Source organism: Ranitomeya variabilis, chromosome 2 (genome assembly GCF_051348905.1).
Source record: "Ranitomeya variabilis isolate aRanVar5 chromosome 2, aRanVar5.hap1, whole genome shotgun sequence".
In the NCBI taxonomy this organism is placed as follows: Eukaryota; Metazoa; Chordata; class Amphibia; order Anura; family Dendrobatidae; genus Ranitomeya; species Ranitomeya variabilis.
In genome coordinates this window covers 285,480,474-285,603,724 of record NC_135233.1, presented here as the reverse complement: position 1 = coordinate 285,603,724, position 123,251 = coordinate 285,480,474, and the positions used below count along the sequence as shown (strand labels likewise).

General features: G+C 44.3%; 1 protein-coding gene across 8 annotated transcripts; it reads right to left on the bottom strand.

Moving 5' to 3' along the window:
* Window positions 1-34,297: 34,297 nt before the first annotated feature.
* Window positions 34,298-90,943, bottom strand: C2H8orf48 (chromosome 2 C8orf48 homolog). 8 transcript variants are annotated; one of them, XR_013221272.1, is made up of 8 exons: window positions 90,847-90,943; window positions 82,659-83,062; window positions 62,864-62,950; window positions 46,172-46,392; window positions 45,895-46,047; window positions 42,427-42,581; window positions 41,816-41,887; window positions 34,298-34,856 (listed from the first exon to the last, which is right to left on the bottom strand). XR_013221272.1 is itself a non-coding variant. In XM_077285074.1 (6 exons), exons 2-6 carry the CDS (start codon window positions 83,053-83,055, stop codon window positions 42,477-42,479), a joined length of 963 nt encoding a protein of 320 aa, XP_077141189.1. In that variant the 5' UTR covers window positions 83,056-83,062; window positions 90,694-90,929; the 3' UTR covers window positions 39,920-42,476. The 8 variants fall into 8 exon arrangements, 3 of the variants coding, with proteins under 3 accessions (XP_077141189.1, XP_077141191.1, XP_077141188.1); XR_013221274.1 differs by having other exon boundaries at window positions 90,694-90,929; XR_013221271.1 differs by having other exon boundaries at window positions 41,816-42,581.
* Between the last annotated feature and the right edge of the window lie 32,308 nt (window positions 90,944-123,251).

Genomic DNA, 123,251 nt, shown 5'->3' with positions numbered 1-123,251 from the left:
GATGTAGACACTTGTTACTGTATTGAGTTGATTTTGATGTCTTTGTGATGGTTTTTTTGGGTCTGGTTTTCAGCAGCTCCCTGTCTGTGTATTGTTCTGCTTTTTATGTCTTTTTTAATCTGTTTAATAAAATGTTACCCTTTTAAAGGACCTCTTCTTTAGTCGGCCCCTATTTGGATCGAAATAATAGTCTATATTCAATAGGTTGAAGTGCCTTTGTGTTTATATGGTGGACCTTTGGTTATAAATCACTGAGTCCAAGTATCCCAACCACTGACAGTAGGATGTAGATCAGCATGGCGTTTCTTATAATGTCATGTGTCAGACATGGAGGATTATTAGCAGGTGTTGCATCTCGGGAGAAGTATGTTATAATGAGCCATTGATACTACTGATGTGTATTTTGTAACACTTTATTGTAGAATGAGTAATGGAGGTATCCGACAGACATCTTTAAATTATACTCACTGAGGCTTTGTGTTAGTCCAATGTTCCTTTGTTGCCTCAACCCATGCCGGTCCAACGTAGTCCACCGAATCCGATGGAGGCCAAATTGCAAACCTGTAAATGGTAAAAACACTGCAAAAACATGACAATAAGAATAATGAAATACATTTTAAATTTACATTCACATTGTCCTAACACGGACAATCAGAAAAAGGTTAGGAACGCAGCAGTCATCAATGGAAGTGCTGGAAGTGCACTCTACTCCTCATTACAGAACCACATATACCAAACAAGAAATATAGGAGATCATTAACAAATGCATTCTCCAGAATATCCTTACACACACATCCATACCCACGCAGCTGTCCGTCAGTGTGAGTGCGTACATGTGTATCTGGAGTATGAATGATTATAGTCAGTAAAGTAATATATGGGTTTTGATTGATGGGGCTCTCAGTCAGCCATAACTAATTGCGGGCTCGCTACCCCACCATCCATATCACTCCTTACTGAATTAGGGCCCCCCCACTCACGCTGACAACTATAACCGTGTTATACATTAGTACAGTATAAGTACTCACACATAGTGTACAAATGTACACAATAAACACACATACCCAGGAAATATACACACTTTACACACAAAAAACTTTACTTTACAGCTGAGTTGTTGAGTGCAGGAAAAAAAGCTTGAATTAGTGTAGCTGCCCTCCACACCACCTCCCTCCCGCAGATGTTCTGTCCTTGCAGCAAGGAAAGAGGTGTTAAGGTAGCATAGGGAGTTTTATTAAGGTAGTACTGCAGAACTCAATGTAGGTGCCAGATGCTCCAGACTTCAGCCAAAGTGTCTTTGCTCCAAATATACAGAAACAAGGAGGACGGCCCACCGGAGGATTGTCCGGTTTTTGGCTGGGCCAGTCCGACACTGTACATCCAGATCACGATTAGTTTACTTCAATTAGGTGTACAAGTATGTCTCAGGGGTGACACGAGTACAACTCGGCAAAAGGACCCAGCCTAATACACAGCAAAGCTTCTGCTGCATACGATGGCAGCTAGTTCCGATCCCAGCACTTCCACCCCTAAGATGCCACTATCAATAATGCCATGTAAGGAGCTGGACAGCAGAAAATCTCTCCTTATGTCAGTCATATTGTAAGGCGCCGATTGGTTGCTATGGAGCAAAAAGCCTAACAATGGTATCACATCCCGCTGGGGGTGGGGGTCTAACAGCCTACCTAATAGTCAAACGTTACTAGGCAGTGCACTAAATAGGTAGTGCACTGCATTACCTATGTGATCATGGGATCGCATTTTTAAGGACCCTGTTGGACTCATACGTATTAAAAAAAGAGTAAAAAAGAAAGATCTAACAGAAAAAAATCCCAGCTTTAAGAAAGAAAAAAAGTTTATTCATGCAAAAGTGATACATTTTGAAATCTATATTATTCTGTTTCCAGCACAGTGAACTCCATTAAAAAGAATATGAAAAGCTATGCCACAACTATTGTATTTGCTCATTTTGACTATTTAAAAAATGTTAAAAAACAAGTGATCCAAAACAAGTCCTCAAACAGTTCTATAAACAGAAAAATGGAAAAAGATAGGGACCTCAGTGTATGATGACCTTTTATTAGTACCGTATTTTCTTTTGCAAACGTAGTAAAACATAAAAAAGGGTATAAATTCGGTATCAGTATAATCGTATCAACCGACAGGATAAAGTTAAAATGTCAATTATACTGCATGGTGAACCCTGTAAAAAATAAAATTAAAAATCAATTACAGATTTATTGTTATTTGTTCATGTCTAGAAGCAAAACAAAAAAATTAAAAAGTGATCAACAAGTCATATGTATCCAAAAATGGTACAATTAGAAACCATAGCTTGTCCCAACAGATGTAAAAGAGGGGTACTCATCATATCAGATATTCAAGAAAAGCGCCTCAACGTGTTTCACCTATCAGGATCATCAGGAGGCCCAGATATACAGATGCTGCATCTGTTTGCGAGGCGCTTTTCTTGAACATCTGATATGATGAGTACCCCTCTTTTACATATGTTATCTTTTTGAAGCAAAATGAGACAGTAGTCTTATACCTGTACTGTGTATCTGCTCTAATTGAACTTAGCCTGCCTCAAATTAGCTACTATGGCCACTGTTTGGGCCTAATATGTACCCTTGAATGTATCAGTTTATCTCTGGGGACTCCGTAGGGTTAGCCGCCGTTGAGCGGGGGAGCCATGTCCACTGAACAGTAGGGTGCCAACCCCCGCAGTTAGGTAGGCTGGTTATATCAGCAGGGAACAGCTGTAGTGAAGTACTATGTGTGTATCACGCACTTTTGCACTCTGTGTTATCATGTCATTCACTCCCTTTCACACTGTTCAATGACTGCCATCCATCAGTCTTCCATTGGCAATTACTGTCCATTTCATTTTCCTGTTATGGTTGAAGGGTGGTTTTTCTGATTCACACTGTTTACAGGTGATATACAGGAATTTCAGGGACAGCCGCCGAGGAGCGGGGGTGCCTATCACGTGTTAATTGTGGGGTGCCAACCTCCGCTGTTAGGCAGTTCCAACTAGGATCAACAGTGTGATGGATATATTTAGTCTAGCACGGTTGTCTGTATGTTGACTGTACGTTTCAATGTTTTTAAAGTTATTAAATAAATATTAAGTTTAATCTTTAAGACGATTATTATGATATAAGGTTTTTGGGTTTTTTCTTGATTTTTTTGACCTTATCTTTGCCTATTTTTCTTGTTTTTTTTTTTTATAGAAAATCGCACTTGCCAGAAAATGAGAGCAGCCAGGTCTTCTAGTGCACCTATGCCACATGAACGCTGCCAACTATGAGTAGCATTCATACTTCCCTTGGATGAAACTGTGATGTCCAGGGGAGATCTGAGAACTGGATCCCATTAATGGAATGGGCAGGGAACAGTGGTGGAGGTGAATACAGTTGTCGCCAAAAGTATTGACACCCCTGCAATTCTGTCAGATAATACTCAGTTTCTTCCTGAAAATGATTGCAAACACAAATTCTTTGGTATTATTATCTTCATTTAATTTGTCTTAAATGAAAAAACACAAAAAGAATTGTCCTAAAGCCAAATTGGATATAATTCCACACCAAACATAAAAAAGGGGGTGGACAAAAGTATTGGTACTGTTCAAAAAATCATGTGATGCTTCTCTAATTTGTGTAATTAACAGCACCTGTAACTTACCTGTGGCACCTAACAGGTGTTGGCAATAACTAAATCACACTTCCAGCCAGTTGACATGGATTAAAGTTGACTCAACCTCTGTCCTGTGTCCTTGTGTGTACCACATTGAGCATGGAGAAAAGAAAGAAGACCAAAGAACTGTCTGAGGACTTGAAAAACCAAATTGTGAGGAAGCACGCGCAAACTCAAGGCTACAAGTCCATCACCAAAGACCTGAATGTTCCTGTGTCTACCGTGCGCAGTGTCATCAAGAAGTTTAAAGCCCATGGCACTGTGGCTAACCTCCCTAGATGTGGACGGAAAAGAAAAATTGACAAGAGATTTCAACGCAAGATTGTGCGGATGTTGGATAAAGAACCACGACTAACATCCAAACAAGTTCAAGCTGCCCCGCAGTCCGAGGGTACAACAGTGTCAACCAGTACTATCCGTCGGCATCTGAATGAAAAGGGACTGTATGGTAGGAGACCCAGGAAGACCCCACTTCTTACCCCGAAACATAAAAAAGCCTGGCTGGAGTTTGCCAAAACATACCTGAAAAAGCCTAAAACGTTTTCGAAGAATGTTCTCTGGTCAGATGAGACAAAAGTAGAGCTTTTTGTGCAAAGGCATCAACATAGAGTTTACAGGAGAAAAAAAGAGGCATTCAAAGAAAAGAACACGGTCCCTACAGTCAAACATGGAGGAAGTTCCCTGATGTTTTGGGGTTGCTTTGCTGCCTCTGGCACTGGACTGCTTGACCATGTGCATGGCATTATGAAGTCTGAAGACTACCAACAAATTTTGCAGCATAATGTAGGGCCCAGGGTGAGAAAGCTGGGTCTCCCTCAGAGTTCATGGGTCTTCCACCAGGACAATGACCCAAAACACACTTCAAATAGCACTAGAAAATGGTTTGAGAGAAAGCACTGGAGACTTCTAAGGTGGCCAGCAATGAGTCCAGACCTGAATCCCATAGAACACCTGTGGAGAGATCTAAAAATGGCAGTTTGGAGAAGGCACCCTTCAAATATCAGGGACCTGGAGCAGTTTGCCAAAGAAGAATGGTCTAAAATTCCAGCAGAGCATTGTAAGAAACTCATTGATGGTTACCGGAAGCGGTTGGTTGCAGTTATTTTGGCTAAAGGTTGTGCAACCAAGTATTAGGCTGAGGGAGCCAATACTTTTGTCTGGCCCATTCTTGGAGTTTTGTGTGAAATGATCAATGTTTTGTTTTTGCTTCATTCTCTTTTGTGTTTTTTCATTTAAGACAAATTAAATGAAGATAATAATACAAAGAATTAGTGATTGCAATCATTTTCAGGAAGAAACTGAGTATTATCTGACAGAATTGCAGCGGTGTCAATACTTTTGGCCACAACTGTACCTGTTTTTTTTTTTTTTCATTTTAAATGGAAGAATACACTATTTAAGAAGAGATTGTCAAAGTAATGGACAATTCCTACAAAGGGGTTTGTGCAGTCTTATACATTTGATGACGTATATACAGGAAAGGTCATCAATAGCAAATTGGTGGGGGTCTGACATCCGCCCCCTTACCAAACAGCAGTTATGTGCTTTGCTGGGTGCAAACACTTTGAATGGAGCTGTTGAAAGTAGGCAAAGTGTTGAGGCCGCTGCCGGCCACTGCAGTATAGCTTCTATGCAAAGAATAAAAGCTGTGCTGCAACTCCCGGCAGGGCCACTATACTTTGAAAGAGGGTGTGCCCAGGAGTGGATGTTACAGGAGCAAATTACAGCTGGTTGGCTGGTGTGCCGCACCCTCACCAATGCGCTGTTGATTACCTACAGTTAAGTCCATATATATTTGGACAGAGACAACATTGTCGTTTCATACTACAGATGGACAGAGCATCAAAAAGGAGGAAACACAGCGTCTGGTGATGTCCATTAGTTCAAGACTTCAGGCAGTCATTGCCAACAAAAGGTTTTCAACCAAGAACTAAAAATGCACATTTTATTTAAAATTATTGAATCTGTCCAATTACTTTTGGCCCCTTTAACCCCTTCATGACCCAGCCTATTTTGGCCTTAATGACCTGGCCGTTTTTTGCAATTCTGACCAGTGTCACTTTATGAGGTAATAACTCAGGAACGCTTCAACGAATCCTAGCGATTCTGAGATTGTTTTTTCGTGACATATTGGGCTTCATGTTAGTGGTAAATTTAGGTCGATAATTTCTGAGTTTATTTGTGAAAAAAGCGGAAATTTGGCGAAAATTTTGAAAATTTCGCAATTTTCACATTTTGAATTTTTATTCTGTTAAACCAGAGAGTTATGTGACACAAAATAGTTAATAAATAACATTTCCCACATGTCTACTTTACATCAGCACAATTTTGGAAACAAATTTTTTTTTTGCTAGGAAGTTATAAGGGTTAAAATTTGACCAGTGATTTCTCATTTTTACAACAGAATTTACAAAACCATTTTTTTAGGGACCACCTCACATTTGAAGTCAGTTAGAGGGTTCTATATGGCTGAAAATACCCCAAAGTGACACCATTCTAAAAACTGCACCCCTCAAGGTGCTCAAAACCACATTCAAGAAGTTATTAACCCTTCAGGTGTTTCACAGCAGCAGAAGCAACATGGAAGTAAAAAATGAACATTTAACTTTTTAGTCACAAAAATGATCTTTTAGCAACAATTTTTTTATTTTCTCAAGGGTAAAAGGAGAAACTGGACCACGAACGTTGTTGTCCAATTTGTCCTGAGTACGCTGATACCTCATATGTGGGGGTAAACCACTGTTTGGGCGCACGGCAGGGCTCGGAAGGGAAGGAGCGCCATTTGACTTTTTGAATGAAAAATTGGCTCCAATCTTTAGCGGACCCCATGTCGCGTTTGGAGAGCCCCTGTGTGCCTAAACATTGGAGCTCCCCCACAAGTGACCCCATTTTGGAAACTAGACCCCCCCAAGGAACTTATGTAGAAGCATATTGAGCACTTTAAACCCTCAGGTGCTTCACAAATTGATCCGTAAAAATGAAAAAGTACTTTTTTTTCACACAAAATTTCTTTTAGCCTCAATTTTTTCATTTTCACATGGGCAACAGGATAAAATGGATCCTAAAATTAGTTGGGCAATTTCTCCTGAGTACGCCGATACCTCATATGTGGGGGTAAACCACTGTTTGGGTGCACGGCAAGGCTCGGAAGGGAAGGCGCGCCATTTGACTTTTTGAATGGAAAATTAGCTCCAATCGTTAGCGGACACCATGTCGCGTTTGGAGAGCCCCTGTGTGCCTAAACATTGGAGCTCCCCTACAAGTGACCCCATTTTGGAAACTAGACCCCCCAAGGAACTTATCTAGATGCATAGTGAGCACTTAAAACCCCCAGGTGCCTCACAGAAGTTTATAACGCAGAGCCGTGAAAATAAAAAATAATTTTTCTTTCCTCAAAAATGATTTTTAGCCTGGAATTTTTTATTTTCCCAAGGGTAATAGGAGAAATTGGACCCCAAATGTTGTTTTCCAGTTTTTCTTGAGTACGATGATCCCCCATATGTGGGGGTAAACCACTGTTTGGGCGCACGGCAGGGCTCGGAAGGGAAGGCACGCCATTTGGCTTTTTGAATGGAAAATTAGCTCCAATCATTAGCGGACACCATGTCGCGTTTGGAGAGCCCCTGTGTGCCTAAACATTGGAGCTCCCCCACAAGTGACCCCATTTTGGAAACTAGCCCTCCCAAGGAACTAATCTAGGTGTGTGGTGAGCACTTTGAACCCCCAAGTGCTTCACAGAAGTTTATAATGCAGAGCCATGAAAATAAAAAATAATTTTTCTTTTCTCAAAAAAGATTTTTTAGCCCACAATTTTTTATTTTCCCAAGGGTAACAGGAGAAATTTGACCCCAAACATCGTTGTCCAGTTTCCCCTGAGTACGCTGATACCCCATATGTGGGGGTAAACCACTGTTTTGGCACACGTCGGGGTTCGGAAGGGAAGTAGTGACGTTTTGAAATGCAGACTTTGATGGAATGCTCTGCGGGCGTCACGTTGCGTTTGAAGAGCCCCTGATGTGACTAAACAGTAGGAACTCCCCCACAAGTGACCCCATTTTGGAAACTAGACCCCCAAGGGAACTTATCTAGATGTGTGGTGAGCACTTTGAACCCCCAAGTGCTTCACAGAAGTTTATAACGCAGAGCCGTGAAAATAATAAATGTGTTTTCTTTCCTTAAAAATATTTTTTTAGCCCAGAATTTTTTAATTTTTCCAAGGGTAACAGGAGAAATTTGACCCCAAGAGTTGTTGTCCAGTTTCTCCTGAGTACGCTGATACCCCATATGTGGGGGTAAACCACTGTTTGGGCACATGCCGGGGCTCGGAAGGGAAGTAGTGACGTTTTGGAATGCAGACTTTGATGGAATGGTCTGCGGGCATCATGTTACGTTTGCAGAGCCCCTGATGTGCCTAAACAGTAGAAATCCCCCACAAGTGACCCAATTTTGCAAACTAGACCCCCCAAGGAACTTATCTAGATGTGTGGTGACCACGTTCAACCCCCAAGTGCTTCACAACAGTTTACAACGCAGAGCCGTGAAAATAAAAAATCATTTTTCTTTCCTTAAAAAAGATGTTTTAGCAAGCAATTTTTTATTTTCACAAGGGTAACAGGAGAAATTGGACCCCAATATTTGTTGCCCAGTTTGTTGTGAGTACGCTGATACCCGATATGTGGGGGTAAACCACTGTTTGGGCGCACGTCAGGGCTCGGAAGGGAAGTAGTGACATTTGAAATGCAGACTTTGATGAAATGGTTTGCGGGCGTCACGTTGCATTTGCAGAGCCCCTGATGAGCCTAATCAGTAGAAACACCCCACAAGTGACCCCATTTTGGAAACTAGCCCCCCCAAGGAACTTATCTAGATGTGTGGTGAGCACTTTCAACCCCCAAGTGCTTCACAGAAGTTTATAACACAGAGCCGTGAAAATAAAAAATAATTGTTCTTTCCTCAAAAATTATGTTTTAGCAAGTAGCAGTTTTAGCAGTTTTTTTTATTTTCGCAAGGGTAACAGGAGAAATTGGACCCCAATAGTTGTTGCCCAGTTTGTCCTGAGTACGCTGGTACCCCATATGTGGGGGTAAACCACTGTTTGTGCGCACGTCGGGGCTTGGAAGGGAGGGAGCACCATCTGACTTTTTGAACGCAAGACTGGCTGGAATTAATGGTGGCGCCATGTTGCGTTTGGAGACCCCTGATGTGCCTAAACAGTGGAAACCCCTCAATTCTAACTTCAACACTAACCCCAACACACCTCTAACCCTAATCCCAACTGTAACCATAACCCTAATCACAACCCTAACCCCAACACACCCCTAACCACAACCCTAACCCCAACACAGCCGTAACCCTAATCCTAACCCTAATCCCAACACTAACCCTAATCCCAACCCTAACCACAACTGTAACCCCAACACACCCCTAACCCTATCCGTAACCCTAACCACAAGCCTAATCTTAACCCTATTTCCAACCCTAGCCCTAATTCCAACCCTAACTTTAATTCCAACCCTAACCCTAAGGCTATGTGCCCACATTGCGGATTCGTGTGAGATTTTTCCGCACAATTTTTGAAAAATCCTCAGGTAAAAGGCACTGCGTTTTACCTGCGGATTTACAGCGGATTTCCAGTGTTTTTTGTGCGGATTTCACCTGCGGATTCCTATTGAGGAACAGGTGTAAAACGCTGCGGAATCTGCACAAAATTGACATGCTGCGGAAAATACAACGCAGCGTTTCCGCACGGTATTTTCCGCACCATGGGCACAGCGGATTTGGTTTTCCATAGGTGTGCCTGGTACTGTAAACCTGATGCAAAACTGCTACGAATTCGCAGCGGCCAATCCGCTGCGGATCCGCGGCCAATCCGCTGCGGATCCGCGGCCAATCCGCTGCGGATCCGCAGCCAAATCCGCACTGTGTGCACATGCCCTAACCCTACTTCTAACCCTAACCTTTATGGAAAAAGAAAAAAAAATATTTTCTTTTTTTTATTATTGTCCCTACCTATGGGGGTGATAAAGGGGGGGTCATTTACTATTTTTTTTATTTTGATCACTGTGATAGGTTATATCTCAGTGATCAAAATATACCTGGAATGAATCTGACGGCCGGCAGATTCGGCGGGCGCACTACGCATGCGGCGCCATTTTGGAAGATGGCGGCGCCCATGGAGAAGACGGACGGACACCAGGAGGCCCGGTAAGTATGAGGGGGGGGGATCTGAGCATGGGGGGTGGATCGGAGGATGGGGGGGTGGCATCGGAGCACGGGGGGAGCTGGCAGGAGGACGGGGGAGCAGACAGGATGACGGAGGGGAGCGGAGCACCGGACGGAGGACCGGAGAGGAGATCGGTGGTGGTGGTGGGGGGGTACATAAGTGTTTCCAGCCATGGCCGATGATATTGCAGCATCGCCCATGGCTGGATTGTAATATTTCACCAGTTTTTTAGGTGAAATATTACAAATCGCTCTGATTGGCTGTTGAAAGTGAAACTGCCAATCAGAGCGATCGTAGCCACCCCCCCTGGGATGAAGCACCACTCCCCCTGTCCCTGCAGATGTCCCTGCAGATGAAGTTAACCCTTTCACCCGATCTGCAGGGACGCGATCATTCCATGACGCCACATAGGCGTCATGGGTCGGATTGGCACAGGTTTTCATGACGCCTACGTGGCGTCATGGGTCGGGAAGGGGTTAAAAACAGGGTGGCACATGTTGAGGAGCTGAAACTCCTAAACCCTTCATCCAATTTTAATGTGGAAACCCTCAAATGAAAGCTGAAAGTCTGAACTTCAACTGCATCTGAATTGTTTTGTTTAAAATTCATTGTGGTAATGTCTATAACAAAAATTAGAAAAATGTTGGCTCTGTCCAAATATATATGGACCTAACTGTATGCTCTGGACAAGTCTGCCAATTTATAATGTAACTGACAAAGTCATTGTAACAATTAAAGTTATTGTAATAATGGCTGTCATGGTTCTCAATGGCAAGAGAACGTAGTAAAGCATACAAAAGGACTAGCTCTTGGAAGATGGGAACTCGAGCTGACTGTGAGCTAAACCTACCGCACAACTAACAGTGGCCGGGTAGCGTGCCTACGTTTTATCCCTAGACGCCCAGCGCCAGCCGGAGGACTGACTGACCCTAGCAGAGGAAAATACAGACCTGACTTACCTCTAGAGATATTTTCCCCAAAAGGCAGACAGTAGCCCCCACATATATTGTCGGTGATTTCAGAGGAAATTGACATACGAAGTATGAAAATAGGTTTAGCAAATTGAGGTCCGCTTACTAGATAGTAGGAAGACAGAAAAGGGAACTACACAGTCAGCTGAAAAACCCTTTCAAAACACCATCCTGAAATTACTTTAAGACTCTAATATCAACTCATGACACCAGAGTGGCAATTCCAGATCACAAGAGCTTCCAGCCTCAGAAATATTCAATCACAGAGAACTGGAACAAAAATGCAAAACAAACTTAGGCTGGCGTCACACTCGGCGTAAGACAATACGGTCCGTATTTTACGGCCGTAATACGGCCGAAATACGGTGAAATGTTCCCAAAATAGTGATCCGTAGGCAGGGTGTGTCAGCGTATTTTGCGCATGGCATCCTCCGTATGTAATCCGTATGGCATCCGTACTGCCAGATTTTCGCGCAGGCTTGCAAAACCGACATCTAATGGATTTATCTGCTCAAATGTTCATTAAAACATATATACAGTATATATATATATATATATATATATGTCATTGAGACACATATATATATATTCTGTATTTAGATTTCATTCAGCGCGATATCTGTGAACAGCCGGTAATTCAATTGCCGGCTTTTCATTTCTCCTGCACAAACCCGACAGGATATGAGACATGGTTTACATACAGTAAACCATCTCATATCTCCCTTTTTTTTGCATATTCCACACTACTAATGTTAGTAGTGTGTATGTGCAAAATTTCAGCGCTGTAGCTGCTGAAATAAAGGGTTAAATGGCGGAAAAAATTGGCGTGGGCTCCCGCGCAATTTTCTCCGCCAGAGTGGTAAAGCCAGTGACTGATGGCAGATATTAATAGCCAGGAGAGGGTCCATGGTTAGTGGCCCCCCCGTGGCTAAAAACATCTGCCCCCAGCCACCCCAGAAAAGGCACATCTGGAAGATGCGCCTATTCTGGCACTTGGCCACTCTCTTCCCACTCCCTGTAGCGGTGGGATATGGGGTAATGAAGGGTTAATGCCACCTTGCTATTGGAAGGTGACATTAAGCCAGATTAATAATGGAGAGGCGTCAATTATGTCACCTATACATTATTAATCCAATTGTTGGAAAGGGTTAAAAAAACACACACACACATGATTTAAAAGTAGTTTAATGAAATAAACACAGCGGTTGTTGTAATAATTTATTGTTCTCTCAATCCATCTGGAACACCCTCGCTTGGAAAAATAATAAACGCACAAGATACATACCTTCTGGTGAACCGTCTCGTCCCACGAAGTAATCCATCTGAAGGGGTTAACTAATATTACAGGCACGAGCCCTGCTAAATGCAGCTGTGCTCCGTGCCTGTAATCCCCGGCAAATGAATGAAATGTAGGTCATTGACCTACATTTCCTTCAGTCGCGGTGATGCGCCCCCTGGTGGATGTCCTCATATGACCTGGAGCGTGGGAAAAAGTTCCCAGGGTGCAGTTCATGAGAACATCCAGCAGGGGCGCATCACCGCAACTGAATGTAAGTATAGATCACTGCTTTCCTTTCAGCACCCGGGGGATTACAGGCACGAGCGAGTGGTTTATCGCAGCTCTGCCTGTAATATTAGTTAACCCCTTCAGATGGATTACTTCGTGGGACGTGACAGTTCATCAGAGAGGGTATGTATCTTGTGTGTTTATTGTTTTGCCAAGCGAGGGTCTGAAAATGGAATGAGAGAGCAATAAATTATTACAACAACCGCTGTGTTTATTTCATTAAAATACTTTTAAATCATGTGTGTGTGTTTTTTAACCCTTTCCAACAATTGGATTAATAATGGATAGGTGTCATAATTGACGCCTCTCCATTATTAATCTGGCTTAATGTCACCTTCCAATAGCAAGGTGGCATTAACCCTTCATTACCCCATATCCCACCGCTACAGGGAGTGGGAAGAGAGTGGCCAAGTGCCAGAATAGGCGCATCTTCCAGATGTGCCTTTTCTGGGGTGGCTGGGGGCAGTTGTTTGTAGCCAGGGGGGGCCAATAACCATGGACCCTCTCTAGGCTATTAATATCTGCCCTCAGTCACTGGCTTTACCATTCTGGCGGAGAAAATTGCGCGGGAGCCCACGCCAATTTTTTCCGCCATTTAACCCTTTATTTTAGCAGCTACAGCGCTGAAATTTTGCACATACACACTACTAACATTAGTAGTGTGGAATATGCAAAAAAAAAGGGGATATGAGATTGTTTACTGTATGTAAACCATGTCTCATATCCTGTCGGGTTTGTGCAGGAGAAATGAAAAGCCGGCAATTGAATTACCGACTTTTCACTAACAGCGCTGCGTATTTCTCGCAAGTCACACTGCAGGTCCGTGTGGAATCCGTATTTTTCTCGCCCCCATAGACTTTCATTAGCGATTTTTTTTGCGCAATACGCTGACAAACGCAGCATGCTGCGATTTTGTACGGCCGTAGAAAGCCGTATAATACTGAACCGTAATATACGGCTAATAGGAGCAGCCCCATTGAGAAGCATTGTGCCGTATGTAATGCGAGTTTTACGGACGTAGTTTCTGCGCTCTTACGTCCGTAAAACTCGCCAGTGTGACGCCGGCCTTAGGACTAAAAGTCCAACTTAGCTGATAGTAGTCTAGGAGCAGGAACATGCAACAGAAAGGCTTCTGGTAACATTGTTGGCCGGCATAGAAATGACTGAGGAGCAAGGTTAAATAGAAAACTCCCACATCCTGATGGAAACAGGTGAACAGAGGAGATGAAGCACACAAGTTCAGTACCACCAGTGACCACCGGGGGAGCCCAGAAACCAAATTCACAACAGTACCCCCCCCTCAAGGAGGGGGCACCGAACCCTCACCAGAACCACCAGGGCGATCAGGATGAGCCCTATGAAAGGCACGGACCAAATCGGAGGCATGAACATCAGAGGCTGTCACCCAAGAATTATCCTCCTGACCGTAGCCCTTCCACTTGACCAGATACTGAAGTCTCCGTCTGGAAACACGGGAGTCCAAGATCTTCTCGACAACGTACTCCAACTCACCCTCAACCAACACCGGAGCAGGAGGCTCAACGGAAGGCACAACCGGTACCTCATACCTGCGCAACAATGACCGATGGAAGACATTATGAATAGAAAAAGATGCAGGGAGGTCCAAACGAAAGGACACAGGGTTAAGAATCTCCAATATCTTGTACGGGCCGATGAACCGAGGCTTAAACTTAGGAGAAGAAACCTTCATAGGGACAAAACGAGAAGACAACCACACCAAGTCCCCAACACAAAGACGAGGACCAACACGACGACGGCGGTTGGCAAACTGCTGAGTCTTCTCCTGGGACAACTTCAAATTGTCCACCACATGCCCCCAAATCTGATGCAACCTCTCCACCACAGCATCCACTCCAGGACAATCCGAAGACTCCACCTGACCGGAAGAGAAACGAGGATGAAACCCCGAATTACAGAAGAAAGGAGAAACCAAGGTGGCAGAACTAGCCCGATTATTGAGGGCAAACTCCGCCAAGGGCAAAAAGGCAACCCAATCATCCTGATCCGCAGACACAAAACACCTCAAATAAGTCTCCAAGGTCTGATTAGTTCGCTCGGTCTGGCCATTAGTCTGAGGATGGAAAGCAGACGAAAAAGACAAATCAATGCCCATCCTAGCACAGAATGCTCGCCAAAATCTAGACACGAATTGAGTTCCCCTGTCAGAAACGATATTCTCCGGAATACCATGCAAGCGAACCACATTTTGAAAAAACAGAGGAACCAGCTCGGATGAGGAAGGCAATTTAGGCAAGGGGACCAAATGGACCATCTTAGAGAAACGGTCACACACCACCCAGATGACAGACATCTTCTGAGAAACAGGGAGATCAGAAATAAAATCCATGGAGATGTGAGTCCAAGGCCTCTTCGGAATAGGCAAAGATAACAACAATCCACTAGCCCGAGAACAACAAGGCTTGGCCCGAGCACAAACATCACAAGACTGCACAAAACCTCGCACATCTCGCGACAGGGAAGGCCACCAGAAGGACCTAGCCACCAAATCCCTGGTACCAAAGATTCCAGGATGACCAGCTAACGCAGAAGAATGGACCTCCGAGATGACTCTACTGGTCCAATCATCCGGAACAAACAGTCTACCAGGCGGGCAACGATCAGGTCTATCCGCCTGAAACTCCTGCAAGACCCGTCGCAAGTCTGGGGAAACAGCAGATAATATCACTCCATCCTTAAGGATACCTGTAGGTTCAGAATTACCAGGGGAATCAGGCTCAAAACTCCTAGAAAGGGCATCCGCCTTCACATTTTTAGAACCCGGTAGGTAAGAAACCACAAAATTAAACCGAGAGAAAAATAACGACCAGCGCGCCTGTCTAGGATTCAGGCGCCTGGCAGACTCAAGATAAATCAAATTCTTGTGGTCGGTCAATACCACCACCTGATGTCTAGCCCCCTCAAGCCAATGACGCCACTCCTCAAAAGCCCACTTCATAGCCAAGAGCTCCCGATTACCAATATCATAATTTCGCTCAGCGGGCGAAAACTTACGAGAAAAGAACGCGCAAGGTCTCATCACGGAGCAGTCGGAACTTTTCTGCGACAAAACCGCCCCAGCTCCGATTTCTGAAGCGTCGACCTCAACCTGAAAAGGAAGAGTAACATCAGGCTGACGCAATACAGGGGCGGAAGAAAAGCAGCGCTTAAGCTCCCGAAAGGCCTCCACAGCAGCAGGGGACCAATCAGCAACATCCGCACCCTTCTTAGTCAAATCAGTCAACGGCTTAGCAACATCAGAAAAACCAGTTATAAATCGGCGATAAAAATTAGCAAAGCCCAAAAACTTCTGAAGGCTCTTAAGAGAAGAGGGTTGCGTCCAATCACAAATAGCCTGAACCTTGACAGGGTCCATCTCAATGGAAGAGGGGGAAAAAATGTACCCCAAAAACGAAATCTTTTGAATCCCAAAAACACACTTAGAACCCTTTACACACAAGGAATTAGAGCACAAAACCTGAAAAACCCTCCTGACCTGTTGGACATGAGAGTCCCAGTCATCCGAAAAAATCAAAATATCATCCAGATACACAATCATAAATTTATCCAAATATTCACGGAAAATGTCATGCATAAAAGACTGAAAGACTGAAGGGGCATTTGAAAGACCAAAAGGCATTACTAAATACTCAAAATGGCCCTCAGGCGTATTAAATGCGGTTTTCCACTCATCCCCCTGCTTAATTCGCACTAAATTATACGCCCCACGAAGATCAATCTTAGAGAACCACTTGGCCCCCTTTATTCGAGCAAACAAATCAGTAAGCAGTGGCAAAGGATACTGATATTTAACCGTGATTTTATTCAAAAGCCGATAATCAATACACGGCCTCAAAGAGCCATCTTTTTTAGATACAAAGAAAAAACCGGCTCCTAAGGGAGATGACGAAGGACGAATATGTCCCTTTTCCAAGGACTCCTTAATATATTCCCGCATAGCAGCATGTTCAGGCACAGATAGATTAAATAAACGACCCTTTGGAAACTTACTGCCCGGAATCAGATCTATAGTACAATCGCAATCTCTGTGCGGAGGTAGTGAACCAAGTTTAGGCTCCTCAAAAACGTCACGATAATCAGATAAAAATTCCGGAATCTCAGAGGGAATAGATGACGAAATGGAAACCAAAGGTACGTCCCCATGAGTCCCCTGACATCCCCAGCTTAACACAGACATTGCTTTCCAGTCGAGGACTGGGTTATGAGATTGCAGCCATGGCAATCCAAGCACCAACACATCATGTAGATTATACAACACAAGGAAGCGAATAATCTCCTGGTGATCCGGATTAATACGCATAGTTACTTGTGTCCAGTATTGTGGTTTATTACTAGCCAATGGCGTGGAGTCAATACCCTTCAGAGGTATAGGAACTTCCAGAGGCTCTAAACTAAACCCACAGCGTTTGGCAAAGGACCAATCCATAAGACTCAAAGCGGCGCCAGAGTCGACATAGGCGTCCGCGGTATTAGACAATAAAGAGAAAATCAGGGTCACAGATAGAATAAACCTAGACTGTAAAGTGCCAATTGAAACAGAGTTATCAACCTTCTTAGTACATTTAGAGCATGCTGATATAACATGAGTTGAATCACCACAATAGAAGCACAACCCATTTTTTCGCCTAAAATTCTGTCGCTCGCTTCTGGACAGAATTCTATCACATTGCATAATCTCCGGCGCCTTCTCAGTAGACACCGCCAAATGGTGCACAGGTTTGCGCTCCCGCAAACGCCGATCAATCTGAATGGCCATTGTCATGGACTCATTCAGACCTGTAGGCACAGGGAACCCCACCATAACATCTTTAATGGCATCAGAGAGACCCTCTCTGAAATTCGCCGCCAGGGCGCACTCATTCCACTGAGTAAGCACAGACCACTTACGAAATTTTTGGCAGTATATTTCAGCCTCATCTTGCCCCTGAGACAGGGCCATCAAGGCTTTTTCAGCCTGAATCTCTAAATGAGGTTCCTCATAAAGCAACCCCAATGCCAGGAAAAACGCATCCACATTGAGCAACGCAGGATCCCCTGGTGCCAAAGCAAATGCCCAATCCTGAGGGTCGCCCCGGAGCAAGGAAATTACAATCCTGACCTGCTGTGCAGGATCTCCAGCGGAGCGAGATCTCAGAGACAAAAATAATTTACAATTATGTTTGAAATTCTGGAAGCGAGATCTATCCCCGGAGAAAAATTCAGGTAAAGGAATTCTAGGTTCAGATATAGGAGCATGAATTACAAAATCCTGTAAACTTTGAACCTTCATAGCGAGATTATTCAAACCTGTAGCTAAACTCTGCTGATCCATTTTTATCAGGTGAAATCAGAACCATTCAAGGATTAGAAGGAGAGAGAGACGAAGGCTGCAGTAAGCAGAGATGCAAGTGAATCAACTAATTCAGAAAAAAAAAAAAAAAAATTCTCTGCAGACTTCTTTTCTCTCCTTTCTTCTGCCAATTATTTTAACCCTTGGCCGGCCAAACTGTCATGGTTCTCAATGGCAAGAGAACGTAGTAAAGCATACAAAAGGACTAGCTCTTGGAAGATGGGAACTCGAGCTGACTGTGAGCTAAACCTACCGCACAACTAACAGTGGCCGGGTAGCGTGCCTACGTTTTATCCCTAGACGCCCAGCGCCAGCCGGAGGACTGACTGACCCTAGCAGAGGAAAATACAGACCTGGCTTACCTCTAGAGATATTTTCCCCAAAAGGCAGACAGTAGCCCCCACATATATTGTCGGTGATTTCAGAGGAAATTGACATACGAAGTATGAAAATAGGTTTAGCAAATTGAGGTCCGCTTACTAGATAGTAGGAAGACAGAAAAGGGAACTACACAGTCAGCTGAAAAACCCTTTCAAAACACCATCCTGAAATTACTTTAAGACTCTAATATCAACTCATGACACCAGAGTGGCAATTCCAGATCACAAGAGCTTCCAGCCTCAGAAATATTCAATCACAGAGAACTGGAACAAAAATGCAAAACAAACTTAGGACTAAAAGTCCAACTTAGCTGATAGTAGTCTAGGAGCAGGAACATGCAACAGAAAGGCTTCTGGTAACATTGTTGGCCGGCATAGAAATGACTGAGGAGCAAGGTTAAATAGAAAACTCCCACATCCTGATGGAAACAGGTGAACAGAGGAGATGAAGCACACAAGTTCAGTACCACCAGTGACCACCGGGGGAGCCCAGAAACCAAATTCACAACAAATGGCTTTGGAAAGTGGAGTAAGGGTCAACTTACACTGGGAAATGCCAGCGCTAAACTACGGTCAGCATGTTTGCCAGTCTTTGGTCACTTAGTAGCCTGTTTACACAGGACGACCGCAGCTCAGATATACAATAAATGATCTGCCATAGATGGCTCAGTGCACATAGGCTGCCATTGTACTCGTCAGTGCAGGTCCTGCTTAGGGCTCATGCAGATATCTGTGGATCTCAGTCCGATCACAGACCGTACTGCACAGACTGGCCGCAGGTCTGCCGCCACCTCTCTGCAAATCTCCCGCATGCACACTGTTTTCTTCACCCATGTCATTGCACCTCTAAAACCAGGTGTACAGTGGCTTGCAAAGGTTTTCACCGCCTTGGATTTTTATCTATTTTGTTACATTACCACCTGTGTTTAAATATTTTTGTAATCCGATTTGCATCTGATGAATCAGCACTAAATAGTCTAAGTTGGTCAAGTGCCAAAAATATAGGCATAAATTACATTTATTGTAGCAAATAACTAAAAAGTCGCCATGTGCATATGTACTCACCCCTCTTGCGATGAAGCCCCTAAAAATTTCTTGTGCAAGCAATTACCTTCATAAGTCACAAGCTTAGTGAAAGATAGCCCCCAGAGTGCAATCTAAGTGTCACAGGGTTTGTCAAAATTACTGTTATTGTGAACAATTAAGCAAGTTAAAGATAAAATGATCTCTAAAAGGCCCAAAGTTAAAGATGACACATTTCCTTTGCAGTGTAGGAAAAAAAAAATGTCATTTTTTACGTTTTAAGAATTACAAAAAGAAAAATGGACCAATGCAAAAGTTTGAACACCCTGCATGGTTAGTACCAAATATCACCTCCCTGCGCAAGTATCACAGCTTGTAAACGCTTTTTGTAGCCAGACAACTTCAATTTTTGTTTGAGGGATTTTCATCCATTCTTGGAAAATTCTTCCACTTCTGTGAGATTCCTGAGTCGTCTTGCATGCACTGCTATTTTGAGGCAAGTCCCAGATTTTCAATGATGTTCAGAGCAGAGGACTGTGAGGGCCATTGAGCTTGCTCCTTTTCAGGTAGTCCATTTAGGATTTTGATGTGTGATTAGTATCATTATCCATTTGTAGAAGCCATCCTCTTTTCAAATTCAGCTTTTTACAGATGGTGTTATGTTTGCTTCAAGACTTTGTTGAAATTTCATGAATCCATTCTTCCCTCTACCTGTGAAATGTTCCCCATGACATTGTCTGCAATACAACCCCAAAGCATGATTGATCCACTCCCATGCTTAATGGTTGGTGAGATGTTCTTTTCCTGAAATTCTGCAGACTTTTTTCTACACACATACAGTACCTTTGATCGTTGTGGCCAAAGAGTTTGATTTTAACCTCATTGGTCAAGTGGACTTGGTTCCAAAATGCATCATGCTTGTTTAGATGTTATTTTGTAGCAGAGACCACAAAGATTTTCAGACTCTGGGGGCACTATAGACTTATTCCCAATCATCATTTTAAAACGGCGAAGGTGGAGTAAGGCCCCTTTGTGGCCACCATTTTAATGCATATTGGCGGTCTTCAAGGGGTCAAAAAGGGTAGTCCAATACAAAAAACGAATAAAAAAAAACCTAAAACCATAGCAGTTAGTTACAACGTTGGGTAGGAAAAACTGGTGAAAAATGCAGAACACTCATCATATAATGATTAGAAATAGTGTATTTGTTCATGTACATGCGTAAAGGTTTTTTTTTTCCTGAAACTACAGGTAAACTTTAATATTAGGTACAAATCTTTCCAAAATGTGTTATACAGCCAATGTTACGTTTATTTACAAAGTAGGTGACCCGGTGTTGCCAGGTCTAAGTTGTCTATTTATTAATGTATCCAGTTTGTATTGCAAACGCAAATGTTCTGTACAATGTCAAAGAACATCGGACAGATTTTGTATTTTTAAGCATCTGAATGCTAATAAAGAAGTTTGTACAGATAGAAGATGCCATCATGTAAATCCATGTGACTAGTATCACTGAAAGAACACACCTCGAAGGGAAACATTTGATCCTTGTATCTGTAAGAACCCCTTAGACTATATATCATCATCATAGGATCCGTGGACAGTCTTGATGGAAACCACAATTGAACCAATTCACCCATTACAAGTAGATATAGTCTGTTGAAAAATGGATCCAGCAGAGCATTGTGACAACATAGTCCAAAAAAAATAGTTATGTGACATGACAGATGCTCTTTAACCCCTTCACCCCCAAGGGTGGTTTGCACGTTAATGACCGGGCCAATTTTTACAATTCTGACCACTGTCCCTTTATGAGGTTATAACTCTGGAACGCTTCAACGGATCCCGGTGATTCTGACAATGTTTTCTCGTGACATATTGAACTTCATGATAGTGGTAAAATTTCTTTGATATTACCTGCGTTTATTTGTGAAAAAAACGGAAATTTGGCGAAAATGTTGAAAATTTCGCAATTTTCCAACTTTGAATTTTTATACAATTAAATCACAGAGATATGTCACACAAAATACTTAATAAGTAACATTTCCCACATGTCTACTTTACATCAGCACAATTTTGGAACCAACATTTTTTTTTGTTAGGGAGTTAAAAGGGTTAAAAGTTGACCAGCAATTTCTCATTTTTACAACACCAATTTTTTTTAGGGACCACATCTCATTTGAAGTCATTTTGAGGGGTCTATATGATAGAAAATACCCAAGTGTGACACCATTCTAAAAGCTGCACCCCTCAAGGTGCTCAAAACCACATTCAAGAAGTTTATTAACCCTTCAGGTGTTTCACAGGAATTTTTGGAATGTTTAAATAAAAATGAACATTTAACTTTTTTTACATAAAAAATTTACTTCAGCTCCAATTTGTTTTATTTTACCAAGGGTAACAGGAGAAAATGGACCGCAAAAGTTGTTGTACAATTTGTCCTGAGTACGCTGATACCCCATATTTGGGGGTAAACCACTGTTTGGGCACATGGCAGAGCTCGGAAGCGAAGGAGCGCCATTTGACTTTTCAATGCAAAATTGACTGGAATTCAGATGGGACGCCATGTTGCGTTTGGAGAGCCCCCAATGTGCCTAAACATTGAAACCCCCCACAAGTGACACCATTTTGGAAAGTAGACCCCCTAAGGAACTTATCTAGATGTGTGGTGAGCACTTTGACCTATTAAGTGATTCACAGAAGTTTATAATGCAGAGGCGTAAAAATAAAAAATCATATTTTTTCACAAAAATGATTTTTTCGCCCCCAATTTTTTATTTTCCCAAGGGTAAGAGAAGAAATTGGACCCCAAAAGTTGTTGTCCAATTTGTCATGATGTGCCTAAACATTAAAACCCCCCACAAGTGACACCATTTTGGAAAGTAGACCCTCTAAGGAACTCATCTAGATGTGTTGTGAGAGCTTTGAACCCCCAAGTGTATCACTACAGTTTATAACGCAGAGTCGTGAAAATAAAAATTCTTTTTTCCCCACAAAAATTATTTTTTAGCCCCCAGTTTAGTATTTTGCCAAGGGTAACAGGAGAAATTGGACCCCAAAAGTTGTTGTCCAATTTGTCCTGAGTACGCTGATACCCCATATGTGGGGGGAACCACCGTTTGGGCGCATAGGAGAGCTCGGAAGGGAAGGAGTGCCATTTGGAATGCAGACTTAGATGGAATGGTCTGCAGGCGTCGCGTTGCATTTGCAGAGCCCCTGATGTAACTAAACAGTAGAAACCCCCCATAAGTGACCCCATATTGGAAACTAGACCCCCCCCCAAGGAACTTATCTAGATGTGTAGTGAGAACTTTGAAACCCCAAGTGTTTCACTACAGTTTAGAACGCAGAGCCGTGAAAATAAAAAATCCTTTTTTTTTTGCACAAAAATTATTTTTTAGCCCCCAGTTTTGTATTTTTCCGAGGGAAACAGTGTAAATTGAACCCCAAAAGTTGTTGTCCAATTTGTCCTAAGTATGCTGATACCCAATATGTGGGGGAGGGAACCACCGTTTGGGTGCCTTACAGAGCTCGGAAAGGAAGGAGCGCCATTTGGAATGCAGACTTAGATGGATTGGTCTGCAGGCGTCATGTTGCATTTGCAGAGCCCCTGATGTAACTAAACAGTAGAAACCCCCCATAAGTGACCCCATATTGGAAACTAGACCCCCCCAAGGAACTTATCTAGATGTGTTTTGAGAACTTTGAACCCCCAAGTGTTTCACTACAGTTTATAACGCAGAGCCGTGAAAAAAAAAATTATTTTCTTTCCCACAAAAATTATTTTTTAGCCCCCAGTTTTGTATTTTCCCAAGGGTAACAGGAGAAATTGGACCCCAAAAGTTGTTGTCCAATGTGTCCTGAGTACGCTGATACCCCATATGTTGGGGCAAACCCCTGTTTGGGCGCACGGGAGAGCTCGGAAGGGAAGGAGCACTGTTTTACTTTTTCAACGCAGAATTGGCTGGAATTGAGATCGGACGCAATGTCGCATTTGGAGAGCCCCTGATGTGCCTAAACAGTGGAAACCCCCCAATTATAACTGAAACCCTAATCCAAACACACCCCTAACCCTAATCTCAACTGTAACCCTAACCACACCCCTAAACCTGACACACCCCTAACCCTAATCCCAACCCTATTCCCAACCGTAAATGTAATCCAAACCCTAACCCTAACTTTAGCCCCAACCCTAACTTTAGCCCCAACCCTAACCCTAACCCTAGCCCTAATGGGAAAAAGGAAATAAATACATTTTTTAATTTTTCGTAACTAAGGGGGTGATGAAGGGGGGTTTGATTTACTATTTATATCCCGTTTCCTAGCGGATTTTTGATTGGCAGCCGTCACACACTAAAAGACGCTTTTTATTGCAAAAAATGTTTTTTGCGTTACCACATTTTGAGTGCTATAATTTTTCCATATTTTGGTCCACAGAGTCATGTGAGGTCTTGTTTTTTGCGGGACGAGTTGACGCATTTATTGGTAACATTTTTGGGCACGTGACATTTTTTGATCGCTTTTTATTCCGATTTTTGTGAGGCAGAATGACCAAAAACCAGCTATTCATGAATTGACCAAAAACCAGCAATGAATGAATTACAATACGATACACTTTATCAGCAGATAAACTTACATCATAAGAATCATAAAAAGAATTACTTAATTATAAAATGAATTACTTAATTGTAATTGGTAAAATGGATAAAGCAGTTTTATTCTTCGGGTCAGTACGATTACAGTGATATCTCATTTATATCTTTTTTTATGTTTTGGCGCTTTTATACAATAAAAACTATTTTATAGAAAAAATAATTTTTTTGCATCTCTTTATTCTGAAAACTATAACTTTTTTCATTTTTTTGCTGATGATGCTGTATGGTGGCTCGTTTTTTGCAGGACAAGATGACGTTTTCAGCGGTACCATGGTTATTTATTTCCGTCTGTTTGATCACGTGTTATTCCACTTTTTGTTTGGCGGTATGATAATAAAGCGTTGTTTTTTGCCTCCTTTTTTTTTTACGGTGTTCACTGAAGGGGTTAACTAGTGGGACAGTTTTATAGGTCGGGTCGTTACGGACGTGGCGATACTAAATATGTGTACTTTTATTGTTTTTTTTTTTATTTAGCTAAAGGAAAATATTTATCGGAACAATATATTTTTTTATTATTATTATTTATTTAGGAAATTTTTTTTTTTTTTTTTTACATTTTTACTTTGCCCCGGGAAGGTGGGGGGATTCATCATGGCGATCTGACGTGCACAGGAGGGAGGCTCATCGGTGCCTGCTCTGAGCAGGCACAGTGAAGCCACCTCCCTGCGGGACCCAGATGCAGCCCCGAGGCCATTTTGGATCCGGAGCTTGCAGGGAGGAGACGCTCGGTACAAGGTGAACACATCGCCTTGTACCGATCGTCTCAGGGAAGCACGCAGGGAGCCCCCTCCCTGCGCGATGCTTCCCTGTACCGCCGGAACACTGCCATCATGTTTGATCGCAGTGTGCCGGGGGTTAATGTGCCGGGGGCGGTCCGTGACCGCTCCTGGCACATAGTGCCAGATGTCAGCTGCGATAGTCAGCTGACATCCGGCTGCGATCAGCCGCGTTCCCCCCGTGAGCGCGGCCGATTGCGCTGGACGTACTATTCCGTCCTTGGGAAGTAGGGCCCACCCCACATGGATGGAATAGTATGTCCAATGACAGAAAGGGGTTAAATAACCTTTAATCCCTTTACTATTGTGAAACACGTGTTTAGATCTCAAATATCTTGCTGAGTTTATGCAAGTATTAAATGCCCTGCCCTCTGTTTCGGCATATATAGTTATGACCAGTTCCAGAACTAACCTCTTTCATGGTAAAAATTACCGTATATACTCGAGTATAAGGCGAGGCACCTAATTTTACCACGGATAACTGGGTAAGCTTATTGACTTGAGTATAAACCCGGTATGCATTGTCCCCTCATCCCTGTCCTGCTATGCACGGCCCCCCCGTCCTGTCCTGGTATGTGTGGCTCCCCCTGTTGTATGCATGGCTCCCCCGATCCCATCGCTGTATGCATGGCTCCCCCGGTCCCGTCCCATCTTTGTATGCATGGCTCACCACCTCCCCATCCTACTCACCCTCCTTACGCCATCGCTGCATGTCCGTTGTCCCGGCGCGGCAGCTCTTCCACTGCTGAGCGGTCACGTGGTACCGCTCATTAAGGTAATGAATATGCGCTCCACACCCATGGGAGTGGAGACATGTGCATATTCATTACCCTAATGAGCGGTACCACGTGACCGCTCAGCACAGGAAGAGCTGCATGCGCCAAGACCATCAGCGAGGAGGGCGAGTATGATGTCTTCACAGCCATCAACTCCTGCTGCTGCTCCCCCTCCCTCGCCGGCTTCCTAGACAATGACTCGTGTATAAGCCGAGGGGGTTATTTCCAGCACAAAAAAATGTGCTGAAAATCTCAGCTTATACATGAGTATATAAGGTAATTTAAATATTGGAAATGGTTCATAGCGCTTATCACAGTTGTGACATACAGTATATGGTAGTAGCTGATAGTACTAGCCGGAAAAATGCTGACACACATTGAACATTCTTGTCTTAGATTTTTAAAGTTTTACATGTTATGTTATGAAAAACAAATATATACAGGTGCTTCTCACAAAATTAGAATATCATCAAAAAGTTAATTTATTTTAGTTCTTAACCCCTTTCTGACCTCGGACGGGATAGTACATCCGAGGTCAGAACCCCCGCTTTGATGCGGGCTCCGGCAGTGAGCCCGCATCAAACCCGAGACATGTCAGCTGTTATGTGCCCGCAATAGAAGCGAGTGGAATCACAATCCACCCACTGCTATTAACTAGTTAAATGCCGCTGTCAAACGCTGACAGCGGCATTTAACTAGCGCTTCCGGCCATCAGGCCGGAAATGAGCGCATTGCTGACCCCCGTCACATGAGCGACGGTAAGACAACCAGAGGTCTATTGAAGACCTCTATGGTTGTTGATGCCGGATTGCTGTGAGCGCCACCCTGTGGTCGGCGCTCATAGCAATGCAGTAAATCTACTACATTGGAGCGATCTGAGTATCGCTCCTATGCAGCAGAGTCGATCGAGTGGTGCCAGCTTCTAGCCTCTCATAGAGGCTATTGAAGCATGACAAAAGTAAAAAAAAAAAAATATATATATATATATATATATATATATATATATATATATATATATATATATATATATATATATATATATATATATATATATATATATGTTTAAATCACCCCCCCCCCCTTCGCCCAATTCAAAATAAAACAAAAAAAATCAAACCTACACATATTTGGTATCGCTGAGTTCAGAATTGCCCGATCTATAAAAAAAAAAAAAAAAGGATTAACCTAGTCGCTAAAAGGCGTAGCAAGAAAAAAAAATTGAAATACCAGAATTATGTTTTTTTGGTCGCCGTGACATTGCATTAAAATGCAATAACGGGCGATAGAAAGAACATATCTGCACCAAAATGGTATCATTAAAAATGGCAGCTCGGCACACAAAAAATAAGCCCTCACCCGATCCCAGATCACGAAAAATGGAGACACTACGGGTATCGGAATATTGCACAATTGTTTGTTTTTTTAAGCAACGTTTGGAATTTGTTTTTACCACTTAGATAAAAAAAAAGTTTCTCCACCTTCCACTATCAATTAGTCAGTGTAACACGGACAGTACGTGGATGTCATCTGAGTGGTAGCCAATATTTTCACAAACCCATAGATTTCCATTGCTCAGTTTGATCTACCAATTGGATCAATATCGGACATATTTCCATGAGTTTGCACGGATCCCTCTGTCCACAAAAATACACTGACATGTGAATGGCCCCATAGAGTATCATAGCTAGTAGTGCTATCCCTGAAAAACATGGATGGTACTCATATGTGAAAAACTGTCCTGTGAATGAGACCTTTACAGAAACTTGTACAATAAAAGTCAATACCCATATAAAAATTGAGAGAAATTAGAGCTATGACTAACTAATGCCGAAACGTGTCAGTATTTGGATACCTCTTTTAATGTTGTCTTTGCAGATGCACTAATAATGAAGAATATATCTAAGATAGACAGAGTGTTAACTTTTCTTCAATAAAAGCTGTATCATAAAATAAAATTAGCATTTGGGATTGTAAATATTCACATGTTACACAGAGAAAACCGTCAGGGGCGGACACTGAGGCTATGTTCACACAATGCGGTTTTTGCTGCGGATCCGCAGCGGAATTGCAGCTGCGGATCCTCAGCAGTTTTCCATGCAGGGTACAGTACAATGTTACCCTATGGAAAACAAAAACCGCTGTGCCGACGATCCTTTTTTTCGCAGGCAAATCCGCGCTGATTTGCCTGCAGAAAAAAGAAGTACCATGTCAATTCTTTCTGCGGATTCCGCTGCAGGTTTCCAACAGCACCAATAGGAAACTGCAGTTGGAAACCCGCAGTGGAATCCGCAGTAGAAAAAGGACACAAAACCGCAGAGAGAAGCACCGCCGTTTTTCACTGCGGATTTTCCCGAAAAAGGACCTGAAAAATCCGCAGTGAAAAAAGGATCGTGTGAACGTAGCCTGACAGTAACATGCCACTACATAGGAATTGTGTATGTAGCAAACATTGCATACAATAAACCATGTTCCACATACCTAAGAATTTCATAGTGCAAGCATCAGAAAATCACAGAGAATGTCACACAAGCACAGCGCACACGTCACAGCATACACGTCACACAAGCACAGCATACATGTCACAAGCACGGCATACACATCGCACAAGCACAGCATAAACATCACAAGAACAGCATGCATGTTACACAAAGCACAGCATATACGTCGTACAAGCACAGCATACGCGTCACACAAGCACATCATAAATCTCACAAGCACAGCATACACGTCACACATAGCATACACGTCGCACAAGTACACCTTACATGTCACACAAGTACAACATATACGTCGCACAAGCACAGCATACACGTCGCACAAGTACAGCATATACGTCGCACAAGCACAGCATACGCGTCACACAAGCACATCATAAATCTCACAAGCACAGCATACACGTCGCACAAGTAAAACACATGTCGCACAAGCACAGCATACACGTCACACATAGCATACATGTCGCACAAGTACACCTTACATGTCACACAAGTACAACATATACGTCGCACAAGCACAGCATACACGTCGCACAAGTACAGCATATACGTCGCACAAGCACAGCATACGCGTCACACAAGCACATCATAAATCTCACAAGCACAGCATACACGTCGCACAAGTAAAACACATGTCGCACAAGCACAGCATACACGTCACACATAGCATACACGTCGCACAAGTACACCTTACATGTCACACAAGTACAACATATACGTCGCACAAGCACAGCATACACGTCGCACAAGTATAGCATATACGTCGCACAAGCACAGCATACGCGTCACACAAGCACATCATAAATCTCACAAGCACAGCATACACGTCGCACAAGTAAAACACATGTCGCACAAGCACAGCATACACGTCACACATAGCATACATGTCGCACAAGTACACCTTACATGTCACACAAGTACAACATATACGTCGCACAAGCACAGCATACACGTCACACAAGTACAACATATACGTCGCACAAGTACAGCATTCATATCACACAAGCACATCGCTCCAGTTCCATTCCAGACTACACGTCATTTCTTCTAAAATGTCTTTTAAAAGGCCGTTCTGAGCTAGGAGACTGAATCGTCCCTGGCTCGGCCTCCACAACATGTCCTGACGGCCACCGTCAGACTTTACAGCAGGGCATTGAGAGCACTGTGGACATATTAAGGAACTGGCAGAGGTGAAGGCAGGCAGACCATCAAATACTTTGCCAATCAGGCAGAAAGCTAGCTCTGGGCTGGTGTTTTCTTTTGGTCCATTTGTGACTTTCTAGAAAGGTGCTTATCAACATTTTAAGGAAGAACCGTTCATTAATAAGGTCTATGGTCTCCTTATAAATGTACAACATTATTTTACAAGGTAGGTACCTGGCATAGTGGCATAAGGGTATGCATTAATGCTTTTGTTCCTTTTTGCGTAGGACGACAAGAGCTTCCATATGTATTCAGCCCTCTTTTAATGTAAAGTGCACATAATAAAGAATTCTACATATGTGCTCATATTGTTATTCCAGTATTCATGTCTGAAACATTCTGTTTTAACTTAAAAGAACATATTGTATGATAATACATCTTACCTATGTACAACACAAAGAGGGTTGAATGGATAGAAATGGATTAGAGTAGGTGTTTATGTAGCACAAAACTACATTCCTGGCTTCTCTTTGAAAAGCCATGTTTTACTGTTCCCTGTGTTTCTATGAACAGCACAAACTAAGTCAAATGCAAAGAGGGCTATTAACATGAATGTTTAACAAGTGAGCTAGGAAATAATAAGCCTCTCGCATTGTAGTGTCAGGATATTACACTGTGTTTGAATAAATACTGCTCTTAGTAATTATCTTAATGCTTCTGTTCTTGGCGGTGAGGTTCACTGAAAGGCACGTTGTGAGCCTAACCTTCAATTTATCTTATTATTTCATGGAAAATAAAGAGAATATAATGACTCTGAGTTAACCGTTGCTCCCGTTGGCTTGGTAAAAGGAGAAAAGGGGAAATAATAGTTTCATTTTTATGCTAATAACTATGGGGTTTATTCAAAGCTTGAAAAAGCTGAAGGAGAAAAAAAAACAAATGTGTGACTATGGCTAACTCTAAAATATTTCCATTACCCTAATGAATTTTCATGCAGTATGTATTCTGGGAGAGCACTTTGCTTCTCCATTCAGTCTCTATGGGATTTATGGTCAGTGATTATGGCTTTAACAATGCCACTCCGCCAATGTCAGCGCTGCTATTCCCTGCGGGCCAGGTGACATTGCTGAACTACGTGCCCGCTGCGGCCACATAATCAGCTGCAGCTTCTCAATATTCCATCAGAGTAGACGTCTGTTCTACAAAATAGAAAAGGCTGCGGTGGTCACAGTACACACCAATGTTACATGACAGGCAGGGAATAGCGGCACCTTCATTGCTAGGAGGAGTATAGATTGTGTTCATTTCTATAGGGCATGAAAACGACTCCCGGTTATGTGACGACCACGCAGCCGCACAACCCATAATTCTCCTATATAAGAATGAACAAGGAGAAAACTGTGGCATTCACCCCTCGGCTTAAAAAAAAGTCCTTTATTGCATACCTGATGGAGGATACAGAAAGAGAAAAGCGACGGCCGTTTCACACTGTCAAGCGCTTCATCCGGGGTCTCACATATGAATGGGTCATAGTTAATGACTGCAAGTTATGTGCAATTTATATTAAGCATTAGATAAGCGATATAATAGGCTTTATTTGGTGAACACCCCCTTTGTCAAAATGCTCTACAATTAAGAAAATAACTGACAATAATAAATAAATAACTGAATTAACAAAAATACTATTGTATCGTTATTACTTAGTTATTCTCTAAATATTTATTTATACTGAGTAAGAACTACAAAATGAGAATGTTTCGGGGGAATGCAATAAGGATAATTCTGAAAAGCCTTTACCACTTGGTACCAATAATGTATTGCCATCCAGAAATATTTCCCTGAAGAGACAATACATTTAGAATTGAGAACAAGTTTTTTTTCTTTAGACAACAGGTTCTAACCTGTTCTATATTCCTGCTGGTACATCATATTTATTCAGGACTATAGTGATTGATTACAATATTTATGACTCCTGCTGCGGAGGTAAATAAGTCATGGACATCCACACAACCTGCATATAATAAATATTATATATATATATATATATATATATATATATATATATATATATATATATATATATATATATATATATATATATATATATATATATATATATATATAGTGAAGTGAAAAAATTGGAACAGCATCAAATTTACTACCTTACAAGGCATGCAGAGCTCTTCCGACCAGCAATCCAATGGTCAAAAAGTAATAAACTCAAAAAAAGGAAAAGCAGCACAAAATAATTGAAAAAAAGTGGACTTTAATGCCTGAACGGCGTGGCAACGTTTCGGATGTGTTATCCTTTGTCACATATACACAGTACAGACCAAAAGTTTGGACACACCTCATTTAAAGATTTTTCTGTATTTTCATGACTATGAATTTTGTAAATTCACACTGAAGGCATCAAAACTATGAATTAACACATGTGGAATTATATACTTAACAAAAAAGTGTGAAACAACTGAAATTATGTCTTATATTTTAGGTTCTTCAAAGTAGCCACCTTTTGCTTTGATGACTGCTTTGCACACTCTTGGCATTCTCTTGATGAGCTTCAAGAGGTAGTCTCCAGAAATGGTTTTCACTTCACAGGTGTGCACTGTCAGGTTTAATAAGTGGGATTTTTTGCCTTATAAATGAGGTTGGGACCATCAGTTGTACTGAGCAGAAGTCTGGTGGATACACAGCTGATAGTCCTACTGAATAGACTGTTAGAATTTGTATTATGGCAAGAAAAAAGCAGCTAAGTAAAGAAAAACGAGTGGCCATCATTTAAGAAATGAAGGTCAGTCAGTCCGAAAAATTGTGAAAACTTTGAAAGTGTCCCCAAGTGCAGTTGCAAAATCCATCAAGCGCTACAAAGAAACTGGCTCACATGAGGACCGCCCCAGGAAAGGAAGACCAAGAGTCACCTCTGCTTCTGAGGATAAGTTTATCTGAGTCACCAGCCTCAGAAATCGCAGGTTAACAGCAGCTCAGATTAGAGACCAGGTCAATGCCACACAGAGTTCTAGCAGCAGACACATCTCTACAAACAACTGTTAAGAGGAGACTTTGTGCAGCAGGCCTTCATGGTAAAATAGCTGCTAGGAAACTACTGCTAAGGACAGGCAACAAGCAGAAGAGACTTGTTTGGGCTAAAGAACACAAGGAATGGACATTAGACCAGTGGAAATCTGTGCTTTGGTCTGATGAGTCCAAATTTGAGATTTTTGGTTCCAACCACCGTGTCTTTGTGCGCCGCAGAAAAGGTGAACTGATGGACTCTACATGCCTGGCTCCCACCGTGAAGCATGGAGGAGGAGGTGTGATGTTGTGGGGATGCTTTGATGGTGACACTGTTGGGGATTTATTTAAAATTGAAGGCATACTGAATCAGCATGGCTACCATAGCATCTTGCAGCGGCATGCTATTCCATCCGGTTTGCGTTTAGTTTGACCATCATTTATTTTTCAACAGGACAATGACCCCAAACACACCTCCAGGCTGTGTAAGGGCTATTTGACCAAGAAGGAGAGTGATGGGGTGCTGCGCCAGATGACCTGGCCTTCACAGTCACAGACCTGAACCCAATCGAGATGGTTTGAGGTGAGCTGGACCGCAGAGTGAAGGCAAAAGGGCTAACAAGTGCTAAGCATCTCTGGGAACTCCTTTAAGATTGTTGGAAGACCATTTCCGGTGACTACCTCTTGAAGCTCATCAAGAGAATGCCAAGAGTGTGCAAAGCAGTCATCAAATCAAAAGGTGGCTACTTTGAAGAGCCTAGAATATAAGACCTATTTTCAGTAGTTTTACACTTTTTTGTTAAGTATATAATTCCACGTGTTAATTCATAGTTTTGATGCCTTCAGTGTGAATATACAATTTTCGTAGTCAAGAAAAAACAGAAAAATCTGTAACTGAGAAGGTGTGTCCGAACTTTTGGTCTGTACTGTATATATATACACTCACCGGCCACTTTATTAGGTACACAATGCTAGTAACGGGTTGGACCCCCTTTTGCCTTCAGAACTGCCTCAATTCTTCATGGCATAGATTCAACAAGGTGCTGGAAGCATTCCTCAGAGATTTTGGTCCATATTGACATGATGGCATCACACAGTTGCCGCAGATTTGTCGGCTGCACATCCCAAAGATGCTCCATACAAGGCAGGATGGATCCATGCTTTCATGTTGTTTACGCCAAATTCTGACCCTACCATCCGAATGTCGCAGCAGAAATCGAGACTCATCAGACCAAGCAACGTTTTTCCAATCTTCTACTGTCCAATTTCGATGAGCTTGTACAAATTGTAGCCTCAGTTTCCTGTTCTTAGCTGAAAGGAGTGGTACCCGGTGTGGTCTTCTGCTGCTGTAGCCCATCTGCCTCAAAGTTCGACGCACTGTGCGTTCAGAGATGCTCTTAGGCCTACCTTGGTTGTAACGGGTGGCGATTTGAGTCACTGTTGCCTTTCTATCAGCTCGAACCAGTCTGCCCATTCTCCTCTGACCTCTGGCATCAACAAGGCATTTCCGCCCACAGAACTGCCGCTCACTGGATTTTTTTTCTTTTTCGGACCATTCTCTGTAAACCCTGGAGATGGTTGTGCGTGAAAATCCCAGTAGATCAGCAGTTTCTGAAATACTCAGACCAGCCCTTCTGGCACCAACAACCATGCCACGTTCAAAGGCACTCAAATCACCTTTCTTCCCCATACTAATGCTCGGTTTGAACTGCAGGAGATTGTCTTTACCATGTCTACATGCCTAAATGCACTGAGTTGCCGCCATGTGATTGGCTGATTAGAAATTAAGTGTTAACAAGAAGTTGGACAGGTGTACCTAATAAAGTGGCCGGTGAGTGTATATATATATATATATATATATATATATATATATATATATTATATATATTATATATACATACATATACATACATACACACACACACGCGTGTGTGTATCATCATACATGGATGTTCCAAGTCTAATCAACCACGTACATGGAAATATATCACATCCACTGTTTCTTCTATACATAAACCATACACACTATCTTACGTGGTTCCAAAACACAAATTTTAGTTACTGTAGCCCCAGTGGGAAGAATAAAATATTCCTCCACCTCCACGTTCTGCTAACCTGGTTTATACAAATTATTTACCTCTATCCCGAAATCCTAATAGAGAAGATTTTTTTTTGCTTGCGGAGCCGAGAGAGCAGATTGTTTCCCACACATGTAAGGGGTGAATGGGAACAGGGACGTGTAGAATATATCTATGCTACAAGCATCAGTCTATAATTTGGCACTTAGTATAGCTATAAATCTGGTTACAAACGGTGAATGATCCAGTAAATATACGTAGTGTATTGCATGCATATACTGTATTGTATTTTTTTTTTTTTTAACACCCGAATGGTGTACCCATCTCCAGTGCTGAGCATAAAAGAGTACACCTGCTTTCAAACATAAGATTTTTAATCAATATCTCACTGAATACAAGGACAATTTCCAAAATGTTGACAAGACTGAGTTTCGTAGAGCATTTTTCAACCCATAACATGAAAGTAAGGTTAATAATATAACTTTCATTACAAAATCTTCAGTTTTACTCAAATTAGTTGATGCAAAAATGAATACACCACACACAAAAAAATTACATCTATTATTCTGTATGACCCCCATGATTTTTAAGGGCAGCACCCAGTCTTCTAGGCATAGAATGAACAAGTTGGCGACATATTGCAACATCCATCTTTTTCCATTCTTTAACCCCTTCCCGACATTTGACGTACTATCCCGTCGAGGTGGGGTGGGCCCCCATGACCACGGACGGGATAGTACGTCATACGCGATCGGCCGCGCTCACGGGGGGAGCGCGGCCGATCGCGGCCGGGTGTCAGCTGCATATCGCAGCTGACATCCGGCACTATGTGCCAGGAGCGGTCACGGACCGCCCCCGGCACATTAACCCCCGGCACACCGCGATCAAACATGATCGCGATGTGCCGGCGGTGCAGGGAAGCATCGCGCAGGGAGGGGGCTCCCTGCGGGCTTCCCTGAGACCCCCGGAGCAACGCGATGTGATCGCGTTGCTGAGAGGGTCTTACCTCCCTCCCTGCCTGCTCCAGACCCGGATCCAAGATGGCCGCGGATCCGGGTCCTGCAGGGAGGGAGGTGGCTTCACAGAAGCCTGCTCAGAGCAGGCACTGTGAAGCAGCCTGCACTTCTCGCAGATCGGTGATCTGTCAGAGTGCTATGCAAACTGACAGATCACCGATCTGTATTGTCCCCCCCTGGGGCAAAGTAAAAAAGTTAAAAAAAAAATTTCCAAATGTGTAAAAAAAAATAAAAAAAAATATTCCAAAATAATGAAAAAAAAAAAATATATTATTCCCATAAATACATTTCTTTATCTAAATATAAAAAAAACAACAATAAAAGTACACATATTTAGTATCGCCGCGTCCGTAACGACCCGACCTATAAAACTGGCCCACTAGTTAACCCCTTCAGTAAACACCGTAAGAAAAAAAAAAAAAAAAAAACGAGGCAAAAAACAACGCTTTATTATCATACCGCCGAACAAAAAGTGGAATAACACGCGATCAAAAAGACAGATATAAATAAACATGGTACCGCTGAAAGCGTCATCTTGTCCTGCAAATAACGAGCCGCCATACAGCATCATCAGCAAAAAAATAAAAAAGTTATAGTCCTGAGAATAAAGCGATGCAAAAATAATTATTTTTTCAATAAAATAGTTTTTATCGTATAAAAGCGCCAAAACATAAAAAAATGAGATAAATGAGGTATCACTGTAATCGTACTGACCCGAAGAATAAAACTGCTTTATCAATTTTACCAAACGCGGAACGGTATAAACGCCTCCCCCAAAAGAAATTCATGAATAGCTGGTTTTTGGTCATTCTGCCTCACAAAAATCGGAATAAAAAGCGATCAAAAAATGTGACGTGCCCAAAAATGTTACCAATAAAAACGTCAACTCGTCCCGCAAAAAACAAGACCTCACATGACTGTGGACCAAAATATGGAAAATTTATAGCTCTCAAAATGTGGTAACGCAAAAAATATTTTTTGCAATAAAAAGCGTCTTTCAGTGTGTGACGGCTGCCAATCATAAAAATCCGCTAAAAAACCCGCTATAAAAGTAAATCAAACACCCCTTCATCACCCCCTTAGTTAGGGAAAAATAAAAAAAAAGTATTTATTTCCATTTTCCCATTAGGGCTAGGGTTGGGGCTAGGGTTAAGGCTACAGTTAGGGTTGGGGTTTGGATTACATTTACGGTTGGGAATAGGGTTGGGATTAGGGTTAGGGGTGTGTCAGGGTTAGAGGTGTGGTTAGGGTTACTGTTGGGATTAGGGTTAGGGGTGTGTTTGGATTAGGGTTTCAGTTATAATTGGGGGGTTTCCACTGTTTCGGCACATCAGGGGCTCTCCAAACGCGACATGGCGTCCGATCTCAATTCCAGCCAATTCTGCGTTGAAAAAGTAAAACAGTGCTCCTTCCCTTCCGAGCTCTCCCGTGTGCCCAAACAGGGGTTTACCCCAACATATGGGGTATCAGCGTACTCAGGACAAATTGGACAGCAACCTTTGGGGTCCAATTTCTCCTGTTACCCCTGGGAAAATACAAAACTGGGGGCTAAAAAATAATTTTTGTGGGAAAAACAAAGATTTTTTATTTTCACGGCTCTGCGTTATAAACTGTAGTGAAACACTTGGGGGTTCAAAGTTCTTACAACACATCTAGATAAGTTCCTTGGGGGGTCTAGTTTCCAAAATGGGGTCACTTGTGTGGGGCTTCTACTGTTTAGGTACATTAGGGGCTCTGCAAACGCAATGTGACGCCTGCAGACCATTCCATCTAAGTCTGCATTCCAAATGGCGCTCCTTCCCTTCCGAGCCCTCCCATGCATCCAAACGGTGGTTCCCCCCACATATGGGGTATCAGCGCACTCAGGATAAATTGGACAACAACTTTTGGGGTCCAATTTCTCCTGTTACCCTCGGGAAAATACAAAACCGGGGGCTGAAAAATATTTTATGTGGGAAAAATTTTTAGTTTTATTTTTACGGCTCTGCATTATAAACTTCTGTGAAGCCCTTGGTGGGTCAAAGCGCTCACCACACATCTAGATAAGTTCCTTAGGGGGTCTACTTTCCAACATGGTGTCACTTGTGGGGGGTTTCTACTGTTTAGGTACATCAGTGGCTCTCCAAACGCAACATGGCGTCCCATCTCAATTCCTGTCAATTTTGCATTGAAAAGTCAAACGGTGCTACTTCCTTTCCGAGCTCTCCCATGCGCCCAAACAGTGGTTTACCCCCACATATGGGGTATCAGCGTACTCAGGACAAATTGGACAACAACTTTTGGGGTCCAATTTATCCTGATACCCTTGTAAAAATACAAAACTGGGGGCTAAAAAATCATTTTTGTGAAAAAAAAAAAGAATTTTTATTTTCACGGCTCTGCGTTATAAACTGTAGTGAAACACTTGGGGGTTCAAAGTTCTCACAACACATCTAGATAAGTTCCTTGGGGGGTCTAGTTTCCAATATGGGGTCACTTGTGGGGGGTTTGTACTGTTTGGGTACATCAGGGGCTCTGCAAATGCAACGTGACACCTGCAGACCAATCCATTTAAGTCTGCATTCCAAATGGCGCTCCTTCCCTTCCGAGCTCTGTCATGCGCCCAAACAGTGGTTCCCCCCCACATATGGGGTATCAGCATACTCAGGACAAATTGGACAACAACTTTTGGGGTCCAATTTATCCTGATACCCTTGTAAAAATACAAAACTGGGGGCTAAAAAATCATTTTTGTGGAAAAAAAAAAAAAAAAAAAAAGAATTTTTATTTTCACGGCTCTGCGTTATAAACTGTAGTGAAACACTTGGGGGTTCAAAGTTCTCACAACACATCTAGATAAGTTCCTTGGGGGGTCTAGTTTCCAATATGGGGTCACTTGTGGGGGGTTTGTACTGTTTGGGTACATCAGGGGCTCTGCAAATGCAACGTGACGCCTGCAGACCAATCCATTTAAGTCTGCATTCCAAATGGCGCTCCTTCCCTTCTGAGCTCTGTCATGCGCCCAAACAGTGGTTCCCCCCCACATATGGGGTATCAGCATACTCAGGACAAATTGGACAACAACTTTTGAGGTCCAATTTATCCTGATACCCTTGTGAAAATACAAAACTGGGGGCTAAAAAATCATTTTTGTGAAAAAAAAAAGAATTTTTATTTTTACGGCTCTGCATTATAAACTTCTGTGAAGCACTTGTTGGGTCAAAGTGCTCACCACACATCTAGATAAGATCCTTAGGGGGTCTACTTTCCAAAATAGTGTCACTTGTAGGGGGTTTCAATGTTTAGGCACATCAGGGGCTCTCCAAATGCAACTTGGCGTCCCATCTCAATTCCAGTCAATTTTGCATTGAAAAGTCAAATGGCGCTCCTTTCCTTCCGAGCTCTGCCATGCGCCCAAACAGTGGATTAACCCCACATATGGGGTATCAGCGTACTCAGGACAAATTGTACAACAAATTTTGGGGTCTATTTTCTCCTGTTACCCTTGGTAAAATAAAACAAATTGGATCTGAAATAAATTTTGTGTGAAAAAAAGTTAAATGTTCATTTTTATTTAAACATTCCAAAAATTCCTGTGAAACACCTGAAGGGTTAATAAACTTCTTGAAAGTGGTTTTGAGTACCTTGAGGGGTGCAGTTTTTAGAATGGTGTCACACTTGGGTATTTTCTATCATATAGACCCCTCAAAATGACTTCAAATGAGATGTGGTCCCTAAAAAAAAATGGTGTTGTAAAAATGAGAAATTGCTGGTCAACTTTTAACCCTTATAACTCCGTCACAAAAAAAAATTTTGGTTCCAAAATTGTGCTGATGTAAAGTAGACATGTGGGAAATGTTACTTATTAAGTATTTTGCGTGACATATATCTGTGATTTAAGGGCATAAAAATTAAAAGTTGGAAAATTGCGAAATTTTCAAAATTTTCGCCAAATATTCGTTTTTTTCACAAATAAACGCAAGTTATATCGAAGAAATTTTACCACTATCATGAAGTACAATATGTCACGAGAAAACAATGTCAGAATCGCCAAGATCTGTTGAAGCGTTCCAGAGTTATAACCTCATAAAGGGACAGTGGTCAGAATTGTAAAAATTGGCCCGGTCATTAACGTGCAAACCACCCTTGGTGGTGAAGGGGTTAAAGGGAATCTGTCACCCCCAAAATCGTATATGAGCTGCGGCCACCAGCATCAGGGGCTTATCTACAGCATTCTGTAATGCTGTAGATAAGCCCCCGATGTAACCTGAAAGATGAGAAATAAAGGTTATATTATACTCACCCAGGGGCGGTGCCGCTGCGGTCCGGTCCGATGGGCGTCGCGGTCCAGGTCCAGCGCCTCCTAGCTTCATATGATGATGTCCTCTTCTTGTCTTTTTGACGCGGCTCCGGCACAGACGTACTTTGCCCTGTTGAGGGCAGAGCAAAGTACTGCAGTGCGCAGGCGCTGGGAAAGGTCAGAGAGGCGCAGCGAATACACACTGTAGTACTTTGCTCTGCCCTCATCAGGGCAGACAAAGTACGCCTGCGCCGCAGCCACAGTAAGAAGACAAGAAGAGGACGTCAACGTATGAAGATAGGAGGCGCTGAACCAGACCGCGACGCCCATCGGACCCGGACCGCAGTGGGACCGCCCCTGGGTGAGTATAATATAACCTTCATTTCTCATCTTTTAGGTTACATCGGGGGCATATCTACAGCATTACAGAATGCTGTAGATAAGCCCCTGATGCCGGTGGCCGCAGCTCATACACGATTTTGGGGGTGACAGATTCCCTTTAAGAACGACCTTTTTTAGAGCTTGGATGCTGGATTGAGAGTGATGCTCAACTTGTCTCTTCAGAATTCCCCATAGGTGTTCGGTTGGGTACAGATCAGGAGACACTTGGCCACTGAATCACTTTCACCCTGTTCTTCTTCAGAAATGCATCTGATGCGTGCTTTGGATCATTGTCATGTTGGAAAAGTGAACCAAGAGTGATGGTAGCATCTTCTCTTTCATTATAGAGCAGCACACCTGTGATTTCAAGATACTATAAATGAAATATAGCTCCCCATCACCAGCAACACTCATGTAGCCCCACATAATGACACTGCCACCAAGTTTTACTATAGGCACCATATGTTTTTATTTGTGCTGATCATGTTTGCGATGCCAGTTTTGAAGACATCAGTTTCAAAAATATTTATCTTGGTCTTTTCACTCCAATGTATGTATTCCCAGAACGCTTCATATTTTTCAGCATGGGCTCTGCAAAATTGTAGGTGTTTTTTGTGCATGGGCTTTAGGAGCAATGCTATGGAGTTGGAGTCGGTTTCCAATATGGTGGAATAAAATATACTGACAAAGAAAATATATATAATAAATTGGGTACAGTAGTACAATGCAGGATGTGCTGAATATTTTTTCATAAGAATTTTGGAAAGTTATGAAATTTCCTATAAATGTCTGTTCCATTCCTGATCTAAGGATCTCGGCTTTTAGTTGAGATAAATCAGTGCTGCAATTTATGTACATGATCAGTAATGAAGCTCCTCCTCTACAGATCAGAGGCAAAAGCACTGGGAAGGAATGCCTGCACTCATCTCAGAACTGCTAGAGTAAATAGGAAAACAGGATTAGGGCAAGTAAATAGCTTGATTACTGTATTATAATGGTGATGAAAAGCATGATGTTACCATTTTACTACTGTAACATTATCACTTTAACAGGAGCCATGTATGAGCGAGTTGAGTGGGATGTTTGGCTTAACGACTCCACAGCCCTGTTTAGGAGAGGCTCCTTTTGTAGACAACACCCATGCCTGCTATTCGTCTGCAGTGTACGTCGTATTGTGTCACAGGAAACACTCATCTTGCTTTTGTTTCCTACTTATTTAGCTAGCTGCAGTGAACTTGCATGTCAATTTACTTTAACCCTTCTCAACAGAAGACGCTCCTGTTTAGGTGCTATCTTCCATGGTCAGCCTGGATGTCTCTGTGAGATGGATGAAGTTCTATCTTTGTTATATTTTGTATCACTTTTTGACTTGTAAGTACAGCTTTGCTGATCTTCTTGTAGACTTCACCTTTCTTCTGTAAAGAGAGAATTTTCTTTCTCAGCTTTTGTGACATTTCTTTTCCATGTGTTGCCATTGCTGACAGCATAAAATGGGAAGGGGTTTTCTTTATTAAGTAGCGCCCTTTTATAGTGAACCATCTAATAATGGACACCTGTTTAACAAATAATTAGACTTGCCCATGGTTGAATTCTTGTTAATTAGAATTTTGTAGTCTAAACTTTAACTTTGGTCCTATGACATTCATTGGCGTATACTCTTTTTGCAACATGACCTTGTATGAATTTGTTAGGACAATTACTTTATTGGCCATGCAAAATAAAAAATCTGGTTTCCAATCAATGGCCCACATTTCTGGGAGTATTTTGCAGTATGGTATCCCTTAGAAAATCTTCATTCTAAAAGGAAACTAAAGGTTTTTGGACAAATCTGTTGGTTTGTACTCATTTATGCTGAGCACTGTATATTTGAAGCTAACTGCGGCAGCATCTAATGTATGTGGAGTGAAAACCCAAGACAGAAACAAAAATGAACATATACCTTGCTCTAACTAAATATGAAAAAGCTATAGTGCAAGGTGCCAATGAGTTGTTAAGGTAGCATTGCTGCCATCTTATTCCTCCTGTGAAGACTAGGCTTAAAAATGCTGTAGAAAAAGCAATCAAATCATCTTATACAACCCAACATGTGGTCAATAAGACCTCACACAATTCTATTGATGGAAAAATAAAAGAGTTAGGAGTCAGACAAAATGGCAACACAATTATCTTGAAGAAGGGAAGCAAAAAACAAAAGCGTAAAAACTAAAGTGAGCTGCTACGAGAAAGGGGCTAATTGTCAGCACATAGAGCCCAGAAGTCCGGAGTCCCATATTCCTCCTCACACATATAAGAAATGGTCTATATGGAGCCGTGACTAAGCAAGTGTGCTGCTGCTTCATACATGCTTCGTGCATTGAACTCTCCTGTCTCCATATCAACATAGCTACTGAACCTCAAAGATGGAAGTAAAATTAAGCATCGATCAGTAAACTGTGTGTATGGGTGAGACAGCGACAGATGAGGAAATAGAGGGCACACTGTGATAGATCTCACTTGTGTTTCAGAATCTGCTTTGTACAAAATGTTTAGAAGTTGCTCTTTGTGCTGTCATTTCTTCAAAGTTTATTTTCACATTTTAACTTACTAATAAGAGATAACATCATGAAAAAGAATCTGCTTCACAGAAACATGAGGTTACGTCTTGAGGACACTGGTGGACAGTCTCTGCCAAATAACTGCGCGGTCCTCGGAGGGTTTGGGCAGAGTTTGGAGAAGCTCTCCAATAACTGTAACTGAATCCTTAAAAAAATAAATAAATAAAATTATTAGTATAAAATGGAAATAGACAAAGCACAGCAACAGTAATGGCAGCCACAGCAGATTTTCCCATTCATGCGTCTGTCCTTACTGCACAATGCTGGTGCAGAATATTGAAGCTCCTAGCAGGCCTGACACGTGCCCGGATGTATTGGTAGTGTGCCCTGCAGTAAAGCCGCGTGTGTTTTTACAGCAAATGGCTTTTTTTGTTGGTATGGTGTTACACAGTGAAACTCATGTTTTTAACATATTTTACCTATTATTTCCTTGCAAATGAAAAACACATTTACTTTGTTCACATGCCAAACTAACATTGCCTACTGTCATGTGTTAAAACGACCCTGGGTAAATCCTAAAACTATTATTAAAGGGAATCTGTCACCAGGTTTTTGCAACCTAATCTGAGAGCAGTATAATGTAGAGACAGAGAGACTCTGATTCCTGCAATATGTCACTTACTGGGCTGCTTGCTGTAGTTTTGATATAATCACTGTTTTATCAGCAGAAGAAAATCACTAGAAGACTAGTAAACCTGCAGCCAGGTAGTCAACCATATTTATAAACTCTGTATAATCCTGCCCACACCACTGATTGGTAGCTTTCTGCCTATACAAAGTGAACACAGCAAGCTGACAATCAGTGGTGTGGGCGGGGTTATACAGAGCTCAGCATTCAGAGAACTGCTAGATCTGCAGCAGAGAAAACTTTGATTTTATTACAAATAGAGCACTCAGTCCAGTAAGTCATACATCGCTGGAATAAGGGTAATTTCTCCTACATCATGCTGCTCTCAGATGGGAACAGGAAACAGGAACACATGCTCTTTTGTGTCTTCAAGTTTCTCGGTGTTGTGTGAACATGTTCCTACAGACTTGTTCACTGTGCAAGTAGCCCATGTGTTCCTGTTTCCATAATTGTTCTCTTGTGTCTACAAGACTAGGGAGTTACCCACCACTCCTCTTGGGCTATCTGCACAAAAGCTGTTCCACTCAGCATGTCCACATGGACTTTTCCTCTCTGAACCCTGTTCACACAGGTAATGTACAGATGATCAGGTTTTTAAATACATCAGATAGGGATTGCATACATCAGTTAGGACTGCTCTGATATGGGTATACCTTGACGTTTGGTGGAGCAGCTTAGTATACATTTTTTGCAAAAATGTATCAACCACATACCGTTTTTTTACATCTTTTTACTAGCACTTGCAGATTACTGTGATTTTTTGAAACGGAGTGTTTTTGGTTTTACTATGCTCTTTTGTGTCTTCAATGCTCTCAGATGGGGTATCAAAAACTTGGTGAGTTTCCCTTCAAGAAGACTTAGTAGTTGTTTATGACTGCAATTTTTATTTAGAGAGGTTGTTTCCTGCTTGGCAGGGTGTGGTGTGTGCCTGATGATTGACAGTTCCAGACGGCGGCCCAACTGAGCCGCTAGCCCAAACTGTGTGCGCTCAGTTGTTGCTAGCAGAGGAGTGAAGGGCCACTGAAGTTGGCTAGACCCTTGCAAGCATGCACTGTTTGTCTAGGAAACAGACTTCAGTTTAACCCCTTCATGACCTTGGGATTTTCCGTGTTCGTTTTTCACTCCCCTCTTTCCCAGAGCCATAACTTTTTTATTTTTCCGTGAATTTGGCCATATGAGGGCTTATTTTTTGTGGGACGAGTTGTACTTTTGAACGACGTCATTGGTTTTAGCATGTCGTGTACTAGAAAACGGGAAAAAAAATTCCTAGTGCAGTGAAATTGCAAAAAAGTGCAGTCCCACACTTGTTTTTTGGTTGGCTTTTTTGCTAGGTTCACTAAATGCTAAAACTGACCTGCCATTATGATTCTCCAGGTCAGTACGAGTTCATAGACACCTAACATGACTAGGTTATTTTTTACCTAAGTGGTAAAAAAAATTCCAAAGTTTGCTAAAAAAAAAAAAAAAAAGCGTCATTTTCCGATACTCGTAGCGTCTCCATTTTTCATTATCTGGGGTCGGTTGAGGGCTTATTTTTTGCGTGCCGAGCTGACGTTTTTAATGATAGCACTTTGGTGCAGATACGTTATTTTGATCGCCCCTTATTGCATTTCAATGCAATGTCGCGGCGACCAAAAAAACGTAATTCTGCCGTTTCAAATTTTTTTCTCGCTACGCCGTTTAGCGATCAGGTTAATGCTTTTTTTTATTGATAGATCAGGCAATTCTGAATGCGGTGATACCAAATATGTGTAGGTTTGATTTTTTTTTTTTATTGATTTATTTTGATTGGGGCGAAAGGGGGGTGATTTAAACTTTTATATTTTTTTTATTTTTTTCACATTTTTTTAACTTTTTTTTTTTTTTTTAACTTTTGCCATGCTTCAATAGCCTCCATGAGAGGCTAGAAGCAGGCACAGCACGGTCGCCTCTGCTACATGGCAGCGATCTGCTGTTCGCTGCTATGTAGCAGAAAATCAGGTGTGCTGTGAGCGCCGACCACAGGGTGGCGCTCACAGCTGCCGGTGATCAGTAACCATAGAGGTCTCAAGGACCTCTATGGTTACTATTCTGAAGCATCGCTGACCTCCGATCATGTGACGGGGGTCGGCGATGCCATCATTTCCGGCCGCCCGGCCGGATGCGGTAGTTAAATGCCGCTGTCTGCGTTTGACAGCGGCATTTAACTAGTTAATAGGCGCGGACAGATCGCGATTCTGCCCGCGCCTATTACGGGCACATGTCAGCTGTTCAAAACAGCTGACATGTCCCGGCTTTGATGCGGGCTCACCGCCGGAGCCCGCATCAAAGCGGGGCTTCTGACCTCGGACGTACTATCCCGTCTGAGGTCAGAAAGGGGTTAAAAACAGGCAGGGAAATGCTTTATCTTACAAAAAGAATTAGCTGTGATCCCCTGCTGCCCTATCTGTACACTCTTTCCTGTCCTCCCTTGCCCAGGAGCTGTGGTATGATCAGACCATGTTCCTGCATGTCAGACGCAGCCATTACACAGTACACAGCAGGGACTAAGATTATCTCAGCACAGGAACATTTTATTTAAACACAGCCAATTGTAGAAATTATTATTATTCCAAGATCTATTGATTGAAATCAACTTTAAAATTAACTTTGTTTGTGGGGAAACCTCTTTAACTCCTTAAGATCTGTTTTCCACTCAAATGTCATTGGCCTCTGCCCAATTATAATGACGTACGTTACAGAAAGAGGTCACTGTGGATTTTACATGCTGAGTGACTGACCTTCCAGCTAAATGACTTGTAAGGAGGTGAAAAACTTGCATTCATGCAGCCATTAAAAGATCTAACTATACCTTGCTACACTTGTCTTCCCCCAATTTCTTATGGAGTAAATCAGCTTCTAGTTTTGTCGTTTTCAACCTAATAAAGTGACATTTAGCCAGTTCAGATTGTTTCTTGCAGCAGTCAGGGCAGGCGGCAGGGTCATGTATCTCAGTCCTAATTACCTGAAAAATAAAATGTCATTATTAGTAATAATCTTCACTGATAGAAATTATTGCCTAGATGAGAGACGATCCATCAAGGAATAATCATGCGACAGTCGTTATTTCCCAATATGTGAATATTTACCTGGTTTATGGTTTCTGTCATACGCTGTAATTCAAGTCTGCTCATGATTTCATGGGGAACAGGACAGGACTGATGGATGCTTATTGCTTTGCGAGGATGGGTTAGCAGTTGGTCTTTTTTATGTCTGTGATTTTTTGGTGGTTGGCGCAAATGTTTTATCTTCAAAGTGCAAAAAGACTGCAATGCTTGAGTCCGATTGCCTGGAGATTGTTTGTGAGCAGCTGTAAAAAGGGACCAAAGACAGATGAGAACAAGTAACCACTACATGTGAGAATGGGGGCAAAAATATCATTATATGATTCAGTTCACTACTATTTTTAAGATTCCTGTTTGCCGTCAATGGATTAAATCTATTCTTGATTACATTCAAAGGTTTAATACCAGTCCAATTAATGCAAGTGTACATCACATTAAAGGGAATCTGTCAGTTCCCTATACCGATTACACAGGACGATGTGGCACCGAAAACAATGATTTTTTTGCAACGCACAAAAGGTCATTTCACCCGATGAATGAGCATTTTGCTTCGTCATCAGCAACCTGTTTACAAAAAAAGATCATTGCGAAATGTGTATTCTTAAGAACACTCATTCACAATTATCAATATAAATACAGCTTAAGTCCTGGACAACCAATAATTTAGCTCACAAATCTCTCCAAAAAATACAATTCAAAGTTTGTGAACAAACCCTAACACAATGAGTTATCTAAGGCTATTTGCCCATGGCGTCTTTTTCCATCTGAAATCCACCAGAAAATAGTAGTTACTCACCGATAACGGTGTTTCTCTGAGCCCATGACGGCACCACTGAGAGAGGGGATCCGCCCACCAAGGACAGGAAACCTACAGATAAAAAGGCGGTGCCTCTCTCCCGCATCAGTTGTTTACAGAGCATGAAGGGAATATCAGGTTAATGATTTACAAATGTTTCAACATTACTAAACCTTAATAAAGATACCGCGTGCTTAAAGATTATATATATAACTAAACATTATAAGAATGTGCACACCCACACGTGAGGGAGGGAATGTACGGGTGCCGTCATGGGCTCAGAGAAACACCGTTATCGGTGAGTAACTACTATTTTCTCTGTCCCCCATGACGGCACCACGGAGAGAATTGCAGAGACTGTACATTAGGGAGGGACTACCGCTTCCAGAACCCTTCTACCAAAGGTAAGGTCTGAAGAAGAGTTTAAGTCCAACCGATAGTGCCTAAAGAAAGTTGAGGGTGAAGACCAAGTAGCAGCTCTACATATCTGGTCTATTGTTGCTCCGGCTCTCTCTGCCCAGGAAGCCGCCATCGCCCTAGTTGAATGAGCTTTAACTTCCCCTGGAGCTGGCATCCCGCTTGAGGTATACGCGAGGTTGATGGCATCCCTGATCCATCTTGCCAATGTACCCTTGGAGGCCTTTTTGCCTTTCCGAGGGCCCTGAAAACACACAAAGAGAGATCCTTCCTCTCTACACTCTCTAGTAGCCTCCAGGTAATGGATGAGACACCTTCTAACATCCAATGTGTGTAGTGATTTTTCCCCCTCGTTTTTAGGGTTAGGACAAAAGGAGGGAAGAGAGATCTCTTGGGACCTATGGAACCGGGAGGCCACTTTTGGTAAGTATGCCGGATCAGTTTTTAATACCACCCTGTCCTCCAATATTAGCGTGAAGGGTGGCCCAGCTGACAAGGCTTGTATGTCGCTAATTCTTCGGGCTGAAGTGAGGGCTACCAAAAGGGAGGTTTTAAAGGATAGAATCTTTAAGGGAAGTTCTTTTAAGGGCTCAAAGGGGGTTTTCGAAAGGGCTGTGAGAACTAGATTTAAATCCCACTGAGGGGCTCTACGTAAGGGTAGAGGTCTAGACCTTTCTGCCGCCTTAACGAATCTGGAAACCCAGCAATTTTTTGCCAGATTGTAATTAAACAGAGCCCTAAGTGCGGCAATATGAACCTTCAGTGTATTAGTGGCTAGGCCTTTTTCCAGCCCATTTTGCAGAAATTCTAACACTGATTTGAGAGGGATTCCCTCGGAGACTTTAGCACCTGAGGAAGAGAGGAATTTTTTTTCCAGATTTTGCCATACTGTTTAGTAGTTGTTAATTTCCTACTTTTTAAGAGGGTTGATACTAAACCTTGAGAAAAGCCTTTCTCTATCAGTAACCCCCTCTCAAATTCCAAGCTGTCATGTGTAACCTCGCTACCTGCGGGTGTGATACTGGTCCCTGGAATAGGAGGTTGGGTAGGTCTGGGAGTATCCAAGGGTCTGTTATGGACATTCTTCTGGCTCAGGAAAACCAAGTTCTCTTCGGCCAGAAAGGGGCAATCAATATCACCCGGGCGCTGTCCTCCCTTATCTTCCTCAGAACCGCTGGTATCAGTGTGATAGGGGGAAACGCATAAGCCAGTTTGTGCTTCCAAGGAATCAGGAAGGCGTCCAGCGCCACCGGGCTCCCTGCTGGGTTTATGGAACAAAAGGTGGTCACCTTCCGATTTAGGTTGTTTGCGAAGAGATCTATTGTCGGAGATCCCCACATCTCCGTTATCCGATTGAATATGGACTGGTTCAGTTCCCATTCCCCCTGTTTTAGACAGACCCGACTTAGGTAGTCTGCCTTGAAATTGTCCACCCCTTTTATGTGAAGTGCCATCAAGGATGCTAAATTGTTCTCGGCCATCTGTAAGATTGAATGTGTTACTTCCATCAGTGGTTGAGAGTGGGTTCCCCCCTGATGGTTTATGTAGGCTACTACCACCCTGTTGTCTGAAAACAATCTTACATGATGTGAGCGAAGGGGTTTTTGGAATTCTGTAAGCGCGTATTTTACTGCTAGCAATTCCTTCATGTTGGAGGATGCTTCTTTTAAGTCGTCTGACCATGTCCCCTGAACCACTAGATCGTGTAGGTGAGCCCCCCAGCCGATGGGACTTGCGTCTGTGGTTACCACCTTTGACACTGGGATTACCCATGGTAGTCCGCGGCCCAGATTGCTGTTTTTTGTCCACCAATCTAGTGAGAGAATTGTGTTTGACGAGAAGGTGAACTGACTTCCTAAATTTCCCTTCAGAAAAATTTCTTCTGCTAATATTTGCCATTGCAGTTCCCTTGTATGTGACTGGGCCCATTGGACGGCAGAAATGCAGGCTGTCATGGACCCGAGGAGAGACATTGCCTCTCGAAGCGATATGGAGGGGAGATCTCTTGCCCGGGATACTAACCCTACCATCTTTTGGATTTTTTCTTGGGGTAGGCGACATTCCTGGGAGATGGAATCCAGCGTGATCCCCAGGTACTCCTGAATCTGATTCGGTATTAGTCTGGACTTCTTCAGATTCAGAAGCCACCCCAAGCATTCCAAAGAGTCCATAACCCTCTCCAGTTGGTTTTTGCAATGTTGGGGAGAGTTGCCTATTATCAGGAAGTCGTCCAGATATGGGACGATTAGGGTATTTTGTATTCTCAGGTCTGCCATAACTTCCGCTATCAATTTGGTGAATACCCGTGGGGCTATTGCGAGACCGAACGGGAGGGCTGTAAACTGATAATGCTTTATCATCCCTTCTATTTCGATTGCCACCCTGAGGAATTTTTGGAAGTCTTTGTGAATGGGGACGTGGTAGCATGCGTCCTTTAAGTCGAGCACTACCATGAAACAATGCGGAAACAACATTTTGACTGCTGTCTTTATTGTTTCCATTTTGAAAGGTTCCACAATCAGGTGTTTGTTTAACCCTTGTCAGGCTGCATAATTTTACAACCTTAACAGGCTGCATAGGTACAATTGTACCTTCACATATACCTCCACTGTGGGAAGACTTTACTTGGTTTCAGAAACTAAAGTTCATTCAGCTACAAATGTTATGCTGATATCTATTGTTCAGTGTTGTTACTGGTCACTTATGTTGCTGTCAATTAAGTTAATTCAAACTGGGAGTGGCTTCTACTTGTCTTCCTGCCTCCCTCCTCTCATTAGCCATTTTGCTGTTCATCTCATTGCTGTGAGCACACATTTCTAGGCTTGTGAAGTCTTCAATTTCTTGGAAACGAAGGTAGGAAAGTCTCACAGCATCTAACAGCCAGTTATACCTTTATTCTCATTATGTGGGGACAGAACAGTCAAATTGTCTTTCAGCCTGGACTTGGCTTACATATATTTTGTATGAAACTTATCACTATAGGTATAATTTTTATACGAAAAATGGATAATAATTAGTATCTACATATTGTTTTACGATGTTTTATTTATATTCAGCACAAAATACGAAGCCAAAATTCATCTAGCAAGTCATCATGAGTGATAGTAATGCTGGATCTAGTTTCCGCCATAATCCAAGAAAACGTGTTTGCAGGTTAGTATAATTTTGTGAAAAGCCAATAATGTAGTATTTCGGAAAATTATTTATTTTACATTTTTTCATATTTACAGATTTACGTCTGACGAAATAATGCGAATGCTAGAAGAATCTGATTCTGAGCATGAGGATGAACCATATGTTGCATCTGATGATGAAAACTATGTACCACAAGTGGATGTTACTGAAGAAGATTCAGACATTGAACAAGAAATGGTCATAGAGCATGAAAATGAATACGAATCAGACGAAAGTGTTGAGGATGATTCTGTGCCTCAAAGTGCAGGCGACATTTGTAGAGATGTCACGAAATTTCAGCCCTCTACGTCTTTTCAAAAAAAAGTTATTGCAATTTTAAAACGGAATAGTTACAATTGTACCTATTCAGCCGGATAAGGGTTAAGTTTTTTAAATTGATAATTGTCCTGAAAGACCCGTCTGGCTTTTTCCTGAGAAAAATCGGAGAGTAGAACCCTCTCCCTTTTTCCTGGAGGGGGACCTCTCGAAGGACTCCTTTGTTCAATAATGTTGTGACTTCCTGTTCCAGAGCTATCCGCTCCTGCGGAGAAGCTCTCTGAGATGTCACCAGGAAGGACGGCTGAGGGAACGTGAGAAATTTGAATTTCAGTCCCGATCGTATCAAGTCCAGAATCCAGGCACTGCTGGTTATCTTTTCCCAGGCTGAGAGGAAGAGGGACAATCTTCCTCCCACCTGGGGCAAAAGTTCATTGTGAGGGTTTTTTGGTATCGGTGGGGCTCTTGTTGAAAATGAACCCTTTTATTCTTATTCTTTTTGTCTTCCCACCTGTCCTGTGCCCTAGGGGGCTTTCTACGGAAAAATTTTTACTCGGAAAAGGACGTTTGTAAGATGGGTATTGCAGGACGGGAAAGGACTTCTTTTTGTCCCCTGCTTTCTCCAAAATGTCATCCAGAGTGGAGCCGAAAAGAAATTCTCCCTCACAAGGAATATTACAAAGTTTTGCCTTTGTTAGGAGGTCTCCGGGCCAACATTTGAGCCAGAGGGCTCATTTGGCTGCATTGGAGAACACCGCCGATCTGGCCGAAAGCCTGATGGAGTCTGCTGACGCATCGGCCAGAAAAGCGGCTGCCCCCTTCATTACCGGTAGGGTATTTAGTATACTGTCTCTGGATACTTTTATCATTAAGCTGAGATTCCAGCTGGTCAAGCCACACCATAAGGGAGCGGGAAGTGCAAGCTGCGGCCACTGCCGGTTTTAGGCCCCCTCCTGCTGCTTCCCAGGAACTTTTTAGGAAAGCATCTGCTTTTTTATCCATGGGGTCCTTTAAGACCCCCATGTCCTCAAAAGGTAGGGCAAACTTTTTTGACGCTTTAGCGATTGCTACGTCTAATTTTGGGTGCTTTTTCCCAAAAGGAGCATGTAGGGTCTTCAAAAGGGTATTTCCTTTTGGGCGTAAGCAGGGCCTTTCTCAAGGGTTTTTTCCACTCTTTATTGATTAGGGCTTGTATTTTATCATTAAGAGGAAACGCCCTTCTTTTTTTCTGCTCCAGTCCACCGAACATGATATCTTGGACTGATTTTTTAGTGTGGGAATCAGCTAGACCCATGGTGCTTCTGACCGCTTTAATTAGGGAGTCCGTTTCTTCTAATGGGAAGCAACTACGGCCTCCCTGAGAAGAGGACGATGAAGAGGATGATGAAGAATCAGAGGAATTTGAACTAATCTCCCCGCTATCCGAGTCACTAGAGTCAGATATAGGGGTTTTTTGCTTAATTTTTTTACGTTTTTTACTCTCCTGGAGAGACTTAAAAGTATCTTCCACCTGAGTTTTAATAAGAGTTTTGAGTTCTGTGGCGAACCCCGGAAGCCCTTCACAGAGAGTTTCCTCCATACAGGATTTACATAATCTTTTTTCCCATGAGGCCGGTAAATCTTCTTTGCAAAGTGCGCAGATCCTGTGTTTGGACTTCCCTGCACTCTTCCTTCCCTAAAACAAGCAAGAGAAAGGTAGGCTCTATTAGCTGGAGCATTCACGGAGATCACTCACCACCTGGTGTACCCTCAGTACCGGCTGTGGATGGTCCGTATCGACAGTATGGTGCTCCTTTGATCCGGATGCAGCACTAGAATTCTTGCTGTGCTGAGATCCAGACCACGCTCCAGCTCCACGCCGCTGGACATGAGAGGTTACTTTCCCCTGCTGCCGGCGTTTCTGCTGCTGCGGTGCCTGCGGTCGCTGCACTGGTGAGCCCTGTAATTCGGGGTCACTCATAGCTGCTGGGGAACACTGGCTGGACTCCATTAGAGCAACCAGCCAGGGAGTCAAGCTCCATTTTTAAATATCCCGCACGCCGATATTGGCGCGCTCTCCGACGCTTTGTTCTGCGCATGCGCGAATCCCAGCATGCTCCGCGTCGTCCCAGCAAGCCCCGCGCCGCCCAGAATGCCCTGCTCCGACCAGCAGGCATTGCGGCACCCGCGCATGCGCGTTACTAATCAGGAAGTCCGGCACCACGCTTGATGCTTCCTGATGCGCCGTTCAAGCGTGCATTGTCGCGCCGTGCTCCACCTATGGAGGGACCCCTCACAGTGGTTTTCACGCGGGTGTGTGCCATCTGGAACCCCCACATAGTGAGGATTCCTCTAGGAGCCGCAGCGCTGCTGCTGCGGTCCCTCGCTCACCCTAGAGACCTACTGATCCCAGCGGTGGCGCTTTGGGTGGCCCATCCTAGCCGAGGCAGGGAAACCCCGCTGCCTGAACCGGTCTGACTGGCCCCGGAATTCCAACGATGATCCAAGGTAAGATCTGCTGCAGGTCCCGTCAAGGACAGGAAACCAAACTGATGCGGGAGAGAGGTACCGCCTTTTTATCTGTAGGTTTCCTGTCCTTGGTGGGCGGATCCCCTCTCTCCGTGGTGCTGTCATGGGGGACAGAGAAAAAGCATCACGGAAGAGCCTCATAAAACAAACAGTCAAAACGGTGTTGCTGTGCAGATGTTCTGTCTTATGCCATGTCTGTCATGTTTGGAAACCTTGAAGACGTTAAAAAAATTGACATGGTCATCTTTTGTAAAGGCTTCCTGGCAGAATCTGCCTGCTCTCTATACTTCACAGTGCAGAGCGAGAGCTGCCGCTTAGGAGAACGACCGCCTGTGTTTGCTTAAGTGGCTTCTGCTAAGAAAACTAGGCGCTGCGCTGGGGTGTCAATGATATTCCATACCTATGTTTGGGTTTACTGTTGACATGAAAGCTAAAATTAGTGTGACCTATATTACAATCTTCCCAAGTCTACAACAAATTCTCCAAATAAAAAAAATAAGTTCATGGTTTATAAATTCTTTAAGTGAACCATAGTAACATATGCAGTATAAAGCAGAACTGTTACTTATAAATAAAGGACGTGGAACTGTAAGTAAACCCTGCGGCAATACATAGTACATCATTCACTAAAAAATATAAAACTGACATTAATACTGAAGCAATAATAAATTCCAAAATTGCCCAATGTCACAATGAATGTATAGTCTAGACCAGACATGGGCAAACTACAGTACAGCCAGAGGGCTGAAAGCAGTGGTGTACCTGCACCAGATGCCAGCGCCCTTCCTACCTGGCGTTTTGATTTCAACAATCAGCATTTTCGGGATGGGGATAACTTCCTGATGGCTGGGGGTTTGGCTGCTGTCTCGATAATCAAACCAAATGGAGTGGAGGTCAGTCATGTGAGTATGCGAGTGCGGAGACCAGCAGAACACTACACTACCCATTAAGAATGAATGGAGCGGCAGTGCGCATAAACGATCACCTCTTTAGAACCTCGGGTCTTGGGATCAGTGAGGATCCTAGGGGTCAGACTCCCAGCTATCGGAAAGTTATTCCCTATTCCAAGGTTAGGCGATAACCTACAAACTTTAGAATACCTCGTAAAATGTCACTCTACACTATGTAACAAGGTCGCTTTACGACAGGGCTGTGGAGTTGGTAAGCTAAAGCTCCGACTCAGACTCCTCAATTTCTGACTCCACGACTCCGATCCCACAGCCCTGGTCACTACTGATCACGTACATAAAGTGCAGCACAGATTCATCTCAACTAAAAGCAGAGATCCTTAGATCGGGAACAGAACAGACATTTATAGGACAGTTCAGAACTTTCCCAAATTATTATGAAAAAATTTACACCACATCCTGCACTGAACTACTGTACCCAATGTATTATATATTTTAGGAGTTGGTCCATTTTATACCAACTTCACCAAAATGGGCCATCAACTCCACAGCCCTGGTTTACAATGCATTCTATTTCATACCCAGTCCTCGGAGGAGGTCCTAGGGACTGCTACGAGCTTGTGTAATAAATCCTTTTCCAGCAAGAGTATAAACTTTCAGTATATGTACATACCCTATTATGTGCTTGCTTGAATCAGCATCATTGTAACATGTATTAAAAAAAACATTATAGACTAAAATGCAAATTATATTACAAGAGAAGAGTGTTCTGCTTATTAGGCCTTAATGTGCTAGAGCTATCGACCCCCATTAAAACCTTTATTTAAAGTATTGTGTTATCTTATTAAATTGACTATTAACACCTTAATGCACCTTGTTTCATGCTAGTCTAAAAATAAAAATACTTTAATTATGCTGTTGAATCAGGATCATCCTCTGTTGACGTAAAAACAATTAAGAGGTAATCAAGGCTGCATCTAAGTGCGTAAAACAGTAAGATAAAGCCCCGGGGACAATGGTGAAAGCATCAGGACTGCCTGAAACAAACAGATGCTATTGCACTTGGAAATTGAAGATTACCATAGTAATTGATTTAGCTCCACTTTAACTCTGTTTAAAAAATTAAATAAAACATTTAAGACAAAAGCCAAGATGTAGCATGAAAGAAGCACTAGATAATACTGTTGTTACATAAAGTAAGAAGAAGGTATTCTATGCTATAAGGCTACTTTCAGACTAGCGTCGGGCTCGGCCCGTCGCTGTGCGTCGGGCCGACGTTCCCAACGCTAGCGTTGTCTCCGCCGCACAACGGGGGCAGCGGATGCATTTTTCCAGCGCTTCCGCTGCCCCATTGTGAGGTGCGGGGAGGTGGGGGCGGAGTTCCGGCCGCGCATGCGCGGTCGGAAAAAGCGGACCGTCGTGAGCAAAAAACGTTACATGTAGCGTTTTTTGCTCCCGACGGTCCGCCACTGCACGACGCATCCGTCGCACGATGGTGCGACGTGTGGCAATCCGTCACAATGCGTCGCTTAATGTTAATCAATGGTGAAAAAACGCATCCTGCAAACACTTTTGCAGGATGCGTTTTTTTCGGCAAAACGACGCATTGTGACGGAATGCAGTTAACGCTAGTGTGAAAGTAGCCTAACTGGCCAGTATGAATATTTGTTCAGAATTTGCAAATATGAAAATAAAAGTACGCTATTAACAAAATAATCCAGCTTGTAACTTTTCAGTGGGACAATTCAGTGATTTTCCACAAATTATTTTATTTCACCACACACATTTCTATCTTTGAGAATCGATTCTCAACAGGTATTATGTAAAATCATGTAAAATCATACTAAAGGTAACCTGCCGGCACATTTTTACATACAGAATTAAAGGCTGGATAGGCGCTTGCCAACATAAACTACCGGTAAGTCTTTTTTTTGTAGAGGTCCGATATGACAGGCACGAAAACTAGTGTATAAATCAGACAGGTAGTGCACTGGAACTGCTTCTTCCAAGAGCATAGACATGGCCCAAGTGCACTTAATGTCCGATCTGCAGATGATTTCTCAATCAGATCTCGAAAAAAAAAGTTTTATGTCTAGGGAGAACCAGTACCTATATAGCCATACCACTTCTTGCATATACAAAAATGCAAAAATGTGCTGACAGTTTTCATTTTAAATGAACTCTAAAACAAGGAACATATGATAAAAGCAAGCACAATATTATCTCACTATTTATTAATCTGCAGGATTTTCTGAATATTCCTAAAAAACAGGCTTGTAGATATCCTGCAGAGAACACAGGATTTAATCTTCTGCTAATTTCTTGCCTTTTCGGTCATATTCAAACCTGTGTATTTTCAGAAAAATGGATATCATACTGACCAATGTAAGTGATGGGGCTAGGTTGATGAGCATTTTTCTATAAAAAAAAAAAAAATGCAGTATGTACTAGTCTCTTCCATTGTTTAGATGAGTCTAACAACAGAACTCAAAGGCTGAGCTCACTGCTATGAGGCATGGCAGAAATCAGCTGACATGTGCCAGAATGATGCGGGCTCATATCAAAGTGGGAGACCCGAAATGTCATGAAGGGGTCAAAAATAAAGACCATCTATCTATATAACCATCTAAGTGTCACCTCTGTCTGTTTGTCTGTCACGGAAATCCCGCGTCGCTGATTGGTCGCGGCCAGCCGCGACCAACCAGCGACGGGCACAGTCCGGCCACGAATTCGCCCTTCCCTACTCCCATCCAGTCAGTGCCCCCATAGCGGTTTAGCAGTCTGTTAAACGGACTGCGTTACACCGCGGCATAACGCGGTGTAACGCAGTCTGTTAACGCTGCTATTAACCCTGTGTGACCAACTTTTTACTATTGATACTGCTATGCAGCAGCAATAGTAAAAAGATCTAATATTAAAAATAATAATAAAAAAAAAATTATACTGTATTCTCACCTTCCGGCGCCTTTCCCGCTCCTCGCGACGCTCCAGTCCCAAGAATGCATTGCAGCAATGACCGGAGAGGACGTCGCAGTCTCGCGAGACCGCTACATCATCACGTGTTACTGCCGCAATGCATTCTTGAGACCGGAGCATCGCTTAACGCCTGGGTTGGATCCGGGGACCACCGGAAGGTGAGTATAAACTATTTTTTATTTTAATTCTTTTTTTTTAACATGGATATGGTGCCCACACTGCTATATACTACGTGGGCTGTGTTATATACTGCGTGGGCTGTGTTATATACTGCGTGGGCTGTGTTATATACTGCGTGGGCTGTGTTATATACTGCGTGGGCTGTGTTATATACTGCGTGGGCTGTGTTATATACTGCGTGGGCTGTGCTATATACTGCGTGGGCTGTGCTATATACTGCGTGGGCTGTGCTATATACTGCGTGGGCTGTGCTATATACTGCGTGGGCTGTGCTATATACTGCGTGGGCTGTGCTATATACTGCGTGGGCTGTGCTATATACTGCGTGGGCTGTGCTATATACTACTATACATATTCTAGAATACCTGATGCGTTAGAATCGGGCCACCATCTAGTCATTTATAAACTGCATTTTGTGTTTACTTGGGTTATATTTGCCTAATATTTACATTTGGTGATCTGAAAACATTTAAGTGTGACAAACATGCAAACAATAGGGAGTCAGGAACGGGGCAAACACTTTTTCACACAACTGTATTTCACTTGCTGGCAGGTGATAGATCTCTGCAGGACAGAGTGGATATAAATTCCTGGCCGCACCACCCTATGATTCACAAACAGCAGAGCGGGAAGAGAAGCACCAGGCAGCTCAGAGCGATGGTCAGGTACTGAGTGGAGCAGAGTGAAACGCACGGTGAGTGGGGCGGTGCTTACAGGGCCGCGAGTGTACTGTAATCAGGTGACTCCACCCTCCATTCCCCACATGAACTTAGGTTCCAGTAGCTCAGTCTCTAGCTTCCTGTATTGACGCATGCCTGTTTTCTCTCCCCGGTTATCGACCCGGCTTGCCTTCTCATTTATCCTGTTCTCTCCGCTCTTGACTTTGCCTACCAACTGTCATGTAGTGACCAGGGACACCTAATCTATCTCTCGAACTCGGGGCTTCCTAGGCTATCCCTGTCCCCCGGATGTTGAAGACACTGGGGTCTCGTACCTTGCTATGCTCCCTTCTTAACCCTTACCTGTTCCCTCCCCCAACCAGGGTGGTGTGAGGCCGAAGTGTATTGGAAAACACTAACTAGACAGACAGAAGTTAACAGACAGGGATGAAAGAAAACTACAATCATACAAATACACTTACAAAACAACAGAGTGAGAAACACGGAAGGAAAAGGATGGGGAAATGTAAGAGGATAAGGATAAACATGCAATCTAACTCCACGCAGAAATCTCCTGAAAACTTCTCCAACCGCCAACTCCAAAACACTGAAATTCTCCTTCAACTCCAAACCATCAAGCAGTACAGCCATCTCTGGTAACTCCCACGTGCCAGGAGATCAACTGAGCTGAATAATCCTTGCAATGGCAAAGGAAAGCCTGAAGTGTTTAATAAGATGGTGAATCCGTTCTAATCAGTGCTGGAATTCGTGTAACCAGATGCTGCGATCTTCTAGCCTCTCTCTGTTAGAAAAACTGTAGAAATAGGAAATGTTATTTTCACTGTAGGAGCACCTCTACTACAACTTTCCCCTGTAGGGACTGGAAAAACCCAGGAGGGTGCTGGTGATAGGGGCCATACCTTCTGGTATGCAGTCATGAGAGATCAACTGGATAATTTTTTTTTTTTTTGCAAAAAAGGGATCAGTTTTCTTACATTTGTCTCTTGACCTCAACTAATAGCCTCATATATGCATAAAAGACTTTTAGTTGAGGTCAGGAAAACTGCAATCAGGTTGGACATAGTGACTATAGCACGGAACATAAAATATGGTTGCGTGAATACATCATTAAGCTGGGTAACAAAGGTTTTAGTGGGTTGTCCACCCCGGTGAAATCTTCAGCAGCCGATGCAGCTACTTGCGGTCACATGCTGACCAGAGTCCCGAGCCGGAAACTCGAGTAAGCAAGCAAGACAAAGTATGCAAATCGTGTGACAAGAAATGGAAACGGCAAGAGGAGTGGAATCGAAATGTGTGTCCATTACACACTATTAGGATTAGGCAAGTACGGAAGCATGTGTGGACAACCAAAACGGGTGGCGGTTAACAATCTTTTTACCCAATTGCGGTCTTTTTTTTTTTTTTGCACAGCAAAAAGGCTTCTGCTGCAGCTAATTGTCTTACAACCACACACAGAATGGTGAGGAGGAGGAGGGACAAGGATGAACTATTGAGGCACACAGAAGACTGCTTTATATATTTCTCAGTATTAATTGCGATATCAGACTAAATAGGATAAAGAGAGACAATGCATAAAATAATAAATGCATAATTTCCATAAATACCTGTTGAAAATAGGTAAAGAGCTGAAAAAAAATGTCAGCAGCAATGGGAAGGGTGTAAAATATTTTTCTTTTGCTGCATGGATGACACATAAGGAAAATAAGAATTTAAATTGCTGTAAACTGGTGAGGATCCCAGTATGTAGAGATTGGGAAAACTCCACCACATCTATAATTGAAAGGTCTCTGAATTCTGCAAGTTTATTCAGAAATGTACATACGGTACATTAAAATAAATTATTCAGAAGATGTTACACCCGGTCCCGGTCCTGTACCTTTGTGGGGTCCCCGTCGGGACTCCCACTCTGTGCCGGCCCCACGCCGTCCTACTGCAGCCACTGCTCCCTCTCTTCCCCCAGCTTCCTGGCGCGCGGCCAGCTGGTTCTTGGGTAGAGTGCTTAGGGCGCGCACACGCTCCCGATCTCTGGAGTCGGAGTGGGAAGTCAGGGAAATTGAGGACTCCGAGTCGGAGTTTGGCTTACCAACTCCACAACTCTGGTCCATTTCTCGGTCAGAATATGTATTGATTATAGTCTACTGGACTGTTCAAATAGCTGTACTGTTTAGGTGTGCCAAGTGCCTGCTATGTGATCCAAGTCACGGTTCAAACTTAACTATTCAAATCTATGGCTCTGTTGGACAGAAAACAGAGGCCATTTGTTTGTCTTCCAGATACTGTCTATTTTACACTGTTCAATGGGTAAGCTAGGAATGCTTATTTTTTGCATATGAGGAGAGATGAAGAAACACAGTAAAAATTGATACACTGATGAAAATCTTATCTAAACCTACGAAAATCAGCCTGTTTTCATCACATATGAGAAACAAGCAGATGTCTGAATGACGCCTTATCCACATGACAGGTGATAACTATAATCCCTAAGAATCCTGCTGATCACAAGAATGAAAGGTCCTGTGTTCCCAGTTTGAATGGGGCAGTGAACACGCATATGCACTTCTGGACAAACCAAGCAATCTTAAATGCATCAACTATCTACTATATAATTGTCTAAGGGGTACTTCCATCTGTCTGTCTGTCCCGAATATTCATTGGTCGCGGCCTCTGTCTGTCATGGAAATCCAAGTCGCTGATTGGTCGTGGCAAAACGCCCACGACCAACCAGCGACGGGCACAGTCCAGCGGCAACATGACCACTCCTTCCTCCCCGCAGTCAGTGCCCCCTCCATACTTCCCACCAGTCAGCACTCACACATAGTTAATGGCAGCATTAACGGACCGCGCTATGCCGCGGTGTAACACACTCGGTTAACGCTGCTATTAACCCTGTGTGACCAACGTTTTACTATTGATGCAGCCTATGCGCTCCGGTAACCGGCCGACGGAGGGTGAGTATATAAAGATTTTTTATTTTAATTATTTTTTTTTAACAGGGATATGATGCCCACATTGCTATATACTACATAGGCTGGGCAATATACTATGTGGGCTGTGCTATATACTACATGGGCTGTGCTATATACTACGTGACTGGGCAATATACTACGTGGCTGGGCAATATACTACATGGCTGGGCAATATACTACATACTACGTGGCTGGGCAATATACTACGTGGCTCTGTGCTGTATACTACGTGGCTGGGCAATATACTACGTGACTGGGCATTATACTACATACTACGTGGCTGGACAATATACTATGTCGCTGGGCAATATACTACGTCGCTGGGCAATATACTACGTGGCTGGGCAATATACTACGTAACTGGGCAATATACTACGTGGCTGGGCAATATACTACGTGGCTGGGCAATATACTAGTGGCTGGGCAATATACTACGTGGCTGGGCAATATACTACGTGGACATGCATATTCTAGGATACCCGATGCGTTACAATGTTAATGTTAAAAATAAAAAAAACAAAAAACCTGCTATACTCACCATCCACAGTCCGCCGAGCCGCTCCTGCCGGCCGTCATCTTCCGTTCCCAGCGATGCATTGCGAAATTACCCAGAAGACTTAGCGGTCTCGCGAGACTGCTAAGTCATCTGGGTAATTTTGCAATGCATCCTGGGAACGGAAGATGGCGGCCGGCGCGAGCGGCTCGGCGGAGCTTTGGTGGATCCCAAACGTCGGTAACCGCTTCCTGGATCCAGGCGCCAACGGAAGAGGAGTATATAACTATTTTTTTTTTTCATTCTTTTTTTTTTTTTTTAACAGGGATATCATGCCCACATTGCTATATACGTGGGCTGCGCAATGTACAACGTGGGCTGCGCAATGTACAGCGTGGGCTGCGCAATCTACTGCGTGGGCTGCGCAATCTACTGCGTGGGCTGCGCAATCTACTGCGTGGGCTGCGCAATCTACTGCGTGGGCTGCGCAATCCACTGCGTGGGCTGCGCAATCCACTGCGTGGGCTGCGCAATCCACTGCGTGGGCTGCGCAATCCACTGCGTAGGCTGCGCAATCCACTGCGTGGGCTGCGCAATCCACTGCGTAAGCGGCGCAATCCACTGCGTGGGCGGCGCAATCCACTGCGTGGGCGGCGCAATCCACTGCGTGGGCGGCGCAATCCACTGCGTGGGCGGCGCAATCCACTGCGTGGGCGGCGCAATCCACTGCGTGGGCTGCGCAATCCACTGCGTGGGCGGCGCAATCCACTGCGTGGGCGGCGCAATCTACTGCGTGGGCGGCGCAATCTACTGCGTGGGCGGCGCAATCTACTGCGTGGGCGGCACAATGTACTGCGTGGGCTGCGCAATGTACTACGTGGACTGTGCTATACACTACGCATACATATTCCAGAATACCTGATGCGTTAGAATCGGGCCACCACCTAGTCCTATACATAACTGTTTTTCTTGTGCCAAACCCTTCAATTTAATAAAAACTGCCAATCTTGCATTAATGTGTAATTTGCCATGAAATATAATCTACCTGTATAAGACCACTAAATTGACTGTAAATAGACAATTTTGTACAGATGAACAATACTTGTAAATCAATGCTCCTGTCAACTAATAACCTACATGAATGAATGCTTTTCACATGCTATAAATCTAAAGACACCCCATTAGGGCAGGGACTAAATGGCCTTGTGTTATTCACCAGCAGTCATTCCCGTAAGTCAGCTAAAAGCCCAGTGTAAATCTTGAGTGGTCTCTCTCATATAATTAATAAATATTATCTACATTACATGTATAGTACACACACACAGATAATTGTTTCACTCACCAGTTTTATGCTGTTGGTGAAATGAATTATTTGGCAGGTGATTCTCATCAAGAAGAGTCTTCATCCATTTTTCAATCAGGCCTTTTCCTACAATGAATCCACAAGGTCAGAGAATTCAACAACTTATATTACACTGCAAAGCCATCAACCTGACAGAGCCATCTGTTCATTACAGGACAATTTCCATAGACACTCATATAAGACTAAACATGATGGCCCCGATTCATCATTTCAGGGTTTTTTTAAGTCACTTTCCTTTTTTGCTTTGTGGTATTAGTTGCCAAATTCAAGAAAATAGGTCATGCAATTCATGAATTTGGCACAAACTCAAAAAAAATATGACTTTTTTTCCTGACTTATTACAAATTCTGGAATCGCTAAACTCTGCCCACAAAGCATAAAACAAAAAAACAAACAAACAGGTGAGCACATAATAAACAGGCTTCAATGAAGGCATAAATAGTATAATGAATTGATTACAAACAAAAAAGGCACAAAACATATAAAACTAGACAAAAAACAGGCACAAAGGTAATGATGAATGGAGGCCGATAAATAGAATATCAGAACTGCAAATGTATTTTTACTTGTTCTCTTTACAAACGATCCAAAAGACTAAAGAAGTGATAGAAATGAAGTTGGAATTTCCAAGATTCACAATTACTAATAGTCAGTGATCATTTGTGAAATCAGATGAATAGGGAATCCGGGTAGTGCAATTTTATTTTTTGGGCTACTATTTTTTTTATGTATTCATTTTTAACCCCTTTAACCACCAAGACTGTTTGCACTTTCAAGACCGGTGTAACAGTCCAGATTAACCCCCCCGCCCAGAATATACCCGGGGTTAAAGTGGCTTAGGCCAGATTATACCCCGGGTATATTCTGGCCTAGCCCAAACTATACCCCGGGGTACAAATTGGACTAGTCCAGATTATACCCCTCCAGGTCAGAACATACCCCAGCTGCTGTAGATCAGATTTTTCAGGCTTTTGAGAACCATTGAGTGATATAATCAATAATGGAGCCCCAGGCAGCAAACGGGGCCCCAGGCAGCGCACAGGGCTCAAGGCAGCGCACAAGGCCCCAGGAAGCGCACAGGGCCCCAGGCAGCACACAGGCGCCCCAGGCAGCACACAGGCGCCCCAGGCAGCGCACAGGCGCCCCAGGCAGCGCACAGGCGCCCCAGGCAGCGCACAGGGGCCCCAGGCAGCGCACAGGGGCCCCAGGCAGCGCACAGGGGCCCCAGGCAGCGCACAGGGGCCCCAGGCAGCGCACAGGGCCCCAGGCAGCGCACAGGGCCCCAGGCAGCGCACAGGGCCCCAGGCAGCGCACAGGACCCCAGGCAGCCCGCAGGGGCCCCAGGCAGCCCGCAGGGCCCCAGGTAGAACACAGGGCCCCAGGCAGCGCACAGGGTCCCAGGCAGCGCACAGGGTCCCAGGCAGCGCACAGGGTCCCAGGAAGAGCACAGGGGCCCAAGGCAGCCCAGAGGGGCCCAAGGCAGCACACAGGGGCCCAATGCAGCACACAGGGGCCCAAGGCAGCACACAGGGGCCCAAGGCAGCACACAGGGGCCCAAGGAGGCACACAGGGCCCCAGGAAGAGCACAGGGGCCCCAGGCAGCGCACAGGGCAACAGGCAGCACAGAGGAGCCCCAGGCAGACCACAGGACCCCAGGCAGCCCACAGGGGGTCCCAGATAGCACACAGGGGGGGCAGAGACAGTGAGCAAGGGGGTAAGAGATAGCACGCAAAGGGGGGAAATAGAAAACAATCATGATCATTTTAATGTTGTTATCAGTGTTTACTAATCATTTTAATGTTGTTATCAGTGATTACCTTTGAACATTTATATTGTAGTGTCCTGTCACCAGCCATGTGTACGATTATCAGCCAAAAGCCTCTCTGGAACCAATAATCGCCCCATGTAAAAGTACCTTTATAAGTTTAAGTTTCAGAATGTTATAACTTTTATTATATCCTGAACAGTTTTTTTATGAACAGTCAAGGTTTTCAGGTTGAAGTAAAAAAAACAGTCTGTGTGTTTAGAGTTTTAAACACTAAAATGTTGAAAAATTATGTAATTCTTGAGTATATCACTCAATGGTGCTCATAAACATGAAAAATCTGATCTTTAATATGCTTTAATCTTTAATATACTCAAGAACGGGGCCACAGACATCACCAGTGTGCTGCCTGGGGCCCCTGTGTGCTGTCTGAGCCCCTGTGTGCTGTCTGAGCCCCCGTGCTCTGCCTGGGGCCCCTGTGTGCTGCCTGGGGCCCCTGTGTGCTGCCTGGGGCCCCTGTGTGCTGCCTGGGGCCCGTGTGCGCTGCCTGGGACCTCATGCGTTGCCTGGGGCCCTGTAAGCTGCCTGGGGCCCCTGTGTGCTGCATGGGTCCCTATGCGCTGCCTGGGGCCCCTGTGTGCTGCATGGGCCCCTGTGTGCTGCCTGGGACCTCGTGTGCTGCATAGGTCCCTGAGCGCTGCATAGGTCCCTGAGCGCTGCCTGGGGCCCCTGTGTGCTGCCTGGGGCCCCTGTGTGCTGCCTGGGGCCCTGTGCGCTGCCTGGGGCCCCGTGCGCTGCCTGGGGCCCCGTGCTCTGCCTGGGGCCCCTGTGTGCTGCCTGGGGCCTCGTGTGCTGCATAGGTCCCTGAGCGCTGCATAGGTCCCTGAGCGCTGCCTGGGGCCCCTGTGTGCTGCCTGGGGCCCCTGTGTGCTGCCTGGGGCCCCCGTGCGCTGCCTGGGGCCCTGTGTTCCGTCTGGGGCCCTGTGCGCTGCCTGTGGCCCCCGTGCGCTTCCTGGGGGCCCCTGTGCGCTGCCTGGGGCCCCTGTGCGCTGCCTGGGACCTCTGTGCGCTGCATAGGTCCCTGAGCGCTGCATAGGTCCCTGAGCGCTGCATAGGTCCCTGAGCGCTGCATAGGTCCCTGAGCGCTGCATAGGTCCCTGAGCGCTGCATAGGTCCCTGAGCGCTGCATAGGTCCCTGAGCGCTGCATAGGTCCCTGAGCGCTGCATAGGTCCCTGAGCGCTGCATAGGTCCCTGAGCGCTGCATAGGTCCCTGAGCGCTGCATAGGTCCCTGAGCGCTGCATAGGTCCCTGAGCGCTGCATAGGTCCCTGAGCGCTGCATAGGTCCCTGAGCGCTGCATAGGTCCCTGAGCGCTGCATAGGTCCCTGAGCGCTGCATAGGTCCCTGAGCGCTGCATAGGTCCCTGAGCGCTGCATAGGTCCCTGAGCGCTGCATAGGTCCCTGAGCGCTGCATAGGTCCCTGAGCGCTGCATAGGTCCCTGAGCGCTGCATAGGTCCCTGAGCGCTGCATAGGTCCCTGAGCGCTGCATAGGTCCCTGAGCGCTGCATAGGTCCCTGAGCGCTGCCTGGGGCCCCTGTGTGCTGCCTGGGGCCCTGTGCGCTGCCTGGGGCCCCGTGCGCTGCCTGGGGCCCCGTGCTCTGCCTGGGGCCCCTGTGTGCTGCCTGGGGCCCCGTGCGCTGCCTGGGGCCCCGTGCGCTGTTTGGGCCCCCGTGCTCTGCCTGGGACCTCGTGAGTTGCCTGGGGCCCCTGTGCGCTGCCTGGGGCCCCTGTGCGCTGCCTGGGGCCCCTGTGCGCTGCCTGGGGCCCCTGTGCGCTGCCTGGGGCCCCTGTGTGCTGCCTGGGGCTGCTGTGTGCTGCATGGGGCCCTGTGTGCTGCCTGGGGCCCTCGGTGCTGCCTGGGGCCCCGTTATTAAGAATGTCACTCAATGGTTCTCAAAAGCCTGAAAAATCTGATCTACAGTAGCTGGTGTATATTCTGACCTGGAGGGGTATAAACTGGACTAGTCCAATTTGTACCCCGGGGTATAGTTGGGCTAGGCCAGAATATACCCGGGGTATAATCTGGCCCAGAGGGGTATAAACTGGACTAGTCCAATTTATACCTCGGGGTATAGTTTGGGCTAGGCCAGAATATACCCGGGGTATAATCTGGCCTAGGCCACTTTAACCCCAGGTATATTCTGGGTGGGGGATTAATCTGGCCTGTTACACCGGGACAAATTTTACAATTTTGACCACTGTCTTTTTATGAGGTAATAACTCTGGAACGAATTCCACTGATTCTGAGATTGTTTTTTTCATGATAGTGGTAAAATTTCTTCAATATTACTTTTCAAACTTTTTACTTTTTACTTTTTATGCCCTTAAACCAGAAAGTTATGTCACACAAAATAGTTAATAAATAACTTTCTACTTTACATCAGCATCATTTTTGAAACATAATTTTTTTTGGAGGGTTAGTAAGTTATAAGGGTTAAAAGTTAACCAGCGATTTCTTACAGCACCGATCATAGGCTGGACATCAGTGTTTCAGGCAATAGGCCAAGAAAGCAAAAATTCTGCCGGGGTATGAAAACTTTTGAGCACAACTGTACATATTTTCGGCTCTGGGTTCATTAACCCCTTCATGACCCAGCCTATTTTGGCCTTAATGACCTTGCCGTTTTTTGCAATTCTGACCAGTGTCCCTTTATGACGTAATAACTCAGGAACGCTTCAACGGATCCTAGCGGTTCTGAGATTGTTTTTTCGTGACATATTGGGCTTCATGTTAGTGGTAAATTTAGGTCAATAATTTCTGCGTTTATTTGTGAAAAAAATGGAAATTTGGCGAAAATTTTGAAAATTTTGCAATTTTCAAATTTTGAATTTTTATTTTGTTAAATCAGAGTTATGTGACACAAAATAGTTAATAAATAACATTTCCCACATGTCTACTTTACATCAGCACAATTTTGGAACCAAAATTTATTTTTGCTAGGAAGTTATAAAGGTTAAAATTTGACCAGTGATTTCTCATTTTTACAACAAAATTTACAAAATCATTTTTTTTTAGGGACCACCTCACATTTGAAGTCAGTTTGAGGGGTCTATATGGCTGAAAATACCCAAAAGTGACACCATTCTAAAAACTACACCCCTCAAGGTGCTTAAAACCACATTCAAGAAGTTTGTTAACCCTTCAGGTGTTTCACAGCAGCAGAAGCAACATGGAAGGAAAATATGAACATTTACCTTTTTATTCACAAAAATGATCTTTTAGCAACATTTTTTTTATTTTCCCAAGGGTAAAAGGAGAAACTGGACCATGAACGTTGTTGTCCAATTTGTTCTGAGTACGCTGATACCTCATATGTGGGGGTAAACCACTGGTTGGGCGCACGGCAGGGCTCGGAAGGGAAGGAGCGCCATTTGACTTTTTGAATGAAAATTTGGCTCCAATCTTCAGCGGATAGCATGTCACGTTTGGAGAGCCCCCGTGTGCCTAAACATTGGAGCTCCCCTACAAGTGACCCCATTTTGGAAACTAGACCCCCCAAGGAACTTATCTAGATGCATAGCGAGCACTTTAAACCCTTATGTGCTTCAGAACTTGATCCATAAAAATGAAAAAGTGCTTTTTTTTTTTTCACAAAAAATTTTTATTTTAGCCTCAATATTCTCATTTTCACATGGGCAACAGGATAAAATGGATCCTAAAATTTGTTGGCCAATTTCTCCTGAGTACGCCGATATCTCATATTTGGGGGTAAACCACTGTTTGGGCGCATGGCAAGGCTCGGAAGGGAAGGAGCGCCATTTGACTTTTTGAATGGAAAATTAGCTCCAATCATTAGCGGACACCATGTCGCCTTTGGAGAGCCCCTGTGTGCCTAAACATTGGAGCTCCCCCACAATTGACCCCATTTTGGAAACTAGACCTCCGAAGGAACTTATCTAGATGCATAGTGAGCACTTTGAACCCCCAAATGCTTCACAGAAGTTTATAACGCAGAGCCGTGAAAATAATAAATACGTTTTCTTTCCTCAAAAATAATTTTTTTGCCCAGCATTTTTTATTTTCCCAAGTATAACAGGAGAAATTTGACCCCAAAAGTTGTTGTCCAGTATCTCCTGAGTACGCTAATACCCCATATGTGGGGGTAAACCACTGTTTAGGCACATGCCGGGGCTCGGAAGTGAAGTAGTGACATTTTGAAATGCAGACTTTGATGGAATGCTCTGCGGGCGTCACGTTGCGTTTGCAGAGCCCCTGATGTCCCTAAACAGTAAACCCCCCCACAAGTGACCCCATTTTGGAAACTAGACCCCCAAAGGAACTTATCTAGATGTGTTGAGCACTTTGAACCCCCAAGTGCTTCACAGAAGTTTACAACGCAGAGCTGTGAAAATAAAAAATCATTTTTCTTTCCTCAAAAATGATGTTTTAGCAAGCAATTATTTATTTTCACAAAACTAAAAGGAGTAATTGGACCCCAATAGTTGTTGCCCAGTTTGTCTCGAGTATGCTGGTATCCCATATGTGGGGGTAAACCACTATTTGGGCACACGCCGGGGCTCGGAAGGGAAGTAGTGACGTTTTGAAATGCAGACTTTGATGGAGTGTTCTGCGTGCGTCACATTCCATTTGCAGAGCCCATGATTTGCCTAAACAGTAGAAACCCCCCACAAGTGACCCTATTTTGGAAACTAGACCCCCAAAGGAACTTATCTAGATATGTGGTGAGCACTTTGAACCCCCAAGTGCTTCACAGAAGTTTACAACGCAGAGCCGTGAAAATAAAAAATCATTTTTATTTCCTCAAAAATGATGTTTTAGCAAGCAATTTTTTATTTTCACAAGGGTAACAGATGAAATTGGACCCCAATAGTTGTTGCCCAGTTTGTCCCGAGTATGCTGGTACTCCGAACGTGGGGGTAAACCACTGTTTGGTTGCAAGTTGGGGCTCGGAAGGGAGGGTGCACCATTTGACATTTGGAACTCAAGATTGGCTGGAATCAATGGTGCCGCCATGTTGCGTTTGGAGACCCCTGATGTGCCTAAACAGTGGAAACCTCTCAATTCTAACTCCAACACTAACCCCAACACACCCCTAACCCTAATCCCAACTCTAGCCATAACCCTAACCCCAACACACCCCTAACCACAACCCTAACCCAACACACCCCTAACCTTAATCCCAACCCTAATTTCAACCCTAACCACAACCCTAACCCCAACACACCCCTAACCCTAACCCTAACCACAAGCCTAATCTTAAACCTATTTCCAACCCTAGCCCTAATTCCATCCCTAACCCTAAGGCTATGTGCCCACGTTGTGGATTCGTGTGAGATTTTTCCGCACCATTTTTGAAAAATCCGCAGGTAAAAGGCACTGCGTTTTACCTGCGGATTTACCACAGATTTCCAGTGGTTTTTGTGCGGATTTTACCTGCGGATTCCTATTGAGGAACAGGTGTAAAACGCTGCGGAATCCGCACAAAGAATTGATATGCTGCGTAAAATACAACGCAGCGTTTCTGCGTGGTATTTTCCGCACCATGGGCACAGCGGATTTGGTTTTCCAAAGATTTACATGGAACTGTAAACCTGTTGGAAAACTGCTACGAATCCGCAGCAGCCAATCCGCTGCGGATCCGCAGCCAAATCCACACCGTATGCACATAGCCTAATTCTAAGGCTATGTGCACACGCTGCGGAAAACGCTGCGGATCCGCAGCGTTTCCGCAGCTGCGGGTCCGCAGCAGTTTCCCTTGAGATTATAGTTCATTGTAAACCTATGGGAAACAAAAAACGCTGTGCCCATGCTGCGGAAAAAACTGCGCGGAAACGCAGCGGTTTACATTCCGCAGCATGTCACTTCTTTCTGCGGATTCCGCAGCGGTTTTCCAACTGCTCCAATAGAAAACCGCAGTTGTAAAACCGCAGTGAAATCCGCAGAAAAACCACGTTGAATCTGCGATAAGTCCGCAGCGGTTTTACACTGCGAATTTATTAAATGTGCTGTGGAAAAATCCACAGAGGACCAGAATACCCTAACCCTAAGGAAAAATCCACAGAGGACCAGAAAACCCTAACCCTAACCCTAACCCTAACCCCTGGTCCTGAACCTAGTGGGGGGAAAAAATATATATATATATATTTTCTTTATTTTATTGTTGTCCCTAGCTATAAGGGTGATAAAGGGGGGGGGGTCATTTACATTTTTTTTTATTTTGATCACTGTGATAGGTTTTCACAGTGATCAAAATGTACATGGAACGAATCTGCCGGCAGGCAGATTCGGCGAGCGTACTGCGCATGCGCCCGCCATTTTGGAAGATGGCGGCGCCCAGGGAGGAGACGGACCGACACCAGGAGGCTCGGTAAGTATGTGGGGGTAAGGGGGGGGAGCTCGGGGGGTGGATCGGAGCACAGGGGAGGTGGATCGGAGCAAGGAAGGAGCGGGCAGGAGGACGGGGGAGCGGACAGGAGGACGGAGAGGACCGGGCCACATAACGGACGACTGGGGAGGAGATCGGGGGCGGTGGGGGGGGCAGAACATGATTTCCGGCCATGGCAGATGCTATTGCAGCATCGGCCATGGCTGGATTGCAATATTTCACCATTTTCATAGGTGAAATATTGCAAATTGCTCTGATTGGCTGTTGCACTTTCAACAGCCAATCAGAGCGATCGTAGCCACGTGGGGGCAAAGCCACCCCCCCTGGGCTGAAGTACAACTCCCCCTCTCCCTGCAGATCGGGTAAAATAGGAGTTAACCCTTTCACCTGATCTGCAGGGACGCGATCATTCTGTGACACAGCATATGCGTCACAGGTCGGATTGGCACCGACTTTCATGACGCATACGCTGTGTCACAGGTCGGGAAGGGGTTAATATACCATAAATACTGTTACGGTAATTATATTCTAGAACATCATTCGCGAACAATCTAATATTATTGCATTCCCCACATCATACGCATGAGGTGGGCATTATGGGCATTAGATAAAGCATATTTCGGGCACCTGGGTATTTTGCTTTGCGCCAATCCAATATAGAAATTTTGGAGTTCTACATTTTCTGTTAATCAAATATAATTGCGACAACCTCTGAGCCTCAGAAAGGGAAAGAAGAGGTGATAGGCCTAATATGCAGCCCCACTGATCTCTCGGTATCATTCCCACATCGGTTTCCCATATAGTTTCAATAGTAAGGGGGAATTTATTTAGGAATGCATTTTTGGGCTTCTAGTTACTGGGGATTGATAAAACAAGTCAGCTCTGAATAAGTCAGATCATAGCTTTTGTTTGATACTACATTCATCTCACACAAATTCATGGAGACATCTTTCTAGGGAAACAACCTATAGTGAAAAAGAGGATCCTCCAAGAACCTAACTTAAAATAAATCATTTTATTGAAAAAAAAATTTTTAAAAACCCATCTCTATATAGGTATATACCATATACAACATTCTAGTGCATGCTGCGCATGTGGCAAACACCTACAGCCATTTTGTTCTCAGTTGGGTGTTAAATGTCCACACTATATATAGCTTCTGTTCTGCCTTATTCCCCATAAACCCCCTTCTGAGGAAGACAAATTGAAACGTACGTCAAGGTATGACGCTGTCCTGAACCGTGTCCTTTAGGTAATGTTTAGCACTCACGGTCAAGCATATCCTATATCCTGTTATGATTTAATACTCCATTTCCATCTCACTGGTACTGTGGGTCAGGTTATTATTATCGGAAAAATAGAAGTTTGAGGGCACTACAGAATATACATGGGGATCACTGACCACACACAAACTGAACAACAATTAGGGAAGAGAAAAAGCAGTGTGTATAACGATCATGATGACACTTTACAAATAACCAAACAAATGCTTTAGATCAAATAAATAACACATTTTATTTATGCAAAAAAAAAAAACACACAAAACCAAGACATGTTATAAAAACAATTAAAAAAAGCAAAAAAATGACCATGTAAAACCACCAGAGGTCCGTATGGGAACCTAAGGCTCTCCTCCCCCCTGACCAGCATGCTGGCTGCAGGTCTCATTCTAAGGCCGGCGTCACACTGGCGAGTTTTACGGACGTAAGAGCGCAGAAACTACGTCCGTAAAACTCGAATTACATACGGCACAATTATTCTCAATGGGGCTGCTCCTATTAGCCGTATATTACGGTTCAGTATTATACGGCTTTCTACGGCCGTACAAAATCGCAGCATGCTGCGTTTGTCAGCGTATTGCGCAAATAATACGCCAATGAAAGTCTATGGGGGCGAGAAAAATACGGATTCCACACGGACCTGCAGTGTGACTTGCGAGAAATACGCAGCGGTGTTAGTGAAAAGTCGGTAATTCAATTGCCGGCTTTTTCCTTCTCCTTCACAATATGAAAATAAATTCTAAGAATTAGGGAATAATATTATACTGTGTAAACATGTAAACCCTTAAAAAGTTATTTTATTTAAATATCTTAAAATGTAAATACCCCAGTGAAAAAAAACAGGACCAATCTAGGAGTCAAAAAATGATCCTAAAAAATGTGCACCTGTCCTAGTGCTATCCCTGCACTAGACTGCTCTCCCTACCTGACAGTGGAGGTTGGCACCCTGATAGAATGTTTTGGCGCCCCCACTCAACGGTGGCTGTCCACTGCTAGCCCCTATTCTCTTCCTGGACGGCTACAGGTGGGAAAACAATGAGCTTTAAAGAGAGATGAAAATAAAGCGCACGAGAAAAAACACACAAAAATAAAAATAGGTGCACATAGAAAAACCCCAAATACTATCCAATTCAGGAATAATTGATACCAAACAATCAATAGCAAGGGGAATAGTAATATATCAATATCCAAAAAAATGGTTCACAAAAGGATAATAATCTTTAAACCAGAACTAGGACCACATTAGTATCTTGTGGCCACACATGTATTTTTACTCAATGACATGCTCAGTAGTTTCTTTATAGTCAATGACCTCTTTTTGCACCCAGGCATACAGTGAAAGGTCACAGAGTAAGCAGTCAGAGAAGCATAGGCCAGTGATACATAGTCTGGTAATGCATACGAAGCTATTGTGAGTAGCTAGCAGAGGAAAATGTCCCCAATTGAGTGATACTTAGCTTCCCAGCTTCACAGCAATCGTCATAGTCGCCTCGACGCGTTTCCCCGAACTACGGTTCATCAGGAGGCAGTTCAAAATAGGAACCATTAATACAAAGATGCAGGTGCCATGATATGTAGCAGACCTGAGGGTCCAGGGAAAGGGGAGGTGTCTTTATACCAATGGAATCACTATTACTGGCCAACAAGCCCCAACCAATATGGTATCCACCCCCTCTCACCGGAAAAGCACTGAGTGTCATAATGAATCAGTCAGACATGTGGACTTAGTTAATGCAGTAATGTCTACAGACGTCTGTGGGTCCCTCCCCCACAGGCAAGACAGATCATTTAGTCAAAGAATACATCGCTTACCCCCAATAAAAATCAGGTGACCTCCTCGTGTCCACGCTAGCAAAGCGCCGAAGGACGGCGCCATCTTAATATCCCAAAGTGCGCACGCGCTAGACCGGCAGACTCGCGCATGCGCATAGCGCTTCTGGAAAAGAATGTAAGTACATACAGTGCGCACGCGCAAAACCAGCAAACTGGCGCCTGCGTATAGCGCTGTCAAAGCGGGATAGATGGAGATACAGCGCGTCTTGCTGGACCCTCAGGTCTGCTACATATCATGGCACCTGCATCTTTGTATTAATGGTTCCTATTTTGAACTGCCTCCTGATGAACCGTAGTTCGGGGAAACGCGTCGAGGCGACTATGACGATTGCTGTGAAGCTGGGAAGCTAAGTATCACTCAATTGGGGACATTTTCCTCTGCTAGCTACTCACAATAGCTTCGTATGCATTACCAGACTATGTATCACTGGCCTATGCTTCTCTGACTGCTTACTCTGTGACCTTTCACTGTATGCCTGGGTGCAAAAAGAGGTCATTGACTATAAAGAAACTACTGAGCATGTCATTGGGTAAAAATACATGTGTGGCCACAAGATACTAATGTGGTCCTAGTTCTGGTTTAAAGATTATTATCCTTTTGTGAACCATTTTTTTGGATATTGATATATTACTATTCCCCTTGCTATTGATTGTTTGGTATCAATTATTCCTGAATTGGATAGTATTTGGGGTTTTTCTATGTGCACCTATTTTTATTTTTGTGTGTTTTTTCTCGTGCGCTTTATTTTCATCTCTCTTTAAAGCTCATTGTTTTCCCACCTGTAGCCGTCCAGGAAGAGAATAGGGGCTAGCAGTGGACAGCCACCGTTGAGTGGGGGCGCCAAAACATTCTATCAGGGTGCCAACCTCCACTGTCAGGTAGGGAGAGCAGTCTAGTGCAGGGATAGCACTAGGACAGGTGCACATTTTTTAGGATCATTTTTTGACTCCTAGATTGGTCCTGGTTTTTTTCACTGGGGTATTTACATTTTAAGATATTTAAATAAAATAACTTCTCCTTCACAAACCCGACATGATATGAGACATGGTTTACATACAGTAAACCATCTCATATCCCCATTTTTTTTGCATATTCCACACTACTAATGTTAGTAGTGTGTATGTGCAAAATTTGTGCACTGTAGCTGCTAAAATAAAGGGTTAAATGGCGGAAAAAATTGGCGTGGGCTCCCGCGCAATTTTCTCCGGCAGAGTGGTAAAGCCAGTGACTGAGGGCAGATATTAATAGCCAGGAGAGGGTCCATGGTTATTGGCCCCCCCCGTGGCTAAAAACATCTGCCCCCAGCCACCCCAGAAAAGGCACATCTGGAAGATGCGCCTATTCTGGCACTTGGCCACTCTCTTCCCACTCCCGTGTAGCGGTGGGATATGGGGTAATGAAGGGTTAATGCCACCTTGCTATTGGAAGGTGACATTAAGCCAGATTAATAATGGAGAGGCGTCAATTATGACACCTATCCATTATTAATCCAATTGTTTGAAAGGGTTAAAAAACACACACACATGATTAAAAAGGATTTTAATGAAATAAACACAGCGGTTGTTGTAATAATTTATTGTTCTCGCAATCCATTTGCAAACCCTCGCTTGGCAAAATAATAAACGCACAATATACATACCCTCTCTGATGTCCTATCACGTCCCACGATGTAATCCATCTGAAGGGGTTAACTAATATTACAGGCAGGAGCCCTGCTAAATGCAGCGGTGCTTGTGTCTGTAATCCCCCGGCGAATGAATGAAATGTAGGTCATTGACCTACATTTCCTTCAGTCGCGGTGATGCGCCCCCTGGTGGATGTCCTCATATGACCTGGAGCGTGGGAAAAAGTTCCCAGGCTGCAGTTCATGAGAACATCCAGCAGGGGCGCATCACCGCGACTGAATGTAAGTATAGATCACTCTGCTTTCCTTTCAGCACCCGGGGATTACAGGCACGAGCGAGTGGTTTATCGCAGCTCGTGCCTGTAATATTAGTTAACCCCTTCAGATGGATTACTTCGTGGGACGTGATCTGACATCAGAAGGTATGTATCTTGTGCGTTAATTATTTTGCCAAGCGAGGGCCTGGAAATGGATTGAGAGAGCAATAAATTATTACAACAACCGCTGTGTTTATTTCATTAAAATCCTTTTAAATCATGTGTGTGTGTGTTTTTTAACCCTTTCCAACAATTGGATTAATAATGGATAGGTGACATAATTGACGCCTCTCCATTATTAATCTGGCTTAATGTCACCTTACAATAGCAAGGTGGCATTAACCCTTCATTACCCCATATCCCACCGCTACAGGGAGTGGGAAGAGAGTGGCCAAGCGCCAGAATAGGCGCATCTCCCAGATGTGCCTGTTCTGGGGTGGCTGGGGGCAGATGTTTTTAGCCACGGGGGGGCCAATAACCATGGACCCTCTCTAGGCTATTAATATCTGCCCTCAGTCACTGGCTTTACCATTCTGGCGGAGAAAATTGCGCGTGAGCCCACGCCAATTTTTTCCTCCATTTAACCCTTTATTTCAGCAGCTACAGCGCTGAAATTTTGCACATACACACTACTAACATTAGTAGTGTGGAATATGCAAAAAAAAAGGGGATATGAGATGGTTTACTGTATGTAAACCATGTCTCATATCCTGTCGGGTTTGTGCAGGAGAAATGAAAAGCCGGCAATTGAATTACCGGCTGTTCACAGATATCGCACTGAATGAAATCTAAATACAGAATATATATATATATATGTGTCTCAATGACATATATATATATATATATATATATATATATATATACTGTATATATGTTTTAATGAACATTTGAGCACATAAATCCATTAGATGTCGGTTTTGCAAGCCTGCGCGAAAATCTCGCAGTACGGATGCCATACGGATTACATACGGAGGATGCCATGCGCAAAATACGCTGACACACCCTGACTACGGATCACTACTTTGGGAACATTTCTCCGTATTACGGCCGTAGTACGGACGTATAATACGTGGCGTATTGTCTTACGCCAAGTGTGACGCCGGCCTTATTGTGATCCTTCCATGAGGTGGTTTGCCTTTTACTGGTGATTCATTTCTTTAATTCTTTTGATGTTAATATTCATTTGCATCCTCCATTTTTTGTTATAGTGGGGCATGCATTTTCATACATCTCCATCAGATTATTTGTACCCATTATTTCCTTCTATTCAGGGTATGCATCTTTTGCGTCTTCATCATTTGCCTTATAAGAGCATAGCTTTCTTTATCAAGAGGACAAATATTTCATTCACAGTTCACACATGTATCTTCCAGATCTGTGTCTTTATTTATTATGTATCCTTTTGCATTTTTGTCTAGGTAATCTCCTACGTGGTTATTGGAGGTTTTGATGCTTATCTGTCATCTTTTGCTTTTGGAATTTCCCTGCATGTATAACTAACTCTAGTTTGGTCATTTTCCCTCTTAAGGTACCGTTACACTAAACGACTTACCAACGATCACGACCAGCGATACGACCTGGCCGTGATCGTTGGTAAGTCATTGTGTGGTCGCTGGGGAGCTGTCACACAGACAGCTCTCTCCAGCGACCAACGATCAGGGGAACGACTTCGGCATCGTTGAAACTGTCTTCAACGATGCCGAAGTCCCCCTGCAGCACCCGGGTAACCAGGGTAAACATCGGGTTACTAAGTGCAGGGCCGCGCTTAGTAACCCGATATTTACCCTGGTTACCATTGTAAAAGTAAAAAAAAAAAAAAAAAAACAACACTACATACTCACATTCTGATGTCTGTCACGTCCCCCGGCATCCACAGGGTTAAAACTGCTTTCGGCAGGAGCGCTGGTAATGCACACGGTGCTGCCGAGAGCTTCCCTGCACTGAATGTGTCAGCGCCGGCTGTAAAGCAGAGCACAGCGGTGACGTCACCGCTGTGCTCTGCTTTACGGCCGGCGCTGACACAGTCAACCCTGTGGACGCCGGGGGACGTGACAGACATCAGAATGTGAGTATGTAGTGTTTTTTTTTTTTAACTTTTACAATGGTAACCAGGGTAAATATCGGGTTACTAAGCGCGGCCCTGCGCTTAGTAACCCGATATTTACCCTGGTTAAAAGTGAACACATCGCTTGATCGGCGTCACACACGCCGATCCAGCGATGACAGCCGGTCATCAGCGACGAAATAAAGTTCTGGACTTCTAGCTCCGACCAGCGATATCACAGCGGGATCCAGATCGCTGCTGCGTGTCAAACACAACGAGATCGCTATCCAGGACGCTGCAACGTCACGGATCGTTGTCGTTCTCGTTGTAAAGTTGCTGAGTGTGAAGGTACCTTTACAGTGGGTTATGCTTAATGAATAATACTTATTTTATTCAAGAGAACATGCATATCTGACTTGATATTATAGTTTCACTCTACCTAGTGGTCATGTTCACCAGTTGGCACTCATCTTATTGGATACAAAATCTGTAATATTTCAGCATTAGGCGTCCACTTGTGTCCACACTATCCCATGCCCACTATGCATCCAGAGACGCCCGCGGCTCACCTGTGGAGACGAACATGCGGCGCATCTTTCCAGACCGCAGCATGTCAATTTATCTTGGGAAGACTCGCATCTCCGCAAGATAAAAGTCACCCATACAATGTATTGGGCACAATGATTCCTCACAGTTCAGTGAACACATGCGGAATCACCTGTGTACAATAAACGACAGCGCTTTGGACGCAGCGGACATGTACTGCATTGAAAGTGCTGCCGATTCCTGATCGTGGGGACATACCCTTAGGAGTATATTTATGCCCCACACTTATTTCTTTATCATTTCAAAACTGTATTTCTGACACAGTCGGCTTCAGTGTTATTTCGTTCTCCATCTGGGTATTCGGCATCTCTGGTTTAAGATTTTTTTTTTATGTTTTTTTCAATAGAATTATCTATTTTAAGTTCAGTTGTTGGAGGATCCTCTTTTTCACTATCGGTTGTTGCAGTCATTACGGACCTTCCCGTTATCTCTCAGGGCACCATAGGCTGATCTTTCTAGAGAATAAAGAAAACAATTGTTTGTTTGTTTTTCAAAAATAGATTATAGAGTAAATCCAATTGTGAGGAGAGACCATGCAGGAAAATGATCTGATAGTCATAAATGATGACTTTGATAGCGTAGCGGTCTTTTTCTGCTGAGTGTGGAATACTGACCTTTTACTGCAATAACAAAAGAGATAAGAGACTTTGTTTATAGCAATGCAAGCTTTATGATAAATGCCTTGCATACATTATTGCTGTCTTAAAAGCGTATCTCCAGGCAAAAGAAGTTAACTGAAGTCTTACAATTAAGATATCTCAAGGACGTTCCAAGAAAAATGTCCTTCCTATAATGAGTCTCAGTGCCATCTGTTCTCACTGATGGAAATACGAGATCTCAGAAAAGGTAAGGCTACTTTCACACTAGAGTCGTTTGGCCTCCGTCGCAATGCGTAGTTTTGGAGAAAAAACGCATCCTGCAAAAGTGCTTGCAGGATGCGTTTTTTCTCCATTGACTTGCATTAGCGACGCATTGCGACGGATTGCCACACGTTGCATCCGTCATGAGACGGATGCGTCGTGCTTTGGCGGACCGTCGGCACAAAAAAAGTTACATGTAACGTTTTTTTGTGCGTCGGGAGCGTCTTTTCCGACCGCGCATGCGCGGCCGGAACTCCGCCCCCCCGCACCTCACAATGGGGCAGCGGATGCGATGTAAAACTGCATCCGCTGCCCCGTTGTGCGGCGCTTTCACTGCTAGCGTCGATGCGCTGCAACGTCGCATAGCGACGTGCAGTGCACGACGCTAGTGTGAAAGTAGCCTAAGACTGAGGGTCTCCTGACACCTTCTTCATGCAGGCACCAAAAGGTACCCATACACATTATGCATCAATGATGGGGTCCGATTTCATTGGGACCAACAGACCATATAATGGGTGCAGTGAAAACCAGAAATAGTGCTTGAAGATGGTTCTACTGATTCTGCACCAGAATGGTATCATTAAAAACGTCAGCTTGGCACGCAAAAAATAAGCCCTGACCCGACCCCAGATCATGAAAAATGGAGACGCTATGGGTATTGGAAAATTGCGCAATTTTTTTTTTTAGCAAAGTTTGGAATTTTTTTTACCACTTAGATAAAACATAGAAGACATATGGAAAAAACCTAGAGGTTTACATTCCCAATAATGTCTGATAAAGATGGAAATGTAATAACAAATGCCTAGAGGAGTGCTATAAAAAATACATAACTCTCTTTATTAATAGTATAACATAAACAAGGCACACAAGTGTACAAAAATAACAAAAAATAAAAAAAATATATACCAAAAGTACTGGACAGGTCTAATAAGCAGATAATGCAAAAACTGGCGTGGCAGGCAATCCATAAAATGAGGACACTCCCAATAACCTCACATGTGTGTGTATAAAAGGGAGGAGTGACCTCAGGGATAAACCTATACAGATGGGCTAGAAACCGTACAATGCCGGTCAACAATAAAGATGAAGCTCAGTGGCTAAAGATAAAGTGCAAACAGTGCATATTTACACAGACAAGCATGTCCTACCCATCGGATGCCGACAGCCACAGCTCAGATACCCCAACGCGTATTCTCCTGTTCTCCTGTGGGCCAGTCCAAGCCTGTATATATATTTATCTCATGACTGCATTGTTTAACACTTCCTAACAGCTTGTTAGAAGCCTAGCTGGGTAAAAAAAATAAAAACCAAACAAACTGCAGTTTATAGAAATCTTAAAGTATTGTGGGTGGACAGAAAATCTATTTTAGAATTCAACAATGAGAAGGCGATAAAACGGAGACACGTCGCTTTCAGCTCATTCTGCACAGGGCAGGGGGAACCATCATGGGTTCTGCTATTACCCTAGTTAATTAGTTAATCCCTTGATCTCAGAGATGGGGAAACATTCACACAAGTTCACAGATGACACCTGTATGTCAAAAGGATATTTCCAAAGCTGACAGAGACAGAAGTCCATCGTTAACCCCTTAACCTGTCCAACATTTTTCATTATTACATTTCCGCATTCCAAGAGCCAGAACTTTTTCTTATTTCCATCAATGCAGCTGTATGATATGTTTTTTTTTTTCTTTTCATTTTGTAGCATGAGCTGTATTTTTAATGTCGCCATTTAGGGTAAATTAAAAAAAAAAATCTTTTTGTGGGAGGATTGCGGAAAAAAAAGGATTTCTACTATTTTGTGGATTTTGCCTCAGTTTTATCTTTACTAAGCTCAGTACATAATAAAGTATATACATATTTTTGTGAAGTAATAGCCTTTCTGAGTGTATCACCCTATCCTGATGGCTTATTTTCTTGACACCAGAGCTGAGTGATGGCCTGTTTTCTGCGGCGTCATCTGGGTCTATATATGACTTTTTGATAGCAGTTTCTCGCTTTGTTTCTGGTGGGAGGGAGAGGCAAAATGTCCACAAAAAAAATGTCAGTGGCATTGTTTTATATTTTATTTATGTTTTTAAGTGTTCACTATGTGAGTTAAATATGATAATTTTATAATTCAGAATGTTAGGGACGCCACAATACCAATTATGGGTACACGTTCTTTTTTCTGACACAATAAAACTTTTTAATAGCCAAAAAGGGTGATTATATTATCTGCAATAACACAACGGACAAAGAGGCTTTTATTAGTCTCACTGACACCCACTATTTAATTCCAGGGAGACCCTTTTAAGGCTGTGGTTACTATTGACCATAGCATCTGAGTAGCCTTTCAGAATCTGCATTTAGAGAAGATAGATGCAGAGTGTTGTTAAAGGAAATTTGTCACCAAGTTTTTGCCACCTAATAAGAGACGCATAATAAAGTGACAGAGACCCCGATTCCAGTGATATATCACTTACTGGGCTGCTTGCTGAACTTTTACCGGCAGATCACTGTAGGACTAGTAAACTTGCAGTCATTTAGTTCTCCAAATTCATAACCCCGCCTCACCACTGATTGACAGCTTTCTGCCTATGCACTGTGTACACAAAGCCAGTGGTATGGGAGGAGTTGTACAGGGCTCAGCATTCAGAGAACTGCTAGATCTGTAGCAGCAAAAAGTTTTAATAAATACTGCAACATCCAGTAATGTTAGTGACACATAGGCTAGCATCAGGGTCTCTTCCCCTCCATTATGCTGCTTTCAGATGGGGTAGCAAAATCCTGGTGACAGACTCCCTTTAAGTAAATACACATAAGATAATTTATACACACCAACATTATCCGAAAATCAAGACATTTAAGGCCCATCTCCACAATTGCCTTGGACTGACCAAAACAACAACATTAGGGCATGGTTTGTTAAGCCATTACCCTTTTGTGATCCAGTTTGAGGGACTGTTCCAAGAAAGAGACTTCAATCCAATTTACTAAAAATTGTGTATAACCGAAATAGAATATTTGGAAATATTTTGAAACCATATTAAATACCTCGATCATCCTCCATGCGGTCATCTTCCACTGAAGCAGACTCTAGATACGATTTATCAGAAGAATAAGTATGATGAGTGTCCAACTCAGAGGAGAAAGATTCAAAAGATTCGCTTTCATAGTTCCTACTAGAGTCATTAATATTGGGACTGAAGGAATCACTTCTCTTCTGATGACTGGATTCACTTACAGAGTCTTCAAAGGAATCACTGCGATACTTTTCAGAATGTTCATCAATAACGGAGTCAAAGGCGTCACTTATAAATCTCTCATTGGATTTGTCAGAGATAGATTCAAATGTATCTTCAGAATATTGTGATGCAGCGCTCAAAGAGTCACTCCTGTGCAGGACTTGCTCATAATTTGGGCTTTCTTCACTGACTGGGGATAACGCCATCACAGCCCTGTACAATAAATCATACTAGGTTAAAATAGATACTGGGAACAAAAAAAATGGAATCTTATCCAATCTATGGAAGAATGACTATATTAAAAATATAATAATAAAGAATACACTACGTCCACACTATCAGATGATGCTATAACTATTCGGCACAGTATCATTATGATACTACAGTGTTGTCCCAATGTAAGCAGTAGCGGAAAAGTGCCTGCCACTAAGTCTTTGTATTTAGCAACCACAGTACATCTTCTATAGCATTGGGACACTATTAGTTGTAAGACCTTCCCTGGCGGTTTGTCACAAATGCAACATGATCTAGTTACAAGAGGTTTTATGTGTTTTCTCAAAGGGTTCTCTATTGCAAAAATTAAAAAAATAATAAAATAACGTGTTCATAAAACATTGGGGATGCACTTACTTTTATAGGGGCAAGTTACGGTAGGTTGCTTTTTAATAGGGTAATCTTTCAGATTCAGGAGTATTTTCACAAAGACGGGGAAACGGAGCCAAGGTCTATAGGGAACACTATGGACCACTTGGCCTATTGAACCCTAATGCATTGTTACTGCACATTTTCAGAACAGTAAGACTTGATCTTAAAGGGGTTGTCCAGTACCAGGACCACCCCTTCTCATACCCCACTCTTGGCCCCAATAAAATAAAAAATTCTACACTCACCTTCTGTGCCAGCGCCGTTCCCGCGGTGTCGGCAATTGCTCTCCCGGGACACTCGTGCGGTTGCATGACACTAGGTGCACGGCACCCAATCGGCGCTGGCGTCACTGTTTCCGCTTCGGACAAATTGAACATGAAGAGGAAGTCCAGACTGAAGCTGATCCCTGACTTCCTCTTTATGTTCAATTCGAGAGAAGGCGGTACGCCAGCGCCGACTGGGTACCGGGCTCACGTGTCTCATCAACAGCACAATAGCATCGGACAGAGCGAGTGCCGACACCATGGGAACAGCACGGGAGGGGAGTATGAGATTTTTTATTATATTGGGGCCAAGCATGGGTTATAATACGTTGTTCAAGTAGTGACACCTTCTTTATTGTTTGATGACCACGCTGTTGTGTCACCTCTGATATTGGACCTACTTTACATTGCTTATTTATTCGCCACCATAGGTGACGGCCCTATGTGACACTTCTCCACTGAATGGATAAACCAACCACAGGGGCTAATACTGTATTTGGTAACTTTTGTATATACTTAATTTGGGAGCATAATACTACATGTTCATTCATGAGAGCATATCTTTGTGCTTCTGTGTTTACAGTGACCATCTGTGGGTCATTCCATGGTAGCTTACGTTACAACACAATATTGTAACTTACGTTACAAAGATGATGGTAACTTACCTTACAGTAAGTTTAATCCAATGGATGGTGACAGCTTAGTAATGAAAGTTACTATACTGTGCGGTAACGTATATTTCTCGTAATAAAAACTGTTGCTTTTAACTTGGCAGGTTAAAATACATTTTTTAAAGTTGCTGGGACTATGGTGTTTTAATACAATACAAATAGTGCTTCTCCCCTGTTTACCAGAACAGAAAATTTGGCAGACTCATGAAGGATAATTGCCTTTCCTTTTTCTGTAACGTAAGGCTACTTTCACACTAGCGTCGGGCCGACGTTCCCGACGCTAGCGTTGTCTCCGCCGCACAACGGGGGCAGCGGATGCATTTTTCCAGCGCATCCGCTGCCCCATTGTGAGGTGCGGGGAGGTGGGGGCGGAGTTCCGGCCGTGCATGCGCGGTCAGAAAAGACATTTACGACAGAGCAAAAAACGTTGCAAGCAACGTTTTTTGCTCCCGACGGTCCGCCACTGCACGACGCATCCGTCGCACGACGGGTGCGACGTGTGGCAATCCGTCACAATGCGTCGCTTGAATGTTAATCAATGGTGAAAAAACGCATCCTGCAAACACTTTTGCAGGATGCGTTTTTTTGGCAAAACGACGCATTGTGACGGAATGCAGTTAACGCTAGTGTGAAAGTAGCCTAAGTTACCAAGTAAAAACACTGTATTTTGTATTTAATTTTATTGTTGAAAAATCAAACTGTGCTGAAATCTATTAAGAATAGTTTAATGTACAATATACATTCACTCCTTTTTGTGCCTGCCTTCAAAGAACAGTCTGTAGCTAGTTTTTGGCTTGTGAATGTAAACGTACGTTACCATGGAATGACCCCTGTGTGTTTAATCAATATTATGTAAAAGTTATATTTTAAATGTTCGGCCACACTTGAGTTTACATATTAAAAAATTTACAAAATAACATGCATAAAAAAACATTGCTTTTTGTTCTTAGCGCTAAAATTAAAAACCCTCTTTAAAAGTTTTATACGGTAATTCCCTGACTGCCTATGAACTAAACGCTCAATTAAACTATTCCACCATGTTCCAATGGATTATTTTTGTTGTTTTATTTACTTTAGATATAAAAGCCAAAATCCACTGAGAGTTTTGGATAATGAATAAAACCTAGTGCACATCCTGTATTTGGCTCTTATAAATCCTCGGTAAAAAAGAAATAAACTCCTGCTAAATGTGGTGTAACGGTAATAATAGCCATGAATAGGAACTAAGTATTGTCTGAACTGAATAGGATTATGCTATAATAATGGATTGGATTGTTCCCGAAATGTCCTTTTAATTAAGGTGGATTAAAGACTGAAAATATTCTTTTAATTCCAAAATGGGCAGAAATATCTTCTATGTTTGACAATAATTTTATCAAAAACCTTCACTTGAAATAAATGCTCAAAACTGTCAATGAAACCAAGTAAGTCGGTAATTACATGAGCTGATTCCTCCAGTACTTTTTTTTTTTTTTAACTCAAATACATTTTTATTAAGAGTAACATTACAATTGACATGTTACATTCTTGTTTTCAGTACAAAGTTTCCCCCCCCAAACGAACCCCGCAATCCCAACTTATCCCGCCACCCCAATAAGACAGCCCACCTTGTTTAATAGCTCCACACTCAAATCTATAGGATGACTATCCCCTCAGTTAGGACCATAGGCCACGTGTTATGTTTTCACCAATTCAGGGTCTTGATTCACCCGGTCTCTATAACAAACCTACGGAGACCACAGCTTATCGAACATTTCAATTTTCCCTCTTTTCTGATAAAACCCCTTTTCCAGTCTCAGGCCCTGCTTCACATATTGGAGGAATTCTCTTCTTGAAGGCGGCTCGTCCTTAATCCAATTTCACGCTATTACCCTCCGGGCCATATACAGCAATCTGGCAATAGCTGTCTTCAGGTTGTTATCCACTCCAATCTCATCCACGCACCCCAACAAGCACACCATCGGGTCCCTTGGCACCGTGCATCTGTATGCTCCTTCCACACGACTCAAAACTACCAACCAAAAAGCAGCCAGTCTCGGACACGTCCACATCATATGAAATATATCTGCATCTGTAGATTTACACCTCGGGCACTCAGAATCATCACGCAAGCCTGCATTATATAACACCTTCGGAGATTTGTAAACTCTGTGTATTACATAAAGCTGTGACAGCCTATACAGTTCACTCAGAGACAGCCGTGGAACCCACTCCAGCACCGACTCCCAAGTTTCATTCTCCATTGGGCCCAGATCCCTCTCCCACTTAGCTCTCGCCAGTATTGGAAACTTTAACAGGAAAGTGTGCAGCAAGTCTTTATAAAGAGTGGAAATAACCCCCCAGTAGTCCCTTCACCACACACATACTCTAAGGGTACTGTCACACAGTACCATTTTGATCGCTACGACGGTACGATTCGTGACGTTCTAGCGATATCGTTACGATATCGCAGTGTCTGACACGCAGCAGCGATCAGGGATCCTGCTGAGAATCGTACGTCGTAGCAGATCGTGTGGAACTTTCTTTCGTCGCTTGATCACCCGCTGACATCGCTGGATCGTTGTGTGTGACAGCGATCCAGCGATGTGTTCGCTTGTAACCAGGGTAAACATCGGGTAACTAAGCGCAGGGCCGCGCTTAGTAACCCGATGTTTACCGTGGTTACCAGCGTAAAAGTAAAAAAAAAACAAACAGTACATACTCACATTCCGGTGTCTGTCCCCGGCGTCTCAGCTTCTCTCCACTGTGTGAGCGTCTGCCAGCCGGAAAGCGAGCACAGCGGTGACGTCTGACGTCACCGCTGTGCTTGCCGGCTATGGCGCTTACACAGTGGAGAGAAGCAGAACGCCGGGGACAGACACCAGAATGTAAGTATGTACTGTTTGTTTTTTTTTACTTTTACGCTGGTAACCACGGTAAACATCGGGTTACTAAGCGCGGCCCTGCGCTTAGTTACCCGATGTTTACCCTGGTTACCGGGGACTTCGGCATCGCTCCAGCGCCGTGATTGCAACGTGTGACAGCAGTCTACGACGCTGGAGCGATAATCATACGATCGCTGCGACGTCACGGATCGTGCCGTCGTAGCGATCAAAATGGTACTGTGTGACAGTACCCTAACACTATATCCCTTTGAATTTTGATGCCTCCATCCCTATTCTGAGCTCCAAATGCATGTCTCATCCGCAAATACTGATATTCCCCCGCAGGCCCAAGATCAAATTCCACCTGCAATTGGGAAAAGGATTTCAACTCTCCCTGTTCAATTATCTGATAGACATATTGAATCCCCTTGGCCTGCCATTCTGGTAGTACCCCCATTGCCACAAACTCCTTTAAATTATTATTATGCCATAGCAGGGAGAATCTGGTCAGACCCGTAATCCCACGTATGTTTTAGTCTACCCCACAGCTTACATATCAATAACATAGTCGGATACAATTTCCCCAAAGCCCCCAGGGAGCCATCCTCCAGACATTGTACTGCTGGCCTTCTTTTTGTCACCTTTTCCATTAATTGCTGTACCGCACCGGACGACCCTTCATGCGCCCAGCCCTTTAAGTGCTGACTCTGGGCTGCAAGAAAATATACTTCAGGGTTAGGCAATGCCAAGCCCCCATCTTCCTTGGGTCGCTGAAGTGTCTCCAGTCTGATATGTGGATGTTGTCTCCCCCATACCAAATTCCTGAACAGGGAGTTAATCTGCCAAAATTTCCCGCGCGGTATCCAAACTGGCGCATTATGAAGAACATACAGAATCTTCGGCATCAAAATCATTTTGATAAGATTCACCCTGCCCACCACAGATAAATGCAGCTTAACCCAAGCATCCACTTTTGCCTTAAGAACACCTAAGATCGGAGTCAGATTCCTATGTATGTAATCCGTAACCGGCATAGATACCCATATCCCAAGATATTTAAATTGACTTACCACCTTCAGTCGCCCATCCTCCAGCAGCTCACTCCCCTCCTCCCCTACGTCGTCCACTTTAAACAAAATAGACTTACTCCAGTTTATCGTCAGTCCTGACAGTGAGCCAAACCTTTCAATAATCCCAATAGCCCCCCCCCAAGGAAGCAACCGGGTCAGCTAGAAACAGTAGAATATCGTCCGCATACAACGCCACCCTCTCTTCAATCATCCGATATTTAAACCCAGACACCTCGTCAGACTGTCGAAGTTTAGCAGCCAATGGCTCCACGGCCAGAGCAAACAAAAGAGGAGAGAGCGGACATCCCTGCCTTGTCCCTCTAGCTAATTGTATAGTCCGTGATAACTCCCCATTCACCCGGACTCTGGCCATCGGCTGCGAATACAGCAGCCGAATCAGGACACAAACCGTGAGCCAAACCCCATATATTGCAACACCTGCCAGAAATATCCCCATTCCACACTGTCGAACGCCTTATGGGCGTCTAAAGATGCAACAACTCTCTGGCCACAGTTATCAGACCTAAGCTGCAGATTCATAAATAGCCTCCGTAGGTTGACCGCCGTGGATCTATCAGGCATAAAGCCAGATTGGTCTGGGTGCACCAGGCCGGAGATTACACTCGTCAACCTCATCGCCAACATCTTGGCCAGAATCTTGACATCTATAGTGAGGATCCCTCCAGTACTTAAAGGGTTGTCTGCGTGCTTTTGATGCCATGTACTAGTCCTGTGACCCCACACTTAATATTAGTAAATCTGATGGCAGACGATGTACAGTGGAAATTAAAACGGAAGAAATATAAAAGAACATTACTCTGCAAGGCTAACAGGACTTTTCTAACCAGTGGAAGCTGCCTGTGCCTAATGAAATGTAAGACGTAACCTTTCTCCAGGTGGAAAGTGACATGCTTGGGTAAGGAGACTTAGGCTATGTGCACACGTTGCGGATTCATGTGCGGATTTTTCCACTCAGTTTTTGTAAAATCAGCAGGTAAAACACACTGCGGATTAACCGCGGATTCCACCTGCGGATTCCTATTGAGGAGCAGGTGTAAAACCCTGTGGAATCCGCACAAAGAATTGATATGCTGCAGAAAATAAACCGCTGCGTTTCCGTGCAGTATTTTCTGCAGCATGTGCACTGCGGATTTGGTTTTCCATAGGTTTACATGGTACTGTACAACACATGGAAAACTGCTGCGGATCCGCAGCGTGTGCACATAGCCTTAGGCTAGGTTCACATTGCGTTAATGGGTGATCGCTAACGGACAGCGTTGCACGGCGAAAATGTCGCAATTAACGCCGTGCAACAGGTCCGTTAGCGCACCCATTGACAGCAATGTTAATTTCGCCAGCAGCGCATCACTAGCGCGTGCCTTTTTCGGCTCGCGCTAGTGATGTGCCGTTCTTCTGTGACGCGCCTCGGATGCTGCTTGCAGCGTCCGCGGCGCGCCCGAGGTCCGTTCCCCGCTCTCGCAGATCGGGGATCTGCGAGAGCGGGGACGTTAACGCGACCCCCAAACGCGATCCCTAAAAATACATTGCGTTAGCGCAATCCGCTAGCGCTAAACGGATTGCCCTAACGCAATGTGAACCTAGCCTTAGACTAAGTTTCAAGTGTGAAGTAATCACTGGACATGTGCATTAATAAGAATGCACAACTTTATTTAATTTGGCGCATGCTTTCTGCTGTAAATTTACGCTACCGTTTTCAAAAGTGATGCTGATGTTAAGCCGACATACAATGTTATGCGTTAATTATTTTGTGTTATTTATTTTGTGACTGTTTAAGATCATAAAAATTCAAAGTTTTGAATATTGGAATTTTTTCTATATTTGTCAACTTTCAGATAACTTCTTAAATAAACTAAAATTTATTTTACTCACTTATAAAGAACCATTAATTTCACAGCGCTTTACAGACATTACCAGTGTCAACTTAAACTGACCACCAACATAAGGGTCAATGAAAAAGGAATCTCCGCATCACTGATATATAGAAGCGGCCGCTACATACAACGTCAGATTAGAGAAATGTAGCCAGGGCAAGAAGGGTTAAATTAAGTTCATGCACAGCAGGATGGAGGGGGTCTCATCTGCGGCCCCCAGTAACCAGAACCCTATGTTGTATGGAAGCTGCCACCAATCACAGCAGCTGCCCAGGAAGTGTGTGCACAGAGGCAGAGACATGAGGGCTCCTCTCCAGGTGCCACATACTAGTGATGCCATGATACCCCCCCCATACAGACACTGCACAGTGTAGTAATAGGACACACACTACAATGGAGGGACATATAAAGGCCAGAGCAAGTACAGACAGTGCAATACCTGTATCCATAGTAACCTGCACTTACAGGTCACTGCCTACAGCTGACGCCATGACAGCGCACCTCCTTGTGTCAGCACCTCAGCTACAGGTGATATATAGCGGCACCAGCACCGGGGCACAGGCTGCACCACACAAAGAGCAGCACAACTTACACACAGCTGAGAGAGGCGCTGCAGCACAGCTCCGGCACCACCGTCTCCCTGGTAACAGTGTGTGCAACAGGAATCAGAGCCCGGGCACAAGATCCGCCCGTGATATTAGTTCCTAGATATAAAATGACCTACAGGCAGATGGCGATGGCGAGCAGCGGAGGCCGTACACAGGCAGCAGCACGGTGCTACATCTCCGTGTGCGCTCATTATTAGCTGGTTGTCTCAGGGACTGTGAAGTACTGACAGAGGAGAGATGGTGATGTGTGAGTGTGAGGCACCACTCCTGATAGTGACCTGTGCTAGCACCAGCCCTTATAGTGACCTGTCCTCCACCAGTCCTGATCGTGACCTGTCCTCCACCAGTCCTGATCGTGACCTGTCCTCCACCAGTCCTGATCGTGACCTGTCCTCCACCAGTCCTGATCGTGACCTGTCCTCCACCAGTCCTGATTGTGACCTGTCCTCCACTAGTCCTGATCGTGACCTGTCCTCCACCAGTCCTGATCGTGACCTGTCCTCCACCAGTCCTGATTGTGACCTGTCCTCCACCAGTCCTGATAGCGACCTGTCCTCCACCAGTCCTGATAGTGCCCTGTCCTAGCACCAGTCCTGATAGTGACCAGTCCTAGCACCAGTCCTGATAGTGACCTGTCCTATCACCAATCCTGATAGTGACCGGTCCTCCACCAGTCCTGATAGTGATCTGTCTTGGCACCACTCCTGATAGTGACCTGTCCTCCACCAGTCCTGATAGTGACCTGTCCTAGCACCAGTCCTGATAGTGACCTGTCCTAGCACCAGTCCTGATAGTGACTTGTCCTAGCACCAGTCCTGATAGTGACCAGTCCTAGCACCAGTCCTGATAGTAACCTGTCCTATCACCAGTCCTGATAGTGATTGGTCCTAGCACCAATCCTGATAGTGATCTGTCCTAGCACCAGTGCTGATAGTGACCTGTCCTAGCACCAATGCTGATATTGACCTGTCCTAGCACCAGTCCTGATAGTGACCGGTCCTCCACCAGTCCTGATAGTGACCTGTCCTAACACCAGTCCTGACAGTGACCTGTTGACCTGTCCTAGCACCAGTCCTGATAGTGACCTGTCCTCCACCAGTCCTGATAGTGACCTGTCCTAACACCAGTCCTGACAGTGACCTGTCCTCCACCGGTCCTGATAGTGACCTGTCCTAGCACCAGTCCTGATAGTGACCTGTCCTAGCACCAGTCCTGATCGTGACCTGTCCACCACCAGTCCTGATAGTGACCTGTCTTCCACCAGTCCTGATAGTGACCTGTCCTCCACCAGTCCTGATAGTGACCTGTCCTCCACCAGTCCTGATAGTGACCTGTCCTCCACCAGTCCTGAAATGACCTGTCCTCCACCAGTCCTGATAGTGACCTGTCCTAGCACCAGTCCTGATAGTGACCTGTCCTCCACCAGTCCTGATAGTGACCTGTCCTCCACCAGTCCTGATAGTGACCTGTCCTCCACCTGTCCTGATAGTGACCTGTCCTCCACCAGTCCTGATAGTGACCTGTCCTAGCACCAGTCCTGATAGTGACCTGTCCTCCACCAGTCCTGATAGTGACCTGTCCTCCACCAGTCCTGATAGTGACCTGTCCTAGTGCCAGTCCTGACAGTGACCTGTCCTAGCATCAGTCCTGATAGTGACCAGTCCTAGCACCAGTCTTGATAGTGACCTGTCCTATCACCAGTCCTGATAGTGACCTGTCCTATCACCAATCCTGATAGTGACCAGTCCTCCACCAGTGCTGATAGTGACCAGTCCTTCACCAGTCCTGATAGTGATCTGTCCTAGCACCAGTCCTGATAGTGACCGGTCCTCCACCAGTCCTGATAGTGATCTGTCCTAGCACCAGTCCTGATAGTGACCTGTCCTAGCACCAGTCCTGATAGTGACCTGTCCTAGCACCTGTGCTGATAGTGACCGATCTTAGCACCAGTCCTGACAGTGGCCGATCTTAGCACCTTTGCTGATAGTGACCTCCTCTATTATCTATACAAAACCTACAAGAAGCAAAATGAACATAAACCCTGCTTTAACTAAAGAAGTAAAAAGCCAAAGTTTTGTATGCTTTATGGCCAAAGTGAACATACGTTTATGTGCACCAAGCTGAATTTTTGTGTTTTTTCCTCTATAATCTGGTAGAATTGTAGTGTTGGCACACAGTTATGTCTAACACACACTTTAGTCTGGGGCTGTATTGTGTCACACTATAGCAATTATCTGACAAGCTGCACAACCAAAAACATTGGTGTCACTCGCTGTTGGATTTTTATTATTTTACAGCTGCAGTTTTTCTGTAAAAGTATAGCACAGCCAACCCGCATTGAAGTCACATTCACATGCAGCTTGCATTGAGGTTGCATGCGACTTGTGACCAGTGAATAGAAAATCTAACACAAGAATCTACCTTTCAACATGTCGCACCCAATGATCTCCTATGGCGGCCAAATATGACCTACCACAGCTGTGACACGTTTGCTTTGTTGTCGCTGGTCGCACGATTCACTTGCCATAGACTTCAATATAAGTGTCATGTGGCTGAGACTTGTCTGAGATTTAGCTCATTTTTTTCACACCAAAATCACAGACAAGTCGCAGATGTGGGAAGAAAGGTTTTTGGCCTCACAACTTGTGTGAGAATTGCTGTCACACAACACTTATCATATAGTCTCAGCCTTTGGGAACATTTGTGACTTGTCATATCAGTAGTTACCCTCCACCCTCAGACCGAATAGTGACTGACTACACATTTCTCATGTAGCCTCAGCCTACATGGTGGCCTCTTTTTGCCTCCTCCGTGCTCCCTAAGTCATACCTTCTGTCCTTCCATACTGTGGGGTAGGAAAGGTGGGACAGGTGTGGTTTAGACTTACCACTATGTTCCCCATGGCACTATGGTGGCCATATTAGAAGCAAGAGGAACAGACCCCGTGACTGAGCATAGGAGGCAAACAGAAGGGACCTGGTAGAATAACTGCACGTGAGGCTGTACAGTCCCAGGAGGGAGAGTCACTTTTACAGAGCATTCGCAGAATTGAAGGTTATTCCATATTTATAGGGCAAGGGATAAGTTAATGTCCACTGGGACCCCCAGGGATCCTCAGAATGGGGCTCTGGACTCTGCAAATAATACAGACAAATCTGCTGGCCCGGTCTATGGAAGAACTAATGCGGAAGGGGTTAGGACTTATGTACTAGTAGGCTCACTCCCCTGGAATGAGTCGAATACACTAAGTGATACGCCTGACCTATTCATGCTCGACTTAACAAATGCAATCTCTAACCATATGGGTCTCCGATATATACAGGTTATTGCCGGTTGAAATTGCTTTAACCATGTAAATGCCACACACTGTTGTGCCGCACTACCTAACCCCAGGGAATTTCAATTCACAATATCTAGTTTGGATGCTATAATGCTACATTGCTGATTGTGACAGGCGAACGAGACAGCAATTTAAAACCTACAAAACACCTCCAGTACCTAATATTATACATCCCCTCACTAAATCAGAACTGAACCAAAAATCAAATGGTCACATAATATAAATAATGGACCTGCCCAAAAGCACACAAAAATAGAGGAAGGAAGACAATGAATATGATAATATGTTTATTAAATTAATTCCACAATATAAAAAATATGGATATAATGGAGGAGGAAGCTAATGAGGTAGTAGTCCCATCAACGAAAGCCTCCTAATATAAAGACAAAAAAGACCCCCTACTACCAATACCGGTCATAACTGATGATAGATCCATGGACATCAATGAAAGCACATGGTGAAAAAAATATATAATGATCAACTAGTAATTCTGTTCCAATAAATACTAGAATAGCCTGAAAGACATAAATACCATAGAAGAAAGTAACTAGAAATAATGAAAACGTATCAGAGAAGTACCAGGGAGCATTTCAGAGGCACAGCCTTTAATAAATATTTAGAAATGCAAAATACAGGCAGTGATGTACTGCCATTGCCCAGGCTTCGTTCGTTCACCACTTCCTAATAGGAGGTAGTTATGGTCTTTCATTGCCCAGGCTTTGTTCATTCATCCACCACTTTCTAATAGAGGTGGTTATGGACTTCTGTTGCCAAGGCTTTGTTCATTCATCCACCACTTCCTCATAGGAGGCAGTTATGGATTTCCATTGCCCAGGCTTCTTTCTTTAGTACAACCAATTCTTAATAAGAGACAGTTCTGGACTTTTGATGCACAGACTTCACTCATTCACCACTTCCTAATAGGAGGCAGTCATGGACTTCTGTTAAATAGGCTTTGTTTGTCATTTCCTGACAGAAGGCAGTTATGGACTTCCGTTGAATATATAAGAAGAGAAACCGGGCTGGGGGTGCCTTTCTTGTGTTGGGTCCGGAACTGTCGGGGATGTCTCCTTTGTTGTCCGGGGGAAAGTTTAGGCAACCGGACCAATCCTTGCACGGGCTGACAGGGAGCGTGGCTAAGCGTTACTAGGGGCAGCGCAGAGCGCGGGAACAGACAGTTGGCAGAAAGGCGCAGTGCACGGCTGAGGAGAGTGAGAGCTTCTGCTTCAGGGTACCGTTAGCTGCGGAGATGCGCGCCCGGCCGTGAGAGAAACCTACCACAGAGACTCTGACAAGAAGCCCGCCGTGTGCAGGTTGGCTCCCAGACATCGAGGTGCCATTCGCTCTATAACGTCAGTGCTGCGCATGTGCCGCCTGACAGAAACTGAGACGTGGACCGGGTACCGCTTCTTGAATCCCCGGTGCATATTCATCGAGCTTCACTTAATTTTGACAGGACTGTGGCCTATACATTTAAAAGGCATTCAACCAACAGCACTCAGATAATCACAGTGCACGCTCCAAAGTCCATGGATCCAACTGGACCAATACTCACAAAAAGTTGAAGAAAGAGCAGCATCCGTTTCCAGGTGAAAAAAATAGTACAAAATCTTTATTCTGCCATCACATGATACAACTTTTCAGCCAAAAAATGGCCTTTGTCAAGTATGACTTGACAAAGGCCATTTTTTGGCCGAAACGTATCATGTGATGGCAGAATAAAGATTTTGTACTATTTTTTCACCTGGAAACGGATGCTGCTCTTTCTTCAACTTTTTGTGGCCTATACATTGTCGGCCACCGGAGTCTCCTTACTGAGGACTCCACGGAACGTTTCAAAGACGTTGCCAGCCGGGAACATATCATCGCCTTCTTCAGTACCACACCAGATCCACGTCGTGCCAACGGCTGTTGTCGCCATTATCTATTCCAGGACCGTTTCTGTCAGGAAGGCGCCCGATGGATAACTGACTTCTTTGAGAACGATTTTCTTTGTTATTCCTGCGTTGATTTTCCTGTAACCAAACTCCTGTATTCCCTATTCTGCCTGCATTTTACCTCATGTTTTTTCTATCTCCCTGCGTGGAGTAACTCCCTGTTTTATTAAAACCTGTTAACCCTTGATCTGCCTCCTGTCTGTCACTGCATCTTCCAGCCTGCTCACACATAGTCTTCGTTCTTTCATCCGTCACGTCCTAATAGTAGCCAGGTATGAATTTTCGTTGCCCAGGCTTTGTTCATCCACCACTTCCTAATTGGAGGCCATTATGGATTTTCGTTGCCCAGGCTTCTTTCATTTGTCCACCACTTCCAAATAGGAGGCAGGTATGGACTTTCATTGCCCATGATTTGTTCGTTCATCCAGTCCTCATAGGAGGCAGTTATGGACTTCCATTGCACAGCCTTCACTCATTCGTCCACCACTTCCAAATAGGAGGCAGGTGTGGACTTTCATTGCCCAGGCTTCGTTCGTTCATGCACCACTTTCTCATAGGAGGTAGGTATGGATTTCATTGCCCCGGTTTCATTCATTCATCCACCACTTCCTCATAGGAGGCAGGTATGGACTTTCATTGCCCATGATTTGTTCGTTCATCCAGTCCTCATAGGAGGCAATTATGGACTTCCATTGCACAGGCTTCATTCATTCGTCCACCACTTCCAAATAGGAGGCAGGTGTGGACTTTCATTGCCCAGGCTTCATTCGTTCATCCACCACTTCCTCATAGGAGGCAGGTATGGACTTCCATTGTACAGGCTTCTTTCATTCACCCACCACTTCCTAATAGGAGGCATGTATGGACTTCCGTTGCACAGGCTTTATTCATTCGCCCACAACTCCCTAATAAGAAGCATTACTGTCATGGCCAAAAGTATTCACACCCCTGCAATTCTTTCAGATAATACTCAGTTTCTTCCTGAAAATGATTGCAAACACAAATTCTTTGGTATAATTATCTTTATTTAATTTGTCTTAAATGAAAAAACACAAAAAGAATTGTCCTAAAGCCAAATTGGATATAATTCCACACCAAACATAAAAAAGGGGGTGGACAAAAGTATTGGCGCTGTTTGAAAAATCATGTGACGCTTCTTCTCTAATTTGTGTAATTAACAGCACCTGTAACTTACCTGTGGCACCTAACAGGTGTTGGCAATAACTAAATCACACTTGCAGCCAGTTGACATGGATTAAAGTTGACTCAACCTCTGTCCTGTGTCCTTGTGTGTACCACATTGAGCATGGAGAAAAGAAAGAAGACCAAAGAACTGTCTGAGGACTTGAGAAACCAAATTGTGAGGAAGCATGAGAAATCTCAAGGCTACAAGTCCATCTCCAAAGACCTGAATGTTCCTGTGTCTACCGTGCGCAGTGTCATCAAGAAGTTTAAAGCCCATGGCACTGTGGCTAACCTCCCTAGATGTGGACGGAAAAGAAAAATTAACAAGAGATTTCAACGCAAGATTGTGCGGATGTTGGATAAAGAACCTCGACTAACATCCAAACAAGTTCAAGCTGCCCTGCAGTCCGAGGGTACAACAGTGTCAACCCGTACTATCCGTCGGCGTCTGAATGACAAGGGACTGTATGGTAGGAGACCCAGGAAGACCCCACTTCTTACCCCGAGACATAAAAAAGCCTGGCTGGAGTTTGCCAAAACTTACCTGAAAAAGCCTAAAACGTTTTGGAAGAATGTTCTCTGGTCAGATGGGACAAAAGTCGAGCTTTTTGGGCAAAGGCATCAACATAGAGTTTACAGGAGAAAAAAAAAAGAGGCATTCAAAGAAAAGAACACGGTCCCTACAGTCAAACATGGCGGAGGTTCCCTGATGTTTTGGGTTTGCTTTGCTGCCTCTGGCACTGGACTGCTTGACCGTATGCATGGCATTATGAAGTCTGAAGACTACCAACAAATTTTACAGCATAATGTAGGGCCCAGTCTGAGAAAGCTGGGTGTCCCTCAGAGGTCATGGGTCTTCCAGCAGGACAATGACCCAAAACACACTTCAAAAAACACTAGAAAATGGTTTGAGAGAAAGCACTGGAGACTTCTAAGGTGGCCAGCAATGAGTCCAGACCTCAATCCCATAGAACACCTGTGGAGAGATCTAAAAATGGCAGTTTGGAGAAGGCACCCTTCAAATATCAGGGACCTGGAGCAGTTTGCCAAAGAAGAATGGTCTAAAATTCCAGCAGAGCATTGTAAGAAACTCATTGATGGTTACCGGAAGCGGTTGGTTGCAGTTATTTTGGCTAAAGGTTGTGCAACCAAGTATTAGGCTGAGGGTGCCAATACTTTTGTCTGGCCCATTTTTGGAGTTTTGTGTGAAATGATCAATGTTTTGCTTTTTGCTTCATTCTCTTTTGTGTTTTTTTCATTTAAGACAAATTAAATGAAGATAATAATACCAAAGAATTTGTGATTGCAATCATTTTCAGGAAGAAACTGAGTATTATCTGACAGAATTGCAGTGAATACTTTTGGCCATGACTGTATGAGCTACTTTTGCACATGCATTACTTTTTTAAATTCAGCCAGTATAATGCAGTACTTGGGAAATTGAAGAGTGAGTTTCACCTACCACAATGACCCAGAGCCTGATGGAATACATCACAGAATAAGAGATCCTTAGATTTCTAACATGTATCTTGATATCCATGGAGAAACCTGGATAAATGGAGCCCTTGCTGCCAGTTTTGGAAGTCTGATTGAGGTTCCTGGTCTTTTGGGGGATAGACTCTCGATTTTTTAAGTGTAGTAGCTTAATCAGGATTGGTCATCCAGATGCACTAAGTGGAGGTGGACAAGTAGGGATTCTCTGTGCCCATTCAATTGCAAGGAAGGCGTGAAGATATCTTTACCCATAGCCTTTGGATTCAAGATTCAAAGTAATAGACAGGAATTTGCCCTTCTGTTTTTTCAGCACACCTTTAACCATCTATTATTTCTGTTTACTCTACTCTCTAAGTTATCTGACGTATTAATCAGCTGAAAGCCATTCTGCATTGCTTTCTTAAGTTCTCTGTAAATAGGTGGGAGTTCATCCTCAACAGAACTAACTCAGCCCTTCAGCTCCCCCATTCTTTAGAATCTTTATGTAAATCTTGTTTTTGTGATACGCATCTTCTTTCAGCCCCCGATCTGCTCACTAAGTGTACCTAAAGTAGAATTACATGTAGGTACCGCAGTAAACACTTCCCGGAGAATGGGCGCTTATATCTGCTCCCCTGCAGTAATATTCAGTGACATTTCCTCACGTGCAACAAGACTTAATAGGGAGGAGGGAGAACCATGTTGTTGTTGTATAGAGGTAGTCGGTGTAATTTATTCAAAGTTTAAACTCAATCTTCACCTTCCTATCTTGTTTGGCAGCTCCTAATAGCACCTCCTCCCTGCTGCTGAGATCTCACACTGCTCAGTACAAGCTGCAGCTGTTTGTGAGGCTGGGTGGGTAGAAAATGAATGCACTTGGACCCTGTGGTCTTTAGTCTTTAGCTGGACTCATAAAATCATCTTTTTATTTTAATACCAGTGTGGCGCCCCAGGGTCCTGGTCGTCACAGTGGTATTGCTTTCCTCCATACTACGTTTGGAGGCAAGGAAGGATAACTGCATCCAGGTATCACAAACATGCAACACATTCAGACTCCAGGCCACCAGGGGGAGCTTCTGCTCCTATTTATTAGGTCACTCTATATATATATATATATATATATATATATATATATATATATATATATATATATATACATATATATATATATCTGGTAGTCTGTAGGGACAGTTATTGAGTTGCTGGCTGAGCTCTGCTCAGGTAGTTCCAGACATCCGTCTGAGGAGGACAGAGGGTCCACGGAGCTGTGCATGCCCTCAGAGCTGCAGCTCCCAGAAAGAGGCATTGGAAGGCAGAATTGTATTGCAGCGAGCGTGAAGGAAGTCGAAGCAAAGGAGAGGATACCAGAAGGGGACCAGCCCCGAACAGGCTGCCTCCTTCTGAGGCGCAGAACACTGGTAGCTGGGACACCGAGGGAGTAAGGACCTCTACGCCTTATTTCAGAGACTGGCAGGACAGCTAATTGAAGGTTACCTGTCCGCACCTACACCCAGTAGGCACGGTGACACCTACCGAGCCGGGTTATCTAAGGGACCCTATAAACAGGCTCAAGTCACCAGTCATACGGGTTTTGTCCTATCCTTTACGGGGGACAGAGAGAGAGAAACACCACATCTGTGAGACCCTTATGTGAAGCCATATGCAGTAATGGACTACACCACTGCAGCGCAAGGGAAGGCTATTGATTTCCACCTGGACAAGGGGATTCTGGACTTGCCTCCAAACCGGCCAGACTCTGCCTGCCCTGTGATCTGGTGCCCTGGACTGTGGATGCTGAATTCTTCAGTAAAAGGTAAAGAGACTGCAACCGTGTCCTCGTTCTTCTCCGCGCCTCTCACCATACCACCATCTTTACACTGGGAAGCCCTGGGGATATACTTCACCTGTGGGAAGGTATACCATCTAGCTGCCATAACATCACCCCAGCAGACCCCTTAAAGCAGCGTCGGTCACCCTGACCGAGTACCACAGGTGGCGTCACGAACATAAACTTTATCCCTTTAAAGACCTCTCCCTTTTATACGGATGTCCCATGGCCACGGACCAGGTCAGCCACCGTGACATCCCCCTTTGAGCCGACCGGACCCGGTACCGAACACCCCACGGCCATTGGGGGCGATCCACCAGAGTAGAATAAGAGCTAAGAGATCAATTTAATTTTGTATGCAGTTTATCCTCTTTAACCCTCTAAGGATTCAGGCTTTTTTTTGCTTTTGCAGTTTCGTTTTTTTCATAACCTTGTTCTTCTAAGAGAAATAACTTTTTATTTTTATTTTTTTATTTTTCTATCAAAATACAGTACATGTATGAGGACTTTATTTTTTTTTTGCAATGCAAGTTGTAGGTTTTCATTTTCCCAACTAATGTACTGAAAATCAGAATAAAAATTCCGAATGGGGTGAAATGATGAAAAAAACGTAATTGTTCAATTTTTTTTAACTTTTTTTTATTTTACTGCTTTTGATATGTGGAAAAAAATCACTTAACAATTTGATTCTGCCGATCAGTACGATTACAACGATGCCTAACATATAAAGTCTTTCTTATAGGGATTAGGATAGGCAATCAATATCTGATTGGTGGGGCACTGCTGCTGATCATCTGTTACAGACAGCAAATGAATAGGAGGCGATTCTGCAGTACCCGGCCGTGGTCACTATAGTTTTAATGGAGCTGCTGTGTTATGTCAGAATCAGCCGGGAGAATGACGTAGATATCCCACCTCAGTCACCAATTTGTCATGAACAATCACTCCGCTGCCTCCAATTGTCAGGACAATTACGCAATTGACTGACAAATTGATGGATGAGGCCGCGACTGCTTCCGCTACTAGACAAGTCATTTGGCACTTCACAGTGAACCTATAGTATATACACATTCAATACCAACTCATGGAATATACGGTGTGTATATACAGTATATATATATATATACATATATATATATATATATATATATACACACTCTTTGGTACAGTCACCGTCAAGCTCTGCAATAACCCAATAAAAACTAGCCGCCACCATCAACTGCTTTTACAGGGTGATTACACACCGGTTGCTAGTAAAGTATGGCCTCACAAGGCTTCAGGGGTGCGGTTTATAGAGCAAAAGGAATGAAGCAATTACATTTTATATATTTCATCTAAAAATTAGACCGTGTTTAAAAAAAGGGCAAAACAATACAGTATATACAATCACATGAAATAAAAGGGAATAACAAAAGAAAATTACTGGACCTGATGTCATGGAAATGGGGCCAGTCTTCTGGAGGTCCCAGGTGGGAGATATTAATTTCATATGTCCTATCATGATTTTAACTTTCGATAGATAAGAAACATGGTATTTATAATGCTATTTATCTGGCCGATATTAATTCAGGGCTGACACTGAGGCCACCCAGTGATGTAAGTAAATATGTTACATTCACTTCGTCACAGCGTGAAAATATGTCTTCCATAACTGTAGGACCTACGCATGTCACAAAAAAAAACAATATTCATAACTGGACTTCTATGCCGGGCCATCTGATATCATTGGCCTCTGTTGGTTTTGAACACAGGAAGACTTATCTCCATATGCACTAAAGGTGTCTACTCCCAGCCTTTTGTGTAGACTTTGTGTCTGCTCTCCATTGGATAACCAACTTCAATTACTACAAGTTCATAGTGGGGGGTCGTAGCTGAACAAGGGTCATATATAGTGTTTGAGTGCTAGCTCTTGTTCCCTTAAATTTACAATGAAGCCATTCTTCAATCCCCAATGTGAGGTTGACACATTCTCTCTCAAGAGATGGGTTTAATAGATTGGTCCTATTTTGCCATTAGATTATGACACTTTTTACTTTGAGGGCAGCATAACATAAGGACAGAGAGCCTGATACCAGTGCTGAGACACTTAGTGGGCTTCTTGCAATAGTTTTAATAAAAATATTGTATCTGCTGGTTCTCCTAGTTGAGAAGGTCTTACTAACCCCACCTGCAACATTGATTGACAGCTTTCTACCTTCAGTGTGCATAAGCAATATACGCCCAATCAATGATGGGGACGGGGATAGCCGTAGCTAATAAATATCAAGGACGTGGCGCGATCTCATCGCTGAAAACACTAGCTGAGTTGCAACAGATAAAACTATGTTTTGACAAAACTACAGCCCAGTAAGTGATACATGACTGGAATCATGGTCTCTGCCCCTACATTATGCTGCTCTCCTTTGGGGCAACAAAAACCTGGTGATAGATTGTTTTGAAACATTATTTTAGCCCCCCTTTTGTACTTTACTATGCGATCAACATCTGATCACAGACTGTACTACTTCTGTATTGATGTGTGTTTTGTCTGCTAGGACCTTAACAATGTTTAACCCCATAATCATGCTGCAGAGGCGTAAAGGAGGTAATCGAAAGAGCCCTTGCCCCTGTGTAATTGCCTGGTTGCCACATTAACCATGACATAAGCCATGGCACAAAATGTATTGTGTCCCAGCCTTGAACAAAAGATGTGTAACTAAGTATCTCGATATCAGGAATTTCTGCTAAGTGCACAAAATATTGGACTTCCACACGACCTCAAACACCGGGGTCACATCAAACTCAATTTGGAAGCAACGTTTTCCCAGTCTAACTTTCAAACTGTAGGATGTAGATCACTGGTGTAGAAATGTAACATCTCTCCGGGAATCACACAGCATGAATTATAGTAATTGATGCTTCAGGCGCCTTCCTCTCCGATGCAACGTCGGCTTTGGAAGACCTTCATGGTTTTCTGAGACGAGGTAGAGAAGCAGAAGGAAAGATATCCAATAACCAAAATGAGCTTAGAAAATAGGATTTCTCTACATCTGCCAGTTTTTGAACAGGGAAGCAGAAGATGATCTGTCTGGCCAATTCCATTATTAGAGAGCGAAGCGGGATAATACAGTAACGGAATACACTCTCCGTGGCTAACAAATTGTGAATTGAATTATCTGTGACAAGGGTTACAAATCTGTGCCGCAGCGTTTTCATGTATTCTCATGGGTGAATGTCTGTTCACAGTAGATTTTGGGAAAATGGAGAAAATAAGGGGAAAAAAAACACTATAAAGGAGCCTAAACATAATGTTGCAGAGCTGTGTGTAATGGCACCAATCATAAGAGGCTTATTATTTCTTTATAGTATTGTATAGTGTTTTAATGTTAAAACATGTGAAAACCGCATACAATTATTTTTCTTTGTTACAAAGTGACTTCTGCTATATCGGATTGCATTTAAGTTTTATTTTCAACATCACATAACCCCTGGAAATATGAGAATTGTACATTTCTTACAACATAATAAGGTATTGTGACAAAGTCACTGGAAAAGTACTGGAGGGGAAAAATGTTTCACTACGCCTTAGATTGTAAGCTCTCGCGAGCAGGGTCGTCTTATTTTGCTTTAATTATTGTAATATTAACGTTGTTACTTATGACTGTAGGGTTTGAAACTGTTAAACTGTAAAGCGCTGTGGAATATGTTCGCGCTATATAAATAAAGATTATTATTATTATTATTATTAATGGCGTCAGTGATTTATAACTCAAAGTTTTCCCTCCAGCTCACTAAGTGTTGTGAAGGTTTAGCTAAGTTGCATAATGGACTGGCTTTTATGTGGACATCCAAAGTGTGGATGTGCAAAGCCACCACCGCCGCGTGCTGACAGGACCTGTATGGTGTCATCAGGGCCACCATCAGGGCATTTCTGCCCTGAGACGCAGGTTCAGTTAAACTCTATTGCCATGCGGGCCCGCACAGCAACAGTTAAAGGCCGTCAGCCAATCGGGGGCTGTCAGCTGATGTCAGCGCACACGTCACCGGCGTATGACGTCATTGTCATTCGCTGGCGAGTGTGCGCTTGAACTGCATGGAGGGAACTTTGACACAGGAGAGCGGCAGGGTAAGGAGAAAGTTTTTTTTATTTTTATTGAAAGCGCAGGGGGGCAGGATGGGAGACACGGGGGCAGGATGGGAGACACAGGGGGAAGAATAAAGACACAGGGGGCAAGAATGGAGACACAGGGGGCAAGAATGGAAACACAGGGGGCAGGATGGAGATGGGGCAGGATGGACACAGGGGGCAGGATGGGAGACACGGGGGCAGGATGGGAGACAGGGGAAGAATAGAGACACGGGGCAAGAATGGAGACACGGGGCAGGATGGAGACAGGGCAGGATGGGAGACACAGGGGGAAGAATAGAGACAGGGGGCAAGAATGGAGACACGGGGTAAGAATGGAGACACAGGGGGAAGAATGGAGACACGGGGGAAGAATGGAGACACACGGCGGGCAAGAATGGAAACACAGGGGGCAGGATGGGAGACACAGGGGCAGGATGGGAGACACAGGGGGAAGAATAAAGACACAGGGGGCAAGAATGGGAGGATGGGAGACACAGGGGCAGGATGGGAGACACAGGGGGAAGAATAAAGACACAGGGGGCAAGAATGGAGACACAGGGGGCAAGAATGGAAACACAGGGGGGCAGGATGGAGATGGGGCAGGATGGACACAGGGGGCAGGATGGGAGACACGGGGGCAGGATGGGAGACACGGGAAGAAAAGAGACACGGGGCAAGAATGGAGACACAGGGGGCAAGAATGGAAACACAGGGGGGCAGGATGGAGATGGGGCAGGATGGACACAGGGGGCAGGATGGGAGACACGGGGGCAGGATGGGAGACACGGGAAGAAAAGAAACACGGGGCAAGAATGGAGACACAGGGGGCAAGAATGGAGACACAGGGGGCAAGAATGGAGACACAGGGGGAAGAATGGAGACACACGGCGGGCAAGAATGGAAACACAGGGGGCAGGATGGGAGACACAGGGGGAAGAATAGAGACACTGGGGGCAAGATGGAGACACAGGGGGCAAGAATGGAGACACAGGGGGCAAGAATAAAGACACAGTGGGCAAAAAAGGAGACACAGGGAGCAAGAATGGAGACACGGGTAGGATGTAGACACGGGGCAAGAATGGAGACACAGGGGGCAGGATGCAGACACAGGGGGCAGGATGGGAGACACAGGGACAGGATGGGAGACACGGGCAGGATGGGAGACACAGGGAAAAGAATAGAGACATGGGGCATGAATGGAGACACGGGGCAAGAATGGAGGCACAGGGGGCAAGAATGGAGACACGGGGCAAGAAAGGAGACACAGGGCATGATGGAGACATGGGGCATGATGGAGACACGGGACAAGAATGGAGACACAGGGGGCAGGATGAAGATACGGCGCAAGATGGAGACACAGGAGCAGGATGGAGACTCTGGGGGCCAGATAGAGACAGGGGGCAGGATCATGGGTCAGGTTGGAGACAGATGGAGCAGGATCATGGGGCAGGATGGAGACAGATGGGGCAGGATCATGGGGCAGGATGGAGACAGATGGGGCAGGATCATGGGGCAGGATGGAGATAGATGGGGCAGGATGTTCCTTGTATGTGATATTATTCGGTCACTGTGGTGGTAATATGTGGTCTGGACATGGTGTGACGGTAAAATGAAATGAAATGATAGAAAAAAAAATCAGATTTTTAAGCTTGGAAAAAAAGAAACCTTAGAACAGAGATCCCCAACCTTTCTGATCTTGAGAGCCACATTCAGCTATGAAAGAGGGTTGCAAACCATATTCAGCTCTGAGAGAGGGTCTCAAGCCCCATCCAGCTCCTGCCTCACTTATAGTACTTACACCCAGAGCTCGCTATTACCAGAATAACGATAGACAAAGCTTTTCCACAGAAATCACCCCCAAGGCAGTATCCCAAGCTCCAGAGTTTCCTTTCTTATGCCCATTCAGAGTTTCTCTTCTGGGCTACACACGTTACCATCTAGAGATTTGCTCTTTATAGCTGTTTGCTACACCTGGCGGCCCGCTAATTGGGGACCTCTGCCTTAGAGTTTAACTCATTTATATGAATAAAAGTATAAATTGTGTTTACTACAAGAACTGGGCAAAGTGCAATAGGACATTCTTTATGTTTAAAGATAGTCATTTAGATATCAATATATAGGAAAGGGTTTTAGAATTAGAAAATTTAAAGGGGTTGTCTGGCTTTAACAGCTGATATCTGCTGCAGCAGCAGACTGATATTAGCAATGTATTGTCATTGATTAGTGGCTGTTGACCATGTATTGTAGGTTACTTCCCCTTCAAGTTTGTTGCTGTGTTCCTCCCCATACATTGCTTATATCTGGCAGCTTCCAGAGCAGTTATCAGCCGGTCAGTTCAAGACTTACCTCCGCAGAAATGGTCTCAGATACTCTACAATATACACAAACAGAAGGTAAAATTGATCCTCTAAGAAACACGCTTGAAAACAGGTCATATTCCTAATTTTATAGACAAGTACTATTCTCATTGGTTACACAGCATCAGCCCAGATTCACGTTCAATAAGGGTCTCTAGAACTCTCCACAAATCTTTAGCTTACACGCTTTTGGATTCGCAGATTGATCCAGGGGGCAGATTGATTTTTCTTCAGATCAGAATATTTACAAGAGTTTTTGCAGTCACTAACTGGTAGTTACTAATCAAAATCAAATGTTTGTCCGCCATTCCCTACTTACCTCTTTATATGAATTTGCAGATGGGGTTCACTTTGTATTCAGGGACTTTAATTTCACATTAGATCCTTCAGTAGACACTACCTCAAGACAGAATGCCACCTCATCGAAACAGCTAAATGGCTTAAAGCAGGACCTCCATGCCCTCCAGCTGACTGACAAATGGAGGATCATGAACCCAAAAGGAAGGGACTTTTCTTACTGTTCTAGCTCACAAAACTCATACAGTATCATAGGTTTTTTATGCATCAGGCTATGTGCTCTTGCCTGGGAACCCATGGCCACAATTGGAAATATCATAACATCAGACCCATTCTGACTCGTCTTTTGTGTCCAATCCACAATGTCCACAGACTTGGATGTTAAATGATAATCTTCTGAAAGACCCAATCTGTTCTGCAGATATCAGTAACAACATTCAATTCTTCTTATCTACTCACTCGGCAGATGCTACACCCCTGTCCAGTGGCGTAACTACAAAGTTATGGGCCCCGGTGCGAACTTCCAAATGGGCCCCCCCCCACGCCCCCCCACGCCCCCCCCACCTTCCCCTAGATACGCCTCGGACTGTTGCAGGAATCTCCTGCACTGCAACATGGTGTTGGGTGCCAGCACAGCCCGCACAGTGGTATATCCAGCACAGCCCACACAGTGGTATATCCAGCACAGCCCGCACAGTGGTATATCCAGCACAGCCCGCACAGCCCGCACAGTGGTATATAGAGCACAGCCTGCACAGTGGTATATAGAGCACAGCCCGCACAGTGGTATATCCAGCACAGCCCGCACAGTGGTATATCCAGCACAGCCCGCACAGTGGTATATCCAGCACAGCGGTATATCCAGCACAGCCCGCACAGTGGTATATAGAGCACAGCCCGCACAGTGGTATATCCAGCACAGCCCACACAGTGGTATATAGAGCACAGCCCGCACAGTGGTATATAGAGCACAGCCCGCACAGTGGTATATCCAGCACAGCCCACACAGTGGTATATACAGCACAGCCCGCACAGGGATATATACAGCACAGCCCGCACAGGGATACACGCTTTTGGATTCGCAGATTGATCCAGGGGGCAGATTGATTTTTCTTAAGATCAGAATATTTACAAGAGTTTTTGCAGTCACTAACTGGTAGTTACTAATCAAAATCAAATGTTTGTCCGCCATTCCCTACTTACTTCTTTATATGAATTTGCAGATGGGGTTCTGTTGTGGGTTCTGTTTGTGGGCTCCCTCTGGTGGTTACTGCTGGTACTGGGTGACTTTGGTGGGTTGCGGCCTTTGGTTTCCACCTGTCCATCAGAGGCTGGGTGTTTCCTATTTTACCTGGCCTTTCTGTCATTCCCTTGCCGGCTATCAATGTATTCAGATGTGCTCTGTTTGGTTCCTGCCTACCTGCTCCCAGATCTTTCAGGATAAGCTAAGTGCTGATTTTCAGTTGTTGGTTTTTTGTCCAGCTTGCTTATTATGTCTCTATGCTAGCTGGTAGCTCTAGTGGACTGAGGTTCTCCCCATGTGCCATGAGTTGGCACATGGGTTCTTGTAATCTCAGGATGGTTTTTTTGATTAGGGTTTTTTGCTGACCGCTCAGACCCCTTTTGTATCGTTCTGTGTTGTGAAATTGGATTTTGGGCTCCCCCGGTGGCCACTGGTGGAATTGAACTGGTGTGCATCATCCTCTCTGTTCACCTGTTTCCATCAGGATGTGGGAGTCGCTATTTAGCCTTGCTCCTCTGTCACTTCCATGCCGGTCAACATTGTAATCAGAAGCCTTTCTGTGCATGTTCCTGCTGCTAGACAACTCCCAGCTAAGTTGGACTTAGTCCTTGTTTGTTTTTGCATTTTGTTCCAGTTCACAGCTGTAGTTTCGTTTCTGTGTCTGGAAAGCTCTTGTGATCTGAAATTGCCACTCTGATGTTATGAGTTAATACTAGAGTCTTAAAGTAATTTCAGGATGGTATTTTGATAGGGTTTTCAGCTGACCATGAAAGTGCCCTTTCTGTCTTCCTGCTATCTAGTAAGCGGACCTCAATTTTGCTAAACCTATTTTCATACTACGTTTGTCATTTCATCTAAAATCACCGCCAATATTTGTGGGGGCCTCTGTCTGCCTTTCGGGGAAATTTCTCTAGAGGTGAGCCAGGACTATATTTTCCTCTGCCAGGATTAGTTAGTCCTCCGGCCGGCGCTGGGCGTCTAGGGATAAAACGCAGGCTACGCTACCCGGCTACTGTTAGTTGTGCGGCAGGTTTAGTTCATGGTCAGTTTAGTTTCCATCCTTCCAAGAGCTAGTTCGTATGTTTGCTGGGCTATGTTCTCTTGCCATTGAGAACCATAACAGTTCTGCTTTCTAGTTTACAGCGGGCCTCTATTTGCTGAACCTATATACACTCACCGGCCACTTTATTAGGTACACCATGCTAGTAACGGGTTGGACTCCCTTTTGCCTTCAGAACTGCCTCAATTCTTCGTGGCATAGATTCAACAAGGTGCTGGAAGCATTCCTCAGAGATTTTGGTCCATATTGACATGATGGCATCACACAGTTGCCGCAGATTTGTCGGCTGCACATCCCAAAGATGCTCCATACAAGGCAGGATGGATCCATGCTTTCATGTTGTTTACGCCAAATTCTGACCCTACCATCCGAATGTCGCAGCAGAAATCGAGACTCATCAGACCAAGCAACGTTTTTCCAATCTTCTACTGTCCAATTTCGATGAGCTTGTACAAATTGTAGCCTCAGTTTCCTGTTCTTAGCTGAAAGGAGTGGTACCCGGTGTGGTCTTCTGCTGCTGTAGCCCATCTGCCTCAAAGTTCGACGCACTGTGCGTTCAGAGATGCTCTTAGGCCTACCTTGGTTGTAACGGGTGGCGATTTGAGTCACTGTTGCCTTTCTATCAGCTCGAACCAGTCTGCCCATTCTCCTCTGACCTCTGGCATCAACAAGGCATTTCCGCCCACAGAACTGCCGCTCACTGGATTTTTTTTCTTTTTCGGACCATTCTCTGTAAACCCTAGAGATGGTTGTGCGTGAAAATCCCAGTAGATCAGCAGTTTCTGAAATACTCAGACCAGCCCTTCTGGCACCAACAACCATGCCACGTTCAAAGGCACTCAAATCACCTTTCTTCCCCATACTGATGCTCGATTTGAACTGCAGGAGATTGTCTTGACCATGTCTACATGCCTAAATGCACTGAGTTGCCGCCATGTGATTGGCTGATTAGAAATTAAGTGTTAACAAGAAGTTGGACAGGTGTACCTAATAAAGTGGCCGGTGAGTGTATATCATCTCTATGTGTGTGCCTTCCTCTCATTTCACCGTCAATACATGTGGGGGGCAACTATACCTTTTGGGGTTCATTCCTCTGGAGGCAAGTGAGGTCTTATTTTCTCTGCAGTACTAGTTAGCTCTTAGGCTGGTGCGTGGCGTCTAGAACCAACGTAGGGACGCTCCCTGGCTATCTCTAGTTGCGTTTGTCAGGCGTAGGGCAGCGGTCAGCCCAGTTTCCATCACCCTAGAGCTCGTCCGATATTTTGTATTACTTTGCTTGTCCCTTGCTATCCCTAGCCATTGGGATTCATGACAGTATAGCCGGCCCACAAAGTGTTAATTGTTTGGGCTGAAGCAGGAGAAAAAGAAGTGTTTAAGGGAAATTTTTTTTTTTTTTTCCTTCAGAGTTTTGCTGCCTAGCCCTTAATTGCTGTCTAGCTGCTTCTTACCTCCTCTTAACCCTTGAATGGCTCTGATATTAGCTGTTTAACATGGATGTCCAGAGTTTGGCTTCCAGCCTGAGTAATCTCGCGGCAAAAGTTCAAAACATACAGGATTTTATTGTTCACACTTCCATGTCTGAACCTAGAATTCCTATTCCAGGGTTCTTTTCTGGAGATAGATCTACCTTCCTGAATTTCAGGAACAATTGTAAATTGTTTCTTTCTTTAAAATCTCGCTCCTCTGGAGACCCTGCTCAACAGGTTAAGATTGTAATATCTTTCCTGCGGGGCGACCCTCAGAATTGGGCATTTGCATTGGCACCAGGGGATCCTGCATTGCTCAATGTGGATGCGTTTTTTCTGGCATTGGGATTGCTCTATGAGGAACCCAACCTGGAGATTCAGGCTGAAAAGGCTTTATTAGCCCTCTCTCAGGGGCATGATGAAGCGGAAATATATTGTCAAAAATTTCGGAAATGGTCGGTGCTTACTCAGTGGAATGAGTGCGCCCTGGCTGCAAACTTCAGAAATGGTCTTTCCGAGGCCATTAAGGATATTATGGTGGGGTTCCCTACGCCTACAGGTCTGAATGAGTCGATGGCTATGGCCATTCAGATTGATCGGCGTTTACGGGAGCGCAAACCCGTGCACCACTTGGCGGTGTCTTCTGAACAGGCACCTGAGACTATGCAATGTGATAGAATTCAGTCCAGAAGTGAACGGCAAAATTATAGGCGGAAAAATGGATTGTGTTTTTATTGTGGTGATTCAGCTCATGTTATATCAGCATGCTCTAAACGCACAAAAAGGGTTGATAAGTCTTTTGCCATTGGTACTCTGCAGCCTAAGTTCATTTTGTCTGTGACTCTGATTTTTTCACTGTCTTCCATTTCCGTCGATGCCTATGTGGATTCAGGCGCTGCCCTGAGTCTTATGGATTGGTCATTTGCTAAACGCTGCGGTTTTAGTCTGGAGCCTCTGGAAGTTCCTATCCCTCTGAAGGGAATTGACTCTACACCATTGGCTATGAATAAGCCGCAGTATTGGACACAAGTGACCATGCGCATGACTCCTGTTCATCAGGAGGTGATTCGCTTCCTTGTACTGTATAATTTACATGATGTACTAGTGCTTGGTCTGCCATGGTTACAAACTCATAATCCTGTCCTGGACTGGAAAACAATGTCTGTGTTAAGCTGGGGATGTCAGGGGGTTCATGATGATGCACCTCCGATTTCAATCGCTTCATCTACTCCTTCTGAGATCCCTGCGTTTTTGTCTGACTATAGGGATGTTTTTGAGGAGCCTAAGCTCAATTCGCTCCCTCCTCATAGAGAGTGTGACTGTGCTATAGAATTGATTCCTGGCAGTAAGTTCCCTAAGGGTCGTTTATTTAATCTGTCACTGCCAGAGAATACTGCTATGCGGAATTATATTAAGGAGTCCTTGGAAAAGGGACATATTCGTCCATCTTCGTCCCCTCTGGGAGCAGGTTTTTTTTTCGTGGCCAAAAAAGATGGTTCCCTGAGGCCTTGTATAGATTATCACCTTCTGAATAAGATTACAGTCAAATATCAGTATCCACTGCCATTATTGACTGATTTGTTTGCTCGCATTAAGGGGGCTAGGTGGTTCACTAAGATAGATCTTCGCGGTGCGTATAATCTGGTGCGGATAAAACAGGGTGACGAGTGGAAAACCGCATTTAATACGCCTGAGGGCCATTTTGAGTATTTGGTAATGCCTTTTGGACTCTCCAATGCTCCGTCAGTCTTTCAGTCCTTTATGCACAATATGTTCCGTGAATATCTGGATAAGTTTATGATTGTGTATTTGGATGATATTTTGGTGTTTTCTGATGACTGGGAGTCTCATGTTTTACAGGTCAGGAAGGTGTTTCAGGTTCTGCGGGCCAATTCTCTGTTTGTGAAGGGCTCAAAGTGTCTCTTCGGAGTCCAGAAGATTTCTTTTTTGGGGTACATTTTTTCTCCTTCTACTATTGAGATGGATCCCGTCAAGGTTCAGGCGATTTGTGACTGGACACAACCTACATCTGTTAAGAGCCTTCAGAAGTTCTTGGGGTTTGCTAATTTTTATCGTCCGTTCATTGCTAATTTTTCCAGTATTGTTAAACCTTTGACTGATTTGACTAAAAAGGGTGCTGATGTTGCTGATTGGTCTCCTGTGGCCGTGGAGGCCTTTCGGGAACTTAAGCGCCGGTTTTCTTCTGCTCCTGTGTTGTGTCAACCAGATGTTTCACTTCCTTTTCAGGTTGAGGTTGATGCTTCCGAGATTGGAGCGGGGGCGGTTTTGTCACAGAGAAGTTCTAATGGCTCGGTGATGAAGCCATGTGCATTCTTCTCTAGAAAATTCTCGCCCACCGAGCGCAATTATGATGTGGGTAATCGGGAGCTTTTGGCCATGAAGTGGGCATTTGAGGAGTGGCGTCATTGGCTTGAGGGTGCTAAACATCGTGTGGTGGTCTTGACTGATCACAAGAATCTCATTTACCTTGAGTCTGCCAGGCGTTTGAATCCTAGACAGGCTCGTTGGTCGTTGTTTTTTTCTCGTTTCAATTTCGTGGTTTCATACCTGCCAGGTTCTAAGAATGTGAAGGCAGATGCTCTTTCCAGGAGTTTGGTGCCTGACTCTCCTGGAGACTCTGGGCCTACTGGTATCCTTAGGGATGGGGTAATATTGTCCGCCGTATCCCCAGACTTGCGACGTGCATTGCAGGAGTTTCAGGTGGATAAACCGGATCGTTGTCCGCCAGAAAGACTGTTTGTTCCGGATGATTGGACCAGTAGAGTCATCTCCGAGGTCCATTCTTCTGTGTTGGCTGGTCATCCTGGAATATTTGGTACTAGAGACTTGGTGGCCAGGTCTTTTTGGTGGCCTTCCTTGTCTAGGGATGTGCGTACCTTTGTGCAGTCTTGTGAAGTGTGTGCTCGAGCTAAGCCTTGCTGTTCTCGGGCCAGTGGGTTGTTGTTATCCTTGCCCATCCCGAAGAGGCCTTGGACGCACATTTCCATGGATTTTATTTCTGATCTCCCGGTTTCACAGAAAATGTCCGTTATCTGGGTTGTGTGTGACCGCTTTTCTAAGATGGTTCATTTGGTGCCCTTGCCTAAGTTGCCTTCCTCCTCTGAGTTGGTCCCTTTATTTTTTCAGAACGTGGTTCGTTTGCATGGGATTCCGGAGAATATCGTTTCTGACAGGGGATCCTGTTATGGTTCTCAATGGCAAGAGAACATAGCCCAGCATACATATGAACTAGCTCTTGGAAGGATGGAAACTTAAACTGACCATGAACTAAACCTGCCGCACAACTAACAGTAGCCGGGTAGCGTAGCCTGCGTTTTATCCCTAGACGCTCAGCGCCAGCCGGAGGACTAACTAATCCTGGCAGAGGAAAATACAGTCCTGGCTCACCTCTAGAGAAATTTCCCCGAAAGGCAGACAGAGGCCCCCACATATATTGGCGGTGATTTTAGATGAAAATGACAAACGTAGTATGAAAATAGGTTTAGCAAAATCGAGGTCCGCTTACTAGATAGCAGGAAGACAGAAAGGGCACTTTCATGGTCAGCTGAAAACCCTATCAAAATACCATCCTGAAATTACTTTAAGACTCTAGTATTAACTCATAACATCAGAGTGGCAATTTCAGATCACAAGAGCTTTCCAGACACAGAAACGAAACTGCAGCTGTGAACTGGAACAAAATGCAAAAAACAAACAAGGACAAAAGTCCGACTTAGCTGGGAGTTGTCTAGAAGCAGGAACATGCACAGAAAGGCTTCTGATTACAATGTTGACCGGCATGGAAGTGACAGAGGAGCAAGGTTAAATAGCGACTCCCACATCCTGATGGGAACAGGTGAACAGAGGGGATGATGCACACAAGTTCAATTCCACCAGTGGCCACCGGGGGAGCCCAAAATCCAATTTCACAACAGTACCCCCCCCTCAAGGAGGGGGCACCGAACCCTCACCAGAACCACCAGGGCGATCAGGATGAGCCCTATGAAAGGCACGGACCAGATCGGAGGCATGAACATCAGAGGCAGTCACCCAAGAATTATCCTCCTGACCGTATCCCTTCCATTTGACCAGATACTGGAGTTTCCGTCTGGAAACACGAGAGTCCAAGATTTTTTCCACAACGTACTCCAACTCGCCCTCAACCAACACCGGAGCAGGAGGCTCAACGGAAGGCACAACCGGTACCTCATACCTGCGCAATAATGACCGATGAAAAACATTATGAATAGAAAAAGATGCAGGGAGGTCCAAACGGAAGGACACAGGGTTAAGAATCTCCAATATCTTGTACGGGCCGATGAACCGAGGCTTAAACTTAGGAGAAGAAACCCTCATAGGGACAAAACGAGAAGACAACCACACCAAGTCCCCGACACAAAGCCGAGGACCAACCCGACGCCGGCGGTTGGCAAAAAGCTGAGTCTTCTCCTGGGACAACTTCAAATTGTCCACTACCTGCCCCCAAATCTGATGCAACCTCTCCACCACAGCATCCACTCCAGGACAATCCGAAGATTCCACCTGACCGGAGGAAAATCGAGGATGAAACCCCGAATTACAGAAAAAAGGAGACACCAAGGTGGCAGAGCTGGCCCGATTATTGAGGGCAAACTCCGCTAAAGGCAAAAAAGCAACCCAATCATCCTGATCTGCAGACACAAAACACCTCAAATATGTCTCCAAAGTCTGATTCGTCCGCTCGGTCTGGCCATTAGTCTGAGGATGGAAAGCAGACGAGAAAGACAAATCTATGCCCATCCTAGCACAGAATGCCCGCCAAAATCTAGACACGAATTGGGTTCCTCTGTCAGAAACGATATTCTCCGGAATACCATGCAAACGAACCACATTTTGAAAAAACAGAGGAACCAACTCGGAAGAAGAAGGCAACTTAGGCAGGGGAACCAAATGGACCATCTTAGAGAAACGGTCACACACCACCCAGATGACAGACATCTTCTGAGAAACAGGAAGATCCGAAATAAAATCCATCGAGATTTGCGTCCAAGGCCTCTTCGGGATAGGCAAGGGCAACAACAATCCACTAGCCCGAGAACAACAAGGCTTGGCCCGAGCACAAACGCCACAAGACTGCACAAAGCCTCGTACATCTCGTGACAGGGAAGGCCACCAGAAGGACCTTGCCACCAAATCCCTGGTACCAAAGATTCCAGGATGACCTGCCAACGCAGAAGAATGAACCTCAGAAATGACTTTACTGGTCCAATCATCAGGAACAAACAGTCTACCAGGTGGGCAACGATCAGGTCTATCCGCCTGAAACTCCTGCAAGGCCCGCCGCAGGTCTGGAGAAACGGCAGACAATATCACTCCATCCTTAAGGATACCTGTAGGTTCAGAATTACCAGGGGAGTCAGGCTCAAAACTCCTAGAAAGGGCATCCGCCTTAACATTCTTAGAACCCGGTAGGTATGACACCACAAGATTAAACCGAGAGAAAAACAACGACCAGCGCGCCTGTCTAGGATTCAGGCGTCTGGCGGACTCAAGATAAATTAAATTTTTGTGGTCGGTCAATACCACCACCTGATGTCTAGCCCCCTCAAGCCAATGACGCCACTCCTCAAAAGCCCACTTCATGGCCAAAAGCTCCCGATTCCCAATATCATAATTCCGCTCGCGCGGGCGAAAATTTACGAGAAAAAAAAGCACAAGGTTTCATCACGGAGCAGTCGGAACTTCTCTGCGACAAAACCGCCCCAGCTCCGATTTCAGAAGCGTCGACCTCAACCTGAAAAGGAAGAGCAACATCAGGCTGACGCAACACAGGGGCGGAAGAAAAGCGGCGCTTAAGCTCCCGAAAGGCCTCCACAGCAGCAGGGGACCAATCAGCAACATCAGCACCCTTCTTAGTCAAATCAGTCAATGGTTTAACAACATCAGAAAAACCAGCAATAAATCGACGATAAAAGTTAGCAAAGCCCAAAAATTTCTGAAGACTCTTAAGAGAAGAGGGTTGCGTCCAATCACAAATAGCCTGAACCTTGACAGGATCCATCTCGATGGAAGAGGGGGAAAAAATGTATCCCAAGAAGGAAATCTTTTGAACCCCAAAAACGCACTTAGAACCCTTCACACACAAGGAATTAGACCGCAAAACCTGAAAAACCCTCCTGACCTGCTGGACATGAGAATCCCAGTCATCCGAAAAAATCAGAATATCATCCAGATACACAATCATAAATTTATCCAAATAATCACGGAAAATGTCATGCATAAAGGACTGAAAGACTGAAGGGGCATTTGAAAGGCCAAAAGGCATCACCAAATACTCAAAGTGGCCCTCGGGCGTATTAAATGCGGTTTTCCACTCATCCCCCTGCTTAATTCGCACCAAATTATACGCCCCACGGAGATCTATCTTAGAGAACCACTTGGCCCCCTTTATGCGAGCAAACAAATCAGTCAGCAGTGGCAACGGATATTGATATTTAACCGTGATTTTATTCAAAAGCCGATAATCAATACACGGCCTCAAAGAGCCATCTTTCTTAGACACAAAGAAAAAACCGGCTCCTAAGGGAGATGACGAAGGACGAATATGTCCCTTTTCCAAGGACTCCTTTATATATTCTCGCATAGCAGCATGTTCAGGCACAGACAGATTAAATAAACGACCCTTAGGGTATTTACTACCCGGAATCAAATCTATGGCACAATCGCACTCCCGGTGCGGAGGTAATGAACCAAGCTTAGGTTCTTCAAAAACGTCACGATAGTCAGACAAGAATTCAGGAATCTCAGAGGGAATAGATGATGAAATGGAAACCAAAGGTACGTCCCCATGCATCCCCTTACATCCCCAGCTTAACACAGACATAGCTTTCCAGTCGAGGACTGGGTTATGAGATTGCAGCCATGGCAATCCAAGCACCAACACATCATGTAGATTAAACAGCACAAGAAAGCGAATAATCTCCTGATGATCCGGATTAATTCGCATAGTTACTTGTGTCCAGTATTGTGGTTTATTACTAGCCAATGGGGTGGAGTCAATCCCCTTCAGAGGTATAGGAGTTTCAAGAGGCTCTAAATCATACCCACAGCGTTTGGCAAAGGACCAATCCATAAGACTCAAAGCGGCGCCAGAGTCGACATAGGCGTCCGCGGTAATAGATGATAAAGAACAAATCAGGGTCACAGATAGAATAAACTTAGACTGAAAAGTGCCAATTGAAACTGACTTATCAAGCTTCTTAGTGCGCTTAGAGCATGCTGATATAACATGAGTTGAATCACCACAATAAAAGCACAACCCATTTTTTCGTCTAAAATTCTGCCGTTCGCTTCTGGACAGAATTCTATCACATTGCATATTCTCTGGCGTCTTCTCAGTAGACACCGCCAAATGGTGCACAGGTTTGCGCTCCCGCAGACGTCTATCGATCTGGATAGCCATTGTCATGGACTCATTCAGACCCGCAGGCACAGGGAACCCCACCATAACATCCTTAATGGCATCAGAGAGACCCTCTCTGAAATTCGCCGCCAGGGCGCACTCATTCCACTGAGTAAGCACAGACCATTTACGGAATTTTTGGCAGTATATTTCAACTTCATCTTGCCCCTGAGATAGGGACATCAAGGCTTTTTCCGCCTGAAGCTCTAAATGAGGTTCCTCATAAAGCAACCCCAAGGCCAGAAAAAACGCATCCACATTGAGCAACGCAGGATCCCCTGGAGCCAATGCAAAAGCCCAATCTTGAGGGTCGCCCCGGAGCAAGGAAATCACAATCCTGACCTGCTGTGCAGGATCTCCAGCAGAGCGAGATTTCAGGGACAAAAACAACTTGCAATTATTTTTGAAATTTTGAAAGCAAGATCTATTCCCCGAGAAAAATTCAGGCAAAGGAATTCTAGGTTCAGATATAGGAACATGAACAACAAAATCTTGTAAATTTTGAACCTTCGTGGTGAGATTATTCAAACCTGCAGCTAAACTCTGAATATCCATTTTAAACAGGTGAACACAGAGCCATTCCAGGATTAGAAGGAGAGAGAGAGAGGAAGGCTGCAATATAGGCAGACTTGCAAGTGATTCAATTGAAAGCACACTCAGAGCTGAAGGAAAAAAAAAAAAAAAAAATTTTCAGCAGACTTCTTTTTTCTCTCCTTTCTCTGCCAATTAATTTAACCCTTTGCTGTCCGGTCAAACTGTTATGGTTCTCAATGGCAAGAGAACATAGCCCAGCATACATATGAACTAGCTCTTGGAAGGATGGAAACTTAAACTGACCATGAACTAAACCTGCCGCACAACTAACAGTAGCCGGGTAGCGTAGCCTGCGTTTTATCCCTAGACGCTCAGCGCCAGCCGGAGGACTAACTAATCCTGGCAGAGGAAAATACAGTCCTGGCTCACCTCTAGAGAAATTTCCCCGAAAGGCAGACAGAGGCCCCCACATATATTGGCGGTGATTTTAGATGAAAATGACAAACGTAGTATGAAAATAGGTTTAGCAAAATCGAGGTCCGCTTACTAGATAGCAGGAAGACAGAAAGGGCACTTTCATGGTCAGCTGAAAACCCTATCAAAATACCATCCTGAAATTACTTTAAGACTCTAGTATTAACTCATAACATCAGAGTGGCAATTTCAGATCACAAGAGCTTTCCAGACACAGAAACGAAACTGCAGCTGTGAACTGGAACAAAATGCAAAAAACAAACAAGGACAAAAGTCCGACTTAGCTGGGAGTTGTCTAGAAGCAGGAACATGCACAGAAAGGCTTCTGATTACAATGTTGACCGGCATGGAAGTGACAGAGGAGCAAGGTTAAATAGCGACTCCCACATCCTGATGGGAACAGGTGAACAGAGGGGATGATGCACACAAGTTCAATTCCACCAGTGGCCACCGGGGGAGCCCAAAATCCAATTTCACAACAGGATCCCAGTTTGTGTCTAGATTTTGGCGGACGTTTTGTGCCAAGATGGGCATTGATTTGTCTTTCTCGTCTGCATTCCATCCTCAGACGAATGGCCAGACGGAGCGAACTAATCAGACCTTGGAAACTTATTTGAGGTGTTTTGTTTCTGCTGATCAAGATGACTGGGTTGCTTTTTTGCCACTGGCCGAATTTGCTCTTAATAATCGGGCTAGTTCTGCCACGTTGGTCTCTCCTTTTTTTTGTAATTCGGGGTTTCATCCTCGTTTTTCCTCTGGTCAGGTGGAGTCTTCGGATTGTCCTGGAGTGGACGTGGTGGTGGACAGGCTACATCAGATTTGGAATCAGGTGGTGGACAATTTGAAGTTATCTCAGGAGAAGACTCAGCAGTTTGCTAATCGCCGTCGCCGCGTGGGTCCCCGACTTCTTGTTGGGGATTTGGTGTGGTTGTCTTCTCGTTTTGTCCCTATGAAGGTCTCTTCTCCTAAGTTCAAGCCTCGGTTCATCGGTCCTTATAGGATCTCGGAGATTCTTAACCCTGTATCTTTTCGTTTGGATCTCCCAGCATCGTTTGCTATTCATAATGTGTTCCATCGGTCGTTGTTGCGGAGGTATGAGGTGCCCGTTGTTCCTTCGGTTGAGCCTCCTGCTCCGGTGCTGGTGGAGGGAGAATTGGAGTATGTTGTTGAGAAGATCTTGGATTCTCGTGTTTCCAGACGCAAACTCCAGTATTTGGTTAAGTGGAAGGGTTATGGTCAGGAGGATAATTCCTGGGTGGTCGCCTCCGATGTTCATGCGACTGATTTGGTCCGCGCCTTCCATAGAGCTCACCCTGATCGCCCTGGGGGTTCTCGTGAGGGTTCGGTGACCCCTCCTCAAGGGGGGGGTACTGTTGTGGGTTCTGTTTGTGGGCTCCCTCTGGTGGTTACTGCTGGTACTGGGTGACTTTGGTGGGTTGCGGCCTTTGGTTTCCACCTGTCCATCAGAGGCTGGGTGGTTCCTATTTTACCTGGCCTTTCTGTCATTCCCTTGCCGGCTATCAATGTATTCAGATGTGCTCTGTTTGGTTCCTGCCTACCTGCTCCCAGATCTTTCAGGATAAGCTAAGTGCTGATTTTCAGTTGTTGGTTTTTTTGTCCAGCTTGCTTATTATGTCTCTATGCTAGCTGGTAGCTCTAGTGGACTGAGGTTCTCCCCATGTGCCATGAGTTGGCACATGGGTTCTTGTAATCTCAGGATGGTTTTTTTGATTAGGGTTTTTTGCTGACCGCTCAGACCCCTTTTGTATCGTTCTGCTTTCTAGTTTACAGCGGGCCTCTATTTGCTGAACCTATATATATCATCTCTATGTGTGTGCCTTCCTCTCATTTCACCGTCAATACATGTGGGGGGCAACTATACCTTTTGGGGTTCATTCCTCTGGAGGCAAGTGAGGTCTTATTTTCTCTGCAGTACTAGTTAGCTCTTAGGCTGGTGCGTGGCGTCTAGAACCAACGTAGGCACGCTCCCTGGCTATCTCTAGTTGCGTTTGTCAGGCGTAGGGCAGCGGTCAGCCCAGGTTCCATCACCCTAGAGCTCGTCCGATATTTTGTATTACTTTGCTTGTCCCTTGCTATCCCTAGCCATTGGGATTCATGACAGGGTTCACTTTGTATTCAGGGACTTTAATTTCACATTAGATCCTTCAGTAGACACTACCTCAAGACAGAATGCCACCTCATCGAAACAGCTAAATGGCTTAAAGCAGGACCTCCATGCCCTCCAGCTGACTGACAAATGGAGGATCATGAACCCAAAAGGAAGGGACTTTTCTTACTGTTCTAGCTCACAAAACTCATACAGTATCATAGGTTTTTTATGCATCAGGCTATGTGCTCTTGCCTGGGAACCCATGGCCACAATTGGAAATATCATAACATCAGACCCATTCTGACTCGTCTTTTGTGTCCAATCCACAATGTCCACAGACTTGGATGTTAAATGATAATCTTCTGAAAGACCCAATCTGTTCTGCAGATATCAGTAACAACATTCAATTCTTCTTATCTACTCACTCGGCAGATGCTACACCCCTGTCCAGTGGCGTAACTACAAAGTTATGGGCCCCGGTGCGAACTTCCAAATGGGCCCCCCCCCACACCCCCCCCCCACGCCCCCCCCACCTTCCCCTAGATACGCCTCGGACTGTTGCAGGAATCTCCTGCACTGCAACATGGTGTTGGGTGCCAGCACAGCCCGCACAGTGGTATATCCAGCACAGCCCGCACAGTGGTATATCCAGCACAGCCCGCACAGTGGTATATCCAGCACAGCCCACACAGTGGTATATAGAGCACAGCCCGCACAGTGGTATATAGAGCACAGCCCGCACAGTGGTATATCCAGCACAGCCCGCACAGTGGTATATCCAGCACAGCCCGCACAGTGGTATATCCAGCACAGCCCGCACAGTGGTATATCCAGCACAGCGGTATATCCAGCACAGCCCGCACAGTGGTATATAGAGCACAGCCCGCACAGTGGTATATCCAGCACAGCCCACACAGTGGTATATAGAGCACAGCCCGGACAGTGGTATATGGAGCACAGCCCGCACAGTGGTATATACAGTGGTATATCTTGCACAGCCCGCACAGGGATATATACAGCACAGCCCGCACAGGGGTATATAGAGCACAGCCCGCACAGGGGTATATAGAGCACAGCCCGCACAGGGATATATACAGCACAGCCAGCACAGGGATATATACAGCACAGCCCGCACAGGGGTATATAGAGCACAGCCCGCACAGGGATATATACAGCACAGCCCGCACAGGGATATATACAGCACAGCCCGCACAGGGATATATACAGCACAGCCCGCACAGGGATATATACAGCACAGCCCGCACGGGTATATAGAGCACAGCCCGCACAGGGGTATATAGAGCACAGCCCGCACAGGGGTATATACAGCACAGCCCGCACAGGGATATATACAGCACAGCCCGCTCAGGGGTATATAGAGCACAGCCCGCACAAGGATATATAGAGCACAGCCCGCACGGGGATATATAGAGCACAGCCCGCACAGGGGTATATACAGCACAGCCCGCACAGGGATATATACAGCACAGCCCGCTCAGGGGTATATAGAGCACAGCCCGCACAAGGATATATAGA

Coding starts and splice junctions, on each gene's coding strand:
- C2H8orf48 (XM_077285073.1), bottom strand. CDS start 90,745: ATGGCGTCAGCTGTAGGCAGTGACCT. Junction 83,063..90,719: donor TCAGCTGTAGGCAGTGACCT/GTAAGTGCAGGT, acceptor TTTATTGTACAG/GGCTGTGATGGCGTTATCCC. Junction 62,951..82,658: donor CCGCATGGAGGATGATCGAG/GTATTTAATATG, acceptor GATTCATTGTAG/GAAAAGGCCTGATTGAAAAA.